Source organism: Vespa crabro, chromosome 23 (assembly GCF_910589235.1).
Source record: "Vespa crabro chromosome 23, iyVesCrab1.2, whole genome shotgun sequence".
Classification (NCBI taxonomy): Eukaryota; Metazoa; Arthropoda; class Insecta; order Hymenoptera; family Vespidae; genus Vespa; species Vespa crabro.
The window spans coordinates 3,434,010-3,578,188 of record NC_060977.1 but is presented as its reverse complement, the minus strand read 5'-3'; the positions used below and the strand labels follow the sequence as shown (position 1 = coordinate 3,578,188).

The 144,179-nt window shown below is 31.7% G+C and overlaps 6 protein-coding genes and 2 long non-coding RNA genes across 13 annotated transcripts; 7 read left to right on the top strand and 1 right to left on the bottom strand.

Moving 5' to 3' along the window:
• Positions 1 to 9,719: 9,719 nt before the first annotated feature.
• LOC124431976 lies at positions 9,720 to 15,709 on the top strand. 3 transcript variants are annotated; one of them, XR_006944159.1, is made up of 3 exons: positions 9,720 to 9,797; positions 9,939 to 10,065; positions 15,577 to 15,709. It is a non-coding gene; the product is annotated as an uncharacterized LOC124431976 (long non-coding RNA). The 3 variants fall into 3 exon arrangements; XR_006944160.1 differs by lacking the exon at positions 15,577 to 15,709 and adding an exon at positions 12,451 to 12,587; XR_006944161.1 differs by lacking the exon at positions 15,577 to 15,709 and adding an exon at positions 10,481 to 10,709.
• A 33,967-nt stretch (positions 15,710 to 49,676) lies between these two features.
• Positions 49,677 to 53,194, top strand: LOC124431956. The gene is made up of 6 exons (XM_046980383.1): positions 49,677 to 49,790; positions 50,089 to 50,736; positions 51,195 to 51,384; positions 51,469 to 51,579; positions 51,990 to 52,030; positions 52,353 to 53,194. The coding sequence occupies exons 2-6, from the start codon at positions 50,089 to 50,091 to the stop codon at positions 52,992 to 52,994; spliced, it is 1,632 nt and encodes a 543-aa protein (XP_046836339.1). The 5' UTR covers positions 49,677 to 49,790; the 3' UTR covers positions 52,995 to 53,194.
• A 149-nt stretch (positions 53,195 to 53,343) lies between these two features.
• LOC124431955 lies at positions 53,344 to 56,166 on the top strand. Its single transcript, XM_046980382.1, has 3 exons — positions 53,344 to 53,426; positions 53,763 to 54,373; positions 55,998 to 56,166. The coding sequence occupies exons 2-3, from the start codon at positions 53,763 to 53,765 to the stop codon at positions 56,164 to 56,166; spliced, it is 780 nt and encodes a 259-aa protein (XP_046836338.1). The 5' UTR covers positions 53,344 to 53,426.
• An 829-nt stretch (positions 56,167 to 56,995) lies between these two features.
• Positions 56,996 to 62,011, top strand: LOC124431954. Its single transcript, XM_046980381.1, has 5 exons — positions 56,996 to 57,075; positions 57,418 to 58,056; positions 58,784 to 59,428; positions 60,442 to 60,540; positions 60,619 to 62,011. The coding sequence occupies exons 2-5, from the start codon at positions 57,418 to 57,420 to the stop codon at positions 61,351 to 61,353; spliced, it is 2,118 nt and encodes a 705-aa protein (XP_046836337.1). The 5' UTR covers positions 56,996 to 57,075; the 3' UTR covers positions 61,354 to 62,011.
• A 508-nt stretch (positions 62,012 to 62,519) lies between these two features.
• On the top strand, positions 62,520 to 63,594 carry LOC124431970. The gene is made up of 2 exons (XM_046980408.1): positions 62,520 to 62,636; positions 62,709 to 63,594. The coding sequence occupies exons 1-2, from the start codon at positions 62,535 to 62,537 to the stop codon at positions 63,432 to 63,434; spliced, it is 828 nt and encodes a 275-aa protein (XP_046836364.1). The 5' UTR covers positions 62,520 to 62,534; the 3' UTR covers positions 63,435 to 63,594.
• Positions 63,595 to 64,734: 1,140 nt separating this feature from the next.
• On the top strand, positions 64,735 to 65,468 carry LOC124431973. Its single transcript, XM_046980412.1, has one exon. The coding sequence runs from the start codon at positions 64,735 to 64,737 to the stop codon at positions 65,431 to 65,433; it is 699 nt and encodes a 232-aa protein (XP_046836368.1). The 3' UTR covers positions 65,434 to 65,468.
• Positions 65,469 to 96,624: 31,156 nt separating this feature from the next.
• Positions 96,625 to 101,718, bottom strand: LOC124431953 (segmentation polarity homeobox protein engrailed-like). The gene is made up of 3 exons (XM_046980380.1): positions 101,607 to 101,718; positions 98,381 to 99,088; positions 96,625 to 97,592 (listed from the first exon to the last, which is right to left on the bottom strand). The coding sequence occupies exons 1-3, from the start codon at positions 101,626 to 101,628 to the stop codon at positions 97,492 to 97,494; spliced, it is 831 nt and encodes a 276-aa protein (XP_046836336.1). The 5' UTR covers positions 101,629 to 101,718; the 3' UTR covers positions 96,625 to 97,491.
• Positions 101,719 to 119,220: 17,502 nt separating this feature from the next.
• LOC124431974 lies at positions 119,221 to 128,725 on the top strand. Of its 4 annotated transcripts, none has more exons than XR_006944155.1 (4): positions 119,221 to 120,150; positions 120,371 to 121,705; positions 124,175 to 124,583; positions 125,219 to 128,725. It is a non-coding gene; the product is annotated as an uncharacterized LOC124431974 (long non-coding RNA). The 4 variants fall into 4 exon arrangements; XR_006944152.1 differs by having other exon boundaries at positions 120,284 to 121,705; XR_006944154.1 differs by lacking the exon at positions 119,221 to 120,150 and having other exon boundaries at positions 120,157 to 121,705; positions 125,219 to 127,861; positions 128,457 to 128,725.
• The last annotated feature ends 15,454 nt before the right edge of the window (positions 128,726 to 144,179 follow it).

Sequence of the window (144,179 nt, the reverse complement as noted above, 5' to 3'; positions counted from 1 at the left end):
AAATAAAAGGAAACATTGAGAGAGAGAGAGAGAGAGAGAGAGAGGTAGATTATTAAAAAAAAAAAGAAAAAGAAATAAAATAAAAAAACAAAAAGGAACACTATAACGTGAACTCACTTCTCATCTCGCGTGTCTCTAAGTAGATTTTTTCGATTTTTATGAAAAAAAAAAAGAAAGAAAAAATAAAGAAAGAAAGAGAAAATAAAAGCTTTCATTAACCATTACGAAGAATTTGCAATTCGAGAATATAAAGGAGATCCTTTAAAAAAGGAGATCCTAGAAAAAAAAAAGAAAGAAAGGAAAGCAAGCAAAATTTATCAGTACAATTTTGCATTTTCCATAACGTAGAAATCAAATTTTTTCCTTTTCTTCTTCGTCCTTTTTTCTTTTTTTTTTTTTAAAGAGATTACACACGTATGGAAGAATAAAAAAATTACAAAAAAGAGAGACGAAAAAATAAAGCAAAATAAAAGAAAAAAAGAATGGAAAGAAGAAAGAAAAACGACGAAAAAAAAAGAAATAAAAAAAAAAAAAAAATTAACATTTGCGTTAATCCGCAATGACGATTAAAGTAATACGAAAGCATAGGATATAACTTTTGATCCTCCTATTTGACCGATAAAGCTTACAAAGTTGAGATAATTATCATTTTTCCCTTCCATTCATCTTCACCCTCATTCTCATCCTCATTCTTTTATCCACATGCGATCCTCTACCCTCGTTACAAATTCAGGCCGTTCATCTTTGAATTTTGGATTTTTGGAGTACGGCTGTGTGCAAAACTTTGCGAGTGACACGGAGAAACTAGGAGAGCAAAATGCGCGCTATAGGAAAATCAGAGAAAGAACGGAACGGAAGTACGAAGTGAACGTGGATAGGAACGAATGAGATGTCGAATAAAAGGAAGGAAGTTTAAGAAAGAAGTCAAGAAAACTCTTGGTCGAGTATATATGCCGTGTATTTGTGTGTACGTGTGTGTTTTTGCGTGTATGTGAGAGAGAGAAAGAGAGAGAGAGAAAGAGAGAGAGAATAAGTGAGAGTGAAAGGAGGAAGAGAGAGAGAGAGAGAGAGAGAGAGAGAGAGAGAGAAGAGAAAAAGCCAAACGTCTCACAAATCCACATTGCAATACTTTTTATTCCTTTTTATTCTTTTCTTTCCTCTCTTGATGGCTCTTATTACATCGCGCGTAGCGTATTTTAAATATCGTTATTTTTTAAGGAAGAATTACGTGAAAAAATGGATAGAGGTAATTACATTCAAAAGGTAAAAAAAAAAAAAAACAGAAAAAAAAGAAGAAAGAAAGAAAACAAAGAATATGTGTATAATATAAATATGCATACGTACATACATAAATACATACATTACATACATTACATACATATAAATATTTCTTTTATAAAATATAATATACATACATATATACATATGATACATACATAAATACATACATACATATATATATATATATATATATATATATATATATATGCCATCTCTGTGTAAATGAAATTATGATAATGCACAAATGTATTATAATATATGCATATGTATAATTATTACATTGTTCTAATAAGCGGTGGTGAGGAAAGAAATACGAGAATGAGCTGAATTAGATAGGGAGAAAGAGAGAGAGAGAGAGAGAGAGAGAGAGAGAAAGCTAGAACAAAAGAAATAGCATGCATATTATGAATGGAAAAGATAGAGAGAACGAGAAAAGTTGGTTGCATGTGTAAAAAGAGTGAAAGAGAATGAACAAAAAGAAAGAATGAAAGTAGAGTGAACGAGAGAGAGAGAGAGAGAGAGAGAGAGAGAGAGAGAGTGATAGAAAAGGAAAGAGAGATCTCTTCGAAAGCACGGAAGAAACGGGGGAAAAAAAAGGGCAGGGGTGTAGTGGAAAGGGGTCGGGGGGCTTGCGGCCGCTGTAACCTCATCTTTCATGAATAGCTTGTATTTCTGCTCAGTGCAAAATAAACGTACGTTCCTGTTGAAAAAAAAATGAAACAAAAGGAAAAAAAAAAAAAAAACAAAAACGAAGAGAAAGAAGAATGATCATTCGGTTCGCCTTCCTACCTTTTGTCCTTTTTGACCTTTTGCAGTAACCTTTCGGGAGTTGGCGTGCGTGTGAGTGTTCGCGCCATTATCCTCTTGTAGCAAATTGGATATTTTAAGGTTTTTACGCGACGGAAATAATAATAATAATAATAATGACAACGGTAACAACAACAAAAGAAAAAAGGAAACAATCGATAGAAAAGAAACAGTTTTTCTTGAAGAATATGGATAGACATTTTAAAAATTATCTTTTCCATTGAATCGAGCCGATGTCGTGCGTAAAGAGATATCGTGGTTATAGGTGGGACAAGAAAGAAGGATAAGAAAGACAGAAGGAGGGAGAGAGGGAGAGAGAGAGAGAAAGAGGAAAAAAAGAAAAAAGAGAGAGAGAGAGAGAGAGACAGACAGACAGACAGACAGACAGACATTTATCTTTATACATTTAAAACGTGCGTCGTTCGATTTTACAACGACCGATGGGGGCCGCTCCCCAACCGGGAAACACGTTCACGGCGTGTTTTGTCATCGTAAAACGTTTTACGAGAAATTATAATGCGTCCTTTTCATCCTAGCAAGCATCCCTCCTCCCCCTCTTCACCCTACCTCTCTTCACCCTTCCTCATCCCCCTACCCTTCATCCTTTCACCATTCCATCGTGCGAACAGATATGGAGCTTCATTCCTTGCGAAATATAAAGAAAGAGACGTATTCGTTGGCGCTTTTCATTCGATCGGATCATAAACGACGTGTTTTACTGTCCCTTCTTTCTTTCATTCTTTCTTTATTTCTTTATTTCTTTATTTATTTCCTTCTTCTACTACCACCTTCTTCTTCTCCCTCTTCTTCTTTTTTTTTTTTCTTTATCTTTTTTTCTTTTCTTCCCTTTGCTTTCTTCCTTTTGTATCCGTTCTTTAGGAGAACGACGAAGACGACGACGAAGACGACGACGACAACGACGATGACAATATCGTTGTTACTTTCAACAAATCATAATGATTTTTTTTTTACCCCCTTTTTTAATTAGATAATATATCTCAATGATCGAATGCAGTAAAAAATCTTGTCGAGTTTGAAAATCTCATTGAACTCGTTTTTTATTTTCATTTCCCCCACCTCCTTTTTTTAAATTAATTTCTTTATTCTTCTTTTATTTATTTTATATTTCTTTTCTTTTCCTCGTAATTCTATTTATCCTCCCTCCCCCACCTTTTTTTTCTATTTTAATAATTATTTTTATTTCTTTCACTTACTTTCATTTCGTTCACCCAATTCGAATGAATTAACAATACGATCGCTTTTATTATCTTATAATCATTTCAGAGAGAAAATTTTTCAAACAGGATGATTGACGTACGAGCGAAACGAAGATCGTCTTTTGGAAAAATCTCAGGATCGAACAATTTTCATTTTTTCTAATGTATATTAATAAAAATTATTCGAGGAACGACTAACGAGATATTTATTTTATTTCTTTATATATACAAATATCATGTTTTATTTTTTATATTTTATATTTTAATTTATCTCTTTATATCAAATGCTTTTATAAGTTTCTCTTTTGAAATCGCTTGACGATTTCTCAGATATTTTGTTCTGTAAAAAAATAAAATAAAAAAAAGAAAAGGAGAAAAGAAAAATATAAAAAAGAATTTTCCAACAAGAGACTGCCACCCAAGCACTAAAATGGATTCTTCGGATTAAAGTATTCTATTGTATTTTGGTCGATACGAATAAGTCGTATTAAATAATACTAAAAGTAAATGGCTCTTTCGAATGAATTTCTCTTAAATCATTGATTTCTTCGAAATCTCTCTTAAACGTTTTGCCCAGAGAAATATTGAAAAAAAAAAAAAAAAGAAAAAATCAAAATCAATGACTACAATACTTTTCTTTGGCTTATTTTCAAATATCGATTATTCTTCGTTTTTCTCTTAAGTCATAATATTTTCAAAGGCCATTTCATTTTTCGAAAACTCTCTCTCTCTCTCTAAGAATAAAAAGAGAGAAAGAAAGGGAGAGACAGAGAGAGGAAGAGAAAGAGAGAGAGAGAGAAGGAAAATCCGATTTAAAAATGGAAAAGTGTTATGACAAAACAGTTGTTATATTTATCGATTTAATAAAAATAAATAGATAAAATCATTTTCTCTTATCTATCGGATTTCTTATCGCAAAAGTCAAATAAAAATGAATTTTCTTGATAGATATTTTATATTATAAAATTCATTAATCTGACTAAGCTATATTATCGATCAACGACAAACGTAACGAGGGATAAGGAATGAGGGAGAGATCGTCTTGTACAAGAAATATTCTTTAACGAGGAAATAGGAACGGGATATGAGGACGGGAATCGTATAAATCAGTGGGATTCGTTAGAAAATTTTTGGTAAGTATCATCCACTTCTAAAATCTTTATACGTCACTTGACGCACCGAACTGTAAGAAAAATATATCTTTGGCTTGGCAAAGAAGTAAAACCTTTAAACGTCTTCCTTCCTTTCTTCCTTTCTTTTTTTCTGGAAAAAAGAAAGAGAAAGAAGGAAAGATAGATAGAAAGAAAGAGAGAAAGAGAGAGAGAGAGAGAGAGGGAGAGAGTATCCCTTGGTTAGACGAGTTGGATCGGTTTAATCCAAGGTACTCGGACCAATCCGGATGCTTCCTGAAACTAAAGAACTGCGGTCCATGTAAGATAGTAGCCGGAAAACGAGGTAAAAGGATAAAGGACCACGTTTACCAACTTTGTCTTGCTAGGAACCGTAAATTAAGCTGGCTCGAACTAGAGCCAGCTACCGATACCACTATTTCTAAATAACCTTTTGATATCGGTTACCGATTATAGATATTTATTGCCGGTAAAACCTCATTTCTACTTTTAAAGATTAAATCTAATTCCATGTGATTTCGAGCGAACGATAACTTTCCTTTTGGCTCTATTAAGGAGCATTGAAACAGTTTTATATATATATATATATATGTGTGTGTGTGTGTGTGTGTGCGTATTTTTTGTCTGTTTTATTTCTTATCGATTGTCTCTTCTTCATCTTCTTTTTTCTGTTTTTTTTTTTCTGTTATTTTTTTCTTTTCCTTAAAATTGAGAAATTCGATCTGACAGAAGTAAGATCTGATCCTTAGATCGTTGCGAGTGTATGATATTACAAAACTCAGAAAAATCCGTCCTTTTCTTTGGTATCATCAAAGAATCAAATAGCAGATTTATTCACGTCAATTGCGCGTTTCTTCTTCGATAAGTCGAAGAAAGTCCTTCGGGAGAATAAAAGAGTCTTCCTTTAGGAATTTAATTTCATTGGATAAACTATACGTTTGATGTACGATTATTTGATACCCTCTTTTATTCTTTTTTTTATTTTTTTATTTTTTTATTTTTTTTGCTGTTACACCTATTATAGGGGCGACGACATATTGAAATAATATCGAGAAAATTCCATATGTACATATATATTTAACTAATATATTATAATACAAAAAAGTGATGCATTTAGGCCTTCGACCATTTTTAAAAAATTCTTAACACATCCTTATATTTTATATTTTTAAAAATGCACTTTTTAATATGACTTATATCTATATATGCATTCCATCGATGATCTCTACAATAATATCTAAATCATGTTAATTTTTCAATATTTGACAATAAATACGTATTACATTTATTTTCTTTATTCGATATTATCGTTAAAATAAAAAAACCACGAAATAATTTCATTTTGTACGATCATACATAATGCGATCTCTAATATTCTTAATACCGTATAGAGAAAAAAGAAGGACGAAAAAAAAAAGAAAGAAAAAATTATCGAGATAATAGCGAATAAATTTTTTACTTTATAATCCTATGAAGTCGCAGAACAGTTGACAATGAACGTACTGTATAATAAAAATTTTTACTAAAGTATTATCGGGTAACATCAAGCACAGGCAATTTCAATCGCCAATAGGGAATGGCGTCATAGTTAATGGCATTGCATAATATTGCTTGCGTTTAAAACGTTAAATTATATTTCATTGAAATTCATAAAGCTTAAAAGTAAAGAGAGAAAGAGCAATTCGCCGATAATATTAATCTTTTCTCAGTTAATTCCTCGTGAACGCAGTACGCTCTAATAGACTAACTATTACAGGAAAAAGTCAAAAAGGGTGAAGTAGAAAAGAGAAAGAAGAGAGAGAGAGAGAGAGAGAGAGAGAGAGAGAGAGAGAGAGAGAGAGGAGAGAGAGAAGGCACCAAATTGTTAACCCAGTTATACGACGTAAGATACGACTGGCGAAACTAATGGACCTCTTCCCCGTCGTCCACAATCTTGTTGTTCGACCACCCATAATCTAATAGCGCACCCTCACATTTCTACCCCCTTGTTCCTGACTCGGAAGCTCGTATTTTATCACGAATGCCGTGTCCACTTATTTCTAACAACCGGCCATGCCAAAGCTCGTTCCATCCTGCGTTGTGGTTTCTTTGGATGAAACACGTACATATGTTTTCTCTTTCGTTACAACGTACACGTTAAAAAGAGAAGGAAATTGTACTACCGTTTGTCCTTGTCTCTCGTGATTAATGTTACCATCGTCTAGCACCCAATATCGAACTAAACGATTCACGCGAGTCTGCCTTTAGACAAATAAAAAGATTATATATTACTCTACGATAAATCAAGCAATCGGATTTTTTAGTAAAATCAATTTTCACCATCCTCGTATGGTCACTGTAACAAAGCTAGAGAGTTAGTAGAAACGATTGATTATAGTCGGACAGAACTACCACCTGCGTGTTATCTACATGTCAACCAAGAATGTATACAGGGCTACCTATCTCAGGCGTATCTCATTTCTTTGCGCTTCGTTCAAATAATACCGATTGTGAGTAATGGTTAACACGTTGGATATTGGCCCCTATTTTTATGCGATATTTACGACCTAACTAGAGTGCCCTATCAATGGCCCATTTTATTTCAATTTATTATAAAAAAGCTTATAAATGATGAGTTATGATATTTATAAAATCAAAAATATAATTAGTGAACGGAGAATGGCATGATGTAATATAATATAATGTACATCATAAACATAAAAATAACAAAATTATTATTATTATTATTATTATTAATGAAAAAAATGTTTCGTTGTTCCTTAGCGAGCATCAAGGATAAATATTTCATATAATAATAAATGATCGTTGAAAGAAAGTCCAACGTAATGCCAATATCAATTACTTTTATTCATATATATTGAAATAAAATGACTGATTCGATCTAACTTTCGACTCGCTTTATTTATTATTTATATTTTTCGTGATATTAAAAAATGACAAGCATTTTTGTCATTTTGATAACTCGATAATGGCAATAGGGTATCATTCAAGTTGAAAACGATCGAATACATCGCCTCGTCCATCGATAGTCGACTCTATGAAAATTGCATTATATATGATAATTATGCATCAGCTGATGATATTATGATGCGTTACACGATCATGTTTCATTTGACATATAATAACTAGAACGGCCTGAATGGAAACTCCGACAATGGGCAACCGATGGCCCACGTGGCATTCAACTTGTTAATAAGTGAACAGATATAAATGAGTTTGACATAAATCAATAAATCCCAAATTGACATAAACCAATAAAACACAATTCGTAAAATAAAATTATTCCGCTATATTATATTTTTTATATCGGTCTTCATTTTAATTATTATTATTATTATTATTATTGTTATTATATTATGAAACGTTAAAAATATATAAAGTTGATAATGCGGAGTGGCAATTATCAATGATCAACGATGGTAATCGATTTATTAATTCAATTGAACGTTTATGTTGAAATGTATTGTCGTTAAATAAAAAAGAAAAAAAAGAAGAAGAAAATGTGACACATAATCACATGAAATTGGGAAACATAAATGTGACAGAAGTAAATGTCAGAAAGTCGAGTCATCGTAATTCGTTCAGTTCAATAGGATCGAATTACGAGGTTTGATAAAAGATACGCTAAGATCTTCGTTCATATAGTTCGTGATCTTTTTTTCGTAGGAACGTGGAGGACTTTGAAGTGTCGAATAGTCTCGCACTTAGATGTATTAACACTCGCTACAAACAGAGAAAGAAAAAAAAAAGGGAAAGAAAAAGAAAAAGAAAAAGAGAAGAGAGAGAGAGAGAGAGAGAGAGAGAGAGAGAGAGAGAGATAGTCAATCCTGGAAGGAACCTGTGGTGTTAGGACCGACCACGAATCACAATAGGGGCTGATCAGTTCCTGGTTAGAGTAGAGTGAAAAGAGGGAGAGAGAGAATGAGAAAGAGAGAGAGAAAGAGAGGAATAGAGGAAAGGAATAGAGGAATAGAGGAGACTACGGTTAGGTTGTTGAAGAAGGAGAGAAGAGAAGTTCCTAGGGTTCGATGTATCAGGCCAAAAGTTTGATAGCCCCGAAGGCTTTGCCGGTCAAGTTACTTCCACGGAACGTGACCCCGCCTTGGTGTCCTCGGCTTCGCCAAAAACCACGTTCCCAACGTCTCTCATCGACCACCACACACCGATATCTAACCTTTTCACGGTTACCCTGATCGACTCCTTTCTCCTATTTCCTTCCTTAACGCTCACACATAGGTATGTTCTACCTCAATCTTCTTGAGCTAGCTAGATCTCGCTAGCTCGGTAGCTCGCTTGGTTGGTTGGTTGGTTGGTCGCTCGTTCGCTTCAAGATATATTAACGCCATCCGTTTCACCCCCGTTTCAAAACTTTTCTTCTTTTAACTCCTCCACCCTACCCTTCACCCTTCGCTATGGCGTAGCCCCCTCTCGCTCGTCCCTTCTATCCCCTTTCCCCCTTTTCCATCTCCTTTTCTCTCCCTTCTCGTTTCCTGCTTTTATATACGGTGTTGGTTAGGTCTTTTCTTTCTTTCTTTCTTTCTTTCTTCTTCTTCTTCTTTTTTTTTTTAAAACATCTTTTTTGCCCCTTTTTTTTACTTCGCTTCGTTTCATTTCATTTCATTTCTTTCTTAATTCTTTCTTTGTTCGAATTTCTCGCCGGTGTTCGAATTTTACTTTTTAATTACTTCAACGAATCTATTCTCTCTCATCCTATAACACCCACACCCTCTCGATATCACACGTGTCAAATTCATATTATTACAAAGATGACAAAGATCTATTAAATATATATATATATATATATATTATTGCTTTTCTTTTCTTTTCTTTTTTATTTATTAGAATTATTTTAGTTTCTCCTCGAAGAAGTTTGGGCTTTTACTTATCAAATTACATATGTACATAGATGGGAAAAGGATACGAAGGTGGAATTCGTTCGCAAAGCTAGGTCGTAGACACGAAGAGAGTAAGAGAGAAACAGAATGAGAAAGAGTGAGCAAGAGAGAGAGAGAGAGAGAGAAAGTTGAGTAGGGTGAGGCAAGGCGAAACGCGTTAAAGTTGCGAACGATAAATTCTCGGCCGAAGGTTAGGCGGAATCGCAACGGACGCGAACGCGGACGGGACGGTACGGTACGGGACGGGACGGGACGGAACGACGGTGGCAATGGAAGTGGTGGTGGAGGCGGTGGAGGTGGCGGCGGCGGTTGGATTAATCGATTTTCCGTTCGTCGACGGCGGTACGCGAGCAATTTTCAGCCGCAAGCTCCGTAGTTCCGCGCTGTAGCTCCGAGAAAGGTTTCACGTTCCAGAAAGTCTCGACGGTGTTGCACCCGGTAGAGAACCTCCCCGAGGGTAGAGTAAGGTAGGGTAGAGTAGGGTAGGATAGGGTAAGATAGGGTAGGGTAGAATAGGATAGGGTAGGGTAGAATAGGATAGGGTAGGACGACCTGTGTACTTGGGTTGCACCATGTGCTGTCTTTCTCTTAATATAATTCCCAACCAGACGACCGTGAAGTCTCCATAATGCAGGCCGGCTGGTTGAACGACATAAAAAATCCAATGGAGTACTCCCACGGCACGTCGGAACCAACACCAACCAACGAAAATACAAAACTTACGTTCTCCGAAACGTACGTCGTTTTCTTCTTATTATATCGATGCTACTTCCTTCCTCTTACCACCCTTTCTACATAATCACCCAACCAATACTTCCAATCTTCCAATCTCTAAACCTTTTTACTTTCTTTCTCTCGCTCTCTTTCTCTTTCTCTTTGTTTATCCTCCTTCTATATTTTTGAAGAAAAAAAAAAAAAAAAGAAAAAAGGCGAGAAACCTAGATATTGCGTAGAAGTCTAAGTCGTAACGACGACGTGTATCCTACCCTTTTTTCAAAACTTTATACGATTCTTTCATATATTTTATGCTTCTTGGTTCTTCTGTTTTTTTTTTCTTTCCTTTTTTTTTCTTCTCTTTTTTTTTCTTTTTTTTTTTTTTTCTTTTTTTTTTCTCTCGACGGAGATATCTTCTTGATCGATAAACTTACAGTTCTTACGGCGGCGTAGGGATTGTATGGGATAACGAAAGGAATGATGAAAGTTTCCCCGGACGAAAATCCATGGAACGTGACGAAACTCATCCCCTTCGGAAAATCTTTTTCACATTTTCAACGAAACGTTAAACGAACTTGGTAAGAACGTTTATGGCGAGATGTTAAAAGAGAACCGACGGTACAAAGATGTATAAGGGTATTTCGGGGTAATTCATTTTCAAGGTACTTAACGCGTCATAATTCAATATATTCTTTTAGATACGTAATAAAGGTAACAACATTTAGAACTTACTGTTAACGTTTAAATTTTCTTATTATTCAAGTATTTTATTATTAATCGTTTTTAAAATTACAACATGTCAAATGTGATTTAACGTAGTTTAATATATGTATATACGAGCAATGATTTAATTGTTCATTAAATATCATTTAAAGAACAAAAAAAGAAGAAAAATTCACGGCGATGTAATTAATTTTTCTTTTTCTTTTCTTTTCTATTTTTTCTTTTTCTTTTTTTCTCTTTTTCATTAATTCCTCTTTAATATCTAAAAATATCTTCTACAAAAATATATCGAGGGTATTAAAGTTTTAAAGCTATCACAGAGTGAGACTCGTACAGAGTAAAATTGACGAATAGCCAATGTAAATTTTAATTCAGTAATTGAAAGAAAAAATGATTTTTACGTTATGGTAAAATAACAGAACCGAAGTACTTTGCAAATTAATTAAAGTCACTATCTATCTATATGTCTATCTATCTATCTGTCTATATATCCTATTTCATTAAAAAAAAAAAAAAAAAAAAAAAAAATAGAGAAAAGAAAAAAGAAGAAAAGAGTTTATCGTATTTCGAATAAATTTTATTTATTTTATTTATCAACGAAAGCTAGGTGCGAAGTAACAACGAACGAAAGTATAGGGACGTGTAAAAGAGGATCGATCGATCAAGAGAGACACATGAAAGAGAGAAAGAGAGAGAGAGAGAGAGAGAGAGAGAGAGAGATAGAAAACGTTTCGCGTGAATACCCTTTGAAAATTTATGTACTCCGGAATGCGAGCGAGAACCGTAAAATGCAATTTTGTTAATCCGAATTCCACGAAGGAGTCACAAATTTGCGGCTTAATGTATCGGAAGTATCGGACAAACGAACTTTCGTTGCCATTTTAAGGGAGCCGTTATACCCCTTCTCCACCCTTTCAACCCCCACCCCACCCATTTCTCTAGCGTTTCTCCTCACGCGATGCGAGATCTCGAGCGTTAACGTTCTCGCGTCATCGTTTCTAGTTCGTCGGTTATTCCGCTTTCTTTCGTCTTAAAAGGTTCTTCCTCGACTTCTTCTTCCTCTTCTTCTTCTTCTTCTTCTTCTTCTTCTTTTACTTCTTCTTTTTCTTTTTTTCTTTCCATTCAGCTTTCGCCAGCGATAAAATATATCGAGTATAAAACGCTTGACGCTACACGTTCCGAGTCGACAGTTTTTCCTCCGGTCTTTTTCGTGTAAATCGCTAAAATGTTTCTGATCGACCTATATTTCTTCTTCGATCAGAGCTTTCTTCTCTTTCTCTTTCTTTCTTTCTTTATTTCTTTCTTTATTTCTTTCTTTCTTTCTTCGTTTTCTCTTTCTTAACGTTTTACCAACAATTTTATGTATTTTAATCTTAAGATCTTAAGTCAAGTGAGATTACAAAATCGAAGGTGAAAATTTTAAATGACGATCGAGAGAAATATGCATAGGGATTTTTCTTTCTTTATTCTTTTTTCTATTTTTTTTTTCTTCTTTTTTTTTTGATTGCTCCCACCATTTCAGAAAGAAAAAGAGAGAAAGAGGGGATGAATTATACAAAGAAGAATAAAAATCGATAGATGACCGTAAGGACAAGTTTATTTGTTCCTTTGATCGATCGGTAATACATGCTCACGTACATAGATATATATCTGTGTAAGTATTGATTTTTCGTGTGTTCACAGTTGGCTAAAGGGATATGTGATTTAATGGAGAACTATAGATCGATCATTGATCTATCTATCAAGACAACGTCGTTCCTTCGTTATGTAAGATAAAAATGACTTGCGAACATCTTTTTTTTCCATTGACAATACTTCGGATATCTTCTATTGATTGCGTTTAATTTCACTATTTTTTCATTTATTATTTATATATATATATATATTTATTTATTTATATATCTTAATAATAATATTTATATCATTTTAAAAATGATCTTTTAATTCATTTCAAATGTTACAAAAAAAATATATATATATGTATATATACATATTATTTAACAATGTCGAAGACAAATTTTCTGCATAGTTTCCAAATGATTCAAATTCTTTTTGAAATGATTTCATTACTTCCTTAAATAGAACTGTATATAATAACACGAATATTATCTCGAAAATTTCGAAGTGATCGTATTGAAATATCAAATAGCATTATTCACGTTGTCACATAAGTTTCGCATAAAATATTTCTATATTTGTAATATAAATTAAGACAAATTTACATTACACATTTAAAATCATATTAAATGTTTAAGAGATGTCATGATTCGTATATATCATTAAATGTGAATTTACAAATTTTTTACTCCAAAAATATTTTCGATCGTTTCTTTAAAAGTTCACGTGAAATAAAAACATTGTCTCTCTCTCTCTCTCCTCTCTCTTTCTCTCTCTCTCTAAGCGAATCGAACATTTTCATGGAAATAACGAAGCTCAGTAGGACTGATTAGGAGCACTTAAGAGAGTCAGAGAAGGAAAAATGGATAGGAAGATCGGAGTCGATCGGTTGAAAGACAAGAACACGACGTCGAAAACCTCGACAAGGAGAAGAACGATGGTTGGGAGGATTGGGCGGTGTGGATGTGATGGGCCGGTGAAGAGGAGGGGGAGGGGATAGGATTGGGTATAGCGATAGTGGATCGGTAGCAAGGTTTAGATTGGCTTTGCATAGTTTCGCATGTCGGGAGTTGAGTTATAATTACCTTAGCGTCTGTAACAGGAGTGGTTCACCGTGGCTACGGTTAACGCGACTATGGGGATAATAAATTAATGCGGCACGTCGCGTAAATGTAATACGAACCTAACAATCCACTTCGGCTAAGAGCGCGTACCCAGTGAATGATGATACTCGAAAGGTACTGGCCACCGTCTGCTCTTGAAACTACCGCAACGATCCTTTTCTTAGATGGTACGCCGAAAGTAGAACCGACATTTTTCGAAGAAACGAGAAGATTTCCTCCAAGAAGATATTTCTTTATAAGATTGAAAAGTTTTCTTTTCTTTTTATTCGTTGAAAAAAATCATAAATGTTTACTTCATTCTTTCCTCTTTCTCTCTCTCTCTCTCTCTCTCTCTCTCTCTCTCTTTCTTTTTATTTCTTTACTTCTTTTAGACTAAATAATAACTCTGCTATTATGTATTTCCGTTCTAAGATTTTATGTTTCATTTAGAAACATAAAATTTGACTTTGTATCTCTCTCTTTCTCTCTTTCCCTTTTTCTCTTTCGCTTAGACCAGACAATATTCAGAATATTTCGGTAGTTTGAGCTATATGTTACTCGGCAACGAGAATTAACGTCACGTATGATTATAAATACAGAGAAGCGCGCATAAAGTACATATATAGAGTTCTGGTGTTCTAGCGTTTAGAACTTGGCGATCTATGCAAAAGTGCAAAAGCGGTCCTCTAAGCTCGCATGTAAATGCAACCGTAAGAGCGTATAAATACTCGGTAATATGCGCGTGCGTGCAAGTGAGTAAAACACACATACACACAAAGAGAGAGAGAGAGAGAGAGAGAGAGAGAGAGAGAGAGAGAGAGAGAGATATGGTAAAACGAAGAGATAGTCAAGCGTATAAATTATACTAGGCATTTACAACTCGCATTTCCAGGACCTCATGCAAGTTACACCTCCTCCTCTTTTCCAAAGAACTCTCGAAAATGTATCCAGGCTTTTGCGAACCTAATCCGTATCACATGAATTCTCTTTCTCTTTGTACGATCTCGTTTCGATTTATTTTTCTGTTTCTTTTTTATTTTGTTTTTTAATCATATTTACAGACGATTTTTATCCAACGCGTAATTGTCTATAAATCGTTTAATTCGTAATCAATGGATATCTCTTTTTCTTCTCATGTTCAATCTTTTTTGCAGTTACGAATTTTAATTCGTTATCACAAAATTCGATAACAATGTCAGTTTTTATTAAGAAATTATTTAAAATCTAAGAACTTTTTTAACGGCGAAGAAAAAGCTTGATATTCTTGATTTTCCTTTCTTTTTTCTTTCATATATTTTTTTCTTTTTCTTAAGTATCAAGAAATAATTATACTATTTCAATTATATCAGAATAATTCATTTAAAAAAGAACAAAAGATGTGTCTTGTTATAACAATGATAAGAGATATAAATTTATAAATTTTTTACAAATTGCTTTTGAAGTATTTATATAAAAGATATATATATATATATAGACATTTCGTAAATCTGATTATTTTATATTTGATGCATACAATGTAAATATCATAGAAATCGATTAATCCAATTTCAAATTACGTTTACTCAAGGATCTTTAAAATCGTGATGAAATGATGCAATGGCAATTTAAAGAGTCTTTTTTTTTTATTTCTGTTATAACAGAGTACTTATTTACTTTGTTCTTTACATATTTCATATAATATCCAAATTTCTCCGTATTTATTCAAAGAAAAAAAAAAAAAGCAATAAAATAAAATAAAAAAATAGAAGAAAAAATACGGAGTACAGGGTCATTTTTAAATAACGTTTATTTATATTTAAAATGACGCATGAATACTCGTTTCATATATATCCTAGACTGTTCACAAATTATATTTTTTATTGTGCTACATTTCTTTTTTTTTTCTTTTTTTTTTTTTCAGAATAACATATCATCGATTGTAATTGTCGATAAAAGAACGATGCTTTTGAGTAAATATTTGAGTTTAAGAAAAAAAAAAATATATATATATATAACGTATCTATGTATATTACTATTATTGATAGTTTCACAATATATCATTGAAATGCGATCACGCGTGTATGATTAAAATTTCTTTATTTCTTTACAGACTCTCACGAAGGATCTCAAAAACTAAATCGATTTACCTAAATCGATTTTTAAACTGACCTAGGAACTTTTCTGGGGGGGGGGAAGGAGGAGGAGGGGATACGTCCTAAATACGTACGTTCAATTTTTCAAAGATTTAATTAATCTGATGAACGAAGTCAAAGACGTAATCATTTTGATTGATTAAAGAATCATTCGTACAGATAATTATGTAAGAGTGTTAGCATAATCAAATGTTAAATCAATCGTCAAGGATTAATTAAAATATATAAAACTAGGGACAAAATTTGTTGCTTTATCTTCTACTTCTATCTTTTAATTTCATATCAAAGTAATTCGAGTAACAACGTATGTATTGTATATACGTCGAGCGTATTTTATTGCTCGACGAATATCCACCATTCTATTTCACATTTCTCTTTGTTAGAGAGAGAGAGAGAGAGAGAAGGTAGGTTAGAGAAGTTGTTTCTCTTAAGAGTTTACTGTCAAGCGCTCTCGTTGTACGAATACCAATATGGTTGAAGTAGTGGCCTCAACAAGCCAAGCAAACTACGTTAACCCAAGCCACTGAAACTTTTAAAGAGATATCGTACCATTCGCATAGCGCGTTGATTTTGTTTATACGTAGGTATATATGTATATATATATATATATATATGTATGTATATATATGTATGTATGTATCTCAAAAGTAGATCGGATTCGTCGAGATATAGCGTTGAAAAAAATGAAACGAGGTGCGCAGTTTAAATGCGTAACCCTTTGAAATCTTTTAGCAGCGAAAGGTAAATAATCAGAGAGAGATAGAGAGAGAAAGAGAGAATTTTCTTTTTTTTTTTTTTTTTGTTTCGAAACTTTGTACTTTATCTCTGAACGAAGAGTTAATTAAAGAAAAAGTGTGACAATTATGAGTAATGTTTTATAAGAATTATATCTGGCGAATTTATTGCATAGTGCTGATAAGCTTTACGAATTTAATACTTTAAATGGAAAAATATTGATAACAACACACGTCACATGAATAAGAGATCTTTAATTTTAATATTCTTTCATTTGCTATAGTCATTGAGATGTGTTAGAAAAGTGAACATTTTTTTTTTATATCGAATCAAATGTCAGATCCTAAACATTTTTATCTATCACTCAGATATTATTAAATTAATTATTAAATCATCTCGTTTAGTTACTAGGAAGAATGTTAAAAAAACAAAAAAACAAGGAAGAAGCAAAAAGTAAATTTGATTGTTAAATGGTCTCGACATGAATCAGTTTTAATACTCGCCGATGTTCTTAATAAAATAGACGAGAGATGATTTACTTAACGAGTTTGGTAAAACAGAGGGGTTGCTTAATGATTAGTCTGACTTCGTAATATCATCGAGTTTCCTTGATACGAATACATATACATATATATATATTTAACATAGGTAATCGCGATGCTACCTACCATTTATACGAGATAACTTTTAATCGCATTAAAGTTCATAATCTGCCATTTACTGACTAGAACCATAATTAAAATTTTATCGTTCGAGCGATTAAGAACGAGACATCGTGCTCATTTATCCCTCATGTTTTTCTTTTCATCTTTCTTTCCTCTTCGTCTTCTATCTCTTTTCTTCTTCATTTTCACATTTCTTTCTTTTATTCTTACAGACTCGAAATGAGAAAGAACGAAAGAAAAAAAGAAATAAAGGGAAGAAAGAAGGAAAAGGAAGGAAAAAAGATGGGAGGAGGAAGAAAAAAATATTTTTTTCTTTTCGCCTCTCGAAAATGGTATACGATAGTGCGATAAAAGGTTGCTCTCTTCGTGCAATTTCAACTAGAAGGAACGAACAATAATTCGTCTTGGAGTTTCCACGTAACTGACAAGCGGAACGCGTTCGCTCTCTCGCTCGCTCCCTCGTATCCTGGCTCGAAACCTTTCACAGGACACTGCACCTGTTCCCTTCTTTACTCCTTTGTAATGTTCTCGCTAACGTAAGAACGAACGACGACAGCTTTTCGAGTGGTAAAAGTCGCGAAGACGTTACGAATCGTTCGTGAAACGTTAGTCGCTAGACGGATGAGTCCAGAAGAAAAACATTAGTATTGTATGCTGGTAGATGAGAAGGAGAAGATAGAGAAAGAGGAAAACTACGTACATACGACCATTCGCGTTAGGTTATTAGTAGAGAGAAAAAAAGAGGAAAGAGAGAAATAAAAAGAAAGATGAAATAAAAGAGTGGGAAGAAGGAGGGGAAGGGATAGGAAGAGGGGAGAAAAAGTAGGAAGGATACAGCATCGATAGAGTAGGAGTTCGTGTCGTTGAGAAGGGTGGAAAAGGTGCTGGCTATATAGAAGACGCATGTATTGATTACTTCAAGAGAGAGAGAAGAGAGACAGAAGTTGCTTCTTCAAGATTTTCCCCTTTTCTAAGAAATTCTTTTCCTTCGGTTCCCGTCTCCACGTTGCTCATCTATTTCTCTTTCTCTCTTTAAGAGAAAATTTTTACATTTTCTTATATCCTACGAGACATTGAGTGACTATTGTTATTACCCGCGTGGGATTACATCCACGTCTTTTTTTTTTTAATTTTTTCACTTGTCATTTTTCTTTTCTTTTCTTTTCTTTTTTTTTAGCTCTTTTTTTCTCTCCTCTTTTTTTTTTAATTTTTTTTTTTAATACTACAGATCGCATGTTATTTATTAATTAATAACTGCATTAATCCAGTCTGTATTCTTTATTAATAAATAATTTTAATGGAAACCTACGATTATTGCATTTCTATAAGAAACGGTGATATTCTTATTATTAATACTTTATATTTGATCCTTTTCAATATCCAATATGGAATAAATAATTTTTTTCATTAACGATAATTGCATTTCCCGTTGAACGAATATTTTTGTTTCTCATTTAATTTACGTGGAAACGAATGTGTACGCTCGTACCTTTTCTTTGGAAACTTCCGTAGGTAAGGATAAGGGCGGAAATACTTACTTTGCTCATATTCTCTTCTACGTATAACGTCATATCCGCTTACCTCTCGAAGAGAAATTTTGCATCAAAGCGAACTTCGTCTGGTCTCAAGTTCCAACATTATTATACGCATCGTCATTTTTCAGCTTTGGCTTTGAAGCGAGTGTCATTGGAATGGTAAACTCGTAAAAAAGAAGAGAGGAAAAAAAGAAAAAAAAAGAAAGAAGAAAAAAGAAAAAAAAAAGGGAAAAAGAAAAATAACATGTCTACTAATTACATTTTTCTCTCTCTCTCTCTCTCTCTCTCTTTTTTCTTTTCTTTTTTTTTTTGTTTCTTTCGAGCGCGAGAAGAAGAAAAAGAATGGGAAAACACAATGGAGAAAATGCAACGACGAGAAAGAAAAGAAAAAAGGTCAAGTGAAATGAAACGTATACGGACGATACGGTTGTTTTCTCTTTTCTTTTTCTTCTTTTTACGAACATTTTCGATCGTTCATTCGTTTCACGATTCGAAAATCTTTTAGAATCGAGTTAACAACAAAGTAACGAAGAAAAAAAGAGAGAAAGAGAGAGAGAGAGAGAGAGAGAGAAGATGGGAGAAAACGTATCTATCTATCATGGTTTTCGTTTTTATCGTAGGAAAATTAGCAATTTCGCAGGATCGTCTGGTAGCCGTGCAAAGACCGCAAAGACCGCTATGCTCTCGTGGTTTAGAGGAAGGGTTTGTAGAGGGCACAGAGTGGATACATCAGCACGTCCACCCTTCCTATTCCTTTTCTCCCGTTCGCGAATCTAGCTACCATTACTCCTCGTATTTTCTCTACTCCCTTCAACCCTTCCCATCGTCGTTCTTGCTTTTCCATGAACGCTATCCTAGCCGACGAGCACCGGCAAAGGCAGTAAAAAGGACCTTGTCGAAATTACGAAACTGTCGCTGACGATGAAGTCGAGATGCTTCGAAAATTGGCGGTTCTGAAAACGTGCGCGTCTGTGTGTGTGCTTACCCTCTATATACAATTCAAAATGCAGCTAAATTTTTTGACGTTTTTCCAATAGCGGCGATGATCGACGTGAAAAATTTAAATTATACGTTGAAAGACTTTCGCTCTTCAATTTAAAATATAATTTTGGTATTACGATAACAGATTTACTTCTTTTTTTTTTTCTTTTTTCTTTTTTCTTACTCGCTTATTTACTTACTTCAAGATCAATCATTTCCCATGAAAACATTTTCGAGAAGGAATGGTAATATTTAGAAAAAATACAAAAAAAAAAGGAGAAAAAAGAAGAAGAAAAAATAGGTATAAAATTATGTAACATTTATTGATATTAAATAACGTAAGAAAAATTATTCGATCAGATCGACGAAACAAGGAAAGAGAAAGATAAACTTACCACTTTGAAAATGTTCCGAAGGTATTTTCTCGGGTTTACAGGACGCAGTTGATGATTCGTTCAGCAACGATCGTTAGAAGACGTAAATACATCCGTTCCTCTTTTCAAAGAATGGACGAAGTAGCGAGAAGGGAGGAGATTCGATTGTATCGTGAAAGAGAGATAAAAAATCTGTTCTTGTTTGGTCTAGGTCCTTCTCATTCTCTCTCTTTATCTCTCTCTCTCTCTCTCTCTCTCTCTTTTCTTTCTTTGTCCGTCTCTTTTAGACGCAGACGGTTTCCGTTTAACGAACTTTCCTAGGTCCTGTGTTTGCGCGCGCTTATTTAATTTCTTTTCGCTCGTCCAATCGTCGTTGGGCAATTGAAACTAGAAAAGGTAAGAACGAAGAATAAAATAAGAAGGATAAGATAGAAATAAAAGAAATAAAGGACGAAGAAGAGAAGAAACGGTGCGCGTTCTCAATCCAATGGTAATTCGATTTCGACAAACGTCGAGCAAAATACATTGTCCTCGGATGGTTACCTCGGTCGGCCTTAGTGAAAGCATTATACTATGTCTCTGATTCACGTGCTTACCTTTTTTCCCCTTTGAAGACGATCCCTTTTGCACGTCCCTTGAATATCCACGATTACGAATTTCCGGTTTTTTTTTTTTTTGCGAACGCATCGTAAATACGAAAGAAGGTAAGAGGTATCCTATACCCTACTACGATTCTTTTTTTTTTTCTTTTTCTTTTTCTTTATTTATTTTTGTTTTTCTTTTTTTCTTTTTTTTTTGTCTTATTCAGCCAAAATTTTTTAATACGAAAGAAAAGCAAAAAAAAAAAAAGAACGTCTAATGCTATCCATTTAATGCGACGAGATCTTCGATATGTTATATGGCATTGAATTTTATTACAATAAATATAGATCGTAAGACGAAATTAAATATGACAATATGCAATGAAATAAAAATTAAATGATAGTTATAGAATTTATCATTGATTCGGAAAAATCATTTGAATGATTTAATATTGACTTGTTCATTACGTTATTCTTCTCGAAGAATGGACGAAGTAGTGAATTTTTACTTTTATATTTTGGTACGCAATTAATCTAACACTCTTAAAGGAAATACGTCTTACCTCTAGGACGGTTTAAACGAGTATGAGCATTGCCTTGTGATAATACTAGCGACGACCTCCAGAAGTTGTACTAAATGAAAACATCAACAACCGAACGTTTCTCAGAGGACGTCTGATTCCTCTATACGATTTATTTTGTACTTATCGATTTTATGACACGTATTAAATTAAAATATATATATATATATATATATATATATATATATTTTATGACAAAATATATACAGGCCGATTCAAAAGTTCTTAGATGATTTTAATAATCAATTACTTTTTCTCGAGATTTTTTAGACTAATTTCTTTTTCTTTTCTTTTCTTTTTTCAAATTACAATACTACGAGCTTAGTGTATTTTTTTCCTATCCTTGTATTTTATAGTTTTTTTTATTTTCTATACGTTCCATATATGTATAGTTAAAATATATAAAAATTTATATTACATTTAGAGAAAACTGTAATATATTATATTTTACATTGGAATATTCTGATGCTTTTCAAGGGTCGTTATAATTAATCCAAATTAGTATGCAATTATGAATCTTGTAAATAAATAAAAGTAAAAATATTTCAGTTGATTAGTCTCTCTCTCTCTCTCTCTCTCTCTCTCTCTCTCTCAATCAATTAAATTATCTGTAATAATTTATCACCGTTCAATCATTGAATCTTTTAATCGACGTATTGAAAGATATTAAACGAAATGTTCGTAATATTTCTCAAATTTCTCGATATAGAAATAGTTTTATATTATTACATATAACTTTTATATTATATATATTACTAAATATTACTGTATACAAGTTGATATTACGTTTATAATTTTTCTGAAAAAAAAAAGAAAAAAGAAACAAGAAAAAAAAATATATATTTATCTGCTTATTAGGATTGCGTGTAAAATATCAGTAGAAATTAAAACGAACAAACATAAAACTTAACAAGTTTTGGTAAAATGAAAATCTGGCTTAACGAACTGTTAATTTTTCGATAAAGTAATGAAATATTTATTATCAAAAAAGTTATTAAAGGCTATCGGTGAAAAGTGTTAATCCATCGAAGGATTATTATATGTAATTGAAGAATTTAATAAAACAGTTTATATTTATATGAGGTTTCATTTAGACGAGAGTATAAGAAGAATGAAACGTGAGTTTATTTATCGTGAACTTGTCTTCCTCTCTCTCTCTCTCTCTCTCTCTCCCTTTCTGTTTTCCTCTCTTTCTCTTTCTCTCTCCCTCTCTCTCTCTTTCTATTCTGGTAAATAAATAAAACGGTAGGAAGAAAGATCGTTGTCCTTTGGAAGGATACGAAGAAGAGAGAGAGAGAGAGAGATAGAGAAAGAGAGAAGAACTGGAAAGGTCGTCGTCGTCTTAGTCGTCGTAATGTCGTCGTAGTAGTCGTAGCGTTGTCGTAGTCGTCGTCGTTTACTGCGATGTTAGCGATCTCGCGGAATTCGGCGACTGAACGGAAGGAGAACCTGGATGGAGAGGGTGGCGGCCATTTGTCATCGTCAGCGTCGCGACGTCGTGACACCCGACAGTGAACACTGCTAAACCAATTAAAACTATGTCGTCCTCGAAGAGAGACAGAGAGTAAGAGAAAGAGAGATAGAGATAAAGTGAGAAAGAGAGACAGACAGACAGACGGACAGAGAGAGAGAGAGAGAGAGAGAAAGAGAGAATGTAGCGCGCATGTCGAAGGGTGAGAACGAAAGAGAAAGAGGGTGCTGGTTTAACTTCAACGTTCAAAACCAAAGGCCAAAGTGTAATAGGCACGAGGAAGAAGGAAAGAGAGGATAAGGTTAAGCGAGAGATAGTGAGAGAGAGAGAGAGAGAGAGAAGGAGAAAAGTCACAGGAACAGGAAGAGGATAGGAAACGTAAACCAGTCCAGTCGGCAGAAACGACGGGTCCTAAATTATGCTTGGCTCGATAATTTATGCTTTCTCCTTTAAACCTTCTCTACGATCTCAGCGAATCGAACGATGCTCGGTAGCTTAATGGATTTCTATACCTTCGGTGTATTTCCTTTTTAATATCGATACTTATCGCTGGTAAGTAAGAAAGCTTTTCCATTTTGTATTTTTTTTTTCTTTTTTTTTTTTTTTTCTTTAATTTCTGCAATGCATAGAAATAATATTAAATGCATATATATTATGTATATAAATTATTTCAAAACATTTTTATAAATCTTAACATTTATTTAAGATCCTGTTTTTTTTTTTTTAAGTGTATAAGCTATTATACAAAAAGTTATTTCATTCTTTCGAACTTTCCTTTCTTCTGTAATGCATAAATGTAAAGTTAATAGTAAACGTCACGTTCGATATAATACATATATATATATATATATATATATATATATATATATATATATATATATAAATTATTTCAAATGTTTTTATGATTGGTTTTATTTACAATACTGTTCTTTTTTTTTTTCCTTTCTTCTTCTTTTTCTTTCTATTTTTTCGTATTACGAGATCATAACTCTTTCATTTTCTCAGCTTTCTTGTTTCCTTTCTTCTTTTTTTTTTTCCTTTTTCGTTTCGTTTTTCCCTATTACGCCATAAATATTATAGGAAGGATGTAACGTGAAGAATAGAAATGTACTGTTAAATCGTTTAGCTCATAACAAGTTATTCACGTTTTCGGAGACGATTAAGACCGAGAAAGGGAAATTGTGTATCGCTTTAACAACTATAATTATTAAACCTTCTTCCTCCTATTTGTGTTCGTTTCCTAGGTTGCCTATGTACGTAGTTCGATGTTAACGCTCGCATTATAACTTCTCGTAGCTTTGGAAACTTGGATCGTTTATATTGAGTTCCCAAAGCACACGACGTACCCTAAGCGCAACTAGTGGCGGCGTTGGAGACGTGGTCGCATCTTTATGTAAAACGATTTTACTAGAAACTGAAAAGGGACTTCTTATTTTCGACGTTGCCTTAAGCCGTCGGTTCGATAAAAATTTTTATCGATTATTCTCAACGTTTTACCAAAGAAGAACATTTTATAATATATTTTCCGTGAGGCGAGAACTTTATTTTTTAATTAATAACTTAAGAATATAGTCATTCTTTTGAAACTTAATATTTCAAAGCTTACGTTCGCGTTAATCCATTTACTTGAGTTAATGTCGAACAAGTGTGGTAAACTTGAATTTTCTTCTGTAATCCAATTCTTCTTTTTTCTTTTTTCCTTTTTTCCTATCTTTTTCTTAAAATATATATTATACGATAATATGATTTTTTAATGGCGGAATGAAATATAAAAAAAGTTTATTATAAGAATAAAATTAAATTTGAATATATGTATGGTTCAGTCGTTATGGGAAATTCGTGAAAATCGAAACATGTTGATTCGACGGTTCTCTTTGTTGATTGCTCTATGGTCTTTCTGTTGACAATGAGTCTCGGTTTGAGAAAACAAAATACGATAGGATATCGAAACTCTGCTCGTATTGACACATACGTTGTAACCATAGTTTTGATTGAGAAATAATTTTTGTATAAAGTCTAGCAAAAAATATACGTCTTTGATTCTTCCTGTCGATTATGAAAATCTTCAAATAATTTCATAACGAAAATTTTTGGTATTAATATGACTAATGCTTGAAATGTTCATGATTGATTTTATGGTTATTTTTTCATTCTAAGATGCGTTTTTACTTTAAGGATGATATTTATATATTACAAAATAAAAAAAGGAAATTGCAAATTTTTTCAACGGTTCTCGTAAACTCAACAAAAACGGATTAATACTTTATTTTTTAATAATTTCAACGTAGCGAAATAAATGAGAGAAAAAAATTATTCTTTTAAAACGATAAGTACAAAAAACCGCAAACCTTTTTAACGACTCATATGATATTACAAAACCAATACAAAAAAGAAAAAAAAAAAAGGGAAAAAAAATGGACGTGCGGGTATTCGAAGAAAATAGAATCGAGCTAGTAACACATTTCCGAAATTCGACGTCTCCTGCCCTTTTCTTCTTTTTTTCTTTCTTCCCTTTTTTTCCCTCAATTTTTTTTCTCTTTTCTCTGTCTTTTTTTTTCTCCCTCGACGTCGCGGTTTCCGTTCCGGTGAGAGAAGGCTGAGTCGAAGCGTAACATTCTCTGTCGCCGTATGAAAGCAAGAGGCACGCGTCTCGGGCGAGAGAGCGCGTCGGTAGAAATTCAATTTCCCGTTTGTGCCGGACGTCGATGCTTTTGGGAAAACAACTGTCAGGGAACGCGAGCGTTGCCGAACCAAACGAAAAGGTTCGAGGCTATTTACCAGACTATTCCGCGAGACGACTCAGGCTTTTCAGGAAGTGTCGATTGCAAGGGTAGACCATTCTCTGAGAAAATAAATCGATCTTTCGAAAACAAAGTCTTACCTTTTCTTAAAAAGTACAATCTTTTCTATTCTGCTTTACGATATCTCTCACCCCTTCTTTTATTCTTTTTCTGTTTTTGTTCCTTTTCTTTTTCTTTTTTTTTTTTTTTGTTTCTTCTTTTTTTCTTTTACTTCATTTCATTTTCTATACCTATAAGTATATTCGATATACCTCTTTCTTATCATTGAAACATTGAAACATTGAAACAATAATTTCGAGAGACAAAATCGATATCAGATATAAATTCTTGATACGATAAATTTCGTAATTAACAATCATTATTTTTTCTAGAGATAATGAGATACATATGTACGTCTCAAGATTTTCTTAAAAAATATCAAAAATTTTAGTTTATCACAGAGAGATACAGAGACAGAGACAGACAGACAAAGAGAGAGAGAGAGAGAGAGAGAGAGAGAGAGGGAGAAAGAATGAAAGAACGATTTTGATCGATCATCGATCGCTTTTGATAGTCGTTCGTATATCAAAAAGCCTTTGTCCCTATTGACTCGATGAAGAAAAGGAGGAGAAGAAAGACAGGTCTCCGAAGGATGACACTCGAACGCTTTCGTCGGAATTGTCGTACGCGTCGTTTGTTCGAAACCGGACGAGACGAATCAGAGTGAGGGATAACGTTGATGCATTTACGCGCTTTCGTGTTTCCGCCGCAATATCCTGAAGCCCATTCGATCCCGATAATCCGTGAGCGCGAAATCACCGATTTGTGCCTATTCGCGTTGATTGAGTGCGCCTGTATTTTAAAGGAATTACCGGAGTACGCGCGAGCACACCGACCAAACGGTTGAACGATCCAACGAACTGGGGGTTAACCGATCGAAAATGAATTCGTTTTCACTTCGCTATTGCTAAATTTATAGTCACGATTAAAAAGTATGTTTAACATTAAACGAAAAATAAAATTCAATCGCAACGTCAAATTTTTTATCTAATCGGATTAATAGAAAATTTTACGTTTTAACATATGTGTGTGCTCGTACATACAATATACATATATTTTCTTATTTATTTAATGTACATATATATATATATATATATATATATATATATAAGTATATTGGTAACTAAGAGCATATATTCGTATTAGTTAAATTTATATAGGTAGATTGGTATACTAAATTTTCATGAGATTATGATAATAGACAGGAAAAAATTGGAAGATCAGTTAGATCTTCGTTACTAACAGCAAGTTCATTCGTAATCCGTCTGAACGAGTAGAGAAGACCTCCCGCCACTATGTCTATTACTCCGCTACTTAACTTCCAACTTCGCTAAGTGCCGGACATAAATTGTTACTTAGCAGAGTTTTGATTTATATTGCGAAGGAAGCGTTCTACGTCGTAACTATGTAACGCTGGTATTAGCCAAGACGACGACGTTCATCGGTCTAAGGAAATTTTGCTTTGTGATATCGTAACTGCTGTTAGTTGTCCTCTTCTTGACGTTATAGAAAATAATCGAGTTTCCTATGGAAATTCGTGAAATCTTTGACAAGATTAAACTATAACGTATGTATACGGGATTGATAGATAAAGTTATTAAATATTCAAGAATTATATTCAATATAACGTAGATATATTATATATTGGATCGTTATTATGAAATTGATTTAATCATAAGTCATTTTACATATTAAGATAATAATTATTTTCAAGAATAAATAATATGTGTAAAGAATATAAGAATATAAAAAAATATAAGAATAAATATATGTAATTTGTATTAAAATATATTTTTTGTTTGTCATTATAGAAGAAATATAAATTTGTAATAATTCAAGAAAGATAATGTTTTTAAATAATTCATATCCAATTGTAAAAGTATTTCGAAAGGAAAGATACGTTTTTAAATCACTCTCACGCTAATAAGAACATAGAATTATTTTTATTCATGATTAAAAAAGTTCCATTGTAGGTGACGTAATTTATTACAATAAAGCAACAATTATTTATGATTCAATTTAATAAATGCGATATTTTACAATTTTGCACATTTATTGGATCGATACGTAAATAGTTTTACTTGACTATAAAAAGAAATTCTTTAGTTATAATAGAAATTATTTATGAATCACTTGAATAATTTTGATAGTACTACGAACTGGATGAGGATTAATTAAAAATTTTTCAAATAGTATAATTGTTAAGAGAAGTTACATAGCAAAAGCTTCTGCTAACTTTAAATGATCAAAATAAAGAGAGAATGAGAGAGAAAGAGATAGATAGATAGATAGATAGAGAGAGAAGACAGTGAGAGAGAGAGAGAGAGAGAGAGGTCGATCTAATTCATACCGACACCGCTTCGACTTCTCGATATTTATTGGATTTTTAAGGGGATCGATAAAGTACGGAGTAAAATTTCATGGATTTAATTACATAACGACGAACGATGGTTTATAAGCTCCTTCTCTCATTTCATTTCACTCGTTACGTGTAACACGCGTGTACACTTAAGTTCATACAATTGGTTAAAAGAATATTCTACAAAGAAATTTTGTAATTGAATAACTTTCTTTTTTCAATTATAAAGAATGTATCGAACTTTTAAATGAACGCAAAGAATTTATTATGCTTATCAATGGTTGAACGAAGAAACGTTTCTCTTCTTTTTTTTTTTTTTTTTTTTTTTTTTTAACAACAGTAAAAAAAAAACTTGATATAAATATCTTTTGTAATTTTTATAATTTTATGATATAATTACGATCATATAAATCATTATATTTTTAGGATTTTGGCCAATTTTGTTATTTATAAATATTACATAAAAAATATGATTTATACAAAATATTACATTCTAATATATTCTAGTAATAAATAAATATATTCGATTTTCTCATCTTATTTTTAGAAACAACATCTTTCCTATAACATGAACAATAAAGAATTTAATACTTTAAATAATTCATTAATAACTAGGAGAATGAATGAAAAATATTATTTCGACTTTTGATACGTATATATTATATTATTGATATTTTAATATTACAAAGAAAAAAAAAGAGAAAATAAAAGACAATTCGGAGCACTGTGTGGCCGATCTAAGAAAAAAGAAAGAAAAAAAAATATCTATGCTCGATATAAAATATAATACATACATACGTACATAGAATATATGTACACAATAGTAACTCGAATATCCTTTAAACCACACTAATATACATCTTCAGAGTTGCAGAGAACTGTAGAGAGTTAATTGCTAAATTAAGATGGGCCCTACCTCTACCCTCTTTACCCTTATCCAACCCACCCTCCCCCCCTTCAACTCGCCCTCTATCGCGCCCTTCTCGATCACGTTAATGAAATTCGAAACTTCTATTCGTCTCAAGTCAAGGCTGGGATTCTATACTCGTTATACATACATACATATATGTATGTGTATATATATATATATATATATATATATGCGTGCGTGCGTGTGTGTGTGTATATATCGATTAACGATAATTTCCATATCGCGCGAGAATACGATGGAAATACGTGTGGCTTCTTGATTGTCTATTGTCTATGAATTAGACGTAAATGTCTTGGTCTATGTTAGCCACTCGATCGACTTGATAATGACCATCGATTCGACTTGTAAATTACGATTGGACTTTCTCATTCATCAACTTAAGCTAAAATGTTAACGTTCTCAACGATATCGATTTAATTTAACAAACGAAGAAACAAACCATCGGAGATAAACCTGCTATATTATATACATACATACATACATACATACATACAAACATGTATATATATAATAAAACAAAACAAAAAATATATATATATATAAAAGAAAAGAAAAAAAGAAGAAGAAAAAACATTGAGAAAGAAAAACAATTTATATTTTTTAATAAATAAAGTTTAGAGAAAAACAACAACAAGAACAAAGTAAAAAAGGAAAAAGCATAACATCGAGAGATATGTGTGATGATTGGTAATGATTGATAATGATGAGAAAAAGGCACTTTGGAGAAACCTGCACTTGTTTGTGATACGTTTCGAACTAAACAATATAATCATCTACGTAAGCAATCCTATCGTTAATTCATTCTCTCTCTCTCTCTCTCTCTTTTCCTTTTCCTTATCTATATCATTATCAACACGTATTAGAGGCATATATCGTAAACATTACGTACTCTTGATAAGTATCACAAATAATATCGTACGATTGAGATATCTATGTTTTTGTATTGATAATTAATATAAAATTGATATGAGAGATATGATAAGAAAAGTCAAGTATATTATTAAGATAGATAATCGATGACACTATTTTAATAGTAATTTGTATTTTTCGTCTTTCTCTCTTTCTTTCTTTCTTTCTCTTCTCCCATTATTCATTCCTTTTCACGTAGATGATATATTCCCTTTGTATCATTGGCTTTCTGTCCGGCATACTATATCGTTTGAAAGCAAGAATTTAAATAATTAAAGACTATCATCATCTTTGTTCCTTTATTTTCTACCCTACCACTTCCTCTCTTTCACCTCCATCTCCTTCCCTTCTACCTCATCCGTCATCCTCACCCATCCACCCTAAACCCCATCTCTCACCCTCTTTCCGTCCTACATAAAGTAAAGATTTTCAGTAAATTCCTTCGTCCGCTTTTCCGTCGAATTAATCGGCGTGTCTGGAATTATAGAAGCACTTTGCATTTCAAAATGCACTCGTACCGTAGCTGACGTTCAACAACTTAGAAGAATGGAAGTGGATTGATGTAGACGAAACGTAACTACTCCTTCTCTGTGAATTCGAAGTATTCGCTTTTGAGAGAATACAGGAACTCTCTTTGTCTCTCTCTCTCTCTCTCTCTCTCTCTCTCCCTCTCTCTCTTTCTCTCTTTCTCTCTTTTTCTCTCATGTCTTTCCTCCAAATAATCTTGACTTGAGCAGGCTTACCTTGACGACAGGAAACCAACGTCTTGCGGACAGTAATCCGAGTTTTGCAAGTCAAATTGTGAAAATGGATTTTCGGCAAGGGTCACCGACAGTAGAACGAACGGCGAATCATGATTCACCGATGAAGATACTTCTTGCCGCTTGCAAAATTTGAGAATGTCGTAAAGGTGTTACGACATTTAAATGATTCAGCTCCATTCGAAATCGCCTGAAAGCGGTTTAAACTCGTAAGATAAATGCCGAATAATAATTACGTTTATATAATAATTTAAAATAGGAATTTTGGTTTTTATTCTTTTTATTCATTTTTATTATTGATTATTATCAATAATATCAAACATAAATAAAATTGTATTGTTTCTTCTTTTTCCTTTTTTTTTTTTTTTAACTTCACTTTCACCATTACTTATGCAAGCAAATAGGATAGAGTTAATGTAATAATTTTTGATAAAAAGTGACATTAACTTTATTCTGTTAAGCTTAAGCCACTTTGCAAGGATTAGGAGAACTTATGATTTAAATATGATGGAAAAAAAAAAGGAAGAAAATTAAAAGAAAACGTTCTCTTAAATACGCAAAAGAAGTCATAATTTTTTCCAAACTTCATTCTTTCCTACTTCGTATAGTTTAACAGCGGACTTTGAAATTACAAAAAAGAAAAGAAAAGAAAAAAGAAAAAAAAGAAAACTGGTCTCGAAGAAAATATTGTATTAATTAAAATATTATTCTCCCACTTTGGATTAAATAATTTCTTTCATTGAAAAAAGAAAAAGCAAAAGAAAAAACAGAAAAAAAAAAAAATAAACGAAGATATTATATCAATGAAACTCTTATCGTCTACTATGATATAAAATATTACATAAAATATAAAATTTATTTTTATTATAAATAAACGTAAGTATATATTCATATGAAATCGTAAAATATATTCGATATATAAACTCGTAAAATTTATTTCTTATTCTTATGGCATAAAATGGAAAGGCGTACATTTATGCAAAGAAAAAATATTTGGTACTTGTTGGTATTCCAAAAGTTCCCATTTCTTTTTTCCCCCTTTTAATATAATACGCAACGTAATCAACGGAGACGAATGACGTGCTCAGAATCGATGATTCTTTATTAATAGCTGAAGAAACCTTACTCCTCTTAGAAGCAAGACACGAGTCATTAGTATTCTAAGGTCGAAGATAATTAGTCTTAAGCGGGTTTTCGACCCAAGCTTTCCCTAATCGACGACGTCTCCCCCGTTCGATGCGTCACGAAGATATCGCAGCTGGACTGTGTTCGACCTAACAGAGGTAAAATGAAAGGCAAAAAGGTTTCAACCGAAGTTCGAACAAACAAGCTCTTTGGCACGGAAGGGCAACGATATTTCTTCTTACTTTTTTGCTTCTTACAAATTAAAAATCGATTATTTATTAAGGGATTATTTTAATCTAATACTTAGAGGGCTTATTTCTCTTCTTTGGCCTTTTCTTTTTTTCTTTCTTTCTTTCCTTTTTTTTCTTTTTAACAATTTTTGATTAATTTTTTATTTGATTTATTTTTCTTTTATTATTTTATCTTTGACGAATTACCAAAGATAAGAAGAAGAAAAGAAAGATTTTTAATTAATTCTGACAAATGCAAGTGTTAAGATATGTCAAGCTGATCTTATGATATCATGGAAGCCGTTATAATAAACACAAAAAATATGAGTTTAATATTTTCAACATATTATCAATATCATCCTTCGACGAACGCTTAGAATTTCATTAATTTTAAGAGATCGCATGTATATATATATTTTTTTTTAAACAACATTCTTTAAGAAAAGAAAAAAAAACTAAATTCGATTGCTTTGAATGTTTACGGCAAAATACCCCTCTCCCATCCCTTTAAGCTTTTCATTTTTATTTTTATAATTTATTAAGTTTTTAATTTTGATTAAAAAGAACGAAATTAATATTGAAGCAATATTAAGAAATTAATATCGAAGTAATATTAAGAATTAGTATGATTAATTTTTAAGGTATCTTATAAGATAATGACAACATAATTAACTTAATTATCAAATAATTAATGTATAAATATATTAACGTAATTTTTTTTTTCCTATTTCAAAAATAAATGAAAATTAGAAATTCGTTCGAGCATCGAAGCTTAGTAAAGAAAGAATTCGAGACGTTGGTGCAAATTTCACGAGACGAGAAGGAAGAAAATGGATAAAAGCAGCGCTCAAGTAATTGGGTACCGTTAAAAAAGTCGAGATAGAAAACCGAGACGAGGAATTCGAGACGCTTGCACGTCGAAAGAACGAAGATGGACAGTGATAAGCATCGCGGTTTGAGCTTTGAATCCATCCCCTATCTTGAGCCCTTACCAGCCCTTCCATTACTAGGGAAGATATTACGATCGTAATTAAATAATTATCTAATTGCGGTCGTATCTGTCGCATTCATTTCTCTTATTGAACGGTGGATATGTCTATGATATAATTGATATCATTACATTTATCTAATATTTTATTTTATCCCTTTAATTCTTTAATTCATGAGAAACTTCTTTTCATTTTTACAAACCTTTTTACATTTTTCAATCTTGTCATATATATTTTCTTTTCTTTTCTTTTTATAATAATATTATTAATAAACAACGTCAGTGATTAGCAATTAATTTAACAAACTTCATGTAAAACGTTTTGAAGATTACTTTAAGATGCGACGTTTGGAATATTAAATTAAAAAAAAAAAAAAAAAAAACCTTTTTGATAAGAGCTAAACAAGTCCAATATAAAAATGAATTATTCAATATCTTTTGTTTCTTAAAAAAAAAAAAAAAAAAAGAAAAAAAAAGAAAGAAGTTTATTATACGAAGTATAATCCACTTACGAAAGATTAATTTATTTTATAATTAAACGCATATTAAATAATAGAATAAATTAATATTAATACATATATACAATATATTTTTATTTTTATTATTATTATTATTATTATTATTATTATCTATTAAAATTTGAATGTAATATTTTTGAAAGATATTTTCGAAGATACGTTCGTTAAAAATTTCAATGGACCTTGAAATTAAAATTATAAAATAATCTTTGATAACTCTCTCTCTCTCTCTCTCTCTCTCTCTCTCTCTCTCTCTCTCCCCCTCTCCCTCTCTCTTTCTCTCTTGTCTTTAAGGGAATCGTTTTCTTTGGGCTTGCCTCGAGAGACGAGTTTCCTCGAAGAGCTTCTTCGACGAGCAATTAGCGCGATATTAGCTGCTCTTTAATCCTCTATCCGTTTTAGAGAGAGTCTCGTTCGTTCTTTCTACCGAACATTCACGTCCGCCGCGAGGCACGCCGATTAATAATGCATCCGACAGTCGCTTCTGCTATTTTCCCTCGTTACTTTAAACTAGTATTACGTCTTGCAAAGTTATACTTTTCGATATTAATAATTATTTCTGAACAAGTCGAAGATAAAAAATAAAACGAACGACATTTATTTACGACGAAAGATTTTTATCGATATAAGTTCATAAGGTCTATCGTTCACGAATATTACTATAAAACGGCGATATAGCTTTTTGAAATTGTTTTATATATAAAATTTTCTTTCTTTTCTTTCTTTTTTCTTTTTTTTTTTTTTTCTTTTAAATTATTTATCGAAAAACCTTAAGAAATATCTCAAATGATTCTATGAAAATCGATTATTCCTTTTTACGACTTTCTCGTAGCTAATATTTCTTCTTCTTTTTCTCTCTTCCTTTCAGTATTTTCAATACTATACAAAGCTATACGAACTTTGGACTCTTTCCTGTATTTTTAAAACTCCACGAGTAGCGTAAGATAACTTAAAATAGGAAATAACACGTTTACGGATTTTCTTTCGGGTTCGTGATGAATAATTAAATCATCTTGGTGAATTTAAACCCTTCATGAATCTAACGGGCGTGCATCTAATATTCAAGCGTTATCCTCTTGACACGAAAAACTTGAATTTATGATACTAGTGGACACAGGTTGTAGCACGTTGGTTGGCTCGTATGTACATTGATATCGCGTGTCATATGACGGATTCCAGTCGTTCCTTCGTAGAAACATATATTTCATGTGTGTTTACATCTACCTCGGTTCGTAACATTCTGTATTACATATGAGCATAGCGAAGCTTGTTAATGATTCTCTATAGTATAATAGTAGAGCCATGGAGAAGTTTATGAAGATATCTTTTATTAATTTTTATCGTTTATGCTTCAAATAGAAATAATCAATATTGATAAATTTCAAAAGTTCTACATTTTTTCGATTCAAACCTGAGTTCGAGATAATTTGAAGCTAAAAAAAAAAGTATTAATTTTCGAATTGTTTTTACATTGTTTTTATTTTATATCATAGTAACAAAATTAGATATATTATTTCGAGGACTTTGATATTTTTAATAAAAATAAAAATAGAAAAAAAAAAAAAATACATTATTCAAACAATTATATTTCTTCGTATTTAAAGTAAACAACTCTTTCTTTCCTGAGACGTAATACTGTTTAATCGACAATAAAAAAGATATTTCATATGATTACGTAAAATATAATACTGAATTGTGTATACGTTATATACTATTTTCAAATTATTAAAAATATATACTCTTAGAGATTTGATTCGTCGAATAAATTAATGCAAAAAATTGATTTGTGATTACGAGATTTATTCAAGAAAAAAAAAAAAAAATAAATAAAACGAAAAAAAAAAATAGAAAAAAACGAAAAAAAAGAAACGTAAGCAGAAATATTTCGTAATCGTTACGACGTGTACGTCTAGCAAAAAAGAAAAAATCCGTAGCTACGATCATTGCTCGCCTCTAATTAATCAATCTACTTCATCTATTACATCTACTCCATTCTATTCCATTTCTTATTGAGTCGCTTTTTGAAAGCGAAGAAAAAAAGTTATTCTTGTCGTAAGATCATTTTGAGTGGTCGCAAATGCGAGTTGCTAGAGAGCACGGGCTTACGTGGCCCAAATCTCTTCGTTATCGAGTAACGGCACCAGAGTGGAAGTTCCAACACAATGAGAGTACTTCGCATCTAAACGGAGTAGATAATTGATAACGTATTCTAGCAATTTCGTAGCGAATTAAACTTTGATTAATATCCGTTGCTCTCGAGCTTTCCGTTATCGCGTAGAAATTATCACCGTACATTGTCTCACTGATTATAACTTTCCACTGTTTGTTCCGCAACTCGTACCGTAAAATTTCATTTGGATCGTTTATTTTTGGATCAAGAATAGGTTTAATCGATCATGACCGAGTTTTCTCTCTCTTTCTCTCTGGATGGATGGATCCAACGGTGTCCTAAACGAGAAAGAACGATTAAAAGTTCGTGGCCAATCCCCTGCTCACTTCCACCCTTATTCACTTCACCCTCTTCCCTCTCAATCCGCGAAAAGAAAAAAAGGAAACTTCGATCGAAAGGTCAGTGACATTTAACAAACGTTCTACATTTGATCTATAATTTGAGAATGGATTGCTTTTATTTTACACGGTTGAAATGTCACGATTATGTGAGATCACATGGAATTATAAATATGTTATCTTATATATATATATATATATATATATATATATATATATATATATATATATAAAAGAGAGAGAGAGAGAGAGACCAATTAGTATCGCAAGTAATATGTATCGAAAAAAGTATAAAAATTCTAATATTTGACGCTTCTCGTTTTTTGATACTTTTCTTTTTATTTTTATTATTATTTTTTTTTTTTCTTTAACCATGATTGCGAGTATTCCTCTATAAGCCATTGATACAACGAAATTGATGTGCCAAACGATTATCTACGAAACTATTTGAGATAATTATACAAATATTTTGTAATGAAATACTTGATTGATATAACTATGTAACATAATACATTAAATGTATTATCTATATATTAAATATATATATATATATATATCTTCGAATTTATAAATGAAATATAATCAATGCAAATATATTCTCGTTACCGATCAAATCGATAATATATTTAAGAACGAACACGGTGATTTTTACATTTTAATCTAAGAAGAATACCATTTCGTTTCTCCTTATCGCGATAATTACCAATTCCTTGAATCCGAATTGGTACTTTCCGACTCGAGAAAAAGAAGAAAAAAAGAACAAAAAAATAGAAAAAAAAAATAAGAAAAGAACGATTGCGTCTCTGCATTGAACGGTACTTTAGGTCACGTTTCTTCGAATTTAAGAAAGACCTCCCCAGGACGGTTCATTATGATGCATTATGGCTTTCAGAGGGTCGCCTAGAGGTGAATGGCGAGATTCGGGGGAGAGGGCAGGGAGGGGGTGGAAGGAGGAGGGACGGGGTGGAGTTCTCCGAGACGTCGAATATATATTAGGCAAGAAATACGCGGTAACTTTTTATAATTGCACGAAGCGAGCTCGTTTCTCTTCTGGACGTGGCTGAGAAAGTAAAGGAAGGGTGAAAGGGATTGGAAAAAGAAATAAAAGGGGGAGGCGAAGAAGGAGAAGGAGAGAGAAAGTAAGAAGAAGAAGAAGAAGAAGAAGAAGAAAAATAAGAAAAAGAAAAAAGAAGAAAAAAAAGGAAGAAGACATAAACAGAAAAATCGTCATACATCATTCGTAACTTAGTCAATCCTCGTGAATTTACGTGGCGTTAAATATCTCTCGGAGTATTTCTCGTGTTATTTCCTCGCACGTAAGTACGTGGATCTTTTTGAACGAAGTACCACGAATCTATGGGATCTCAGGACGATCCTGCTAAAAATTTCGACGGAGAGGGTAGGGGAAAGAAGAAAAAATAAGAAAAGAAAACTGTTCTCAATTAGCTCCGTTGGAAACGTAACTCACAGGACCGACTCTCTTTTCCTCTCTCCTTTTTCTTTTCTTTTCTTTTCTTTTCTTTTCTTTTCTTTTCTTTAAACCGCGAGGAAAACTTTCGACTGATTTACCGTACTCGTTCTATTCGCTCGCTGTACTACCTTCCTCCGAAACGTAAAAACGAGTAAAACGAATTTGATTTAACCTCGAATTCTTTCGACGATACGTGTCGATAAAATACAATTTTCAATATATACGATATAATTTGTAATAACATAATATCCGTGCTTATTAATTTTAATATCATTTATTATTTAAATAGAAAAACTTGGACAGATTAGATAGATACGACGGATAAAGAGTGATTAGATACGATTGAAGAAAATTAATATCTATCGATTCTTCGAATTCTATTGTGTTATTTTATCATAACTCACAGAAAGGCTATTGGTAGTTTTGCTATGAACATTAACAGTTGATAAGGTTCCTTTAGTAAGATTGTCTACGATTGTCGAGCATAATGTTTCGTCGTACCAACCTTTCCCTTTACTCTTATTTTCTTTAACCTTCCTTAATGTTTTTCTCTTCTTTGTATTATATATTAATATTATACATATATATATATATATATATATATATATATACTATATGTAATATGAACGTAATGGCGACGTTTTATTGCCGCTAAAGCTGCTTGTAAAGAGCGTATTAACTGTTTATGTTGAAAACATCGAGTGTCGGAGAGAAATGTCGGGCCATAACTGTCATAGCTAAACGCACTTTCAGTATAGAGCAAAAAAAAAAAAAGGAAAAAAAGAAAATAAAAAAGTAAAAGGAAAAGGAAAAAAGACTTTGCGATTTACTCCTTCTTTTCTCGTAACGGATTGTACGGATATTGACGTAGTATTTTTATTAGAAAGAAAAAAGAAAGACGGGATGGAACAAAAATAAAAAAAAAAAAGGTACGACGAGAGAATAAAAATATACAAGGGATGCATCGAATCGAAAAGATAGAATTAGGTAGATTTTTAATAACGTTCTCGACGTTACACGTATGAGAAAACATTTGGAATATGAACATTACAGACGATATGTGTGTATAGAGAATTTCAGTTTAAAAAAATTTAATGCGAAACTGACGAGAACATTAAATTATCATTGATTACTCGATATTTGATATTTTGTATGAAATGTTCATAATATCGAATGTTAAATATTCAAATATCGTTTCGTTTATAAATCATTAAAATTTCTTGCATGAAAGAAAAAACAAAAAGAAAAAAGAAAAAAAGAAAAAATATCGATCGTCATTAATGACGATAATATAACTAAATATAATAATTTGGATCGATACGCGATACGTGTCCGATTAAAACTTTCGTACTTTCACTTATCGCTAAAGCGATAAATGAAATCATCCATTCTCGTTCGTACGAATCGATCTAAACGAATGGATCGATTGATAGACGATTGGAGGGGGATAGGTAGGAGCGAAGGAAAGACAAAGGCGAGAAGGTAATGCGAACACTATCTTACTATTTTAATGTAGATAATATGTATTCGTAATAAGCCGAATAAATTTTCGAAGTAATTCGTATATGTTAATTAAACATACATAGATATTAAAATATGATATTTTAATATCTATTTATAATCTTCGATCGAAACATTTCTAAAAAAAATTATAATACATCGGTTAGCTCTTCCCGTCGTATCGACGTCGATGTATTTGTTAGAGAAATGAGAAAGAGGCCATGGCAAGGGCATATCTGCAGTTCGAGGCCGTTTCGAGTGTCTGGAAACTTTTAAATTGGACGTTCCCGACGGGTTTGAATTCGAAGTAAGTACCTCGTTTGCACGTCCCTCGTGGCAAGGGTGAGGGCTCGTGTAATGGCTTCGCGATTGGTCCGAACCTCTTCAACTTCGAACGCAAACGATGTGTTCCTTGATCTTTCGTCGCGATTTCATCTTATCGGTCATTTTTTAAGACATCATGGGTAAAGAAATAATATTCCTATGTATATGTATGTTTGTATGTATACGAGTCGATTTGATCGAGACAGATGTTTTTTTCTTCTTTTTCTTTTTCTTTTTTTTTTTTTTCTTCTTATCTCGAATATTTAATGTAAAAAGCTAAGTTGTCACCCTTGTCGTTACCCTTATCACGTGCGATATTTATCGTTTAAAAATGAATTTCAAAAGCTAGCGCAATCCTGAGACGCGTAAATTTCATTGCGCGCAATCATTCTACTTCTCAGCACGTAAAGATGGTGATTAAAATTTTATAGTTTCAAACTTTCAAGTTTTTGAAACGATCCATTTCAAAAAACGTATTATATTGTTTCTGATGTGATTCTCGTTCGAATAAAAAGAAATTGCCTTTCGTACTTGACAATATAATAGTATGATAATTGTTAATGAAGAAGAAAAAAAAAAGAGAGAACAAAAAAGAAAAATACAATATGACATAATAATGTTAATATATTTTTATAGTGTCTGCGAAATATTAAATTATTATACGTATATGTATCTTAAAATATTATAATTAGAATCGTATAAAAATTAAATAATAAGTATAATAAAATAAAAAATAAGTGAATAAAAAAATTAAAAAAATGAAAAATAGAAATAAAGACGACTTATCTGTGACTTATATATTTATATACCTTAAATTATATTTTTATAATCGGTGAAATTTAAACGTGACGCATACCTAATCCAATTATTTTCAGTAATATGCTAAATCGATCCTCACAAATAGAAGGAAACTTTGGGCACATTCAGAACGTCATTCAGAAAGTAACGCTTAATCCTTTTTCATCCACGTTGAAGTGTTTCTTCCACTGAGTAGTAAGGATTCGAGTACTCGCAGAAAATCTCGCCACGTAGTTTCTGACATTGCGATGAAAGGTAGGTAGTAGCTCTGCATTAGAAATGCAGCCGGTGTAAAATCGCACATCATGCTCGGGAATCCGTTTTGAAGAAAGGAAAGAGAGATAGATGAAAGCATCGAGTTGACTACTACTACTATTACTATTACTACTACTACTACTACTATTACTATTACTACTACTACTACTACTACTACTACTATTACTATTACTATTACTACTACTACTACTTCATCGTTTTCTTCTTTTAGTTCTTTTTCTGCATTATTTTTTAATTTTTTTTTCGTCCTCTTCCCCTCTTCGTAAAATGTATCTACTACCAAGAAGTTCCAGCTGTCTTTATAAATTACTTTATTCTCGGCATGGCGGAAATAGCGGACAGTTATTTATAATGCCGTGATGTATCGTTGTCGTCGACGGTAGCTGCGGCGAGACCGGCTTTATGGGGAACGCGGATATTCGAGATCTAGAAAGAGGATATGCTACGAGAGAAAGAGAGAGAGAGAGAGAGCGAGAGAGAGAGAGAGAGAGAGAGAGAGAGAGAGAGAGAGAGAGAGGGTGGTTTCCTAATCAGCTTACTTCCATAGCTTGCTCCTTTTGTACCAACTACTCAGCCCTTCTTTGGCACCTTCTCCCTTTTCTCGTGGCCACCTTCTCTTCACCTCCCTATTCCCAACTCCCCACTCTTCTCTACTCTTCCCCATCTCACACCAACACCTCTCCTTTCTCCAGTCGACGGATTAAAGCATTGTCGACGCTGGTTATTATATCGAGAGATAGGAGTGAACGGTCAAAGTACACAACAATAACATGTGGTACCATGCGGATAAACTGCGCCACACGAAACAATGCCCTAGCGGTAAAAGGGTTCTTTCTCCTAGCCCTTTCTGTGGGTACTTCGAAAGGTACCTATGCGGTTATTGGTCGAAAGAACAAGAATTATGACCGACAATGGTAATTTCGTATGTGTCGGCTATACCATATAATCCCATGAAAATGCAAGAAAATCTACGAAATTCAAGAATAAGAGAGAAAGAGAAAGAGAGGAAATATATTTCATTATCAAAGAATAGCTTTTCGAATAAGAGAGGAAGAAATAGAAATAGTAGTGGACATTTTCTATATTTATTTTCAATCAGTATACAAAATACTAATATTTTCAAAATAGAACATCAATCAATTTTTTGATAAATGATTATATTTCACTCGTTCACACACATTTTGAATATATTATTTTGTTTTACTACTGATAATAAATTTATAAAATATACATGAAATTATAAATATACAAAAATAGTAAAAATATTTTATTAGTTAATCAATTTCGTTCGTAAAATCGTTTCGGTTTTAACCAAGAAAAATGTATGCTTATATTTATGAGAAAATAATTAAATAAAAACGATAAACGTGATCGATAGAAATTTCATTTCGTTTTTGATATCGTCAGAGGACCTTCTAAACTTACTATATACTAAGGTCAACGGGCTGCTTTCTTACGCGAACGTTCAAAGTTTAATGCATGCGAGTAGGTTGGCTTGTTTGCTCTCGAGAAAATTGCTCCTGCAAAAGCGAATGTATCGAGGTAAAATGTGATTTCGTGGGTGACCCAGGAGACTTAGGTACACTGTTCGAACACCTTCTTGAACGATCTTTCGAACATCTTACTCGAGATACGTTTCTTATCATTTGAAATCTTATTGAATGAACTTTCAAATGCGTTATAAAACATAAAATGATATATGAAAGATCTAACTACAAAATAAACAATATCTTTCTGTCAAAGAAATATATAAAATTTATAAAGGATTTATACTTTCGATCTACGCAAATTTATTCTTTCGAAGTACGTAAATTCCATTTCTTAAAATTATTTTGCGAAAAATTAATTCGCTCGTAGATAAAATTGCATCTTAAATAAAAAAAAAAAAATATATATATATATATATAAATTTTTAAGTCAAAATGGAGAAGAATTAGAACGATCCTCAATCATTTTCTTACTAATCACTTTCTTATGATTTATTCAAGTAATTAACGAGAGATAATAACGATCAATTTTCTTTTCTCCCTCTATTTTTCTTTTTTTGACTTTTTCTTAACACTTGACAGCATTGATTTTGTTCATTATTTAATTCTTTATAAAGTTTATTTACTATCGGTAAATTTCAAATGAGTATGAGAATAAAAGGATGTGACTATGTTTATTAGCTTTTAGTAACTTTATAGTCCATTATAATAAAATACAAACATGAGGTTGCATTTGATATCCAGAGAGAGATAGAGAGAGAGAGAGAGAGAGAGAGGTGGATCGTGGTACACTGTAACTATGCGTCCTGCATTACTCGTCATCAATATAAACACGCGTGTCACCCTTACAAAGGGCCTTTTCGAGGATCCTCGTATAACTCGCGAGAGTTACGGGTACGGTCCTGCTACCGCGACGTTAATTAATGTAACTCGACGTGGAATACGAGCATAATTACTTTGCTCGAGTGGCCGTGGTCGAAAGTTTGCTCGTTATCGGAGCGGGGTGGGGTGGGTTGGGGTGGGGGATAGGGGAGAGGGAGGGGTAGGAATGGGGTGGGATGAGTAGAGGATGAAGGGAGGAAGGACCTGTCGTATAGATAAACCTAAACAATGCAAAAGTATATCAATAATATATAGATATAATTTGATCGAAGGGCCAAGTATGTCGCTATATTATCAGACCGTGTTTCTTAATTCAAAAAGTTATTTTTCAAAGTGATCGATTAATCGATCAAAATAATTTCAAACTCAAAATGGCAATGTCCCTTTTAATTGAATATAATATTAATATCGTATTAATAGAAACGCGCACAAAGGAATAATATCGTGTTTCTCTTACGTGCAATTCGAATTATTCGAATTATTACTGTAAATACAAAATTATAATGTTCTATTCATCAAACGATCAGAATAACAAACATATGTATCTATATATTGCTTCAATGGTATATACATATGTATAATTCATATTTTATCCTAGTAAAATTCTATTCTATTTCCGACAATAATGTGACATTAAACGAGGTTCGAATGATTTCGGACGTATGTATACATATATACATTAAAAGCATCCATTTTGTAATATAAATTTGTATATAATTCATTTTTTTTCGATATTCTCGAAATCACAATAAAAAGTTTTGCCATCGTTAAATCTAATAAATCAAATGATAATGATCACACGTACGAGATAGACAAATATTTCAATGTAAATTTCTTTTAATATTCGATGCATCTTTCACTCGTATCAGATTCGAATTCAATACAGTATTTTGTTTCATTATTCCATTTATTACATTGAAATATTATTACATTTAATTATTATAACTCATTTGGTATGTACGTTTGATATTTATGAAATATTGATATCTGTACATGTAAACATACCCTTTAAATATTATCAATATTATTAGTAGATGATTATTTTTCATACACATCGTATATAATATAATGTGAAAATAAAAGAAAAATCAATAAAATTTCTTGAAAAACAAAACTCTTATAATTATATAGAATCAAAACTTTTTCCTATAATTCTTGTCTATATAATATATTAAAAAAAAAATTTTTACGATTAATTTCACGTAATTTTTATTTTTACAAATTTTATTTATTATATATTATACAGTTGTCAGTTATATATTATCTTTACACAATCATTTACATTACATTACATTACATTACATTAAAATCAAGTTACCTTTTCGTTTTGACTAGGAGGGATAGTTCAGTTCGATAGAGTCATAGGTCATTTTTGCGCAAGAGAATTTCAGCATTCGTGGATTGCGAGATGTTTAAAGGGAATAAGAGAAGAAGAGTACGTAAAAGAACGAAACAGAAAAAGAAAGAGAGAGACAGAGAGAGAGAGAGAGAGAGAGAGAGAGAGAGACAGAGAGAGAGAGACCAGCATTAACTAGTCATCCTATGACAGTGAGGGTTCGTGCAGTATAACGTCAGCGAGGAAAGTCGAAGCAGTGCAAACAGGGTGAGAAGATGAAGGGAGGGCAAGAGGGTACACGCACAGTGTTTGGCGACGGCCGGATGTACGAGGGTAGCAGACCACATCACTCGTCGCCCCAACCGGATGCCACGACATTGAAATACAAGCGAACCCCTTGCGAACGTTCACGGGCAGCCGGTTAGCCTAGTGAAGAGTAGTAAGACTTAGCCAACCACCCTTTAGAGTTTTCTTCCTATTATTTTTCTTAAAGTCAGAAACAATCGATACTTATCAACTTGATATTTTTTATTTTTTTTTTTTTTTTTTAGATCTTTATAAGATAATAGAACAGCTATTAGAGATTACGTAAGTCATCATATAAAAAATAAAATAAATCAAAATATAATCATATCGATCTTTTATCTATTATCGAGTATCTCAATAACAATCGTTTTTTTATCTATATCGATTGATTTTGTTTTTCCAAATTTTGCTCGACAAGATCAACAATTTCGACGACGAAGTCGTTTGAAAGTGAATAAAATTTAATGAAGTTTCTAAAAGATCAATAATTTTCTAACAATATGTGATATTTTTTTTATTATTATTATTGTTATTATATCATGTATTTTGATAAAAATCACGAGTTTCGTATTATTTCTTTCTTTCTTTCGATTTTACGTTAAAAATGTATAATACCGATGTGTTTGATCGTTCTTCTTTTGTGATAGAAAATGTTAGGAAAAAAAAAAAAAAGAAAAAGAAAAGAAAGGAAGAAATATTGGATCGAAAGAAGAAAAGGTCTAGGAAAAGAAGAAAATAAATATATATATATATATATATATATATATATATATATAAGAAGGAAATAAATCGAGAAAAGAGGCCAAGAAGCGGAAATGGAGGTAGAGAGGTAGGTTAAAGGCTCGCCGCCGAAGAAGAATCCAATCGCAATGGAGTTAAGTGTTCGAGAGTAAAACTTAGCCAAGGCACGACCTCGATTACTCGCGAAGGATTTGTTACAGGCAACCATTTCTACGACTTCCTTAGACCTAAGGTAATCATTGATACAACTTCCTTTTCGCTTCTTTTTAAACTTTTGGTTAAACTTTGAAAATTTTTCAGCTAAACTTTGAGATACGTCAAACATAAAAATAAATATAATATTTGTGTGTATAAGACGTAATAGAATAATTTTTACATTAAATGTCTTTTACGATTCAAATATTCAAAGTTCAAGTATTTAAATGCACTCTGATAAATTTTGTTCTCAACGATTGGATACATACGTAAATTTAAGATATCCGATAAGATTTAATAACAAACGTTTTATACGGGTCAATTATTATTTTTTTTTTTTTTGTTTTTTTCCCTGAAATATGTCATCGTCAATTTTAAAGCACATCTGTGCACGAATTTATTTTATTTTATCTGATTTCTGTTTCTTACGATTATTTCGATTATATCAAAAATTCTTATCGTTTATAAAGTTTTTTCTTTGTCTTTTCTTTTCTGTTTTTCTATCAAGAACAATTGTTAATTGAAATGAAAGGACTGCATGCAAATGGGAAGAAAAAAAATCAAAGAGAAATTGTAAAGAAAGATAAGATATTTTTGTAAAAAGAAAATTAAATTTTTCCTCGGGAAATTAATTTGTAGCGATGATTCTTAATAAATGAAAAAAATGAAAAAAGAAAAATTTCTTTTATGTACTTCTTTTTAAATTAATAAAACTATCGGAGATTAAAATTAAAATTATCGACAAAAAATCTAAATTAATCTAACTAAACGTTAGACATTCTACAAATAAAATATTAATAATGTAAAATTCAAAATCTCTCTCTCTCTCTCTCTCTCTCTCTCTCTCTCTCTCTCTCTCTCTCTCTCTCTTTCTCTCTTCCTTTTTGCGTTTGGGATTTTTCCTTGTAAACTACAATTCAACTTTGTTTTAGCTATGATGTCATGTTCGGTGGGGGAAAAAAAAAGTATACTGATAATGTTATGAAAGAAAGAAAAGATCGGGACGTAAATGAAGGAATTTTGAAGGAATAATAATTGTACCAATATCGACAGAAATTTGAGAAAATTCGAAAATGATAAAATAAAAGGGTCGAATTCTAAAAGAAGGAAAATCATATTTGAAGATTCGACGATTTCATTTTGAGATCCCATTCACGTTCACGTACATACGAACAGAGTTTCTTAGCTGGTTCCTCCCCCTTTTTTCTTCGCGAAAATCCTCGAGGTCGTTATATCGGTAACGATGGGACCGGCACGTCAGGCTGTTACCACCACGTGCGGCCATAATATCCTAGAAAAGTTTGCCTGGCCGGCAAGAGAAAATAACTTGATACTACTCGCGCTTAAAGTCTTGCCGCGGAGTCGAACTTTCCAACAGGAATCCTTTCGGCTTTTCCAAAAATGATTATAACGCCGATATCACGAACCTCCTCTTGGGCAGTTTTCGTTAAGTTCGAACTGTGAATCTCGATGCATTCTATATATCGAATCAACTTATTTTCGAAATAATCCGAGCCTTAGAATAGATAACGAAGAAGGAGGAGAAGTAAATAAATAAACAAATAAACAAATAAATAAATAAATAAATAAATAAATAAATGAAGTAAAAACGGAAGAAGAAATTAAAAATTCATAAAACTCTGTCCAATTTGTCTTTCGACGTTATAGTAACGAAACTAATGAGAGAAAACGAAATGACGAAAGGGATGATAGTGTAGCTACCATGAAATTGCGTTAAATCTTTGACGAAAGTAAGTACGTTACTTCTCGCAGAACGTTGCCTCTATCTCTTCAACTTCACCTCACCTCACTTCACCTTACCACACCTCATGTCCCCACCCGTCTTAAAAGCGAGACGAGAGAAGGAAGTAACGGAGGACCCAAAGAACCAGCAGAGCTTTACATTGAGTGGAAAAGTTAAGAGATCGACCAAGACGATCCTTCCGCTTACGCAATGAAATGTCGCCTCTTTTACTTTCAGCTAAGCCTTTTCCCCCTTTCTATCTTCATTTCTTCTAACTTTTTCTCACGGTCTCCCTCTTTTTCTACCCTTGATTTTCCCATTACGAGGGAACGATGATGGTAAGTTCCGAGGCTTATTAAATTGTAACAACTTTAATTAGAGAAACGGTGTTAGTATCTCTCTCTCTCTCTCTCTCTCCCTCTCTCTCTCTCTCTCTCTCCCTTTCTATCTTTATATCTCCTTCGTCTCCAGCTGTTCCAACAGCATTGCGAAACTCTTTCGATTGGCAGTGCGAGAAACCGGTGGCTACGAGGCATCCCTTACTTTCCTTTTAAAAGTTAGCGCCACCTGCGCGAACATCGCTTCTTTCTTATTTATCGAAAGACCACTACGAAGGAGTCGTGACTATTCGCAACACGTGCTGCCGTTTTGCTTTCTTCTTCTTCTTACCCTTCCATTTCCTCTCTTCTATTCCCTCATCGCCCACAAACCTCCTTCCTACCTCGTCACCTCTTTCTATTCCATGTATTTTCTCTCTCTTTTCTTTTTTCCTTCTTCGCAACCGAACGAGTGAAACTTTCTTATGCATTAACAAAATTCTTCGGAATTTGTAAACGCATGACCCCTCCTCCTTCCACCATACCCTAGTCAATGTCCTATTATAATATATTCACATATGTTTCAAATCTCTCTCACTCTTTCCTTTACTCTTCTTCCATCTTTATTTTTCGTTTAATTTTTTTAAACATTAATGAACAGTAAAATCTTTCGACGTATATTAGATTTATGGTCTTTCACAATTACCGCGTAATTATAATCATTAAGCATATATAAAGTTTTCTCGATCCTCTCATTACACTTATCCCACCCCCGAAATTTTTTATGTTGTATCGTTTATTATTGTTAAAACATTTCAATAAATTAAGAATATATCTGTAGTTACAGTTTGTAGGATTATTAAAGTTTCATCGAATATCATTTAATTATATTGCAAATATTATATAATCAATTGATTTTTGTCTTCTTATAAAGTTTGTAACATATTATTGAATATCGTTAAATCCTTATGATAATGCGAAAGAAGAGAGATATGATTCATTATAAAAATTAGATGATAATAATTCGTATTAGATAAGGCCGATTTATACACCTGTTCTATTGAAATAGGAGATAGATAGAAAGATAGATAGATAGATAGATAGATAGAGAGAAAGAGAGAGAGAGAGAGAGAGAGAGAGAGAGAGACAGAGAGAGAAAGAAAGAGAAAAAAAGAGAAACAGAGAGATTATAAAATTTAATAATTTTATAATTAATTTTATAATCTTAAGAATATTGACCATCTTTTCTCATCAATCACGTTCAATATTTAATTTGATGAAATCATGATTATAATACATATACGTATAGACATAAAATATATACACACATGCATATCTTATATGTGTTATACTCTATTTTTCAAATTTATCGATGAGTATGTGTATCTGTTTTTCGATATCCAAAATGAAATTTATCGGTTATCTGAGTAATCAATCTTATCTGATTGGATAATGAAATAATTGAAATACGTTTTAGCGAGTATATAAACTCGTTAGAATTCTTGTCAAACTGTTTCTTAAATTTTACAAAGTAGATCAGATAGTTTTATCACTGTAAGTAATCAATTTTACAATACGAAATTGAATAGTATTATTATAAATAATTATTACTCTCGTCTTGTTTAATAATTTGTATAGAATAATTTGTATAAATTTGTATAGTACATATATAACAATAATGTATAAAATATATATAATGTATTCATACATATTATGTAACAAGAATAGAAAAAATTTCCTTCTATTAATGTAATTATTAAATCAATTTTCTCTAAATATGTTCAAATCAAACTATCAAAATTATTTTCAAAGAAAATATTGTTATCGATAAAGATAAAATTTTGAATTGCATATTAAGTATATTAATTTATTCTACAGAATTAAATGGTCTTATTTATTCTACAGATGAAATTTGCAGTAGCTCTGGTTGCAATTATGGCTACGGCCTTTACAAAGATCTACAAGAGTTCGTAGATTTGATCCCAGTCGATCCCTGATCCAGAAGCTTCTTCTGCAATATGCCACCGAAGATGCTGAAATACAAAGAGGTTTGACATATCTGAAGTCCAATGAGTTCAAATCATTTGTTAAACAAGTCGATGCCATGCCTGATTATATCAACCTGTTGAACTATATATATGGCACTGGTGTCGACAGTTACTATCTTGTAAACCTTCACGATTACATGAAAATTCCTAAATTGATACCACCACAAGGCTTTTCCGAGTACGGTATCACTGGTGGATACAAGAATCGACTTTCTACTCTTCTACTATTAAAAATCTATATAGAAAGGATTAATTTGATATTATATCTTGTATCCTTTAATTTTCCTATGTTAAAATCTATCAGAGAATCTTAATGATCCAAAATCGATACAACCCACCTAATAGATCTAATAATTCGATTTGTTACTTAATATTCCCCAAGAAACTAAAACCAATAAATTATTCAATTTTTTAATAAATAATGTTGTTTTATGATCTTCTCCCTTCACATTTATAGGAATTATCGATCGAAAATTACTCATATAATTTTATCTTATCGAAAATAAGATTTATCTGCATTATTCTTGAAATTACTTAAATATCAAGATCAATTTTGAATATATAAACCACGGCATTTTTCATTCACGATGTATTCGAATTTGACAAACTGCAGAAGCTACTAATAGATAGAACCTCTATCATTTATTGGCAATCGTAAGTATAATATTTATATATATTATAACAAATAGAATTTTGTTAAGACATTCGATATATTTTTTTAAATCTTTAAGGCATATAATTGTAATATTAAATAATAATATATATATATATATATATTATTATTTAATATAGAATGGAATAAGATTCTTTCTCCCGGTGTAATTATTAAATCAGATTTCTTTAAATATTATTCATCAACATACCATAATTATGTCGAAATAAAATATTGTCATCCACCAAGACAAAATTTTGAATTGTGAATTTCAATTGAATACTCTTATTTATTCTATAGATGAAATTCACAATAGCTCTTGTTGCAATTTTGGCTACGGCCAATGCCTGGACAGTACCTAATCTTGGCAAAGGTGAGCTTTACAAGGATCTACAAGAGTTTGTAGATTTGATTCCTGTCGATAAAGTGATCGAGCTTGTTAAGCAATATATGGCCGAAGATGCTGAAGTAAAGAGAGGTGTGGCATATACGAAGACCGAAGAGTTCAAAGAATTGGTTCAAGAAGTCGAGGCCATACCTGAATATATTAAGCTATTGAATTGCATATATGAAGCTGGTGTCGACTCTTATTACCTTGTAAATCGTCTACACAAATACCTTGGACTTCCAGAATTGACACCACCAAAAAGCTTTTCCGAGTATAAAATCACCGGTGGATACAAAGGTCTCATCGAAGACGTCAAGCCACTCATTCCCAAAGAAAAAATCAAGGCTCTTTATCATCAAAAACTCCAAACCTCTCCGGCCTTCAAACAATTCATCGAACATCTCTCTTCCCCCGATTTCCAGGAAGTTGTTAATACCGTCTATGCTAACCCCCATTTCAAATACATTCTAAACAAGGCCAAGCAAGCTGGTCTTGATCTCCAACGTGTAAAAGAATTTCTTCAAACCGTTCTTGGAATCACCGTTCCGAATGACTACTATTAAACATCTGTATATGGAAAGACTTAATTTGATATTATATCTTGTATCGTTTAATTTTCTTATGTTAAAATCTATTAAAAAATTTTGACGATTCAAAATTGATACAGCATGGCTTCAATTGAATGATTCAACTTGTAACTTAATGTTCCGCAAGAAATTAAAATCAATAAATTATTCAATTTTTTAATAATTAACATAGTTCTATGATCTTTTCCTTTTACATTTACCGAAATTATCCATCGAAAATTTCTCGTATAACTTTATCTTATCGAAGAATAAGTTAATTCACATTATTTTTAAAATTACTTAAATATAAAGACTAATTTTGAATATATATATAAAAAAGAAAGGTTTAACATATCTTCATAATAAAATCTTAAACATAAGAATATCTGAAAATTCATATTTTTAGATATTATCGATTGAAAATTTCTAATTCATAATTAATAAATGTGAAGTCCGATGAGTTCAAATTATTAGTTAAGGAAGTCGATGTCATACCTAATTATATCAACCTGTTGAATTACATATACGCCAGTGATATCGACATTTACTACCTTTTAAACCATTATCACGATTACATGGAAATTTTTAGATTGATACAACCAAAAGGCTTTTTCGAATACGGAATCGTCGGTGGATACAAACGTCTCGTCGAGGACGTTAAGAAATTAATTCCCGAAAACAATCAAATCAAAGCTCCTTACTATCAAAAACTCTAAACCTATCTAGCCTTCAAAGAGCTCATGGATCATCTCACTTCTCTCGAATTTAAGAAACTTTATAATACCGTTTACAATGACCACCGTGTGCAATACATTGTGAACAGGGTCAAGCAATCTGGTATTAATTTCGAACGCGTAAAAAAATTTCTACTACTATTAAAAATCTATATGGAAAGGATTAATTTGATATTATATCTTGCATCGTTTAATTTTCTCATGCTAAAATCTATTAGAAAATCTTGATGATCTAAGATCGATACGAAAACAGTTAATATATCTAATGATTCTATTTTTTACTTATTGTTTCCCAAGAAATTAAGATCAATATAATATTCAATTTTTTATCAGATAATATAGTTTTATGATCTTTACCTTTCACATTTTCAGGTATTATCGATCGATAATTCTTTAACTTTATCTTATCATTAGATTAATCCACATTGTTCTTGTAATTACGTAAGGCCAATTTTGAATATATAAGCCACGGAATATTTCGTTCAAAATGTATTCGAATTTGACGAGGTGCAGAACCTAGTAATACAAAAAGCCACAATCATACATTGGCAATAGTAAGTATAACATTTTTATATAAATTGTTTCTCATTATAACAAATAGAATTTTGTTAAGCCATATCATTCGGTATATTTTTTTAAACCTTCAAAGCATACAATTGTAATATTATAAATATATATAAATATATATATATATGTATATTACTATATTTAACAAGAATGGAATAAGATTCTTTCTATCGTTGTAATTATTAAATTAGATTTCTTTAAAAATGTTCATCAACTTACCAAAAATTATTTTGAAAGAAAATATTGTTATCCATTAAAACTAAAATTTGAATTGTGAATTTCAATTGAATTCTATTATTTATTTTATAGATGAAATTGGCAGTAGTTTTGGTTGCCATTTTGGCTGTGGCCAATGCCTGGGCAGTACCTAACTATGACAATACCGAACTTAAAAAGGATTTACAAGAGTTCGTAAATTTGGTACCTGTCGACAAAATCAAGAAGCTTGTTTTGCAATATGCCGCCGAAGATGCTGAAGTACAGAAAGGTTTGACATATGCGAAGTCCGAGGAATTCAAATCAATGGTTAAAAAAGTCAATGCCATGCCTGAGTATATCAACCTGTTGAACTACATATATAGAGCTGGTGTCGACATTTACTACTATGTAAACCGTATCCTCGATTATATTGGAGTTCCTGAATTGCCACCACCAAATAACTTCTCCGAATACGGTATCACCGGTGGATACAAGGGTCTCGTTGAAGACGTTAAGAAATTAATTCCCAAAGACCAAATCAAGGCTCTTTACTATCAAAAACTCGAAACATCTCCGGCCTTCAAAGAACTCATGGATCATTTCAAATCTTCCGAATTCAAGAAACTTTATGATACTGTCTATAATGACCCCAGTTTTCAACATATGGTCGTTGTAGCCAAGCAATCTGGTCTTGATCTTGAAAAACTCAAAGAAGTTTTTCACGTTATTTGTCCCATCTGTATTGAGTTATAGAACTATTAGAAACCTATATGGAAATGATCAATTTGATATTATATTTTGCATCGTTTAATTTTCTCATGTTAAAAACTATTAGAGAATCTTGACGATCTAAGATCGATACGACCCGGCTGATACATTTAATGATTCGATTTTTTACACATTCTTCCCTAGGAAACCAAAACCAATAAAGTTTTCAATTTTTTATCAGATAACATTATTTTGTGATCCTTTCCTTTCATATTTTTAGACATTATCGATTGAAAATTTCTTATATAACTTTATCTTATCGAAAAATAGGTTAATCGACATTGTTCTTGAAATTACATAAGTATCAAGGCCAATTTTGAATATATAAACCACGGCATTTTGCACTCACCATGTATTCAAATTTGTCAAAGTGCATAAGCTAATAAAAGATAGAACCTCTATCATTTATTGGCAATCGTAAGTAGAATATATATATATATATATATATATATATATATATATATATATATATATATTTCTCATTATAACAAATAGAATTTTGTTAAGCCTTATCATTCGGTATATTTATTTATACCTTCAAAACATACAATTGTAATATTATAAATATATATATATATTACTATGTTTAACAAGAATGGAATAGGATTCTTTCTATCGTTGTAATTATTAAATCAGATCCCTTTAAATATGTTCATAAACTTACCATAATTATTTTGAAATAAAATATTGTTATTCACCAAGACAAAATTTTGAATTGTGAATTTCAATTGAATACTCTTATTTATTCTATAGATGAAATTGACAGTAGTTTTGGTTGTCATTTTGGCTGTGGCCAATGCCTGGGCAGTACCTAACTATGACAATACCGAACTTAAAAAGGATTTACAAGAGTTCGTAAATTTGGTACCTGTCGACAAAATCAAGAAGCTTGTTTTGCAATATGCCGCCGAAGATGCTGAAATACAGAAAGGTTTGGCATATGCGAAGTCCAATGAGTTCAAATCAATGCTTAGAGAAGTCAATGCCATGCCTGAGTATATCAACCTGTTGAACTACATATATAAAACTGGTGTCGACATTTACAAGTGTATAAACTGTATCTTCGGATACGTTCAAGTTCCTAAATTGGAACCACCAAAGAGCTTTTTCGAATACGGTATCACCGGTGGATACAATGGTCTCATCGAAGATGTTCAGAAATTAATTCCCAAAGACCAAATCAAGGTTCTTTACCGTCAAAAACTCGAAACCTCTCCGGCCTTCAAAGAACTCATGGATCATTTCAATTCTCCCGAATTCAAGAACCTTTTTTTTACTGTCTACTATGATCCCCGTGTGCAACATATGATCACCGTAGCCAAGCAATCTGGTCTTGATCTCGAAAAACTCTCAGGAGTGATTGTGTTACTTTGTCCCATTAGTGTTTCGTTCTATTATTAGAAACCTATATGGAATCTACTAACTATTAGAAATCTATATGGAAATGATTAATTTGATATTATATTTATCATCGTTTAATTTTCTCATGTTAAAAACTATTAGAGAATCTTGACGATCTAAGATCTATACGACCCGGCTGATACATTTAATGATTCGATTTTTTACTTATTCTTTCCTAGGAAACGAAAACCAATAAAGTTTGCAATTTTTTATCAGATAACGTTGTTTTGTGATCTTTTCCTTTCACATTTTTAGGCATTATCGATCGAAAATTTCTTATATAACTTTATCTTATTAAAAAACAGGTCAATTTACATTATTCTTAAAATTACTTAATTATCGAGGCCAATTTTGAATATGTAAACCATGATATTTTCCACTTACCATGTATTCGAATTTTACGATGTATTCGAAAAGTGCAAAAGTTATTAATATGCAGAAGTTATTTTTTTGAACATTCAAAGCATATAATTGTAATACTATGTTAATATACATACACACATACATACAGTCGGCGACAAGAATAAGTGGATAAGTACAGGAAATAGATAATGATAAAGTTTAATCGAATTAACGTGATTGTTATATACTGAAAATTTATATATTATGTATTCTTGTAGTATATACATTATTCAATAAAAAAGTCATTTTTAAATTTGTGTGGTAAGGAAGGCACACTTGATGATATTGTTGGCTATTTATTGAGAGGCAAAAAGAAGTGGACACTTGTTTTAAATACTTTCGCGGGACAAAAAATGTATAAAAATATTAGACACATTTCACGCTTAGATGCCCTGTTCCCAAACAATTCTTTCAATACCATTTCAGACTTTGTAAAAGTAAAATTATTTGTAAAAGATTTCAGAATATCAAAAACCTATGAAATTTTTATTCAAATTCGCCGATTAATTGTTTCCGACTGCCCTAATAAAGTAAGTTTTCGTATGACAGCATGAAAATATATAAGAAATATATGATCTCAAAAAATGATCTGGAAAAAATTTATAAAATTACCTAGCAGAATAATACTGTGGAAAATTTAAAATGTCGTGGACGCAAATGTTGTACCACCGTACACAAAGACCGTCGAATTATTCAAAAGTTTCAACAAGATCCAACAATTGCTTTGAGAAATATTGTGGAAACGTTATTGCAGAAACAATTAAAAGTTTCCACAGAAATAATAAATCGAAGATTTGTACGAAGTTGAATTAAAATACTACAAATCTATACGTAAATAATATATTAATAAATATAATATGAAAAAGTGAATAATGAATGAGTATAAATATATCAGCATATTGAATGAAAATTTAGTAGAGGCAACGATAAAAATGAATCTTGAGGAAAAATTTGTCTCCCAACAAAACAACGATCCCAAACATGTTGTCAAGAAAACTATGATATTTTTTTAAAAATCAAATATTAAATAGCTCGAATGGCTGGCCCAAAGTTCTGACTATTATCTCATTGAAAACTTATGGAATTTATTAAATGCGAAAGTTTCATTAGATCAAAGAACTAATAAGGAGAATTTTTTTATTTTAAATTCTAAATTTCAATTGAATACTTTTATTTATTCTACAGAAGAAATATAGAAAGAATTCGAAGTAGTTTTAATTGTCATTTTGGATACAGCCAATATCTTAGCAAAACGAGTTTCATAAGAATCTACAAGGTGTTTATTGATTTGATTCTCGTCGATAAAGTGGATGAGCTTCTTAAGCAATATGCCACCAAAAATGCTGAAGTATAAAGAGGTTTAACATATGTGAAGATCGATCAGTTTAAGACATTGGATCAGCAAGTCGAAGCAGTACCTGAATATGTCAAGCTGTTAAACCATATATGTGACGCTGTTATCGACATTTACTACCTTGTAAACCGTCTCCACGATTACATCGGGTTTTCTAAATTAACATCACCACAAGGATTTTCCGAGTACGGAATTACCAGTGTATACAAGAACCTCGTCGTAGATTTTAAGTAATTCATTCTCAAAAACAAAATCAAGTCTCTTTACCATCAAAAACTTCAAACGTCTTTGATCTTCAAACATTTCATCGAATATATTCTTCCAATTTCTAAAAAGTTGTTAACACCATCTATTCTAACCCCCCATTTTTAATACATTACATTAACACATAACAAGGCCAATCAAGTTGATCTTGATTTCCAACAAACAAGAAAATTCTTTTATATCATTCTTGATATTATCGTCCCGGCTTATTATTATCAAAAATCTGTATATGGAAAGAATTAATTTGATATTATATCCTACATTGTATAATTTTCTTATATTATAATCTTTAGAGAATCTTGTCGATCCAGGATCGATACGAAACAGTTAATGGATTTAATGATTCGATCTTTTACTTATTGTTCTCCAAGAAATTAAGACCAATAAATTATTCAATTTTTTATCAGATAACATTGTTTTATGAACTTTTCCTTTCCGGCATGTACCGGCATTATCGATTGAAAATTTCTTATATAACTTTATCTTATCGAAAAATAGGTTAATCGACATTGTTCTTGAAATTACATAAATATCAAGGCCAATTTTGAATATATAAACCACGGCATTTTGCACTCACCATGTATTCAGATTTGGCAAAGTGCAGAAGCTACTAAAAGATAGAACCTCTATCATTTATTAGCAATCGTAAGTATAATATTTATATATATATATATATATATATATATATATTTCTCATTATAACAAATAGAATTTTGTTAAGCCTTATCATTCGGTATATTTATTTAAATCTTCAAAACATACAATTGTAATATTATAAATATATATATATATATATATATATATATATATATTACTATATTTAACAAGAATGGAATAAGATTCTTTCTATCGTTGTAATTATTAAATCAGATTCCTATAAATATGTTCATAAACTTACCATAATTATTTTGAAATAAAATATTGTTATCCACCAAGACAAAATTTTGAATTGTGAATTTCAATTGAATTCTCTTATTTATTTTATAGATGAAATTGGCAGTAGTTTTGGTTGCCATTTTGGCTGTGGCCAATGCCTGGGTAGTACCTAACTATGACAATAGCGAACTTAAAAAGGATTTACAAGAGTTCGTAAATTTGGTACCTGTCGACAAAATCAAGAAGCTTGTTTTGCAATATGTCGCCGAAGATGCTGAAGTACAGAAAGGTGTGGCATACGCGCATTCCACGGAGTTCAAATCATTGGTTCAAGAAGTCGATGCCATGCCTGAGTATATCAACCTGTTGAACTACATATATAGAGCTGGTGTCGACATTTATTACTATGTAAACCTTATCCATAAATGGCTTGATCTTCCTGAATTGAAACCACCAAAGGATTTTTCTGAATATGCTCTTACCGGTGGATACAAGGGTCTCGTTGAAGATGTTAAGAAATTAATTCCCAAAGACCAAATCAAGGCTCTTTACCGTCAAAAACTCGAAACCTCTCCGGCCTTCAAAGAACTCATGGATCATTTCAATTCTTCCGAATTCAAGGAACTTTATGATGCTGTCTATAAGGACCCCCGTGTGAAACATATGATCACCGTAGCCAAGCAATCTGGTCTTGATCTCGAAAAACTCAAAGAATTTATTAAAGAAATTTGTCCCATCTGTATTGAGTTATAGAACTATTAGAAACCTATATGGAAATGATCAATTTGATATTATATTTTGCATCGTTTAATTTTCTCATGTTAAAAACTATTAGAGAATCTTGACGATCTAAGATCTATACGACCCGGCTGATACATTTAATGATTCGATTTTTTACTTATTCTTTCCTAGGAAACCAAAACCAATAAAGTTTGCAATTTTTTATCAGATAACGTTGTGTTGTGATCTTTTCCTTTCACATTTTTAGGTATTATCGATCAAAAATTTCTTATATAACTTTATCTTATCGAAAAATAAGTCAATCTACATTATTCTTAAAATTACTTGAATATCAAGGCCGATTTTTGATATATAAACCACGGCATTTTGCATGGAAGATGTATTCGTATTTGACGAAGTGTAAAAGTTATTAATATATAATCTCAATCATTTACGGACAATTTGAAAGTATAATATTTTCATGTATATTGGCTTCTCATCAGAAGAAATAGAATTTTGCTAAGGTATATCATTCAATATATTTTTTTAAATCTTCAAAGCATATAATTGTAACTATATATATATATATATATATATATATATTTCTTTTTTCTAAAAATTTCAACAATAACAGTATACATTACATAGGGTTAATTCCACACTTTTTTTAAATTAGTGGAATTAATTTGCCCTTCTGTTTCATTGAAATAATTAGTTAGTTCATTATATCTTAATAATATTTGTTTATTCTTTGCAGATGAAGTACCATCTAACGTTTCTCGCATCATTGATCTTAATTGGAGTGTCCGCCTATCCTCTTAATAATGATTGGAGTATGAATGAATTGGATCACGATATAATAGACTTTTATAATATTATGCCTGTAGACCAAATATTAAAAATAGCAGAAAAATATAGGTCTGATCCTGAAATAGCAGCTACGATGAAATATGCCACGAGCGATGAATTCCATCGGTTGCTTTATGCCGTAGAAGATTTGCAGGAATATAAGAAGTTCGTTCTATACCTTCAAGAAGCCGGTTATAACAAGATAAGAGAAATGAAGACGATCCATTTACTTCTGAAAATGAAAGATTACGTGCCACCTCAACCATCGAATCTAATGGTTGAAGCTGGATATGGTGGTTTAAATGGTTTCATAAATGAAATTGTCGCAATACTTCCTAAAGAAAAAATCCAGGAACTTCACCAACAGAAACTCGTAAAATCATCGGCCTTCGCGAAATTCAATTCTTATATTCTTTCGGAAAAATATGTTCAACTCGAGAATGCTTTGAACAGCAAGAATGAATATAAAGAATTAAAAGAAAGATCGAACGCAGCTGGCCTTGATATTCAAGCAATTGAAAATTTCAAGTACCAACTGCTTGGAATTCAGAAATAAATCAAATATTATTATAATTAACATAATATCGGATATGACATTTTTCATGTTTAGTATTAAATACAATCGTTATTTTAAATAAAATAATCGATATCAAAAATTAATAATATATAACAATGGAATTTCCTTTCTTCATTCATTATCCCAAAAATAATAATAGTTCTTAGGTATAGATGAACTTATGTTATTTATCAATACATTGTTGATTTATTCTATTTTTATATATATTTTTTTTTTTTTTTATCTAATAAGCGAATATTTTTTCGATATACCTTTCGAACTTCCAGTACACATACCACTTAAATTGTATTTGTAAACAATATAGATTAAAGATAAACGACATGTTTCTTCTATGACGTAAATGTTTTCGATAGAAATCTATATAATCGTATCTAGAAAGAAATATTATTCCTTATTTAATTATATTGAACAATGCGTAATCTACAATATATATATATATATTATTATTATTATTTATTAATGTGGAAAAATATTATTATTGTTGTTGGTATGTTAATTTAACCCTATTGATAGACAGTCGTCATATTGAGGAAATCAGCATTGTACTCGAATTCTAATTAAATATTAAAATTATATTTAATAGATGTGAAAACATTAAAAAACAATATCACATGCTGTTCACCGTATTAATACTCAGCTCTTCTTTTCTTTCTATATACACACGTATCTTGCAGAGACAAATCATGCTCTATCTCTGATTACCGATCGACTTACTTACACACACACACACTACTTATTAGTTCTAGAATCTTCTATCAGCATATTTCTCACAAACACACGAACACATAACTAATTACTATGGAACCTTCCATCTCTTCGTTCAATTGTCGATCGCTATATTTCACATACATATACACATTTAACTAAATAGCCTGAAACATACATATATATGCATATACATATTTATATCTTATCATTAGATAAACTATCGTACAATTTTTATAAAAAGTATTCTTTTTTATAAATAATTCTTAATCACGATAAATTTGTGTATAAATATCTGCTTTGTGAGGATTACGGTACATTCGAGTTTATCATCGTGCGATATAAACTACTGTGTACCGTTCCGAAAAATAATTTCAACAACTGTAAGTATAATCGATTGTTATATATCAACAATTAAATTTTTTTTTGTTATCACTTTTGTTTGGTTTTTTTTTAAATAGATGAAGTACGTTTTTACGTTCTTCGCGACTTTAATTGTCGTTGGAGTTTCTGCCATACCACTTAATGGCGATCGTACGGATTTATTGAATGGCAATAGATCAGATACATTTATCGACAATCTTTTGGGTATATTTAATGGCAATAATAAGGAAGAAAATCCTTTGGACAAAGATCTTCTTGATTTCGCACGACTCATACCTCAAGACAAACTAAATGAAATTGCAAAAAAATATGTGAATGATTCTCAGTTAATAAAGCAACATGAATATGTAACGAGAGAAGAATTCCACAACTTGGTATATGCTGTCGAAGCCTTACCGGAACATCAGAAATATGTTCTCTATATTCAAAAATCGGGATACGATAAAATTAGAGAAATTCAATGGATACATTCGATTCTTGGAATGAAAGATTATGTACCACCCAATCCATCGAATGAAGTATTTAAGAAAAACGACAAAAACAACGAAGGTGGATTGAATGGTTTTGTCAACGAAATTGTTGCAATTCTTCCTGTAAAGGAAATCAAAGAACTTCACGAAAAGAAACTCAAGGAATCGAAGGCCTTTGCTAAATTCGTTTCTTATATTCAAAGCGAAAAATTACATAAGATATGGAAGGAACTTATTGACAAAGAACCAACGAAAGAAATGTTAGGAGCATTAAAAATGATTGGTATTAATTATATGGCGGTTTTGGATCTTCAACTTCGTGTAGTTGGCATCAGATCATAAATCATGACCAAAACATTCCTACTAAATCTATTTCGGCATATATATATATAATGAATATATATTTCTTGTAATGCAACTAAACATATATTCATATATTTCAAAAATAATAAAAAAGTAACCATTTAAAAGTTTTTAATTAATCAATCCTACAATTTACAATTAAATCCATTTTATCGTTTTTATAAACCCTGATTCTGATAATTGCTAAAATAATGTTAGAACTATCGATTCAGTTATAATCATATCAATCAATTTATTAAGTATTTAAACAAATAAATTATTCGTTATATTTCCAAAGATAAATATAAACTGTGAAATAAATATATAGATTGGTAAAGTTCAATAAATCCACCAAAAAAAAAATTCATGAAATCGGCATCCTTTTACAAATTCAATTCTTACATTCGTTCGGAAAAATTTGTTCAATCCAAAAATGTTTCGAACAGCAAGAATGAATATATAAAATTAAAAGAAAAATCGAACGCAGCTGGCCTTGATATTCAAGCAATTGAAAATTTCAAGTACCAACTGCTTGGAATTCAGAAATAAATCAAATATTATTATAATTAATATAATTTCGGATATGACATTTTTCATGTTTAGAATTAAATACAATCGTTATCTTAAATAAAATAATCGATATAAAAAATTAATAATATATAACAATGGAATTTCCTTTCTTCATTCATTATCCCAAAAATAATAATAGTTTTTAGGTATAGATGAACGTATGTTATTTATCAATACATTGTTGATTTATTCTATTTTTATATTTGTTTTTTTTTAATCTAATAAGCGAATATTTTTTCGATATACCTTTCGAACTTCCAGTACACATACCACTTAAATTTTATTCGTAAAAAATATTGATAAAAGATAAACGACATGTTTTTTCTATGACGCAAATGTTTTCAATAAAAATTTACGCATCTAGAAAGGAAACTAACATTTATTTATTAGTATTAAAAAATACTTAATCTATAATATATTTCTTTCGACGGAAGAAAAAACGTTTGATAATATTACCGATATAACTATAATTAATTATATCATCCGTAAGATCTTAAGCAATCAACGAAATTATTATTATTATTTTATGTAATTACATCTTATCGTAAGATAAACTATCATAGAATTTTTCTAAAAATTATTTCTTTTGAATAACTCTTAATCAGAATAGTATGTATATAAACATCTGCTTTGCGAGAGTTACGGTATATTTGAGTTTTCCATCGTGCGATATAAACTATTGCGTATTGCTTCGAACAAAAATTTTATCAATCGTAAGTATAATCAATTACTATATTTTACAAATTAAATTTTAATTGTTATCATTATTGTTTGATTGTTCATAGATGAAGTACGTTTTGACGTTCTTCACGGCTTTAATTGTCGTTGGAGTTTCTGCCGTACCATTTAATGGCAATCGTACAAATTTATTGAATGGCAATAGATCGAACATATTTAATGAAAACTCTTACGATATGTTTAATGGCAATTATACGCCATCTTTGGATAAAGAACTCTCAGATTTCACAAAACTCATACCTCTCGACAAACTAGGTGCAATTTTGGAAAGATACAAGAATGATCCTCAAATAATAAATGGATATACTTATCTATATCATAATCATTTCCATAGTTTGGTATATGCTGTAGAGGCATTACCAGAATATCATAGATATGTTCTCTATCTTCAAGAATCGGGATTTGACATAAAAAGACGAATTAAAATATTTCATTTAATGTATGGAATGGAAGATTATGTACCGCCCAAACCATTGTATGAACTATTTAAGAAGGAAGACAATTTTGAAGGTGGATTTAAAGGTCTTTTCAAAGAAATTATTGCAATCCTTCCTGTAGAGGAATTGAAGGAACTTCACAGAAGGAAACTAAAGGAATCGGAGACCTTCAGCAAATTCGTTTCTTATGTATCTGACAAAAAATTCTCTGATATCCGCAAGGACCTTAAGGAGAAAAAACCAATGCAAGAAATTATAAAATATTTGGGACTAGTTGGTATTGATTGTCTTGCGTATGAAGATCTTCTGAAACATATCTTTGGCTTCGAATCATAAATTATGCAATAGATTTTTCATTCAATAGTTTTATTCATTTAGAATAAAACTGTTCCGTTATATATATATACATTAAATATCCATTTCTTGTAATACAAGTAAAAGTATATTTTTGGTCACTTTTAATTAAGAATTAATAAAAATACAGAGCATTTAAAAATTGTTAATTAATAAATTCACAATTAAATCCCAATCCCTTTTATCGTTTTTATAAACTCTGATTCTGATAGTTGCTAAAAATTAACGTTAGAACCATTGATTCAGTTTTTATCATATCTGTTAATTTGTAAAGTATTTAAAACAAACAAATTACTCATTGTATATTATATACGAATAATAAAAATAAACTATAAAATAGTTTATAACTTCTTTAGTTAAGATTTGTTTGTTTTAAAAATTACAATTTCACTAAGCGATTAAAACAATAAATTTGATCTATTATTTTAATAGGGATCTATTATTTTAATAGTCTTGATAGTTCTACAGTTAATAATGAATTTTCGTGTTAAGAGCATTGTTACTTTGTATAAGATCGATGATAAATTTATAGTAGATTTACACATTGTGACAATTTCAGGCTAGATTAGAAACAACGAAACAATGCAAATCGACGATATACACTAGATTAGATAGTTTCATTAACTCACTTCAATCTACAGCATCGAATTTGTAGGTTAGTGAATTCTAAAAATGGGGAACCTATTAAATATTTCCGTGTCCAAGCATTAGTCACACAAATCCTTTATCCTTATCATAAATATTTCCCCTCTGGCATCGTATTTCAACTTGATCAAAGAACTCTAAAATAATGAGAGCTCACGAAGGCATAAATCCCGACGGATAATTTGTGATATCGTGATTTCGTGACAACTCCAAACAACATGATTCATTTAATATATCCGAAAAGTTCCATTCGATTGTTCTACGATCCGTTTGATTTTCAAGAAATTTATATATCTCTTGTCTAAATACTTCAATGAATTTTAAATCTCCACAATCAAAGGTAGGTATATATATATATATATATATATATATTTTTTTTTTTTTTGGAACGTCTTTCACTTTGATCGAATTCTTATACTTTATCGTATTTCAGTATAAATATTTATAAAAATATACAAAACTATTAGAAAGATCATCGATTATTTTTTTATACATACAATGAGTAATAACGAATCAATTAAGAAGACCATATATGTATTATAATCTGAAAGTATATATATACATATATATATATATATATATGTATATATATGTACACATATATATACATACACAGAACATAGATACATAAAATAAAATGAATGAATCAGTAATAATAATGGGTGTGGCCGCAGTTATGTCTGCGGTTTTTTTTGGTTTACTTGCTTACAACTTAAGAACTTTAATTACGGATATGGATTTATCAAATTTATCAATGCTACGTGATAATAGCTCTCTCGAAGAAGATTTCAGAGACATATTGGGATTCCTTCCACTCGTCGAGATCCAAATGATTATCGAGAATTACGTTCAATACGATCCTCAATTAAACGAGACGGTGAATTTTATCAATGATCAAAAACGATTCATTTTATCGGAATTGGAATGTTTACCGCAAGTATGTAATTTTATTAACATGCTAAAGGAAAATGGATTAGACGTTGATTATTGGAATGAGATAGTCGAAAGATTTTGGAAAACCATGCCACCATTTGTTGTGCCAGATGCGTGCATTGCTACCGGTGGTTTAACCGGTATGATAAGCCGAATATTAAAGATTATACCGAGAAACGAATTGCATATTTTACTTCGACAGAAATTAAGATATTCGAAAAGTTTCGGTAAACTAATAAACTATCTAAGATCTCGATCGTTCGGGGATCTTTGCAATTCGATGGAAGATAACGCTGGACTTCAACGGCATTTTTATTGGGCGAAGGAATCTGGCCTTGAAATTGTCTTTGCGATCGAATTCGTTAGAAATCTTTACTTTTATCTTACCGAAGAGCTTGAATGAATAATTAAAAGAAAGAAAGGAAGAAAGAAAGATAGAAAAAGGTAATCGTCAAAATTTAGAAAAATAAAACGATAGAAAAATCACAATAATATTAAAATGATATGATTAATGATAAAGTATCAAATATCTTACAGCAAGTAATGAGCTAAAAATGTTACTTGTAAAGAAATTAATTAACTTAGAAAGCTATATAATATTTGCTTTCATCGGGCTATAATAAACTTACTTTAATCTCGATCTTTTTTCTTTCTTTCTTTTTTTCTTTTTTTTTTTTTTTTTCTTTTATTTTCAGTTACCGTTCTAACGCGATGAAAGATAACATTTTGGACTTCAATGATGACTTTTTATTGAGATGAAGGAATCTGTCTTGAAATCTTGAAATCGTCTCTACACAATCGAGTTTTTTAAAAACTTTATATCGAACATTATTGAAGAACTCGGATAAATCAAGGAATTCGTGGGAAATATAGAAAAATAAAATTTGTTAAATAACAATAATTAAATGATCTGATCAATTCCGCTATTAATGATTATAATGAGAGAAATGTGCTAAATTTATTACATATGTATGTTACCTCGATGTAAATTAAAATACTTCAAAAGTTTCTATAAGTTGATCTGATAGTTTGAACGCACACACACACACACACATATATATATATATCAAATTAAATTTTACGTAAAAGTCTCGTAGTATGTATTTGGAACGTTCGAGGAGGTTGGTTGTTTAGATGAGATCATTCGAGTCTCGAATCTCGAAGAGAAGGTTCAGTTGGGCGCGCCTCCAAGGATGGCAGCAGGAATTAATTCTACTCAAGAAGATGTCCTCCTCCTTCCCTATGGTTTGTATAGCTACGACACGCCGGTGTGAGCTTCGTGTTGAAGCCCTCACTGAGGAGTGAGAAGCGAGGAAAGGGACTGCCGGATAGGATTCAGTACGGTGCGAGACCAAGCGGCTCTCGCGGTGTCTGCGGCAAACAATTCCAATTAACTTGCTGGAATTGAAATAGGACTCGTCGTCGTCGTCGTCGTCGTCGTCGTCGTCGTCGTAGTCATCGTCGTCGTCGTCTTCGTCGTCGTAGTCGTCGGTCCGTCGACGCCCGCATTGTGGATGCCCCGACGTCGAGAACGAGAACGCGTTCCTTTACTCCCTCTTCCTTCCTTCCCCATTACCACCACCTTTTCCTATACCACCATTTCCACGAACATCCTTCATTTTTCTTCAAGAAATTAAAGTAACATTTCAAATGAGAAAATTAGTTGCTATAACGTATAAACCGTAAGAACGAAGAATTAATGATATAATATTCGTATAGTTCGTTTGATAATACAAGAAGAAATTTAAAACTACATTGTGTCGTTGGAATCATTCAAATTTATTTGCATTTTCTTTTGTAATTTGTACGATCAAATTCTATTTAAGAGGATTTACAATCGAATCCAATCTCTCTCTCTCTCCCTCTTTCTTTTTCTTTCTTTCTCTCTATTTCTTATACAATAGTTTAATAAGCATCGAGCTTAGAAATCTTAGATAGGAAGTGCTAAGAGTAAAATTTCCTATCTGATTCAGCGATTATAATTCAATCAGGATGAAAGGTGAAAGTAACCTTAGTTTGCGTCTGGATTCACGTTGCGCTTTCTTTATCGCGAGTACCGGTATAAGTAAATGGCGGCAGCCCGTATAGATCCATTATCCACGCGGCATAATGCTCGTCATCGTCGTCATCGTAACGGGTAGTCATAAAGCATGCGAAGCTGGTACCGTACTGCCGCCCTAGACAATACCCCTTCTGAGCTGCTCAGATATTGAAGACGCCCGAAAGCAGTGTGTACCGATCCCAGTGTGTACCCAACGTCTGGCCCAGCTCTCTACATTATTAAATTCTACCTTGCTCCTGGACCAACGACAAGGGACAATGAAGTTCTTTAAGCGTCCGTCACGTTGCCCGAGATGTGTACTCCACTTTCTATTCCGCCATACAAATCTCCTTGATCCTTGACGCACCAACCTTTTAACGATTTACGTGCTGCTTACCTTTTTAACTTTTCTCTTCTTTTTTCTTTTTTTTTCTTTTCTTTCTCTCTTTTTATTTTCTTCGTCTTTTTATTCTTTTCTTTCTTTCTTTCTCTTCTTTTTTTTTCGTTATAAGAACAAAAATCAATTTTGCGGAAAATAAGAATTATAAAATCATTTTGTTGATAGAATTGATATTATTGAAGGAATTTAACACGTGATCGAAATAAATATCTACTAATTTGAAAACAAATATGGAAGATGTAAGAGAACATTCCAATTTAGTTCCTTTAATTATTGCCTATTCTGAAAAGACATATATATGTTTCCGTGTTATCTTGGTGAAAAATGATCTCCATTAAGAGCTAAGTCTGACCTACGATATAAATACGTAAGGGACATTGTAGGACCGACCTGATAATTTCTACGAAGAAGAAACGATTATTCTTCTTATCAAGAATGATTTATTTTATACAATTCGACGAAAGAAATGATATTTATGAATTTTCTTTCTCTCTCTCTCTTTCTCTCTCCTTTTCTCTTTCCCTCGATCCTATTTTCCTGTAAAAGAAAGAAAGAAAGGAGAAAAGAGAGAGAGAGAGAGAGAGAGAGAGAGAGAGAGAGAGAGATTTTCAAACAAAATATTATGAAATGAAAACAAAGAAAACTTGTGATCCTTTAACAAAAATAACACTACTAATCCTTTACTGCATATCTACGAATTCATATGCATTGTATTTTATCAAAGGATTAATTTATTTTTTTTTTTCAGAATCAATTAAATCGAATTAATATTACGAGCTCTCTATCGAGACATTACAATACCTATTCTATTCTCTTCTACTGTTATTATTTTCAAGATAAATCATATCCTTGAGAATCTTTCTCTCTCTTCGGATATAGGAAGAGTTTTTTTTAATCTTTCTTTTTTTTTTAATTCTTTCTTTTCTTTTTTTTTTTTCTTTTTTATCTTTTTTTTCTTTTTTTTTTTCTTATATACGAATGATTCATTATTTTGAATTGATATGAAATCATATGAAAGAATAACTTGAATGAGAAAAAATATAAACAAAAAAATAATAAATAAATACACACATAAACACACACACACACATACATATATATATAGATAACACGATAATATGATAGGATTATCTACGTAACGTTTCTTGACATTTGTTATTGTCAAATACATAATGATTATGTACGTTCTCATAAATACATCTATATTTAATAATTTTCATACAATAATTAAGAAATATCCTTTTGTAATAATAATACATTTCATAATCATTCATAAATGATATATCCTATGAATAATACAATCATTTGAAATCATTCATAAATTCATAAAGTATCAACTATCTATCTTTAAAATCATCACACGTACGATATCTACGACTCATACTGTATAATTTTCATGAATTGCCATTCACAAATACGTGATATCTATAATAAATGATAAATAATAATAATGATAACATACTGTACTTTAAAAAATGAATAACCACTTACAATTAATAATCTTATCAATTTCTTTCTTTTTTTTCTGTTTTTTTCTTTTTTTTCTGTTTTTTTCTTTTTTTCTTTTTTTCTTTTTTTCTTTTTGTTTTTCCTTTTTCAACTTATCATTCCTACGCTTAAGAAATTGTATATTTATAGAAATGACTAATATTATGAATTATATTGAAAATATAATATATAATAATCGAAACGTTAAATATATTACTATCATTTCGTAAAATTTAACCGAGTATACGGTTATTGGTAGATATACAAAACGTTTTCTCTATTTCTCTCTTTCTCTTTCTCTCTCTCTCTCTCTCTCTCTCTCTCTCACGCCCTCTCTCACCCTTTTACTATGACTTATCGAACGCGACTTGTTGCGCTTACACGCTCGATCGCGAAACAATTGTTTCCGGGCTTTGTTAGATTACGACGCCATGGCCTTCCTATTAATAACGTTGCCCTACGATAAAGTCTCGTCGAAAATCCGGATGGTGGAACGGTAATTAAAGATCGTGGAAAACCGATAACGGACGATCGGAATGACCCTTCTCTTTCTCCTCTAAAACTATCTCTCGAATTCTCTCGTTGGTTTGATCAGTGTGCATACGACTTCTCTCTAACGATTTCTCTAACGTCAAAACAATACAAACATTTATTATATTCATTTAATCGATATCTTGTATGATAAAATATATATGAAATGTAAGATGAATAATGAAAGATTACGTATTAATTAATTATTTTATTAAATAAGATATATATATATATATAAATTTTTCCAACAATTACATTTTATTTCGTTAAAATAAATTGAAACTTTTATCGACACGCTTTGTCTATATTATAATATGTATAAAATATATATATATATATATATATATATATATATATTAATTTATATAGGAACTTATATATTAATATAACAAATGATTTAATTTCCCTCATCATATAATTAATGTATAAATAATCATTCGTTTGTCTTTTCTTTCAACGAAAACATTATAGTTTCATAATAGTTCCTTTACAAAACCATTAATTTGTCAAAATTAATTTATCACTCTTCATTCATAAAATATGATTTTTAATAATATCATTATTACCCATTCGCCAATGATAAAGATCTCTTCGTTTGATACATTAAAAAGAATTGATATATGCTTTGAGAAAATATATGAAGACATATCAAGGCCATAAAACTTTTTAGATATATCTCATAGATATACACAGATACACAATACATACAATTGAAACGGTTTAAATTCATAAGAGGGACGCTTTCGCAGCTTTCTATTATGTCTTTTATGTATATTTGTGTGCATGTATATACATACATACATACATACATGCACACATACATACGTACATATATATATATATATATATATATATATATATATATATATATATATATATATATATGTATCCTTATTCAAAGCGTATCGCACTTAATTAAGCTCTTTGCCGCAACCACGAGGTAAACTTGTAGCCCCTAGAATCGAGAGTACGATACGAAAGCGTACGTGATCTCGAGAGTCGCGACGCTCTGCTCTGCGATGCGGAGAGCGGCTTAAATTCCGCGTTCGGCTTCTTCGGTAGAATGCTCGCGTTGTTTTCTTAAGGACGTTCGTACACCTCTCTGCGGTAACTTATGAACCAAAGGAGCGAATAGAAAATAGGATCGGTGGTGAAAGAGAAAGAGGAAGAAAGAGAGAGAGAGAGAGAGAGATAGATAGATAGATAGATAGATGGATGAATAGATAAAGATAAAGAGAAAGAGAGAAAGAGAAAGGGAAAGAGAAACTCGAAGAGAGAAAGGAATAGATAGATGGATAGAGATAAATAGATAAAGATAGATAAAGATAGAGATAGATAGAGAGAGAGAGAGATAGAGAGAAAGAGAATGAGTGAGTGAGAGAAAACATAGAAAGCGGAGAAACGCTACGAATGTTGTTAGAATTCTACGAGTAAGTTCCGTAATCAGCGGTACTCGGTAGCTCTTCGAACCGTCGGGGAATTCGCAGGCGGATCACGTCGTTATTTAACGAGATTATGTCGTTAACCAACAGGATGCAGACCGAATCGATATCGATTCGGCGATATGAAATTAAGCTGGCCCATTCATCCTGATTAACGAGCCTGGCGTGAGTCCGACATCGTAATCGCATTTACATGTTTTCTTCCGAAATTCGTGATACACGATCGAATCGGCTATTTCAACGTTACTCTGAGACTTTGATTTTTCAATTCTTCCCGATTGTTTATCCTCCTTCTTTCTTTTTCGTTTTCTCCTCTTACCCTCCCCTTTTGCCAAAGTTAACCCTCTCGTCATACCGAATACTCTTTATTTCTTCTTCTTCTTCTTCTTCTTCTTTTTTCTTCTTTTTCTTCCCTTTTCTGCTTTTTCCTTTATTTTTCATTCATACGGAAACAATGAACGATTATACTCGACGATTATATCTCGTATTCTTTTTTTCCCATTTTTATTTTTCTTCTTTTTTTTCTTTTTTCTTTTTATATATTCGATCCCCAAATTCCAAGCAATTTTTAAACGAGATCTGAATAAGTAATTTGAGGAGTGTTTCAATTTGGATTGGTTTAAATACTTTTCTTTAAACTTTAAACATTATCCGGCTTGTATATCATATTGTTTAAGATATCTGATTACGGTGTTACTTATTAATTTCTTCGTTTATTTTTTTTTTCTCTTTGCAAATATTAACAATTAATTTCTATCTACTTATTTTCATCGTATTGGAAATATTAGGAAAAAAGTTTTCAATCGAGATTTTTATTGATTCTTATTGGTTTCTATGATAGCTATTAAGGGTTAAATATACTAGATGATTCCTCAGGTTCATATCTTGGCACACCCTAACAGAACGAAGGAACGAATGTTCCATATACAATAAGTATTGGAATGCCATAATGGAAACCGTCTGCGAAATATCGGGATGTCGTCTTCAGACCACTTCGACGCGAGGGTGCGGTTAAAACAGCCACCCCTTGCAAAAGCTTCGTCGAGGAAAGACCGAATACCCTTGACAGTTTTGAATACCAAACAGCGTAGCGCTACGTGGCATACCAGATGTAAAACGATGTCTGTTGAGTGTCAAAAAAAATAGGGTTCGAAGTATACACACTTGTTACGATATGTTAATTTTAAAATGACATTTGATTCGTTCATTTCAAATCGCATGATATTTTTGATTATCAAAAGTGTCCATTTTAATTATTCGAAATTAACATTATCGAAAATTTGATATTTAGATATCGTTTATCTTTAGGATAAACCGATAATTATTTACGTACCAATATTATTATTTTAATATTATTATTATTATTATTATTATTATTATTATTATTATTATTATTATTATTATTATTATTATTATTGTACTTTTAATATATATTTCTTTTTGTTTTTACTTTTTATCTTTTTATCTTTTTTTTTCTTTTATTTTTTTTTTATTTTTTCTTTTTTTTTTTTATACAAGTATTGACCAATCGAATAAATAACGTCGAAATTGTCGGATTTAAAGAATGACATGAGATTATATGATAACAAACAGTATATAAGTGCATGCATGTGTATGTGTATGTAAATGATAAGATGATAAGAGATAGAGCATATAGAGATAAGCATAGATATTAAAATCTAATCATTCTTTTAAATAAGTTTTTATTTTTAGGTAATGCATTGTCCTAGGTTAATATTATTAGAGTCAATCAAATTCGTCAGTATTTTTAGAATAATTTTGCGTTTTATTAATGCAATCAGTATAGTTAGACATTACTTATTATTGGCGAATCGAATATTTTCTTTTTCATTTCGTTTAGAAAAGAACACATTTATCGATGCTCACTTCTTTTTAATATTTTCTTTTTTTCTTTTATTTTTAAGTGAATACATCGCTACCTCTACTTACGTGCATATTTTACAATTTACTTCTCGAAATAATTATTCTAAGAATTCTCATTGCATTGCATTTTTTTATCCTGATGATGTCACGTCAATGACATTGAAATTTTTCAAGTCATTTCGTCGAATGGATACGCTTATATTAGAAAAGAAAAAATATATGTAAGTTTTGAAGAGCACAAACATTTTTTTCTTTACTTACCGTGGTTCTAAGAAAAACAAATAATTCATCTTTACAATATTTCTTACGTCAGCCGAATCCCTCTTCATTTCTCATTAAATACTAAAAATTTCATTTTGAAACAGATAGGGATATAGCAAGCCTTAGGATGACATTTAAAAGGACCAATCAAAGTCTTCTGTCATCTTGGCTCAATAAGAAACCGAATACTCTTGTCTCGAGGCCAATCGAGTTTTGTTCTTTTATTCTCTAATCAATTTTATTTTTTTCTTCTTTCTTCTTCTTCTTCTTCTCCTTTTTTCCTCTTTCTTTTTTTTTTTTTTTTTTCTTTCTTTTATCAACCAAGTCAATCACTCAAACTCAAGTTTCCAATGTCGTTCTTGGCACATTCAGTTTTTATATTAAATATTTGAAATTCGATGTAATGTTTTTTGACAAACTATAGGAAACTTCGTAATCAATTTTCGAAATGCAATCTATTTTCATCTATCTTCTTATTCTATTCGCTCATCTTTTTATATCCATCACGGTTAAAGGATTTACGATTTGGCCTATGAAAGACTCCACAAAGAGAAAATTTATTCAGGATTTGATCAACTTAATCGCATGATTTATACGTATGATTATATGTGGATATTATCTACCAAAAAAAGAATCCATTCCTTCGGTTTTTTCTTTTTTTTTCTTTTATCGAAAAAGATCATCACCGATTGTGAAATAATTATCTCGGAATAAGATTTTGTCGTATTTTTTAACCTGTCGTATTATCAAAATCATTATAAATAATGAAATCTCGACTAGCTCGTTAAGTAAGTATATATATATATATATATATATATACTTATTTATTTATTTTAAATTATATTATGTAAAAAATAATAAAATCTACTTATACCCTAAAAAAAGATGATAATTAAAAATAAAAACAATTCATAAATTTAGTATAATTATTTTTAAAATAAAATATCAACAAAAATATATTAAATATTATCGTATCGTATACGAGGTAAACATCCACGAATTCAAATAACTAAAATTACAAAAAATAAAACAAATATAATATTTCTAAATTTTGACAAATTATATCCTAAAAATATTACGATAAAAAAAAATTCATAAAATTATAATTATTACATATTCCCCTAAAAAAAAAAAAAAAAAAAAAGAAAAAAAATTAATGTAAATCTTCCTCTTATATATTCAATATTAAATCTAAAAATTAATTTTGACTTTCTTTGAATAAAATCAAAAGGCATACAATATAATTTAGCCACTATTATTAAAAATAAAAGAATAAAAACTATTTTTTATACAAATCCTTTTTACACAAATTCCTTCTTGAAATTTTAAAATAACAATTACCTCGTTAAATATACATATACATGTACATATTTTATATCTTATCGAATCTCGCAGGAATACACCATAGATACTTTGATAAAACTCTCGATGGATTAAAGAGAAGATACTCGAGAAGATACGATGAAAAGAAAAGAAGAAGAAGAAGAAGAAGAAGAGGAAAAAGTTGACAAAAAAGAACTTATCGAACCAAGTCTGCGAGTATTCCAAGAGGAATCAGAGTCGACAAGACTGACTAGATGAAAGGAGAAAAAGAGAGAGAGAGAGAGAGAGAGAGAGAGAGAGAGAGAGAGAGAAGGACGGAGAAAGAGAGATAGATAGACAGATAAATAGTGAGAGAGAGAGAGAGAGCGAGAGAGAAAGCATTGTGTGCAGAAACTCGACTGAGTAGGTGGGGTAGAATTCATGGGGTAATTCCGTGTTCGATACACCGTGCGCGCTTAAGGCTGCGATGTTACCGGCGTCACATAAGCGTAATACCGGATAAGCCGCAATAATGTAGACTCGCTGTGCGTGCATGCGAAAGCGGAATGGATCCCGCTGTTCGAGGAGGCTTCAAGAGCCGAATGTCCATGGAGATATAATCATTGAACCGAAACTTGAACAGGGAACTCGCCTTGTCCGCCATTGATGTTCAACTATTCCGTTAAAGAATCTTCGATTTCAATGTTGCTTCATTTGCTATACGTATACGTATATACAGGTAGATTGATTGTACGTTGATGCAGTAGGTTGAACGTTAGGGATAAACGCAATAATGAGGCATCATATCGTACCTAGATGGATTTATGGAAACGCTCACGATATTCCATCGACTACCTGCCGATTATCGTATCTGCGATTAACGTTTCGATTGACGTTCAAGTTTCCTTGATAGGCTCAAACCAATACTAATCGCTTTGCCCTGTGAACTTTGAATTTGGATTCGTCTAACGTACTGATATACGATATCATCAATTGTTTTGATGAAAATGTTTTTATAGAATATCGATAAGTTGATCGTTGATGATCTATCGAATCGTGAGAATATTTTTTCTTAAATATAATACTGGATACATTAATAATTTATATGTTGATTTGAAACAATTTGTGAGAATATTTGGTAACATCTTTTGTGGTTAATCACTGTGTTGTACGGTTAATGTCCGTGTCTCTTATGGATTAATGATCTGTGTTTCGTATGATTAATGTCTATGTCTCGTATGATTTATCTTATTGACATTGTTGTTAATAAAATAAATCGTAAGAATGACGTGATAAGATATCAACGCCTTTTAATGGACAGTATTTGACTAATTCGAAAAGGACAATTATCCTTGCGGAATAATGGGATAAATAGAAAGGGAAAAAGAAAAAGAGAGAAAAAGACAGAGAAAGAGAGAAAGAGAGAAAGAGAGAGAGAGAGAGAGAGAGAGAGAGAGAGAGATAGGGGTAGTATATCTAGAAATCGGACGAGAGAAAATCTGCCACTCGAGATCTCAGTTACGACAAAGCGTTTCCTACAATATGCTCGATTCTCGCTCGTCCCGCTTTAGAAAGAAGATACGGTCTTTGAAGTATTCGCTTGCGATTAAAAAAGGGAGTCACCGGAGGATCTTCTTCTTTTCTTTTTTCGGCGACGACGGCGACGGCGACGATCTTTCTTACTTCGAAAACTGGCGCTTTGTCGCAAGGGAGATTTAATCTCCTTTCCTCCGTTTTTCCTTCCCACGGTTACCTATCTATCTCGTTCGGCTTTAAAGCGGCTACACAAAACAATACGAAGTAACCGGCAATTTCTTTTACCTCGTGAACGACGTCGAGTCCAAAGTCTTCGGAGGTTATACGGAAGACGGCTCGAAATGAAATCGTAAAGAAGAACGGAAGGGTCTTTTGGCACTACCAACTCCAAAGGGACGACCAACGACGTGAAATGACGAGGAACAATGAGAATGGAAAGAGCTGCGAGAAAAAGAGGAAGAGAAAAGGAAAGAGGGTGGGAGAGAGAGAGAGAGAGAGAGAGAGAGAGTAATTAGCGCGAAGAGCATTAAGAAGACACGAGGCAATTTCGAGCGGCCATTTTTCACAGTAATCTGCGGTATTCGCTCGAATCTTCCGGCCACCCAGATCAGAGTCTTCATTTTGTCCAGAATTTTCATTCGTAAGAACTGAAACAGATGGAGCGCAGTATAACGAAGCGAGCTTTTGGATAGGTTACGACGAGAGACAAGGAAAAAGAATGAAAAAAATTATTGAATGGACGAAAGTATGAATCTCTCTCGATCAATTAAAAACTTAAAGATTACGTCGATTCATAAAGGGATCATAGGAAAAAGAAAAAAATCTCATTCATATAAAACTAAACTGTAATTTTTATAGTTGTATTATCATCAAATTCCATCATAGATTTTTATAATAATTACAAAAATTCATGTATAATTAATCTGTGTTATTGTCAGTAAGATATCCGTAAGACTATGTACACGATTTATGATTTAACTTTGTTCAATTAACAATTTCTACGTCATGATTGTCATAAATTATAGATTATTTTATTTCATATGTTTCCGTTTCTAAGATTTATTAAAAATATATATCTTAGTAAGAGTAAAATAAACAATATAATGCCAAATGTAACTGATCACGATTAAAATACGATCATTTATCTTTTATCTACTACAAAAAAATTATATAAGATATCGATTGGAATTGAGTTACGGTAGATCGTTTTAGAGGTGGACGTATTAAAAATTTTCCTTGTATCGTGAAACGAAGAGAAAAAAACGAAAACAAAAAAAAAAAAAAAAAGAAAAAGAAACAAAAATCTAACGATATCACATAGTTGATCGGAATTAACAATTAAAATGAAACTAAAACACTTGCAACGTTTATCATAAGCGTTAAGCCATCTGTAAGATAGGAAGCGTATCTAATAGCTTAGCTTCGCGAGACCGGATCGAGTTATCGAGTAAGATGCTTATAAATCGGATTCATCAGCGTGAGAGGCTCGAAATCGAGAACGGTATCGAGCGCGCGACATCGTTGTCGACTCGCCTCGCCTCATTAAATCTTACAGACGTCCGATGAAGCGCGTTCGAGGCTGCTGCGAGAGAACGTAACGCGATTATACGCTCTTATCCTGTTCCCCCGACGTTAACCGAATCTTCTCCCGTGCGACTGAATTTCACGAGGGAGCGGAACGTCGCGGTGGAGGAGGATAAAGTACGATTAAACGAGAAAGAGAGAAGGAAGGAAAGAGATAGAGAACAAAAGGGAAAGAGAGAGAGAGAGAGAGAGAGAAAACGTGTGTGTATGTGAGAGAGAGAGAGAGAGAGAGAGAGAGAGAGAGAGAGAGAGATAAATAAAGGTAGAAAAAGAGAAGAAGAAAAAATAGAAAGAAAAAGAGAAAAAGAGACAGAAACAGTCAGACAGATAGACAAAGAGAGAGAGAGAGAGAGAGAGAGAGAGAGAGAGAGAGAGAGAGAAGAAGAGACAATAAGAGTGAGAGTGAAATAATAAGAATAAAGAAGAAAACATTTAATGAGATACAAAACGCAGAAAGCAGAAGACGAATTCGTGGTAGCAATCGATCGTTCTTTCCCGTGAGAGTCTCCCTTGGGATTCGCGAGGATCCACGCGTATAAACTTCGCACGGACGACGACAGGCACGGACGCAACACCGAATCCTCCATGGATTATCCGGATTTGCGCGACCGACCGTCCGGTGTGCGTCCACTAGGATGACGCTGAGGACGTTGACGTTTCTACCAAGAGGACACGTGCAAACCGGTTAGGAATGATAACTACTTGCTTATCCTATATACATAGACATACACACATACACACACACACACACGTATATATATATCTTGATATCCAAGACGAACGTAAAAGCATCTTTGGTGGTAACAAACATAGGAGTATGTCTCGCGAGATATTAGAAGCGATTACAAATAGTGAATTTCGCTTTGATCCGCACGTTATAATCCTTCCAGCTAAAATCAATATCGGTATGTTGGTGAGCGTATTCAAACGTAATAACGATTAAAGTGAATATTATACGTTGAAATAGTAAACGAGGGTATGATATGAATTAAATAATAAAGTCGTAAAATAGATTTATTTTATATGTATTAGTTGGATACGTCGAGTGTCCTTTTTTTCTTTTTCATCTCTTTTTTCCTTTTTCTTTTTTTGTTTTTTTTTTTTCTTTTTCTTTTTTTGCAGTTGGAAAAATATTTTCACAGAGGATATGCAAGAAAAACGATACAGTCGATATCATTCCCCTATCGAGAAGCACCCTCTCTTCCGATGAGAAGCACTTTCAAAGGTCGCGTACACGTACATAGATATTTACATACATACATATATACATATATAAATATAAATATAAATATATATATATATATATATATATATATATATATATATATATATAAGTACAATCCATAGTGAGTATAAGTACATATAGGCTCAACTGAAAAGCTCTGGCGCTCTTTTCCGACGCCATCTTAAATCCCTATGGTGGAAAACTAGCTCTTCAGGCAAGTGCACGAACTCCTACTTTTCGAACCCCCAAAATCCGCCGACGCATTTTCTCGAGAATCGCATGCGAAACTTCCTTCGACTTATCTTCGCAACGAAAAGTAACAGAAGAGAGAGGGAGAGAGAGAGAGAGAGAGAGAGAGAGAGAGAGAGAGAGAGAGAGAGTTAAATAAAAATAGAAACAGAAAGAAGAAGAAGAGGAGGAAGAAGAAGAAAAGAAGGAAAAAGAAAGCAAATATCGATAGAAAGGAAAGATCGAAAAAGGAAATGTGTAAATCCTTTTTTCCTGATCCCTCGAGAAAGTCGAGACAAGAATTCGTGGCTTGTCTCGAATGCGTAAAAAACTCGTTCGTTCGCGCGTTCACTTCTTCCAATAAAAGGGAACAATCATTTTATCGCGTACGAGAGAACACCGTGGATGAAAAAGAATGGATGACTAGGGTGGTTGAAATCAATTGAAAGAAGATAGGAGTTAGTAATTAATCGTTCGTGGATGATCGTACGCCCGATTTCACATTGATTTCTTCGAAAAAGATGAACGAAAAACGATTTCATGGTAAGAGAGAAATAAACGTAGAAGAGACGTAAAGAGAGAGAGAGAGAGAGAGAGAGAGAGAGAGAGAGAGAGAGAAAGAGAGTGAGAGAGAGAAAGAGTGAGAGAAAGAGAAAGATAGTATCGTACAGTCGGTTTAATTAATTACCAAGCTCACTCATTCTCTCCACTTTGACCGACTCTCACCGAAATCTCATCGATGCATCGCTGACCGGTAAAGTGAAAATAACCGAAACGATCGTGTCGGTAGTCTACCCCTCTGCCTCGCTGTTTGTGTTACGTCGATTAATTAATATTTCGATTCGGAGCAAGCGATAACGTGGAAGAGGGAATGGACAGCGAAAGGGACTAGGCGGCCATCAAGGGCGTACATCAAAGGGCCACCCTCTGAATGCGATTCAGCGGTCTGACACTGAAAACCAAGAGCTGGATATCGATCGATCGAAACCAGAGCAGATACCTCTTTTTCCTATCGTCCATTCGAGTAAATGTATGTTCTGTCTAGGTATATGGCTTTTAAAAGCTCTCGCGAAAGCTCGACTTTATATTAAAAGATACTAGACTAAAGTTAATGTGACTGGTAAAAGGGATTATGACAGTGTTGAGAGACATAATCGAATCGATCGATAGTAACTTAAAATGTTAAGTTACTACAATTATCTAGGAATAATATTATGATAAATTGTATAATGATAAAAAATATTTCATTTGTTTTTTAATATTTTCTAATATTATCTATCTTTGATACATTCGTGTATTAAATAAATTATAAAAAATTATATTATAATTAATAATTATATAAATATTATATAAATTATAATAAACGTTCTCATAATATCATAATCATTATCACGTTCATTTCAAATTTAATATTATACAATTTTTCTTTCGACAAAAAAAACATTGAATTACAATAACTTCATATATATATATATATATATATATATATCCTATAATATAAATGTTTGATATTGTTTAGTTTATATTGATTGTTTAATCGATACAATTTATAATTATTGTTAATATAACATAGTAATACAATATCATAAATTTCATATTATGTAATATTTTTTGTTTAAACTCAATGAAAAATTGGGTTAAAGCTCAAAGGAGAAACTGCAAAATAAAAAAGCGATATTTACTGTTTTACTTATAATATTACGTGCATGTCATTAACGCTTAGATGTACCAACAGGAGTAACAATATTTGACTGCTTCATTAACACCTCCTTCGCCGTGTTGCCGTTCAAAAATATAATATAATCTAAACGAATTTACGTCTCTCTCGACGTTTTCATAAACTCTTTTAAAGTCGTTAATGCTCTCAACCTCGTTTTTTCCGTTCGAAAGACGACCTCTTCAAAGAATCATATGTATGTCACTGCTTACGAGAACGACGAATATAATAATCCTCTTTCTCTCTCTTTTTCTGTCATTAAAAGAAACGACTTTTATTTTTCTCTTTTCTTTCTTCATTATTTTTTTCTTTATTTTCAAAAAAAAAAAAAAAACCTGTAAATGAATTAGCCAGTTATGTGTCCGTCTTTGAAAGGACATTCGTCTTTTTAAAAAAGAATTATTCCATTGAATATTTTAAAAGCGAGTATTATATTTAAATTAAGAAGGGCAGAGTAAAAAAAAAAAAGAAAAAAGAAAAAAAGAAAACAGAAAAAAGGATCGAAGGATCAAGAAAAAGTAAAAGAAAAAAAAGTCATGATAATTCTAGATCCTCGTCAAAGTGACTTTTCGAAAATGAGAAACGACGAACGAGGGAGAAAGAGGGAGGAAAAAAAAAATATATATATATATATATATATATATATATATACGAGAGAAACGAAAAGAAATCCAAAAAGAAAAGAGAAAGGAAAAAAACAAAGGAAAAAAAAAACAAAGAAAAAGAAACAGAAAAAGAACGACTAAGTTCATCTTGTAAGGACTACGACGAAAAGGCCGACTTTCATCCCAGGGGAAAAGGAACGTGCGCGAGTTCAGTGAGTGCGTGTGAGTTCGGTGAGTTCGTGCGTGATTTCGTGGACACGTGTGCACGTTCTATACGTAAGTAGTAAAGAGTCACGTTCGGTTATACGCGTTTTCTCTCGCGGAAATGTCGTATCCGGAGGGTTGACTTCGTAACCGTCGGTAGAAGGAGGACTACATGCGCGAATATTTATGTACATGCGCTACGTACTTTGGCAAAATATAAAAAGAGATTGCATGGCTGATTTATGTAAATACCGTCGGCCTGCGAATAAACGATTTCCGTCGGAGTAGTAGTCGAAAGTGTGTATATTCGCTACGTGCTAGTGAACGAATGACAGAGAAAAAGAGTGTACGAGATGGATAGAGATAAATAGAAAAAGAGATAGATAGATAGAGAGAGAGAGAGAGAGAGAGAGAGAGAGAGAGAGAGAGAGTACAGAAGTACGAAGCACGACGGGCGGCGTTCGGGGAGTAAATATTTTTCGACGTCGTCAGTCGCGAGGGATTCGTGAAAGTTTATCGTATTTCGCACCCAGCTGCCTCGACTACCGTAAGTCGAAGAAGAAAAAGAAGAAGAAGAAGAAGAGGAGGAGGAAGAAGAAGAAGAGGAGTAAGAGGTAAGAGGGAAAAGGAAGAAGAAGACGTGGAGAAAGGTTGGCAAAGTCGAAGGAATCGAATGAAGTGACGACGAGAGAAGAGAAGGGGTTACGAACAGCTTGGATACACGTTCATCCGGACAACCTTATTTCGAGGACTATCCTACCTACTCAATTTGTGAGTCAACTGCTTGCGTAGGCAGGGCACACGTTTCTCCGAGTTTAAATAATTTCTCTCTCCCTCGCGTTATCAGAGATGTTTCTCCTAACCCCACACCCAACACCCACCATCAACGATCCCGGTGCGAACTGTGTTTTCCTGTTAAAATTGAGTCAAACTTACGTTCATAGCTTTTGAAGATGGTCCTGTTAGATCTTGTATAAAATTGCATGACTGATTCGTAGAATCGTGAACTTTAAAGGGTCCCGTATCTGGCAATAAGTTGTATCTTAATTCTAGGATTATCTTTATGTCAAAGTTTCAAATGTTAAATGTTAGAATGGAATTGTACGCCCGTATAATTACGATCGTCAAAGGACGACGACGACGATGACGACGACGATGACGACGAGATGTATATAATTCGTCTCATTCTAAAGAGCATCATAAACGTTGAAACGAGCTACACGAATGATATTAAATTTAAAGCCATGAGAAGAAGAAAGAGAAAGAGAGAGAGAGAGAGAAAGAGAGAATGCTTACATTTATTTTAGAACGTAAACGTGAAGTCGGACGGAAGTATGTATTCCAAGAAAAATATTTAAATGTTATTACATGCGTGCATATACATACATGCTAAATTCAAATCAAACATCATTTTATAACTATGACATTATCCTCGTGTTATGTCAGTTTACATAGATATATCGCAAAAGAACCATTCGACATAAATGGTTTTAAACAAAATAAATTTATGTCGCGGTTAAAAATACACGATAAAGATCTCGCTAAGACGAGAGAAAAAAAAATTTTCTAATCTACGAATAAAAAAAGATTTCACACAGGCATACTATATTAAATAAATTACTATACTTTTTTTTTCCGTAGCTTTATATAATTGATTTTCATTTTATCGTAGTTTAAGGAATAATATATATATATATATAAAGATAATAATAATAATAATATATATATATATATAGAGAGAGAGAGAGAGAATTTGCGTAGGTGAGGAACGAAAATGGTGGATCTTCCCTCTCTCTCTCTCTCTCTTTGCGTGTGCGCGTTGAGCATCCCAACACGGAGAGTAATTACACGGTAATACTGCTGGCGACGGTAGACGAGACTAAAACCGTCTGTCCGTTCGTGTCGGCTGCCAAGCGACTCCGTAAACGCTCTGCGGTGATTCTCGCGAATGTGTGCATGCGTGTTAATATAATGTATAGAGCCAGAGAGACGTAGCTTTGATGTTAGGAATGTATTTCTAAGTTAGCGGCTCTTGCTACCACGAATTCGAGCAAATATCTCCTTGGCGAACCGCGCCTGGCTTTCGGCAACCAGACCGTACAGCCGTGCCCGTGGTTTCTCCATACTGAATGCTAGCAGCCTATATCCCTTTCCTATTCCCTCCCACCACCCTTATCCACTCTTCCTATATCCCCGTCCCATTCCATTTCAACCATTCCTAACTCATAGTGCCCCTTCCCATTCTCACCAAAACCCTCTCACGCCAACCAACCCTCTTTTCCAACCAACTATACCTCCGAGCTACCACCATCTCTTCCTTCAGACGAACCAGTACCGCCACAACGAATCTCTCAAACGGCCCGTAGAATTACGCGTTGATGTAAGATGTCGCTCGTGCGTTAAACTCTGCCGTTTCGCGGATTACATTTTCCATTCCCCTCCATCCTTTCTCCCTCCCCTACCCCCCTCCCCGCCCACCCGCTACTTATCAAGCCAACCTCAATCCATACGTACGATGTAGTAAACGCTCATTCATAACTCGTCCCATGTAGTTTCATTTGCGATTGAATTCCTTCTTTACCGACTGATCGATCGATCATTTCGTTCATCCATCTTACTATTCAACTATTCTCTTATATAATTGAAAATATCTTTCTTAATTTAATGTGTTGATTTTTAAAAGCTATCTCTCTCTCTCTCTCTCTTTCTTTCTTTCTCTTTTTTTCTTTCTCTCTGATGATTTATTTTCAAATGAAAAGAAGAAAAAAAGGGGAAAGAAAAATGTAAAAAAGAGATACAACGAAACTGCGATCTCGATCATATTATGAGATACTTTATTTATTTATTTGTTTATTTTTTTTTTTTTTTTTTTTTTTTTTTTTTTTTTTTTTTTTAGTTTGAAGATTTTTAATTTAACACTCTCTTTTACTTTTATAAGATTTATTTTAAAGAAGAAGGATATAAAAGAAAAGAAGAAAAGGAACGTCCTCTCGTTCGTTCGAGATTAATTCATTTACTTTCCTTTTTACCTGCTTTCTTTTCCTTTTTTTTCCTTCTTTTTCTTTTTTCTTTTCTTTTTGTTATTAAAAATTAAATCTTGAGTAAATTCAAAACAATTCATGAAGATTATAATCTTCCGATTAACAACACTGTTACATCAAATAGAGTATCATTAAATAGTTGACTCTATGAAATTAATTAATATCCTTCATTCGAGCTTTTATTCTCTATTTAAAAAGAAAAAGAAAAAAAATTAACATTTTTTTCAAATCAAAGATACACATTTAAAATGATCCTCTGTTATATAATAAATTTCCATATTACGTAATATTAGAAAGTTGGGTTTAATTTCGATCATTCCATTTAAAACGCTATAACGTAACGTAAAATATAAATCGTATGTCGGAAAGAGAAAAGAAAAAGAAAAGAAAAAAATAAGAAAAATAATGTACAAAGATTTTGCCAGATTTAGAAGTAACAAGGATGAAATAGGATGATTCATCTCCGAATATAATGAATAATTCAGGGATTAGTAGTTTATTGTATGTACGTATATATGTAGTAGTCGTAGAGAAGGCCTTTAGAAGTTAAAAGTAGAATTTTGAAGTTAGATCTAAAGTCAAAATATATCTCTTAAAAAATGTTGTCCATAGGAAATGTTCCTAAAAGAGAAAGAGAGACAGAGAGAGAGAGAAAGAGAGAGAGAGAAAGAGAGAGAGAATTTCGAATAAACCTTGAAAAGAAACTGTAGGTGGAGATGAAGAGATTTTGTAACATTATGACGATATTTAGGTTTAACAATCTTACAATGATGCTTACAATAGTTACGATAATAATAATAATGATAATAATAATAATAATAATAATGATAACGATAATGATGATAAATAATATAATAATGATAATGGTATCATTAATAACAGTAATGATAGTAATAGAAAAGGGACATTAACGTGAAGTGAAAGATAAAAACCATGGAACAAAAAATAAAAAAAGGAAAAAGAGAAAACGAAAAAAGGAAAAAAAAAAAGAAAGAAAGAAAAGAAACATTTCATAAAAGATTTCATAAAATGATTTCTTTTAAGACTTCGATAACGTCATCTTTTGCGACGTTTTAGCACCAATCGATATCTCGTGTCGACTTGCTTTTCTCAGTAATCGAATCGATTCGACGTCCGTCTTATCCGAAAGATAATGCACAAGAAGCTAGAAGACGTTTACGTTGTACGTCGTAGGAAAAGAATAAGGAAGAAGAGAGAAAGAGAGAGAGAGAGAGACTGACAAAGAGACAGAGAGAGAGAGAGAGAGAGAGAGAGAGATAGAGAGAGAAATGAGGGGAAAAGGGAGGGATATCCGCTAGACCGTGCGAGAAAAAAGCTCTTAATCATATTTCCCTGAAACTCCAAGTCTTCCTTCCTTTTTTCGCCATTCGCCTTTCCATTAACTAATGACTGAGAGAGCGAATGTATCGTTCGGTATAATTTACGAGACGTATTGGAGAAAAAAAAGAGAGAGAGAGAGACAGAGAGAGAGAGAGAGAGAGAAGGAAGAACGCGAGCTCAAAGTTTCTTCTACTTGCTTACTTACTTACTTCGTAAGTAAAGTCCAAGTTTTCATCGAGACTTCAGAAAAGTTATAATTACAGGCCGATATGAAAAAAAAAAAAAAAAAGAAAAAGTAGTTTCACTTTACACCTTCGTCAATTCAAACGAGCAGAATCTCCACGTGATTACTTGCTTATTATTAGTATGAGACGACAAGTTGCTGGAGGAAACGTCTTGGCGAATAAAGAAAAAAAGAAAAAAAAAAAGAAAAAACGAAAAGAAAAAAAAAGAAAGAAAAAATAAATGGATAACAGAAAGGTACCTAAATAGAAAGGACAATGAAAAAGGAAAAGAAGAAGAAGAAAAACAAAAAAAAAAAAAACGAGAAATTTATCTATCCTTTCTTTGATCTTTCTTTTATCAATTCAATTGCTTTTTCCTTTAAGTTTCATCGACGATAAATTAAAAGAAATTGATTCTATATCTATTCTTTTTTCTTTCTTTTTTTTTTTTTTTTTTTTCTTTTTTTCTTTTAGTTCGTCTGATTATATAAATCTTGAGAGTGAAAATAGATCGCTATAAAAAAAAAAGAAAAAAGAAAAAAAAAAGAAGAAACAAGGAAAACAAAAAAAAAAACACACGCACACACTTACGAATAACATTTATAATTTTTGTAACGTTAATCGTGAAATTTGAAATTCATTTAGCGATAAGGGAATTAAGGCCTGTTTAAAAAATCAGATCAAAGAATTAAAAAAAGAGAAAGAGAGAGAGAGAGAGAGAAACAGAGAGAGACATTCTAAATAAGACGTACAAATTCTCGATCTCTGATGTGTCTTTGAACTGTTATAACGTTATCTCTTTCTTTCTTTCTTTCCTATTTCTTTTTAAGATAAAAGGCAAAGAGGAAACAAAAGGGTGATATTGCATCGGGCAGCACGAAGAAACGCGTTTCTTTCGCGACCTCGTCTCGATAGTTTCTGAAGTCCGAGAACGGCCGTCTGCTTTTTCGCAGACGAACGGCTCGTGGCAAGGAATTCGATAGAACTGCAAAAGAAGTGGAAAAGGAACCGAGGTGGAACCACCCTCTGTTTCCACCTACCGAAAGAGAGAGAAAGATAAATAGATAGATAGATAGATAGAGAGAGAGAGAGAGAGAGATAATCTATGTTGTGGAAGATACGAAAGTTCTTTCGGAGATAGAAAACTTTTGAATATTCAATACTTTATAGCGTGTAAAAAAACAAAAAAAAAGAAAAACAAGAAAGAAAAAAGGACAGAAAAGAAAAAAAGGAAAAAGAAGAAGAAGAAGAAGAAGAAGAAGAAGAAAATGGATAGAGAAAGACGATCGAAGCAATTTCATTTCTCCTATTTTCTCTCTTTCTGCATCAGAAGATCGTAGGCTCGGCTCTCGTGACGAATCTTGTGGTTGCGGTTTGTAGGAATTGAAGAAGAAGTAGAAGAAGAAGGAAAAGGAAAAAAAAAGAGGAAGAAGAAGAAGATAAAGAAACAGAAGAAGAAGAAGAAGAAGGAGAGTAAAAGGTCTAAGGACGAATAGTACTTTCTATTCCCGTTGCGTCTGAGATACCTCGTCTCACCGCCCTTGTCCCTTGCGCCATCACCGCGAGCCATATCTACAAGAAGAAGAGTCCCAACGTTCTACGAGAGACGAACGTAAGAGACAGAGAACCACCTCTATCTACTCTACCACGAGGATAGACGTGAGAGAGTTGGAGATGGAGGTCTCCAAGAGGGTTAGATGTTTTCGATGAATCGATTCGAGGGTACTTCCGCTATGCAAACTCCTTTCCCATCGGGGAGCGGAACGTTCGCTACGCCCGCTGCACACCAGCCTCTTCCATCGAACCTTTCGAACCCTCTTTAGGTTCAGCCTTCAGCCTGGCGACGAGTCAACGGAGTTAAGGCTGCACCCTTGGCGACCTTCTTCAACCAACCTTCTCTCTCTCCTTCTCTCTCTCTCTCCTCTCTTTTCTTTTCAATCTATCTTTATTTCTCTTATTCGAACGTAGAACTTCCTGTAACGAGGTTGCTCTCCAATTGCTACGACCTATTCCCCGGACGTATGATCTTGCCGAATCTTATTTGAAAAGTGTCCTCCTTCGGAGAAAATTCTTTTACCTGTATTATTCAAGTTTCGAACGCGGTATAAAGAAAGTCTATAGAATTGACGAACCGTCGGCATATTTATTATATACGATCTTATAGTAAGTATTTCCCCCTTTTCCAATTATCTTAATGCAATCTGCAACATACATATGTACATAGGTCGTGTTCTTTTAATATTTATTCTCCGTTTTCTTTTACGTTTCCTTTATTTTCTTTTCTTTCTTCTTTTTTTTTTCTTTCTTTCTTTCTTTCTCTTCTTTCCTTTCGAACTCTTATCTCCGACACCTTTACCGATGAAATTTTTTACTCGAATGTTTTCGATCTTGAAATTCGATTGACAGACTCGTTGAAAAATGTCGAAAGAAAATATTGAATAACTCCTTCGATTATAGTGAATCGTTTCTAAAGTGTTATTACTATATGAATCAAAATATATGAATTATCATTGATAATTGAACGATCGCGATTACGCGCGAGATGTATTAACGTTTCTTTAATTTAACTTTGACGATACGTATGTATATATGCAAATCGATAAGACGAGAAGAGGTTCGTTTCTAACTTTATGGATATCGCACGTTTTCGGGGATTAACTTCGCAAGATGTAGCTATTCGGTAACTAACCCAATGTAACGTCACACGCCGCTGATTTTCCTTTAGGTCGCAAGGAGAGAAACACAGGAGAGAGTTAACTTGGTTTGAATTAATAAACGAGGCTTTGCTACTAATACTGGGCTTAACTCAGTTTAGTTTGGCGATCGAGGACTGTACCTTCGAAGTCTAATCCGATTCTACAGATTGTGTTTGCCAAAAGATGTGTATATATATATATATATATATATATATATATATATTCTTTGAAGAAAATGAGTTTTAATACTTGCTTAAACCATAATAGCGACTTATCTAATTTCCATTCGAACGAATTCAATTTTATACGTGACAATGATATAATGGAAATATTAATAATATTAATATATACACGTCTCGAAATAACGATCTTATTTTTGAGAAAGGAAAAGAAGAAAAAAAAAAAAGAGAAGAAAAGAAAAATCGAAAGAAAAAAGAAAAAATCGACGCAGATCTATATCTCCTTTATTCCCGATGCATTTCTTTTTTTCTTTTTTTTTTTTTCTTTTTTTTTTCTTTCGGTTTACAAACGAAACTTATATAATACCGTGATTCTCCGTCTCTCCCAATTAGTAATTCTTATCGGATTTTCACAAAACGAGAGTTTCCTCTTCGTACGTTAGTCTCTTTTAAAAGTTAGAGAAACTGAGTCTACGGGTAAAGAATACGAAGAGAGAGTGAGAGAAAGAGAGAGATAGGGAGAGAGAGAGTAAGAAAAAGTGAAAGAAGACAACTCGATTTGCCGTCGAGATTGTCATCGAACTTCGATAATCTCGTTGTTTACGAACGAGTCTCTTCGCGAAGCTTTTACAATGGGTCCCATTGGTAAAATTTCATGGTATCGAGGGGATAATGAAAAGCTTGGAAAAATCTGAAAACGAATGTTTGAACGGCGAATGGTCTATAAAGAAAATTTTTATTTTAATGAACGCATAGCAATAAGTAAATCTTATTATTACCATATAATATTATTACTCGTCGATATTATTTCTCATTAAATTTTTAACATATTTCATTACGGAGATTCATTACCGCTATCGGTTACCACAAAAATCGATGTATTCATTTAATACTTCGTTGAGATTTTTACGGATAATAGATATTAAAGAATTCATTATCATAATTTTTACATCGAACATAAAATTATATCGTACTTGATTCTTATTATAGGAAGAAATATTTACGTATTATTCTTTATGACGTTACAAATAATAACAAAAGCAAAAAAAAAAAAAAGAAAAAAGAAAAAGGAAAAAAAAAGAAGAAGAAAAAAAGGAAGAAAACAAAAAGAAAAGAATGCCTTTAAAAAGGTATCATCCAAATTGCATATCGATTATCGACGATCGTTAATTTCAATCTCCATTAAAACTATACATTTTCGTAGAAATTCCAATTAACATAAATCAATTATTAAACCTTATATCAGAATAGATCTATTGAATTTTCGTAATGATACATTAATCGATCTATTATAAATATAATAAAAATGCGTATAGATTGAATCGAATAAGTTGTGCGAAAAAAGAAAAAGAAAAGAAAAGAAAAGAAAAAATGGTTGAATGAAACACAATACCATTTACGGATATTACTAATTAAGATTACGAGTTTATTTTTATTATTATTATTGTTATTATTATTATTATTACGATTTTATATATAAAAGGAATTACGTGTCACCCGTTATATAAACGAGTCCCAGGAAGTGTTGTTATTCCATTGCGGTTCCTGTACAATGGCGGATCATAATTTAGTCATGGTTATCGACGATACTAGAGAAAGCTTTCTCTCGATCTCTCGTTCCTTCTAGTATTATACAATACTAGAGAAGGGGTAACACAGAAGTAAAGTGCAGAGGGATGAATCGGAGATATAGGTACCGGTAATCGCGAGGGAAACCATTAAGAGCTGTTTCTGAAGCTTATCATGGTCGCACAGCAAGAGTAGGATAGCAAGGAGGGCCCAAGCTATCCAATTGTAGCGATAGCGTTGGGATCAGAGTCAAGAAACATCAGACTCGTCCGGAAACGACCTCGTCAAAGAGCTTCCTACCCGTTTACTATCCTTTTTGCTATACCTTATCCCTTCCTACTTCCCCATCTTCTCGTTTTCCTTATTGCCACCTTTACATTCCGGATTCACACTTTCTTAAAAAAAGATTTATTTATTTTTTTCATTATTATTTCAATGATACATGGAAAATATAATCTCATCTCTCTCTCTCTCTCTCTCTCTCTCTCTCTCTCTCTCTCTCTCTCTCTCTTTCTCTCTCTCTCGAATTCGATTAAATTGTCGACTTGAAAGTTTTTAAATTCTTACACGATCCATTTCACATCTTATGGGAATTTTATACATACATACATATCATATATATATATATATATATATATATATATATATAAGTTTCTCTATCAATCTAACTCTCTTTTGAACGGGACCAACAGAAAGTTACGATATACAACACACGGAAGGGGGAGAGGATCAACGAACCATCGATTTCCGCTTTGGCCCAATAACTCTGCTTCCATTTTCACCGTTACCAACTTCCGCGGAAAGAGAAGAGAAAGGACAAAAAGGACAGGGTTTTCCTCTCTCATCCTCCAGTTCCTCTTTCGAACGGTTCGTCACGTGCCCGTGACAATGGAATCGCGTTGGTTCATGCATAAACGCGACGTAACAATAAACAGAACGGTATAAGAGCAGACCAGAGCAGACCAGAGCAGAGCAGAGCAGGGCAGAGCAGGGCAGGACAGAGTAGAGCAGAGCGGTGCAGTGCAAAGCGATGCGGAGCAAAACAGAACAGGATAGAGCAGGATAAAGTTAGAGTGAGAGAGATAGAAAGAGAATATATATATATATATAGAGAGAGAGAGAGGGAGGGAAGCGGTCGCTGAGGGTCTCCAAAGGCCGTTGATAGTCGGAGGATCAGAAACCGATATGAGATTCGGGCATGTATGAATGATGTAACGTGCTACCTATGCCGCTCTAGCTCTTATAGAAAGCGAGAGAGAGAGAGAGATGAACAAACGTATAGATGGATGAATTGCTAGAGAGAAAGAGAGAGAGAGAGAGAAATAAAAAAAAGTGGAATGGAAAAAAGAACTCGGGAAAGGTTCACCGTTCTTCTATACACACATATACATATATACACTTATATATATATATATATATATAAAGATAGAGAGAAAGAGAGAGAGAGAGAAAAGCTCTATATTGCGATATATTGTCCATCTCCTGCCACTGTATCGTGGTTAGCCCTTAAAAAGTGCTCGGTCGACTGGAAATTGACGTACCGTAGCCGAGACTCGAACGTATATATCCGAGCAAAGTACGTATATTCGCTTCGCCTTACGGTCACTATTATCCATGAATAAATCGAGATAAGCCGTGCAGTAAACGATCTTATACACACGCCTGTCCTCAATGGTAAATAGTTAAACGTGAGAAAGAAATGGAAAATATAAAAAAAAAAATGGAAGACGAAGAAAGAAAACAGAAGAGAAAAAAAGAAAAAGAAAAAAAGAAAGGAAAAAAGCAAACAAACTAAACACTTGACAATTCTTATACCTGCAAAACACGCGCATTTAATTATCTTTATTATCATTCATTATCTTGCTTGTATTAAATCTAAGGCTAAGAATAAAAATGATCTCTTTGACATCTTATTGAGATCTTTCGAATGTAATCATATAAATATTTAACGCAGGTACTTACGTCTATACCTACTTTTTTTCTTCTTCTTCTTTTCTTTTGTTAATATCTTTTCTTTTTTTTTTTGTCGACAAAACTGATGTCAGCATATTCCAATGAGTAAATGAAAATAAATGAAAACAAAAAATATATATATATATATATTTATGCATGTAAACATACCAAGGTAAATTGAAAAATACGAAATAACAACGGAACAGTTTTCGTTTGATATACATAAATACGTAACTGCATATGTTCATACAAACATATGTACATACGTATATACACATATACGTAGCGTGAGAACAAATTGGCGCTATGTATTTACCTTATCTGTTTACATAAGCAGTATTTACTGTGTTTACATTATATAGCAAGAGTACGGCAATGTTTAAATGAGCATTATCCTCGACGATGGACAAATCGGGAAGTAACAATTCTTTGATCCTTAAAGATCAATGGTCATCATGTCAAATTGAATTTTTTTTATTTGTCAGAAACAATAAAAGGAAAGTTTTTATCAGAGAAAAATTGACACGCTTTAGAAATTAACGATAAGTACTTTTAGAAGTATTTATGGAAATTAAAGGAAATCAATCAGATATTTTTAATGCAATGAAATTCTAATTTTGAATAAATATATAATTATTGGATTTTTTTAAATATACAACAATTTGAAATGAAACTAACGTTGACAATTACCGACGATCTTCTCTCATTAATAATAATTAATTGAAAATCAGTCCTTTGTTATTTCATACTTTTGTTATAATTTTTTTAATAAACCATTTATTATATATATATATATATATATATATATATATATATATTTTAATAAATCATTATATAATAAATTATTTTTACTAATAGTATATGTTGACATCATTTTGCAGGAAAAAATAGGGACATTCTGTATATATACATACATGTACACAAACACAAACACGAACACATATACACACAAACGCGCTTGCACATAGAAATAGGTAACTACGTAGTACCTATATATAAATATTTCTTAAAGTGCTTTTAAAGAATGATTCCATATCCTTACAAGAAAAAACGTACGTTGCATACGAAATTAAAAATTACATTAACAATGAATTCATATCGTTAAATTAAGAAGAAAAAGGAAACTGAAGAAAACACGAGAACTTCCATCACTATCGATTGTAACTTACTCAATGTAACTTTTCCAATGAGCATGTTTATGCGTGCATTAGTGTGACTATATGCATTGGAACGTGAAGGTGACAACGCACGGTTTAATACATTCACCAGAATAATATTAACATAAAACGTTATTTCTAAATCAGAGAGAAAAAAAAATATTATTGCAATCTTTTTTGAAAAAATATTTTATTATTAGAAATGATTTTTTCCTGCAATTTTTTTTTTTTTATTTACAAAATTGAATGACATTAGTTTCTAATATTTGTTAGCTGAGATCAGAAACGTTTTGTTTTTCTTTCTTTTTTTTTCAGGCAAAATTTTCAATTAACTAATTAGGAATGTCAAATATTTATAAATTTTCAATGTACAAAGTTACATTAATTACATGCAAGGCATTGCGTACAATATATTCAATTTATTTTATTTTGGGGATTTACTTTTTATGAATGAATTGCAATTGTAATAAAAAAATAAGAAAAGCTTTATTAAGCAAATAATGGAATACAATAAACAATATAAAAAATAAATCTCCCTTTGCGCAACCTGACTACGAAGTTCTTAGTTTTCTTTTTTTTTTTTTTTTTTTTCATTTATTTTACAAATTTTTATTTTACAATTAATTATTGTTTCAGAGAACAATACTTGTTAAACATTAAACAACGCGATAACCATATTTACTAATTACGAAATATTGAATAAATAACAATTTTATTAAATGATTAAGATCGTCAATCGTATAAAAATAATAATTCCCAATCGTTTAATTATAAAATATATCGTAAAAGAATAATATATATGTTAGAGAACCATGTTAATATTTGAGAAAAACAATAATTTATATATATTTTATATAATATAATTTAAATAATATCATTGTACTACTAGCTCGATCAGATCTTCGAGGAAGTGAAATTGTCTTTGTCATGAAAATTTGTCCTTAAATTCTTAAATCCAATTTCCATTATAATATTCCACAATGAATAATTCTATTCTCGTTTCTTTTTTACCTTTTCTTTTTTTCTTTTTTTCTTTTTTTTTTTTTTCAACACAATTTGAATCTCTTCTAAACGAAACAAAAAAAGAAATGGGAAAACCAAATAGAAAATTACAATATAAACTTTTATTTCAATGTTGACTTTAGCATCGTATTAACGACAATGTATATTTTTTTCTACGCAGAAATAAAAAAGAAAAAATAAAAAGAAGTATCAAATGTGTGCGCGCGCGTACTTGCTTGCTTACTTGCTTGCTTGCTTGAGTGTGAGGCTTAACGCGTACGAAAATTTTCCGTCGTACTACGCTAAGACTTCGTTTACAACACGAGCACGAATTATGAGCTAGTAAACTCTCACAGGTGATGAGAGAGAAAGATGACGATAGAGAGAGAAGAGGAGAGAGAGAGAGAGAGAGAGAGAGAGAGAGGAAGATGACGATAGAGAATGAGGATGAAAGGGGAAGGAAGGAAGGAAGGAAGGAAGGAAGGAAGGAAGGAAGGGGGAGGGATGGGTGGAAGAGAAGGATAGGGATTGGGTCTTTGAAACAGAGGAGGGATGACAGACGTGTCTCAAGACGGTGAGAGTAGCTAGGACGAAGGGACCGTTGCTGTCTTAAGCGCAACTGCAAAAGGGTTGGAAGCTCCTTTCATGTAAAGTAATTAACTACCGACAACCGTTGACAAACACCTAACTCTCGTCTCGTTCCATCCATATCCTGATCCTTATCCTTAAGCTTTCTTATTTTTGTTTTTCTCTCAACGCAGTTAGAAGAACGATTTTGTATTTTTTTTTTTAATCAAAGCATCAGGAAATCATCCTTCCAGTTTCTTCTCAATTTTCTTAATTTTATCTCGATTTATCTATTTATCTATCTACCTATCTATCTATTTTTCTTTCTTTCTTTCTTTCTTTTCATTTGATCCTGTTTTCTCACTTTTTCTTTCTCTATTTTCTATTCTCTCTCTCTCTTTATCTCTATCTCTCTCTTTCTTACAAGGAGACTGTCTTCTCGTTTTCCCTATGGACCGATAAGAGAAATGAACTTTCCACTTTAAACGGATAACACGTTTAACGAATAATTAACAGCTTCAAGCTGCCGGAACCGATCGTTTCACTTGTCTTCTTGGAACATTGTTGTTTCTTTTTAAGGTTTTATCAGAAAGAAAAGAGAAACAGTTTTCCCTTCTTATTCTAAAGGAAATCGAAAGGAAATAAATTTTGTGGAATCTTCATAAATCTTTTTGCGTCTTATTTAAATGTAAATACTAAATAAGTGACGGAATTAAGAAGATAAAATGTTGATTAATAAACAGGATATTAGATAAAAGAAATAAATATAATCTTTGAAAAGATCTGTAGAAACATGTTACTCGAAAGATAGATCTTTATCTTCTTCTTTTTTTTTTCTTTTGTCTATCTAAACAAAAATCAATCTGATCGATAAACACGCGAATGAATGTCCATCTTTTTGCAAAAGCAGGGACTTGGACGGTATTGATAAACGAATAAAAAAAAGAAAAAAGAACAATTTAATTATATTAAAATAAATAAATCTTTTAATGACGATAAAAAATATGATCGTGAATTTATCGAATTTCTCTGTTGATTTGGATTTAAAAAAATAATAAAAAAAAGAAAAAATAAATAAAAAATAAAAAAAAATAGAAAAAAATTACAAAAAGAGATGTTACACCGTGAGGACGCAATTACGAGAGCCATTTTAGGTATGCGTCTCGCACTGGACCAAAGATGATAGTTGCACGGAAAATTGTTCGCACAATAATCCTTGTTGTCCGAACTATAAATCCACGATGTGGTCGCGATGAATAAAGACGGCGGCATTAGGCTAGGATACTGTTGAAGGCCGTCAATAAAATACCGCTTGCCGTGTTCCCGCAAATTAATAGGTTCTATTAATTTTGCATTCTTTTAAAGGATCCCGTAAGACTCGAGAGGTATAGATGCGCGATAATAAATATTGCGCGCGTTGAAATTATCATCGTATATTTGATGAAATAAGTTACAATTGTTTATGTGTTTCGTGTAATGATGCATAATTATTTGTACTCTCGCTGTTTCTAAAGGAATGATGTATAATAAGACTTGAGAGCTTAGATATCATGATTCTGAAACATGTAACTTAATTGACTTTTTATTGACGTCTTTAGAAGTATCCACGAAGACTGTAATGATATTAAAAAAGAGAATAAAAAGGACAAAGTTAAAGTATGATCTGAGCATGGAAAGGAAAAAAATAAATGCCCATTGGTCGGGTCATAATTCATTGAAATGTTTAAACATTCCATATGTGCTCCCTTTGTTTTAATGATCTTGTAGATTAGAGAGTGTCAATGGATATTTCAAAGCTAAGCGCCAGACAATCCTTGGCATATCGCGCCTAAGCATCTATTTTCACTATTTATTTATTGGCCTGGTTGACATATTATTGAAACCTAGATACTTTACTAAGAATGCCTAATCTCAGACAAAGGTAACCACGTGTTTTTTATCTATGCGTTTTGTTAGCTAATATCCAATAGATTCCCAAGGGTAAATATTTCTAATGGCGATATATAACCCTTAAGAGAAAATACCATGAACGATTGATAGATTCACGTATGCGTCAACAGGAGAAACAACACATTGAAACGTATCTTTTGTACCACGAGACATCAATTTATATATATATATATATATATATATATATATATATATATATATATATATATTTTGTTGACCTTTTATCTTTGACTTTTTATCGTTGACCTTTTATCGTTTATCTTTTATCGTTGATCTTTTATCTTTTTTTTTTTCCGTCTTCAACATTGATTTTGTTTGTCCGAATATGCAATCGCTATTGCCGTCGGAAACTTTTTTCCATAACAAATCTAACCATCAAGGACAATACCATGAGAAAAACAATGACTGCAGTAGCAATTAAAATTCCTCCATATTCTGTAAAGAAAAAAAAAAAAGAAAATTTTTAAAGGAATATAATAATATTGGATATAAAGTTTATTAAAAAAGATTCTTTAAGATATTCGATCGGCAACTATAATATATTTATTGCGATTGAGAATCCTATTTTTACGAGAATAGGGTCTTTATGACGAAGAATCATACGAAACGAAGAATCTTTTACTTTTAAGATTGTCAACGACTATCTTTATTCTATACAAAAAAAAAAATATGATTATTTATCATTTATCATTACATAGCTGATTATCCAACTATTCCGAAAATCATTCAAAATTACATTTAACGATATAAAAGTATTGTTGATTGAAATTATAATACAAAGAAGAATAATGAATTATATTGAAATTGAGTGTCCCTATGTTATCATTAAAAATCGCTGATCGTTATCGTATAAAATAATCATAATGGTAATATAAAAATATCTTGTTATAAAAATATCTATGACATAAATGCAAGTAAGTTTAATCGTTAACAAATAAATCACTTCATTAATTTTTTATTTATAATAAAACTTATTTATAAATGAATATTATATCTAGAAGTGATCAATAGTGATCAATAAACCTGATTTTGGAATATATATATATAAATATAAAATTTTGTCTTCCATTTATTATTCTTCCTTAGTATCATAATAAATTATTTATGAATCAAGTCAATGTATAATTACGATTCAGTCAATAAAATATCTATCTACAATACATTATAACCGAAATATGATGGCATATATATATATATATATATTGTATATAATCTATACTCACTTCGTGATCTTCCTTGGATCTGTTTGTCCGTGGATACGTTATCGGTAAAGATCGAAGAACGATGGTCTATGATGGATCGGTGAGAGTCAAACTTGAAGAACCGATAAGGCGTTAAAGATAGGGTTGGGGTGGTACTATCGAGGGAAGGAGTTTCAAGTCGGTGAGTCGTTGTTGGGGGTTGTTGAAGGGAGGAGGATTGTTGTACCGGTGATGTTGATGCTAGTGCTAGTGGTGGTAGTGGAATTGGTGATGGTGATGGTGGTATCTGGAAGGGCGCCAAAGGCGGCTCTGTTATGCAGGGTTGCGTGGCGTGCACAGAATATGGGATGTGGGTCGAGAAGACGAACGGCCAGGCGACGTGATCCGGTGGCACAATCGCGCTGTAAGGCGGTGGATCCTCATCGTTCTCGTCTACGTCGCTGACGACGATCGATGGAAGAGTTCCTGAGATGACATCGTGACTCGAACCGTCAACGATCCCAAAAGGTCCGTTTTGATTCGATTTCTCATTGGTCGGTATGTTTCTACAACTATCATGCTGATATCTTGCTTGACGTTGATGGTGGTGGTGATGATGATAATGATGATGATGATGATGACGATGATGCCTTTGACCACTCTGTTCCGGTAAAATTGAACAGGATGTCATCCGGACATCATTACGATTCTCTAACAAATGATCATTTTCTGTACTTTCTGGTACAGTACCTGAAATATGAACAATGATTACATTAAATGTTTGACGTCGAAATTTATTTTATTTTATTTTTGTTTCATTACATATTATTAAAAAAAAAAAGAAAAAAAAGAAAAAAAAGAAAAAAAAGAAAAGAAAAAAAAATACGCGCAGTACGTCAGAAATATTATTTATTTATGCATTTACTTTTGGAATTAAACAAATTTAACGTTTAACCGGTTTGATTTATACTGATGGATAGGGCCTGAATTTATTCGAGTTGATTACGACGATACCATGTTTGAAACGGTTTTAATTTCTACTAATTTTTTTAAATTAATCCATAACACAACTGTCTGATCGATCTCTCATTAATATTTAATCCTGTGAATTTCTGTGACTCTTAATGAGAAGCGGGAAGTCAAAATTCGTTATAAATTTCACTCGTTATATTCCCCTACAATTACGATGATCATTTAAGTAATTATGCTGTGGTAAACAGAGTAAAACTGTGCACCATGATGCCAAACAAGAAACAGTACCCTACTGTATTCCCACGAGTTTGAATTGCGTTTGAATATGAAATATACAGAGATATGAAGTAACATTGAGGAAATTTACAATGCACATTCTACTTGCAATAGACTTTTCGATTATAAATCGCGATATATATATATATATAAATTTTAATAGTTTGTCATTATAGTTTGTCGCATCATAATATCGTACAAAATAATATATATCTATATATATGAAATGATCATATATTATAAAATAGATTAAATAAATAAAGAATATTAAATAAATGCGATATGTATGTACTCACATATAATTTATGTAACACAAATGAATAACATAATTTGATTGTAAAATAAATAGTATGAAAGGCCACACATACATAAAAATTTTAAGCAATGAACTATTAAAGTCAATACTCACGTTTAATATTGATTATAGACTATGAATACAAAGACGAGAATGATGATTTGATACATGAAGAAGACATATCTGCTATTTGATTAAGTGATAACACGAAAAAGCAATAAGAATTATTTATGTAAAAGTAGTCTCTCTTATATCTACGCACTAAAGATTTCATATATACATACATATACATATGCATATACATATATATATGTATATATTTAACTTGTAGTTATTTCAAAGTCAAGTCCACTTATTTCCAGACAGTATTATTGGATTTATCTGTTATGTCTCGTGTGTAATTAAGGAACCTTGAAAGCACTTTCATTTCGCAAGAAGGACGTATTTTCTTCTTTTTCTTGTTTGCTTCTCTTATGTGAATCATTTTTTTTTTTTTATTTCTCTCTTACTTATTTATAATTAAAATAATATTTGCGATCATTTCTAAGAGGCATTTAAATTTTTAGTATATTTTTTTTAGCCTACTCAAGTTGTTATTGCATATACCTAGACAATAAGAGTACAAAAAAATATATATATATGTATATATATATTTAATTAAATTCCTAGTTAGAGATTAATTGTCAGATATTATAAAAAAATTTAATCACTTTGAAAGAAATATAGTTTCTTGAAAAAATTTAATGACATTTGTGAAATCGGTTGTATAATTATTAGAGCTAATGTATAATGATACAAACACGTAAAAATTTGTATAAATATATATATACAAAAAATTGTTACATGAATCGAAATTATATAAAATAAATATTATATAATATTATAAATAATAAATAATATTATATGCTATGAATTAATGTTGTTACAGAAAAAGAATTATGTTGTTATCAATGTTGTATCCCAAATAAATATGAACTTGTATATACATGCATACATACATACATACGTACATATATATATATATATATATATATATATATATAAAACATAACACAAACATAATTGTTTTTCTGCGTCCCGTATCATAGAAAAAGTTTGAAGAAATCGTTAGAAAAAGGATTAAGAACTGTTTTTTCTCGATGGCTGTTAAAATGTTGGCATTTGCAGTACGATATCTCGAGGAAAACGAGTATTCTTGGCGTTGCGTCTTAACTTAACGACCGAACACTCGTAACAGAAAGATAAAACCTTTCACCGCGGCTATGTGAGAGAGAAAAGCGGCATGAGCAGAATTTCTGTTATACCTTGGTGTTACGACAGATACATGCGCCCAATTTAAAAGGTACCTTCCACCATTGCGTTCGGCTTAGAAAGTAAGTAAGAAATAAAGAAAAAAGAAATAAAGAAAAGAAAGAGAGAGAGAGAGAAAAAAAAGGAAAACAAACATCGATATAATTAATTAAAATTATACGATTATAACAATAAGAACGAAGAAAAGATAAATCACAGAATATATGCGATATAATAATTACGCACACAAATATTCAATAGGAGCGCACAAATCCGATCGATAATCAAAAAAGTTTTCCTTAACACATTACAATTATAAATTTAAAAACTCCCGCCGACAATCGAATTTCGATATATAACGACCATGCATTTCGATCGATCAATCGTATTAATGATAATAATATTGAATATGATCGTTTATTATTTGACCTATACCTTTGTCAACGTCGCACGACATTTCTTCGAGCTACGTTTATACAGTTGGCGCGCCGACGAAAAGCAAGACTCGACTAAAGCGAATATCGTCAGAGCGTGCGTGCGTGAGTTGACTGGGATAGAAGGAGAAAGACAGAAAGAGAGAGAGAGAGAGAGAGAGAGAGAGAGAGAGAAAGAGAGAGACAGAGAAAGAGAGACTATAGTAGTATCCTCGCCGAGCATCATGGAAGGTTCGCAAACGAAGCGCACGTTCTTCAATAACGTCTCGCTGAAGCAATGTCGATAAAAAAGAAAGCAAGAGAATAATAAACAATAATATCTAGAAAATGGTACTACCATCGAATTCCTCTTTTCGATCAATCGATGAGAGACGATCTTTAATATCTCTGTTTTCTTTTTTTTTTTTCCTTCCTTATTTACAACTACTATTTCGGACGACAATGGACAAATGTTAATTTTTTGTTTGTTTGTTTTCTCTTTCGGTTTTTCTTTCTTTCTTTCTTTCTTATTCTTCTTTTCCTTTTTCAATAATATTTTCGTTACATCGTGCAAAAGGTATTCAAATCATTGATCTCTTCTTCTTTCCTTCTTTCTTTATTATTTATTTATTTACTTTTCCCCTACATATTTATAATCTAAAGGACAAGCGCACGATGATAATTTGCGTGGGAAAATTTTAACAGTGTCTGTCGATAATGAAAACAATAATAGACAGTTATAATTTCTAATGTAATCCTAGATATGCTTATGGATACACGTAACATAGATTATGAAAGAATTGGTAACACGGATTCGTTTTTTTATCTATGAAAACTTGTTTCTTATCTAATTTGAAATCATTGATTATATATTTCATTACGTAGATAATAGCTAACACAGATTCAATCGTAACCGTTTATTCGATCTGATCTTATTGACGTGATATGTTACATAGAGAGAGAGAGAGAGAGAGAGAGAGAGAGAGAGAGAGAGAAAGTGAGAGAGAAATAAAATAAAATAAAAAAAGGAAAAAAGAAGACGAAAAAGGAAGAATGAAGAAAAGAAAAGGATAAAGATATATTGATCGTTAACGTAAGTGTTACAGAATGTAAGTATGTTCAATGATTTCATTACAGCTCGATTACGAAAGAATCGGTAACACGGATTCACTTTCTTATCTATGAAAGTTTGTTTCTTATCTAATTTGAAATCATTGATTATATATTTCATTCCGTAAATAAAAGTTAACACAGATTCCGATCGTAACCATTTAGTCGATCTGATCTTATTGACGTGATATGTTACATAGAGAGAGAGAGAGAGAGAGAGAGAGAGAGAGAGAGAAATAAAATACAATAAAAAAAGGAAACAAGAAGACGAAGAAGGAGGAATGAAGGAAAGAAAAGGATAAAGATACATTAATAGTTATAAATATTATAGAATGTATGTACGTTCTACGATTTAATTATAGTTCGCAAAAACTTTTGTAAATTCCTGAAGTGACTTTAATATTTTTCTTTTCTTTTCTTTTCTTTTTCTTATATCTTTTTTTTTTCTTCTTCTACTTCTTCCTTTTTTTTCATTCTTGTGTACGCACACTTTATTGATATTATAAACATACGCTATTAAATTAGATTTATCGTTGATATTCGATTATATTATACATAGAAAGAGAGGCACGAGAAAGAGAGAGAGGCATGAGAAAGAGAGAAAAAGAGAGAGAGAGAGAGAGAGAGACAAGTATAACGTCATTACGTGATATGGAACGTGCACATAACGCTAAATCCTGTTTAACGCTTTAAGTACGGCGTGTCTGCAAAATCATGTTTGATATCGTCGACGTGTTGGGAATATTAATCGAACGTGACGAAGGGTTCGCGCATGCGCGCGCGCGCGCGTGCACATACTGAAACACACAATACGTACACACAATACTCACACAGGCACTCACACAGATACATCCGTTCAGTCATTCGCGAATAAATATGGAAAGAAAAATGTGGTCGTTGGTACTTTTAATTTTCTTCGCGATTCCATTCGTAAACGTTACATCGTCAATCTCGAAATAAATGTGAGATTGCAAACATCGTATGTACCCTTGTACGTATATATATGTATATATATGTATGTGTATATATATATATATATGGATATGTACGTGTATCTCCTTTCCTACAATGCTTCGCATGTCACGATATTTTTTACGATTATGTATTCTTCTTATGCTCACGTGTATCACATGTTTAGCATATGTCGCGATCATCGCCGAGGGATACATTACTTTTGGAATTTCTACAAGGTTCTTCTTTTTCTTTCTACTTATGGTAATATTGTGTAAGTAGAGACCAATTTTGATTTTGTTGTTTAGTCTTCTTTTTAATTTATTTTCTTTCCTATAAGTAAGGAAGTACTATTAGTTTAGATGTTGAAATTGCATGATTCGTATATATAGTATATTTATCGTATATATGTATATTTTTATTCTCTAGTTTTATTCTTAAAAATATTGATTGTTCCAATATAATGATAAGGAATAGTTAAATGTTCTACGTAATTTAGGTTTCTTCGAATTAAACGAAAAAGTGATAATATTATATATAAAAATTTAGATATATATAAATATATTATTAAACGTTGCTCAAATGTCCTCTCAGAAATCAATCGAAAGGCAACCAATTAAAATTTATATTTTTTTGATTTAAATTTGTTAATGATGAGTTCGATTTTATTAAAATGTAAACGTTAAAAAGAACAAGATATGTATGGGGAATTAATTAATTAGATTTCATCATAAGATCTTAAGGTATCTACCATGAATATGTTAATTTGTAATTTAATCGTTGCTTTATACAAAGCCGGCCAAACCGTCTATCTGTTCGAATCTAGAAGCAACAGGAAACTCTTTTTGGATGTTCGAAGAAAAATAAATAAACAGTAAAATACAACGGTAAATAAATAATATGCGATACACAGACATACACACACACACACACATATATATATATATATATATATATATATATATATATGCATATGTATGAACAGTAATATTTAAATATCGAATAAAATTCAACATCTGCATATGCATCGAACTCTATTGCAGTAAACAACATTTGTTGTATAAATTCTAAGGATGCAAAACGAATGATGAATGCTTTATATATATGTAATTTTCTTTTTTGAATATTAATTTAATCGTTATCAATAACTTTCCTTGGAAAAAATAAAAGATAAGAAAAAGAAAGAGGAAAAAGTACGAAAAGAAAAGTAAGAAAGAAAAGTTTCCAAATGATCATAAAAATCGATCATTCCATTTTCGAGTGATGATCATTCTTTTCCTTTTCTTCAAAGCTTAATTTATATTATTCAAATTGTTCGAAATAGCAACAAGTTCGAAAACTTGTTTGCTATTTGATAAAAAAATAAATAAATAAATAAATAAATAGAAAGAAAATTAATTAAAAATTATTTCGACAAAGAGTAAGTGATCTTAAAAACGATTTAAGTACTTTTGTATCATCCTGTATATGTTAGACGTCAGTTATAATCATCTTAAAGAGGCTACGAAACTTTGGGGGTTCTTCGGTTAGCTTATTATTAGTGGTAAGGTATAGATGGTATATACGGGACGATAAATGCCCAAGACCCGAGCTGAAATCACGGACCGACCCATCACAGCAAGAGCCCATTTTATCACGTAGGCCTACAATTATGGAAGTGAGAGCATTATGCATAGTGTTTCGCCATTCTCTTACGCTACCGAGAAAATCTTAAGAAGGGTCCGAGTATGCCTGAGGCGTCGTCGTCTTTCTTACGATTTATTGAAAGCTTAGTATTGCAAGGGTTAATTGTAACGAAGGTAATTTTTTCGTTTCAGCACTTTATGCATACTTGACCAACTGGTATATTCCATCTATTTTCTGTCTCTCTCTCTCTCTCTCTCTCTTTCTTTTCTGTTTTTCTTTGTTTCTTTTTTGTTTTTTCTTCTTCCTTTTTTCCTTTTTTTTTTTTTTACTTCACATCATGCGCATTTCACGTAAAAGTCAGAGTAATTTACGACGAATAAAACAACACACGGGTTAGTAGTTAAATGCAACTTTTCAAACAACATTATTTGACTTTTAATGGTGTCGAGTGTACTTCACGAAATCAACACTTATTAACAAACATAAAATGCGGTAACGTTAGTTAACACGTGAAAAATTATTCGGAATACGTTGTAAGTATTAAAACGACATAATTTTTTAACAAAATTCTATTAATATAGAGTACTCTCACAATATGAAAAAAAAGAAAAAGATGTGCGTTGATATTATCTGATTTTATTTACGATATTAAAATGTTTTTATTAAACGTAGATAAAAATATGACGATTGTTACGTTAGCATTAAATGCCAATTAAGTTTTTCTGCTTTGCTAGTTTTTTGTCAGCTTACTCAGACTTCATTATGTATATATGTCATTAAAACAACGTCATTAATTATTAATTTTATATACCGACGATGTAGATATACATTATTTTAACACTCTGTGAAAAAAGAAAAAAAGCAAAGGAAAAAAGAAAATTATAAGATGTACATATTACGTTCTTAGTCTTATATAAATTAAAAATGTTTGTTACTTTATACTTACTTACTTATTAATTACTTAGCCAAGAACATTTCCTTTTCCGGATTTTTAATACAATTATCGAAACCATTTAGATCGATCTATGTTTTATTCTCTATTATACAATTATATCTAATATATATATATATATATATAATTACATATAATTACACTATTATTTTAATATAAAAATGATATAGAAAAATAATTAGCGAATAAATGTTTGCTTTATTTTTTTTCCTTTTTTTCTAATTTTTTTCTTTCTTTCTTTCTTTCTTTCTTTCTTTTTTTTTTTTTACATCAATTATCACTTTTTGACCCAAAGAAAACTTTGATCGGCTCGTAATTAGCGTTATTCGAAGAATACGAGAAATGTGAGGGAATTTATGCAAAAAAAAAAAAAAAGAAAAAAGAAAGAAAAAAAAACAGAAAAAAAAGAAACACAATAAAAAAAAAAAAAAGGAAAAAACAACAAAAACGAAAAAAAGAGTATGCAAAAGGAGACAAGAGGAAAAAGTTGAAAGAAGACACGCAATGTTTTCTTTATTAAGACAACCTTCCTCCCATCCCTCCCAACCTTCCATTTCCTCCCCATTCATATATCCCCGTATATATGTATACCGTGTATATACTTTATCATACAAAGTATCGTTAAAGTTATGATCATGAAGGTGATGTTTAATCTCGCAGGAGTCGCTCGCGGACGATCTCGTCTCTCGCGTTTACTGCAACTGTATCTTTAGGTGGATGCATGTATTAGGTTACTATACACGTAGGTGAAGAAAAGAGGAAACGCACTTTCCCGGAATGTTGGCTATAAAGGTAGGTTATTGCCGACCGTTCTATGACTCCTGCGTCTACGTGAAATCGCTCTCAGAGCACATTCGCACCTTTCCCTCTTTCTTTCTCATTTCTTCTTTCTTTTTGTCTCTCTTTCTCTCTTATTTTCTGAACACCCTATACGAACGCGTAACAGCACGAGTAACATACATATATGTATATATATATATATATGTATATGTGTAGTGTTACATATAATGTATCCAACCCAAGCACTCGTTTTTCTTAGATAGTGAAAAGCGAATGTTAAATTTTGAATTCGCATCTACCATAGTAATTTACCTTCGGACGCCCTCGATTTTTCAATGATCGAACACACCTATCTTTTTCTTGTTTTTCTTTCTTCTTCTTTTTTTTTTTTTTTTTTTTTCTTTTACGAGAAACTTAATATCACTGATAAAGTTCGAACTATTTCAAAGAGAATGTAAACCGAGTTGATATCTATTTGTTTCGGTGATAAAACATTGGATGGAATTCTCGTAATAACGAAAATAGTGTTTCACCATTTCTTCCTTCTCCATCAATTTCTATCAAAGAAATTCTTCCTTTTTTATCAACTTCTTTCAATTTTTGTTTTCTTTTCTTTTCTTCTTTTCTTTTCTTTTTTTCTTTCTTTTCCTTCTTTTCTTTCTTCCAACGAGGATTAAAAATATAAAATAAAATGTACGATACATCTAATATATATTTGTTTGCATTAATATTTGTTATAGATTTAAGGAAAAATTTCATTTAATCAGAATAATACATTGATCTAGGAATAACGTTTACTGAGTGATAAAAAATAATGCCTTTAAAGAAACATTTCGTTTATTTTCATTAATTTTTCAATCGGTTCTTTTTTAGAAATGGTATAAACAGGATTTAATAGCCTAATAATCTTATAAGGCTCGAAATTTTTGAGAAACATGGATCGAGTTAATATTCATTAGTTTCATTAATAAAATGTCGAAAAGAATTCTCAAACTAATCCGAAAGCAGCTTTTACGTATAAGAATTTATTCTAAGCGTTTATAAATTTAAAAAATTTTGACAACGCATTAAAAACGTAAAATAAAATATATAATAAATACATCCACAGATATTTTGTTAATAAGTTTCGTTATAAGTTTAAAGAAAGATACGTCGATTTGTTTCATTAAAAAAAGAAAAAAAAAACATACAGAATAACATTTCGTTAGTATTAAGAATAGTGTTTATATAAAAAAAGTTTTCTCTCATATTAACTAATTTTTGAAACATTATCTTTTTGGAGATAGTACGAACAGTATGTAAAAGTATGTATATATATATATATATATATATATATATATATATATATCTATGTCAATTTATTGAGATATTATTTATCGATAAGATTAATCGAATTAGAAAAGAACGTGATAGATTTTTTTTTACGATCAAATGTTTTCAGTAATAATGACTATATTCCTCTAAATAATAAAAATAATTTATTTCACATTCAAAAAAACGTTACTCGTATTCGCACATTTTTGAACGACCGTTTAGAAAAAAGATATAAAAAAAGCATAAAAAGAAAATACTTATAAATATGTATATACACACACACACAAACATATATATATATCTTTCATCTGTTAAGTTAAAAGAGAACGTAAACCGGATTATTGACTAGTTTCGAATAAAAAAACATATTAAAGAATCAACTTCTTCTAAATTCAGAAAAAAAGGAGAACAGAAGAAAATGTTTTCATACATATATATATATATATATATATATATATATATATATGTATGTATGTATGTATGTATGTATGTATGTATGTATAATTTTAAATTTGCTTCTTAATTTATCTCGACATGATAACATATACATTACCAATCTACTCGTAGAATTTCTTATTGATTTAGATATGATTCGCCAAGATCATTCTTAACATTTCTTAAAGTTTTAAAAGATTTGGAAAGAATTAAGGAATAGGAGGAGGAGAAGGAGGAGAAGAAAAAACGAGAAATTAAACGAAAGTTTTGGATAGGAAGTCGACAATTCGTTTCTTGAGGAAATAAATTAAGAAATACGTCGTTATTAATTCGTAACTATAAATATATTACTATTATAAATTGATATAATAGTGCAGCCTTTTTCTTTCTCTCTCTCTCTCTCTCTCACTCTTTCTCTCCCTCCTACTCTTTTTCTCTTTGTCTCCTTTCTCACCCATCTCTTTCCATCTTCGTTTCCCTTCTCCACTTCCTTGTCTTTTATTTCAAGGGAAATTAACGACTACCACCGAGTAATTGTCGGGCGTTAAGCCGCCGCAAAACTTAATTACGCGAGAACAAAGCGCGACCCGCGAGGTAAATAAGAAGCAGCGACGCCAACGTACCGAACCAGCCAACGAACGACAAATTCATCGTTCGTTGCAACGATTCCGATACTTTGCGAAAGTTTTCCTACAATAGAAGAAAAAGAAGAAGAAGAGAGAGAGAGAGAGAGAGAGAGAGAGAGAGAGACTGAGCATTTTCCATGGTACACTATAAAATGGGAAAGAGTGAGAGAGAAAGAGAGAGAAAGAGAAAGATAGACAGACGTCATAGTTCTACTTCAGTCAGTCTGTATTTGCACGGAAGTTCTACGAGCTATGAAATTTCGATGCGACAATGGTCGCACGGCTTGCCTCTCAGAGTTTAAATAGTTTCACGATGTTGGATACTCCAAGTTAGTACCAGCCCCTACTGAATGGAGGAGATCCTCGAGCTTGGGAGATATCTATGCGTTTGAGGAAATTAAATATTGAGCTCGTATGGACAATGTCATGGGTCAATATAAAAACTTCCTTTCGAAAGAGTTTATTGTAATAAGTTTATCGCCATTATATATCTAATGGTGTATAAGAGCGAATATATATATATACATATATATATATATATACAATTATACTTATCTAAGAATATTATAATATTAGATAATGTATAAGATTGGCGATAAGAGAAATAATAAAAAAACGATAAATTATTATCCCATATTATTATCTTATTATTATCGAGATATAATAAAAGAATTAAAAAGAAAAAAGAAAAAGAAACAGAATCGAAAGCAATCAAAATAAAAAAGAAGAAAGAAAGGAGAATAGAGAGAGAGAGGAGGGAGAGAGAAAAGAAGAAAAGTTACAGTAACCGGCAAGATCGACGAGAAATTCGTGGCTCGTACGATTCTACATTATTTTCTAGGAAATTAACGGGTGGTCCGAGAGTTTTAATCGTCGGGAATTAAGCGCGCCGGAACGCGTAATTGCGGACGGAACAAAAGTGGCCGAGATGGCGACGTTGGTAGGGTTGGTGGATGGGTGGATGGGCAGGAATAGAGGGGAGGATATAGAGTCGACTGGGTGGTGGTTATAAGGGTGATGGGGAGATAGGGGGTGTAGGATGGAGGTAGAGCGACAGAGGGTGGTAGGGGATGGTCGGAGGGGAAAAGGCAGGGGGGACCGCAGCCGAAATAAATACGAAAATATAATGGGACGAATTTGTCGCTTTTACTCGTTGGGAGAGAACATAGACGGTACAGTCGCGTTCCGCATCCGTTATCGGACCTAAACCGCGTCGGGCGTATCGTGACTAGTGCGACCAAAGCCGCTGGCATTGTTGCAATTTAAAAGTCCATTCGTTTTCGGATAACGTCGCAAATAATGAGAAAAAGTATAGCCGATTCAGTGGATCGTTTGCGTCTTCCTATTTCTTCTCTTTATGATTCTCGTTCCTCTTTCTTATATACTAAATGATAGGAAGAAGAAAAAACAACAACAAATAAGAAAAGAAAAAAAGAGAGAGAGAGAGAAAGACGAAGCAAAGTGATCGAATTCGTAAAAAGAAAAAAAATGTGGATTTGTTATTTGGATAATAACATAAGTTTCAAATTGCCTTAACTCTTAAACTCAGGAATAGACATTGTAAGTAAGTAAATAATTAGATAGGGTGTTAGATGGTTCATCTTTCTAAACGATGTCATATTTTATCTTATTAAAGTCAAAATCTCGACTTGTAGTCTCGTAGAAAGTTCAAAGGATGGACGGCTTTTATCTTTTATATTCAATAATAACTTTTAATAGAATATATCTATCTTTGTAATAGTCATAGTGAAGTGCAACCAATATCATAGATATTAATAAATATACGTAATATAAAAATAGAAAAAATAAAAATAAAAAAAGAAGACAAGATAAGAGTTTATTTGATTATTTAATACATATTCATCCTTCTTCTAAATATAAAGCTAAATCGATTTCTAATTTAATGACTTCAAATTCATTCCAATTATCGGATCAACATTCTTAAATCTATTTTCATGATAAAACTAACAAATGATATGAGAATTGTACGTTCATAGACATTTGATAAATAGAGATTTCTATTAAAAGGAAAAATTTAATAAAAGGAAACATGGTTTGTGTCATTACGAATACAGGAAATAAATCTGATAATAAAAATTGTAAAGTAAAAGGGAAAAATAAAGAACTAAGAATGGAAAAAAAAATCGATGATTTATCACGTGTTTAAACGACGATGAAGGTCGATAAATATCGAGGTTAAATAATGTTAAAAGATTGCGTGTCTTTCAATATTCTAAATTTTTTAAATATATATATATATATATGTGTGTTTGTGTGTGTAACGTCATCTTCCGTCCATTTAAATGTCATTAACGTCATATATGCAACTGATGCAAACTGATTAAAGTAAAATATAGTTAAGATTTAACAAAAGAAAATTAAAAAAGAAAGAAAAGAAACGGAAAAAGAAAAAGAAAAAAGAAAAAAGAAAAGAAAAAAAACGTAGTAAAAATGATCTCTTCGGAAACGTTTCCTCTTTTTTTCTTTTCCTTTTTCTTTTTTTTTCCCCTCATATGTTACTCGTCACTTTTGCTAATGTTAATATTAAGATACGCGTACCATTGCTTGTAAAATTATAGTTTGTGAATCCCGAAGTTTCTCGTATGTTATTATGTACACTATCAATACATTTATGTAACGTGTACGGTCGTTGTAAATCTCTCTTCCTCTCTTTTTCTCTTTTTCTCTTTCTGTTCCTCTCTCTCTCTCTCTCTTTCTTTTTATCTCAATCGTATAGACGTATTTAAGACATAAGATGCATTCCCCCATCATCGATCAAATCTCACTTGATGATGATTTGCAACAATTATGTCAGTTCTTTATCTTTCCACTCATACGTACAAGAGAGAGAGAGAGAGAGAGAGAGAGAGAGAGAGAGAGAGAGAGAGAGAGAGAGAGAGAGAGAGAGACTTTGTAACATTCGTATGAAGTACAACGTGCTGTTTCTTGTCAACATATCTAAGTAACCTTCACAGACAGTATGCAAATACGAGTATCTAGTCGTAAAAAAATGAATTCTGCTTTTGTCATCTTTTTTTTTGCATATTTCAACAACTAAAGGATATATTTAACTTAGCGGATAAAAAGATATAAGGTCGTTCGTTCTTGTATCTTTTTAATTTTTTCTAACGCCGTAATAACTTTACTATTCTAATATATTATTATTTGTATTTTTCAAATATTATTGTTTTTGTTTTTCTTCTATAAAGTTACTTGTTAGTTTCTATCGAAAAATTTATCTAATCTTAATGCTAAATTATATTTATTTTTTATATAATGTAATCATATATTATATATACATATAAAATATATATATATATATATTATAGTATTATAATATAGTATGGATGTATGGTTATTTATTTATAATTTAATATGGTATAATATATTTATATATTAATAAAAATTATAATACTTCTCTTACATTACATAACTTTTTTTTAAACACGGACAGAGAGGATTAAGTTGAAAGGCATTATTAATCCGTAAATATGACCAATCGGCAAATATAATCGTAAGATATTATATTATGGTTATATTTGCACTTCGGCAAAATAAAAATCTTAAGATAGTTCAAAGTTCAAGATAAGTAAGATTCGCAAGGTTGGTTCTGATAAATCACTCAGTAGAACAATTCAAGATAAAAAGAAGATATAAGAGAAACTAGTCGAGTTCGACGAACGACCGTGAGAACGAATGACAAATGACTCGGTGTAATTCTATTCGGTAAAAATTGTTCCTCTCTAAGAAGATCGCGTGTCAGACAGTGAAAGTGAACTCTACTCTATCACTATACTTATAACAAATCTTACCTGATTATTGCCTCAGCGTCGTATTTTTACAAATGATAACGCTAAGATTTTAGTTTTATTTTTATTTCCTCTTTTATTCCTTATAATCCGTGTGATTATCTGTATAGAAACAAAATAAAAAAAAAAATAAAAGAAAAAAGAGAGAAAAGAAATAGAAAAGAATTATAACAATAAAATCAATAGAAATTAATTCAAAAAAGAGAGAGAAAAAAAATAAAACTATTCGAATCGATTCGTTCTGTTGCGATTCCTATCATAGAGTAAAATTCTATGGCAAGGAAAAAGAGAAAAAAAATTTACTCATCTTAATAATAAATCCGTAGAATACATCTTTCGTAAATATTTGTTTACAGATACATCTCATATTATTTATATTTGTATATAATCCATGTGATCAATATGATGGACGAATATAAATTTAACACTTTATTTATCCATGGTGTTATACGAGGTGTTACTCTATTGTACAAAATAAAAGAATCAATTGTTAAATACATGCATACACGAATGGATGGTTAGATAAGTGAGTTAAAAATATACGAATTTTTCAAGAGCGACTATTGAAATCGAAAACAAAAGAAAAACGAACAAACAAACAAAAGGAAAAAAAAAATAAAGAAAAAAGAAAGTGAATGGAAACAGCCGAATAAGCGGTTAGGAAATCCGATATTGTTTGCCATTGCAAGCGATACGGAAGAAGTGCAAGCACGGAAACGAAACGAAACGAAACGAAATGGGTATTTCGAAATAATTTTAATTTTACTTTTGTGTACCATTATCGATTCATTCTCAATTGCGAATGATAAAGGATAAAGTATTGTATGAAATTATATTGCAAATTTGTTATTTATTAAAAGACAATATTATCAAAGATAAAAACTACTTTCTTTTTTATCTTTATCCTTTTTCCTTTTCGCAGTACATCAGGACGAATATAAAAAGTGTCAAATAAAGAATTCAAAAATGATAATATGCGATACCGACGTTAAATAGATTAATGATAACTTAATTATAAACGAATTATTAATTATAATATTCTTCTCAGGTACGTTGACATCGACGAATGTTTTTTCTTCTTCTCTCTCTCTCTCTCTCTCTCTCTCTCTCTCTCTGTGTCTCTGTCATTTTTTCGTTTTCTTCTTTCTTTTTCCTTCTTTTTTTTCACGAAAAAAAAATAGCTTATATAGAGAAATAAAAATATGGATATCTATCAGTACGATCGTCGACTTCTCAATCATTATGCGAACATCAGTCATGCGTTATTATTTTTTCTTCTCTCTTCTTTTTTTTTTTCATAGAAACGCGTCGTCGACGAGTCGAGATGGCGCCGAAATCATTGATTAAATCCTTGGCGCCGACCCATTTTTCTTTTGGTAGCCGGCTTTACGTTAGGACCACGGTCCCCTTTTGTACGTGCCAACTTTTTGATAAAGAAATCCTGAAAGATGCAAATATATGAAAATCCCATGATGTCGAATAAATATATTACTTGTTCTTAATCATATTTTTATGTTATTCAATAATGGATTCTTTTTTTTTTTTTTTTTATATAATTTTTTAAGTCATTTGTATTTTATTTCTCATCTGTTTTTCTTTCTTTTTTTATTTTTCTTCTTCCGTACATCGTGAGAATATACAGAAATATTAAAATAAGAGTTCGGTATTTCATTGTTTTCTCTATAATATACCATTTACGTATACTTGAAAGATTAAATAATCTTGCGTTCGACAGTATGATTTGTTGGCATTGATTATAAGAAACAGAAAAAAGTGAATAGGGATAACATAGACGTGTCTCAAACAGAAATGGATGAAAAAAGGGATCGTCGCGTCATTTTTATTGCCAAAGCAGCTGGCACCTGTCGGCTTCGTTTATCCAATGTCACGACAATTCGACGATAATACGTACTTGACATAGCCAGTGTTCAATCTGTCTTACGTGCTCCTTACCAATAATATGAACGATCAACTTTGTGTAAAAAAATGGTGATAGATATGAATAGTACGATAAAGGAAATATTAAATTATGACAATATAAACTTTAAGATGAATTTAAAAAGCAAATTTACGTTTTTCTTTTCTTTTATTTTTCGTCTTCTTCTTTATATACCTACGTTAATTTATTTTTTACATCAACATTAATTTCTTTATGATTTTTGCCAATAAATCATGCTATAGCATGATCATTATCTTAATACCTAGAATCATTAGTCATTAGAATGAATTTACACATATATATATATATATATATATATATATATATATATATATATATACATGCATCAGGACAAAACATATTCTTATTAGAATCCTTAGACTGTGTGTGAGATTTTTAAAAAAGTACGATATAAAGAAAAGAAAAGAAAAAAAAAAGAAAAAGAATGGAAAGAGAAAAAGGGGAAAAATAATCTTATAATTGGAAAATGTAAATTGTAAATAGACAGGTACTAAAGATAATTAATCAATATCTTAACACGATTCTATCCAACGTTATAACAAATATTTATTGCTTATTACTAGATGATCTATCTTAATGATAGAAAAAATTTCTTTACGATAGATAAGAATATGTTAGAACAATAGATAATGGTAGAATATAATTACCTAATGGATTAACTGAGAATAATAGCCGCAGTGAATAATAATATATTTCTTATATATATATGTATGTGTGCGCGCGCGCGCGCGCGTGTGTGTGTGTAGACGTTCTTAATTTATAAAATTCAAGCTATTTTCTTTACAAAAAACTTTCTTTTTTGTTACGCAAAAAATATTATTTAAAAATTTAAATAATAATTAATAAGATTTAATTTTAATACTATATATATATATATATATATATATATATATATATATATATATATAACTCGAAATATGTATATATAGTACTCATTGATAATTCGACAGATATGATGGATGATTTATAAGAATTAATAAAGACTCATGGCAATTTATCATATATCTAAATTTACACACAACGGTAATTATGTTTTTATTTAAAAAGAAAAAAAAAAAAGAAAAATAAAAAATAATTTTAGAAAGGTTCGAATTTCCCGCGCGATCGTTTGATCGATCGAGTCACAAGTTGCCAACTATATCGTTGGTATAACTGTTGACATTCAACGACATTAGCGAGCAGTTATACGTCCGTACGTGTTGGTTAACAGTCGATAGCTTACGCAGAAGTATATCGAAATAACACGTTATGAGAAAGAACAACGTAAGTTATCTTTTTTATTTTTCAAATTAATTTTTAAATATAATATCTATTAATATACACTTATATTTACATTAATAGTTTTAAATCATTAGAATAGTTTCTGTTTAATATATATATATATACACGCGCGCGCATAAGCACACACACACACATATATATATATATATATATATATATATATACATATATATGAATGTGAAAATTTTTCTTTAAAATTTATACAATACTATACATTCCTATTTGAATTTACATGCCGTTCAACGCATTCTAATAATTCTTATCTCGTGTCGACGATAAGAAATTTTTTATAATGTTCGCAGACCTCCATTTTCCAATTATCGTAAGATATTTTAGATGTTAATTTTTTTTTTTTTTTATAAAAACGAAGATAGTAATGAGAAAAGCAAATGAGAACTCTATATGGATTATATAAGCTCTTCTTTGTTTCGTAGAAAAATTATGTTACTGAATAATTGTGATGATTGCGTAAGACTATAACAATTATTTTCTGGAAAAACCTACACACACATATATATTTATATAGTAAAAATAAATTATACCGAATTAATAAAATTAGATCATTTAACTTATTCATTTTAATCAATTTTTTGAACTGGACATATTTGCGAAAAATAAATAATCGAAGATAAGAAAAGAAGATTATAAAGCGATAATACTGATATTGATAACTCGCTTCCTTGGATAATCTATTTGTGTATTGAGCACATTGATGTTTCAAAATATTATTCTACAATACTCATCGGTATAATGAAATTACGAATTTCTTCGTAAGAAAAAAAAAAAAAAAAAAAAAAAGAAAAAGAAGAAAAAAAAAAGAAAAAAAAGAAGAAAGAAAGAAAAAGAACAAAGAAAAATACAAAGAGAAAGGAGAAAGGTGAAGAAAAACAAGAAAAAGATAAAAGAAAAAAGGAAAGGACAATGGTATATTAAATGTATATTAAAGTTATTTAGTATTTTATTTATACCGATAGCCAATGTCGATATATTTCACGAGATTGATATATCATTCCTATCGAATATGAACTTGAATTAATTTTTAATTATAAATTTAATATCCTCATATATCGAGCAAAATATGATATCAAATTTGACGTCACTTTTAATATCTCGTCGTAGATGATATTTTTACTAAAATTTCTTTCATGATTTTATTACTTTTAACAGTATTCCCATAAGTGCTAAGATAAGATTAAAAACAATCTAATATTATTATACTATCAATGTAATGAATGATTAATTGTCACTCATTAAGTATAAATATACACAAATACAAATGCAAAAATAAAAAAGAAAAGAACACAAACATACGCACAAACACATATATGTATGGGTATATAATGTAGACATTGTTCTTATTTAAAAGTCAATAGTTCGTAATAAATTTATCTCAAAACGATTATTAATAATTAAGAAATAATTTACGGCTAGATTTTATCCATTCATTTTTTTCCATTAACGAACGAACAATAATAATAACGATGATAATGATTTTCTTCTTTTTTCTTTTTCTTCTTTTTTTTTTTTTTCTTTTTTTTCTTTTTCTATCTGACAGTCAGAGATAACGGAACACCTTACAAATATATGAACGAACGAGTTACCTCCTTACTCCCCGATCGCCGGACCGTCCAACGAAAATGCATTATCAACCACAAATATCAACGATAAGTGCTACGGCACCGCCGTTATATTCTGAAGTAGTGAACGTACCGTCTACTTCAAGAAACAATTTTCCTCTTCCTCCGTTCGGGCCACACTCCTTCGGTACAAATGTAAACGTACAGCCGGGAACATTGGGACAGTATCCAACAAATAATTATCCAGAATACAATGCAACTCTACCATCTTACAATCCTACGTATGTACCAATGGAAACGAGTCAAGCACAATCCCTACCACAGCCCTGCATTGTAACCACCGAAGTCGTAACTCGTAAAAATAATAATGGTAAATAATCTCTTTTTTTTTTCTCTAATTTCATCTAATTTTATCTAATTTCAAAAAAAAAAAAATATATATATATATATACATATTTATATATATGTATGTTTGTATGTATGTATGTATGTATGTATATATATATATATATATATACATCTGTATCTCGGGTATCTCCTATTTAAAAGACAAAGATCTAAATATTTCCTATGTATCGCGTTATATGAAAAAAGAAAAGGATGTTACAAGTTGCATTGTTCAAAGAAATACGACGATAATGAACATATATATATATATATAAAGAGAAAAATGCAATGGCATCATTTATTATCTTCTTTTTCCCTTTTTGCTCAAAGAGGAAAATGAAATATATAATTCATTAGTGTACAAATTAAAAATAGGAATCATTAGTGGTTCTTGATCTTTTTCTTTTTCCTCCTTTCAAAAAAAATAAAATGTTATCATAATGTGATACCACGTGAAAAGACAAATTCGTGGAATAACATTTTTTTTCCTTTTTTGTTTTACTTTCTTTTTAATATCTTAAAATGATCTTTCAAGCCGTGATGTTCTATCATTAATCTTTTTTTTTTTTTTTTTTTTTTTTCATTCTTTAATATCAATCGAGACAAGGTGAATATTTAGATACTCTGTTTCAAATCGGGACACCCTTTATATATTAAGTAAACTTATCATGTGGTAAATAATGCATTTTTTCTTTTTTTCTCTTTTTTCTTTTTTCAACAGGGAGTTGTTTCTCTTGCGTGAAGATGCTCATATTTTCGATCCTAATAATCTGCATTACGACTTATTTGTTAAAAATTGTTATATCAAGTATAATGATTTGAATTGCATTTTACTGCTAGGATCAAACTGTTGAATATTTATAATGACGATGGACAATCAAAAAAGTTCAGCATTAAAGGATGAACTGTTATGAACGAGAAGACGTGAAGTTGCATTTAATTATTATTATTATTACTATTACTATTATTATTATTATTATTATTATTATTATTATTATTATTATTATTATTATTAATATTATTTTTAATAATTAGTTTTAGGTAGATATCGATAATTTTTCTTTTTCGTATGCGATAATATTTCCTTATCAGTAATAATTATAAGTATGTGTGATTTATCGCATTTAATTAGCTAATGATGTTATAAACGATATATTACAGGAAGAACGATAAAGAAAATGAATGCGTGTAAATATGATATTTTTAAAATGATTATCAAGGACTTCTTATACGTTACGATGCGTCCTAATTAATTTATTTTTTATATCCGTCACGTTGAACGGTACAATATTTTTCCTTTTTTTTTTTCGAACATTTTATTCGCAGTATGTAGATATATTTGTATATTTTATTTTTTTTTTTACGAACGTTATATTTATCCGATAATAATAATATTTAAAAAAAAAAAACAAAAACAAAAAAAAAACAAAAAGAACTCGACTTAGATTCGATTCCACGTAAACACTTTAAATGTTTTTATTTACATGAGAAAAAAAGAAATTTACTTCGACCCAAAGAGAACGTGCACGACGATCATAGCTATGAATTCCTCCGTTCATGTTGGCTTCTAACACTCCACGCACCGGTCATAAAAGAGGAAATTTTTCGCGATTTAAAAAAAAAAAAAAAAACACAAAAAAAGAAAAAAGAGAAAAAAGGAAGGAGAAAAGTCGAAAGAAAAATAATAATTCAACTGAAGTAAGGAAAAGAGGACAAAAGAAGAAAAGAAAAAATAACGTGAAGAGTGAGCGAACAAAGGTAAAAAAATATTTGATATTTAAATATTTGATATTTAAAAAAAAAAAAAAAAAAAAGAAAAATTAAAAAAAAATAAAAAAAAAAAAGATTAAATAAATAATTCAATTGTCATAAAAATTTACTATTGAAACAGCAAAGAGTAATTTCGTGCTAATATAGACATCATTATATTTTTCCTGATTACAATAATCTATGTACAGAAATAATGACTATTTCATAGATAAAAAATTGATTGAAAAAAAATGTATATATATATATATATATATAAAATTAATTTAATACAATGCACTATCAAGCATTGTCCAAATTGATTATAGTAATGTTCAAAATTTAAAGAACATTAACGCAATGATAGTTAAGAGGATAGATAAAGATAGTATGAAAGTATTTAAGAAATTTAAAGAAATGAAAAATTTATTATAGAACGCCAAAGAATTTGTATAATTGTTAAAATTAAAAATAAAACTGTAAGTGATATTTTTACAAGAGAGACACACACATATATATATATATCCAATATCAATCGATTCCATTCCGATCCATCACATCTTGGATCACTTTGTAAGCCAAAATCGCTGCAACGAAATTTCTATAAATTATAAAGAGAAAGAGATAGAGAACGTATGTACATACATACGTAAAACCAAGTTCGATATTAAAGACATGGCTAATATAGGCGACATAGTGAAATCGTATAACTTTATACGTAATAACGATCATATTTCGCAGCTACGTAAAACGAACGAAACGTCGTGTACAGGAATGAAAAGATGGAATGAGAAGATGGAAGATGTGGTATATCGTTCAGTTTTATTATTGAACCAATAAAACCTTAGTAAACGAGTAATAATTTCAAAGTTGAGCGCCATTCAGTTTCAAAAGCACCTTCGGCGACTCTGAGAAAAGCTTCTCACACGAAACATCTAATTCAACGTCGCCATCGTGCCAATAAGTTTGAGACTACCAAAATCCTTTTTGAATATGAATTGGATTTATAGTTACAGATATAGATTTGGAATATTTTTAAAATTCGACTATACTTGTCTCATTGAAAAATTATGTGAATTAATATTTCACAATTGCAATCTGAGCATTGCATGAATATTTTTTCGTGAATATATTTTCTTTTTTCTTTTTTTCTTCTTTTGTAATTGGATTTTTTTAAATCTATTGATTATTATTCCCGAGGCTTGAAAGAATATATAGTATTTTTTTTTTTTTTTTTTGGAGTCAAATTTATTCATTCTATAAATGAGAGCCGTTCAAAGTGCCTGTATGGTATATCGCAACTCAAAGTGGACAACTTGAAATTATTTTGAGATGTGCACACACAGCTAGGATTAAATTCGATTTTAAATTTGATGTAATCGAAATGATCGTATAAACTATATTAAATGTAAATCGTGTTGTTCTCTATGATATGAAATGTAATAGATACAAGAAAATGGTTAGCTAACCAATGACAGTGGCATATCCATGAAAGACCGAACGAATTCACCAACGGATATTCGATCGGACATTGACGCTAACGAGATTTTCTCTCGTCGACTTCGAGGTGAGTACACCTTGAAAAATAGATACCGATAGAGTTGCATTTTCGCATTTTCACGAGGAAATCCGGTGACGAGGGAAATCAAATCTTTCGTTCAGACGAAAGAGATTCCACGTTCCCTATCCTTATCCCTATTCCTTCTGTCGGTTGGTTTACGAAAAGAGAATCAAATTTTTAAATAAATAATAATAAAACATTATTACGCTCTAACATCGTTCAATTACATTTGAACTATTGCGCCGTGGTATATCTAATTCGATTATATTTTTTAGGATAATTATCTATAACAATTTTTTATTACAAACTGCTATATTTTATTTATTTATATTGTACAAATTTTGAATCTACATTGTCATAACTTAAAAGGAAATATTTTTCCCTTGGATATAGATAGAGAAATTCTGTTATAATGGGTTAATACAGATCTTCCCTAGAACAAGAGAAATGCTTGATTTTCTAACATAGTAGAAAGATAAAAGAGCTATCTCCATTGGTTCTTGCACCTACATACATAGATATCAGGATTTTGGAAGATAACGCGACAGCCACTATGAGCTTAACGTTTTTGTACGATCTTTTTCCGATAATTAATGTTCGTTTGCGTTCACCGACTAAACGGAAAGAAGTAAAATAGTTCGGTGACATGGTAGAAGAGAGAGAAAGAGATAGATAGAGATAGAGAGAGAGGGAGACAGAGAGAGAAAGAGAATGTGGATCAGATTAATGGTCGTTTTACTCTCTCGCCATTACAGAAAAGAATGGTTTTCGATATCGTCCGTTAGCCGAACCGAACAGGAAACGTAGACGAAACTTATTCGAATAAAAATCAAAGGGCATCTCAAATTATAAACTCGTAATAGAATTCTCATAGTTGTAATCTATCGAATGTTTCTTCTTTTTCTTTTTTTTTTTTTTTTCAAACGATCGTAGGACAACGACTACGACGATGACTCGTCTTTCAGAAGCTTAAAAATCTTACTTAAGTTTTGTATCGAATAGAGCAACATGGCGATAAGTTAGATTAAAAGCAAAGCTTCGATCGTATACCTCGGGCACGTCTTAGGAAATCTCGTGAAGCGTTGAAGAAAAGAAAAGAAAAGAAAAAAAAAAAAAAAAGAAAGAAATATAACGAATATATTGAAAATCTTAAGATATATTCTTGTATAATTCAGAATTAAAATACAAATTGTTTTTTTATCTGCGACAAGTATAAAAAAAAAAAGAAAAAGAAAAAAAAAGAAAGAAAGAAAAAAAGAAAGAAACATAAAGAAACAAAATATTAGTAATATTATAACCATTATAAGAACATTAAAAAGTTTTATTTTACTAAAAATCGTGCTAGTAATTTTTTTTTTTTTATACGATTCAGTAATAACGAATTTTACTTTTCGAAGAGGTCTCAGAAAATCGGCACGTAACTTTCTCGGTAAAGGTTTTCGATTTGACGTAAAGCTACGTAAACCTCGAAACTTATATACCCTTGTAACTTCATCATAATAGTCCAGTATACACGTTCACGAAACTCTGGCTGGATAGGAAAGTGGTAGAGTTCCTGGACAAGCTAAAAGGGCTTTTGGACGGACGCGAGAGGTTGGTAGATGTGGTTTAGAAGGAAGGAACGAAGGGTAGGATGGGATGATCGAAGGGTGGGAGGTTCGAAACGTGCTCTCTTGTACGTTCATACGGTCGTTTCTCAGGCATTCCACGATTCAGTCATCTCTCTCTCTCTCTCTCTCTCTCTCTCCCTCTTTCTCTTTCTCTCTTTCTCCTTTCTTTCGTTTTCAGCTTATTTCTGTCTTTCTTTCTCATTTTTACCTCTTTTCCCAAGCATTTTCTTTTATCTCGAAAGAGAAACGATCGATATTTATAGTCAATTATTTTTCGTACTATCAAATAAATGTTCATTGATTTTAACTAAAATCTATAAATAATATTTAAAATCGAAAATATAGATCTATTTTAATTAAAAAAAAAAAAAAAAATGTGATCTTTTAACGCGAAAATATGAATTAATTGATTAATTTGTAAAAAGTTTGGTGAGATTTTATAAAATTTATAATTGTATACATGCATAGGTTAATCGATAATAAGGAAAGATTTTAAGGTGAAGATTTTCAATAGGTTTAAGGAAATAGGAAAAGGATTTGTGAGTGAGTTAGGATCGTTTTATTAGATCTGTCGTAAAATTTTTTTCACCAATATGACAGAATTATTTTTAATCTATAGTCCATAACTTTCCGACTCTATAAAACTGATACAATATAAAAGTTATATTATATAATATAATATAATAGTTATTATAGTTATATTATATATATATATAGTAGTATTACTAATACTAATATAATTATACTATATTAAACATTACTTATATTATGCATATATCACTTAATATATTACTCGTTAATACTAATAGTAGTAATACTAATAACCAATACTATATATAATAAACAATAGTAATACTGATTTAAGAGAAAAAAAAAGGAAGAAGAAGAAGAAGAAAATAGTAGAAAAAAAAGAAGGACAAAAGAAAAGAAAAGATCAAAAATGTATGAAAATGATCAATTGATGATGGTATGACAATACGTTTGTCCAAGATACGAGAGATATGTGCTCGAATTTAATGGACGAAACGTTGCCATTTCTTCGTACACGTAGAACTCTTGATAGAAACTGGACGATAAGACGTTGGGACAGCTTAAAATCGAGAACGCGAGACGAAATAAGAACGATTTTTACGACGGCATTTCTACGATGGGAAAATCGTTCGGGCAGACGTTGAAGAGTAGTGCGGCGGACATTGGAGAAAACGAAATCGACGTGCCGATGCTTTCCCAACCGACGACGTCGAGACGGCTTCACCGGGAACTACCTTACATAGGTGTTTCAGTTTCGTTCTACACATCCTATTCCACTTCATACGAGATAGAAAACTTTTTCGAGGACACTTTCAAATGATTCTCCGAGTATTACGCCGTATTTTTTTTTCCCTTTCTTTCTTCATCTTTTTTCTTTCTCCTTCCTATTTCTCTCTCTCTCTCTCTCTCTCTCTCTCTCTCTCTCTCTCTCTCTATTGATTTTCTTTCTTTCTTTCTTTTTTTTCTCTTTTTTGTTTTCCCTTTTTTTCTTGATAAATCAAATAAACTAACTCACAGTGAGAATGGATACGAACCTGCACTGAGCGATTTACTTAGAGTTTATCGAAAGAAAGACTCTGCTATAACTTTTCTCTAAAAAGTTTATGTAGAGAATACGAGTAAGCACATTTAGTACGATACAAGCTGTGCTTTTATGTATAAGATAAGATCAAGGCTAGATACGCGAAAAGTTTTACGAAAGTCGTAAACTTGAATGCTTCGATCGAGCTTATCTGTGGAATTTCTGTTTTCTCTTCTTTTTTTTTTTGTTTTCATTCTGTTTTCTTCTTCTTCTTTTTTTTTTTTTTTTTCTTACGAAATAAACCCATACCCATATTTAGACGATCTTATTAATTATTGAATTTTATTTCTTCATTAGATACTGATTTATCCTTGACGTGATTAACGTGAATAAACGTTTCTAACTTTGCTTCTAATCGCTCTCCATCAGTTATCAATCTGTTTTGTCAAATATATACATATATATATATATATATATATATATATATATATATATATATATATAGTGTTAATGTTATAACAAATCACACAGCATTCTACATAGCCATCCCTCTTTCCCCTTGGTAAGCGTATTAACGTAAGGAGCTTATTCCATCGCTGATCAACTCCGACGACTCTGTACGTCACGATCAATTCGAAGGGCTTGTTAACGATTTCAAATGCACGATAAACGTTTATCCGAAGATAAAAGGAAGGAAGGAAGGAAGGGGAGGGGAGAATATACGCAAATGTCTGAAATGATAGAGAATTAGTAACAAGAAAGAGACAGACAGACAGAATGATGAGGAGAGAGAGAGAAAGGATATGTATACATAAAAAAAAAAAAAAAAAAAAAAAAATAAATAAAAATGAAGAAAAAGAAATGAAGAAAAATAGAAGATAAATTATGAAGAATTTCTATTGGAATCAAATTCAACGTTATTTCCGGCTAACTTCTGTTTAACGAAGAAAGGATAGGAGAGAAAGTAAAATACAAAGAGAGAGAAAGAGAGACGGAGAGAGAGAGAGAGTTTTCATTAGAGAACATGAAAGGCTACCATTTTAAGAGCAAACGAATGAGAATAATTAACAATGAGATGAGAAGATACTCCAAAGAAATATTCTCTACTTCTCTTACTATTTTCCTTTTTTTTTCTCTTTCTTTTTCTTTTCTTTTTTTCTTTTGTTTTATCTTTTCTTTCTTTTTCTCCTTTCTTTTTTCCTCTCTACGAAAAAAAAAGTTTCGCAAATTAGTGCACCCTAAGTTTATAATGAACTGTACTCTTTTCAATACTTTTTCAGATCTTTATTAATCATTTAAGAAAAAAGAAAAAAAAAAAAAAGAAAAAAGAAAAAACTAATAAGCAAAAAGTCAATCGACAAAGTGTATATCAATTTGGAATAAATCGAAGAACATCGATCGAAAGGAAAATTCTAGTAATTCTGCTTTTATCTGTTATGAAAAGGATTTGTTATTAGACGTAAGAACGAAAGTATAATAATAATGAAAAGAAAAAAATAAGAGAAGAATAAATCCAGAGTCCATTTCCGATAAGGGTCCTTCTGCATTTCTTCAACATTGTACGTTCACGTTACTCTTACTCTACGAAACTATCCATCGTTTTTGACAACATATGTGAATCTCTATATTTCTCGCTCTCTCTCTCTCTCTCTCTCTCTGTCTCTCTTTTATATTCTCTTGAAGAACGAGATATACAGATGCCGTCTCAACTCAACCTATCGTTTCAAATATAGATTTCCAATGCACCAAGATATTTTCAATATCGTTGTCGCGTCTCGATACCCTTTCCAATGAACTTGTCCATCGTACTCTTATTCCCACTCTTTATCTCTCTCTCTCTCTCTCTCTCTCTCTCTCTTTCTTCCAAACTGTATAAAAATGTTACATTCGATTGTCAAAAATACATATCGATGTGTCCACTTATATTTTCATCGTCATTACTCTCTCGTCCACTAATATATATATATATCATCAAATAGATACAAATAAAAATAATTTATGAGCGTCAATTGAAATCAATCTTATTGGAAAATTTGCGAACTTTAATAAAGAGAAAAAAGAGGGGAAAAATAATATAAAGAATGAAAGAAAATGAATCGAAATTTATGAACTTACGATGCTATAATCACGACGAGATATAATAAAATAAAATAAAAAAAAAAAAAAAAAAAAAAAAAAAGAAAGCAGTTCTCCTTTAGATCTCATTCGAAAACTATAAAGAGAATGAGAAGAGAAATGGAAGAAAAATTCTTAGAGGACTATAACAAACGAGGGAACCGACTCAATCAGAAGATCGCAAAGGAGATCGAATTCGGGTAGAAGGATAGAGACAAAAAGATAGAGATAGAAATAGAGAACATCGAAGTAGAAGATAGAATTAACGTTTCTCCTACGGCTGCAACTGTGACTGACTGTGTGGAAAACGAGCGTTCAAAGTGAACTACAGATTAGAAAGTGGAAGAAGGAAGGAAGAATGAAACAGGTAAAAGGGAAGAGAAGGATAGTAACATAAAGAACGAAAAAGGTATATAGTTCGTCTCGTACTATCTCTCTCTCTCTCTCTCTCTCTCTCTCTCTCTCTCTCTCTCTCTTTCTGTCTCTCATGCTCTTCTCTATTTTTCTCACTTTTCGAGTGCTTTACGACGTCTCTTGGATAAGTACGTGCCGTCCCATCTTCCTCGAGTTCTAAGAAAGAAAAGGAAGAAAGGAAGAAAAAAAAGAAAGAAAAAAAAAAGGAGAAAAAGGAACGAAAAAAGAAAGGGGAAAAAAAATAGAAAGGATATATCGTAAATAGAGGAAAAGAACGAACTGAGGTTAGGTTATGGAAGAGGTTTGGTGTCCTCGACCGGTTCGTCGGTTCAATCAACCGTACGCCGAGCAACAAACCACCGCCGTTAATTGGATCCGTGCCCGTGCTTCCCGGCTTTACGAGGGCCAATCGTGCCGAATTATCCGACCTGCATTTCCGGATCTCCTGTAGCAGCATCAACGCCGGTAGAAGTACTCTATCCCCCTTCTATCTTACCCAGAACTTCCTTTTCCTTTTCTCTTCTCTTCTCTTCTCTTCTCTTCTCTTCTCTTCTCTTCTCTCCTCTCTCGAACACTCGAAAGTTAAAGTGCCAATCGGAGCCAACTTCTTCGAGGAGGCTCGAGAGCTTAATGCGTCTTTAAGTCGATGCACAGACTGGATAAGTCCGATACTCGAGTATCTTACTTCGGATACTTTAAATTCAAGAAAGATCAAGTGGGATGCTGCGTTTCTAGCTTCGATCGAGATATCGGTTCATTTCCTATGCATCGATTCCTTTATTATCTATCTATCTCTACGTACACCTTAGAAATCATCTATGATGTTTCTTCTTTCTTTTCTTTTCTTTTCTTTTCTTTTTTTTTTCTCTTTTTATCATTAAACGAATTGATTCTCTTTCCTTTCAAATTCTTTTCCCACCAAAATCTTTTTACATTTCGTTTCATTCTATCTTCATATAGAATTTAATTGAGGGTATTTGAGTTAAGCCCTACCCACTCCTTTACTTCCACCCTCCTTACTCCCGACTGGCGGCCATTCGATTTACGATTCTCATTTTCGCAAAAGGTATGGAGAAGGTATTCTATCTTTACGAGCAAACATATGGGATACTATCATAAGAAACCATCCTCGAGGCATGATATAAACGTGAAATGTAAAACATATATGCAATGGTGAAAAGCGCGTGCATGGTTACTACGCAATAACATTATTCTAGGGAACACTTAAGTTCGCAATAATGGAAGAGCTGTGTGTCTATGACGATATTATAGTAGCCACAATAAAGACCAAAATCATTTCTAACATATTCTAAAGTAAATGTTTTACATAAGAAATCATGGGATTTCAGATTTTCTTCCTTTTCCTTTTCTCTTTCTTTTATTTTTCTTTTTTTTTCTCTATTTTTTTTTTTTTTTTTTTTTTTTTTTTTAATGGATTAACGTATCTTTATTACTTATTAACTTATAAAAATACTTAAATAATTTCAGTTTGCGTGGATAGTTCTAAAGAGTCCAAAAGAGCAGTCAAGTTACATCTTTTAGACTCACAAAATCTAAGCTCTCAAGCCTCCTTCAGAAGCAAATATGTACAACTAACTACACGTTATACACGAAGATACACACAAACAATTGTAATTCATTCAATCGAATACACAGTGAGATTTACATAGCCCACATCATTTAATTTATCGCTCATATACTTCACAATTTCTCATGGAATACTTTGAAAGAACGTGCATTTTCCCATTAATTTATGGGAACGCGGTATGCGGTATTTTGCTGACGGCCTACAACGGTATTCTAAGCTAATGCCGCCACCCTTATTCATCGCGACCAGTGGGTCTATAGTTCGGACAACAAGGATGAAACGGAGAACATTTCCTCCGTGCGAATCGATTGTCATCACTGATCCGATGGGAGACGCGCATTTAAAATTGCTCTCGTAAACATCAATAACAATAAACAATAAAATGTTCAACAAAATTAGATCGTAGTACAGCTAAACATGAAACGAATCAATGTTTTAAAAAACTTTTAAGCAAAAGCAATTATTCGAACGTTTCAAAGATGATAGTACGTGTTAGAGTTGTCAAATAGTGTTGAAACAGGTGGTAATAAGTATCTAGAAAGAAAGAGAGAGAGGGAGAGAGAGAGAGAGAGAGAAATAAGCAAACAAAAAGGGAAATCGAACAGAGGTCCAAATTTCCGGAATACGTTGAACGCCTTACGAATACGACTGTAAAAAGTGGAGGGATCAACGACAGTAGGTTTCGTTTTATTTCTTCCGTGAAACACTTCCACTCTACCCACTCCCTATCCTTCCTATTTCATCGTCTCTTTTTCTCTCCTCTCTTTCTCTCTCTCTCTGTAGAAACGGTCCTACCGTGCGAAGTATCCCTTTTGCAACGACCCTCCATTTCCGAAAAGCTATAGAGAGAACTCTTCACCTTGACGAGGTGGAGGGTAGAAAGAAAAACGGGACACTGCTCGGAACGTCGTTGCTACCCTTTATTTGCCACTTAGACTAACCCCTTTTAGAGGTAGAAAACGTTCGCTTCTGAAACACTAGACGGCGCCTAAAGCTTTAACCAGTAGAGCCAGCTTTTGCACCTCTGTATATATATCAGTGTATGTCTGTTTATATATTGTCTATATATATATATCGTCTTCTCCTTCTTGCTCTATCCTCTCAGTCACTCAGTCATTCCTCTCCTCTCTCTCTCTCTCAACATCACCCACTACCTTAAGGGTAGTTACTACCGTGGGTATGTGCTGACACGCTGCAGTTCTCAACAGATTGCATCCATCCTAGAAGCATACGTGCTTACTCGGGGAATCTTGCTTCATCTTGTGTCAGCCGTACGTTTCGTAATTCAAGTAGCGTAACCGACGATATATGAAGCGCGGGGTGGTACATCTACGTCTACAAGAAGGTAGGTAGAACATATCCACCTTCGTCTCTTCTTATACTTTTATATCGTTTCTTGGTGTATCCCATCTACGACTTATTTTATATTTTATACGAGTCTCGCAATATGTCCCATAGAATTATTTCATTCGATGAAATAATTTTGAAATTCATTCATTGGGATTACCTTTTTTATGGTTTTTCTTTTACCCCCTTTTTTTTTCTTTCTTTCTTTCTTTCTAATCTACACACGTAACGTAGTTTACCGAGAGAAATTTGACGCGCGTATGTATGTATGTACATATATGTAAGAAAGATATGTATGTACGTATGAATTTGTGACTACGGGCGATGCCGCAAGTGACGTTAAGGCAAACAAATCCACGTGTGTATCTGGATAACGCCATTTTCAGAGCAGGACGAGCCATTTTAACCGGTGGAAAAGAGTACGGTCAATGTTAGCACACGTCACGACTTTTCTCCTCGGGGCCAGGCAACGTGCACCACTTTCCTAACGCTATGCTTCGAAACAGCTGCCGAGCTCTTCATCGATCTTCGTTCTCTCTCAAAGCAAATATCGAAAAGTTCGCGCTTATAGCTCGATCCATTTATTTCGAGGAATAGCAAATATAATTCCGTCGTTACGTGTTTACCGACAACAAGAAAAAGAAAAAAAAAAGAAAAAAAAAAAAGAAAAACAAAATGAATAAAAAAAAAAATTTTAATACGATCGACCGATTTTTATCATATCCACGTAATTTTTAATAAATATCTAATCTCCTGTAAAATAAATTCCGAACAATTTAGGAATATAATCTCGCGTTTATTGTTCTCCCTCTCCCTCCCTCCCTCTCCCTCCCTCCCTCTCCTTCTCTCTCTTTTGTCAGAGGAAATGCGTTAGGACAATTCAATGCCGTGCTTTGATGTGTGATCAAAATTACGTACGTAGTATGTAGTAGATAAACGAATCATGGCGTATACATTAACGACAGGAGGAAACGTACATACATACATATATACATATATATATATATATATATATATATACGCAAAAATACATATATACATACATACCTACGGCCATCAGGCAACCGAAAAATCCGTGTTACGCGTTATGCGCAAACTATATACCGTACCGTAATTTGCGGAAGTCCAGAGAGTAAATCTCATTACGATTTTCGTTGGCGACGATGCGATTTCCTGTCTGCAGGTTTATATCACACCGAAAAGGGATGGAATAGGGCGGGAGGAGGGGAGGTTGGAGGGGTAGAAAAGCTTATTGCAGCAACATGTTTTCACTGTTTATCGTCGTTATTTTATTGTTTGTTTTTTTTACATCCACTTCCCCGCCACTGGTATGCCTACCCCTTTATCCTACCACGCCACCCTTACTCGTTTCGAGATCGCTATCCCTCCCTCGTCTGGCTAGAAATCCGATTTGTAATGGAAATGCAGTGTTCAATGCCGAGCTGTTGATAGCTAATCCATCGCGGGACGTTTGCACGGCTCGCGAACGATTAAATAAAAAGGAACAATTAAATTATATTGTTAACGGTAGAACGACTAAACGAGCTCGTTTCAGCGAAAAACTTTTATCAAATACGTTTAACGTGGATACGTTATGGTCACGAAAAGGAAAAAAGGAAAATATATATATATATATACGTATTTAAGTATGTAGATATGTTATATAACAATAATGAATATTTTATATTTTTCTTTTATGTTCTTTCTTTTTTCCTTTTCTCTTTTTTTTTTCTTTTTTCTTTTTTTTTTTTGACGTACCATTTACAGTAACACTTCTACGAACCCGGTTGTCATCGACTCTCGCCTTTAAATTCACTTTGGTGACTCTCAGCAATTTCAATAAATCGAAAGTAACGCTTTGAAGTACAGAGCGAGTAATAATATCACAGTAGGATACCTTCTCCTGGCAATTCTTTACTTCGATTCCTTCGAAGGCGAGGACGCTAATGAAAAGATAAAATGTACCTATTCGCAGTCCAAAGAGAATCAAAAGAGATCCTTTGAAAGTCACTTCTCAAATACGCTCGATCGCTTCTCTTCCGTGCAGTCACCGATACGATCCAACTCTCTATATTCAAGTAAAGGCTGCATCGAGCAAGGATGCTGTGCTCATCGAATCAGGACGCATATCCGAGCGAACGAGCGAGAGCGAGAGAGAAAGAGAAAGAGAGAAGGTATACATGTATCTCGATAGAGCAACGTCAGCACTACGTCTCCTTCCGATATACTCTCCAAACATAGCGAGCGTTGCAATGATTCCTCAAATATTTCGAATTGAGAACAATAAAAGAAAATGATGATGAGGGCCAAATCCTTCCTATGGGAGGGATAAGTTTATAAACACACGATGAACTCCTACCTGATTTGGTCCTCTGAAATATCGAAATACCAATTTATATTCCGTACCCGTTCAAACTGCATCATGAATTCCGATCATGAACTGCATTGCCAGCTCCTCTGTAATTTTTCTATCGACAGAGCTAACTTTATCATTAGAAACTCACGTGAAAGTGTAACCCCGAGAATCGGACGTACGAGCGGAAAACTTGGTGAGTCAAGATGTGTTCTACGAAGGAATAGAAAGAATAGCAAGAAAGAGAAAGATTACGAAAAAGGGAGAAAGAGAGAGAGAGAGAGAGTGAGAGAGACTAGAGTTAGATCTAGAGTAAGAGAGAACGGAAGGGTGACAAATCAATGGCGGATGGTAGGGTAGGTAACGGCATATGAGCGCTAGGCTCCTATCTTATCAACGCATTATTCAACGGCGGAGGCTGCTCGGGACTCTAACTGCCTGCATTTGCATAAATCCATAGATCTCCCGCGCCTGCTCGGCTGCCTGGCCGTGTCTATCCATCTCTGGATGCATGCATACAGCAAATTACAGTGCCCGCAAGCGGAATTGTGGGTGGCGGTCCCGTGTCTCTCTCTTGCCCCTTCCTGAATCTCTCTAGCTATCCACCTTGTTCTCTCTCTCTCTCTCTCTCTCTCTCTCCTTCTCTCTCTCTCTCTCTCTCTCTCTCTCTCTCTCTCTCTCTCATTCTACGGCGTTTCACGAAAGGACCTGAGAGCTTCAAGGGGGTGCATGCCTCGAGGAGACCGAGAGGCGACATCCACTCCGGTTACGGCTTTGTATTGGATCGTTAACGACCTCGCATCCCTCTATCTACCTTCGCCAGTGAGTTCTCCTGCTATACTACAAACCCTCTATCGTCTTGACTCACCCTCTTTGCTCTTGAAACGCGATCTAATTTTCTTCTTTCGAGACTTTACTCTTTTTCTTTCTCTCTCTCTCTCTCTCTCTCTCTCTCTCTCTCTCTCTCTCTCTTTCTCTTTTTTCTTTTTCTTTTTCTTCTTCTATTTTTTCCGTCCCTTCTTCGTCTTCCCCTTTTCGTAATCGTTATGACCAAGCAAAAAAAAAAAAAAGAAAAAAAAGAGAAAAGAAAAAAGAAAAAAGAGAAAGAAAAAAAGCAAGAAACAATTCGCCAATTCCTCGCCCATAATAGGTACTTACGTTATGTCATTGTACTTCTATGACGGCTGATAATTTTAATTCTCTCTCTCTCCCTCTCTCTCTCTTTTTTCTTTTTTCTTCTTTTCTGTTTAATTTTCTTTCTTTCCTTTATTCTTCGTTCTTCTTTTAATATACTATTAGGATAAAGAAAAAAAAAAAAAAAAAAAAGAAAAGAAGGAAAAAAAAATGAAAGAAAAAAAAGAAAAAGGAAACGAAAGAACGAACTTCATTTTAAGATAGAATATACAAATTGTACGCTTCGATGTGGGATAATAATTTCTTAACGATATTCGACCGGGGAAAAGGATTGGGACTTTTGAGGAGAATATTCCGAGTTAGGATGATAAGGATGATAAAGATGATAACGTTATGGACGTTCATACATTTTCCAAAAAGTATTATGTTATTCCTCGTTGGAACAGGCCATCAAAACCCATGGATTTATTTGTAGAATCTCTCCTTCTCTCTCTCTCTCTCTCTCTCTCTATCTCTATCTATCTATCTATCTTTTCGAAGAGGAAGAGGAGTACGGTGATATGTATTTTAACCGAAATAGAAGGGGTTCGTTTTACACTCGAATAATCAGAGCGATTTTCAGAGCGTCTGGAGCCGATTTCCGACTTCCCGCTCCGCCATGGTGCAACGGACGCGTAATAAATTCCAGGTTTACCTATTCTGCCTGCGACAGGAATTATTCGGTGAGCCTGTAGATGTACGATCGATTTGGCTAGGGGATGAAATACGGGAGATGCACGAATTCGTTGCTGGTTTAGTACCCCTCCTCCTCCTCCCCACTCCTCCCCTCCTGTTCTTCTACCCTACTCCTACTCTACCTCTTTTACCGGTACTCCTCTCGAAGCCCTAAAACGGTTCCGCGTCGATTCACTCGTCCATTCCTGTAAATCTTTGGCGATTTTCGCTCGCCAAGTAGACTTTTTTTTGCTTTTCTTTTTCGACTTTTTTTTCCTTTTTTTCTGTTTTGTCGTTGTTCCGAACGAATCGCTCAAACCAGTGTAGTTGTATGGTTTTCTTTCTTTTTTTTGTTTTGTTTTGTTTTGTTTTTTTTTTTTTTTTTTTTTTTTGAGGAGGCTCATCGATAGTTCTCTCTACAACATCGATGTTTGCTTTTAAATCCACAGTAGAACATCCATAAATTTTATATATATATATATATATATATATATATATAACATAGTATATATAATACGTATGTATATATCCTATCTCTAACTTAAACATCTTAAGTATCAATATAAGTTAATGGTCGTCGATTAGTATCAAAGAAATTAAATATAAGTATGTTTCGATTAAATTTCAAAAAGCGAATATTATCAGTTCATATAATTTGCCTGTTTAAATATGTTAGAACGATCTTTACGTTATAAAAAAAAATTAATACTTTCAATGATGACTCTATTAACCCTAAAAGCTGAAGCGATGAATTATATTCGTTTCTTTTTTTTTTTCTTTTATAATAAATCGTAAAATCCATTCAAAAAAAAATATGCAATATTCTCAAACAAATAAACATTGCATATAATTTTGTATTTGCATAATTTACGTGACCACGTTGCAACAATGTGTTAACACGGTACATAAAATTGATATATAAGATAATAGTTCTCTATATCTTGATAATTTACGATATTGAGATTATAATACAGAAATGATAAAGAAGACGGTAGTACATTGTTCATAGTTAATTCGTTGAAAACGCCTAAATAATTTCTTCAATAGTGTCCCGAGATCTGATAGAGGGGATGGCGCGCAATCAACGACAAGGAAATAAGGAAGAGATCGTGAAACTCGATTTCCCCTCTTTTGATCTTTTCTCTTAAAGTGCACCGTAGTAATTCACCTGGCATAAGTCCGGCAAATGAAAGGGAAGTGTTGTAAATCGATTCAAAGACACCAGTTTCTCGCTTCTTATTTATTTGCCGAAAGTAGATATTAAGTAAGTACTTATTACTCCTTTGCGTTTCTCAGAAAGAACGAAAAAGTTAAAGAAGGATTAAAAAGGTGAGGCATTGCAAAAATATTTCGATTCGAGAATTCAAATGAGAACGAATCGTTATACCATTAATGGTAGAAAATTTGTTGAATCACGTAGAATATCGTATATATTTAAGTAAGTAAGTAAGTAAGGAAGAAAGGAAGAAAGAGAGAAGAACAGGAAAGTGGAGTTGAGTTAGATTCTGTAAAAGGGAGAGAGAGGAAGTGACGAAGAAGAATTATTAATGGCTAAGAGTACTCATAACCGATAGAATAATAAGTAAGTAAATGATACGAAAGCACTCTAAAGGATCTAACAACGTGGAAATACATTCATCCACGAAAATGAAAGAGATGGTGGGCGGATGATATATATATATATATAAAGAGAGAGAGAGAGAGAAAGAAGGTGGGAGAGGGAGAGAAGAAGAAGAGAGAAAGAGAGAGAAAGAAAGACTCGTTATATTCGTATAGTCAAATTACAAATACACAAAAGAACGTTCAATGGAGCGGCAGCTTTTCTTTCCTAAGAGCATCTTAATTACAAAGAGGGCGAGGAAAGGAAAAAGAAATTGACAATGAAGGGGAACTAGAAGGAAGGTAGGTGAAAAGCAAAGAGCAGGAACGAAAGGGAGAGAGAGAGAGAGAGAAAGAGGGAGAAGAAAAAGAAAAGAAAGAAAGAGAAAGAGAGACAAAAAGAGAGAGAGAAAGAGAGAGAGAGGTGGGAGATGGTTTCGTGGAGAAGAGGTTTGGAGATCGAGAGTGTTACCTGTAGAAGGGCTTTTCCGGAGAAAGAGAAAGAAAGAGAGAGATAGGGAGAGAGAGAGAGAGAGCGAGAGGGAGAGTGAGAGAAAGACAGAGAACTGTTAGAGTTCAGAAGGGAAACGTTCTACTACCGGAGAACGAGGCGAGACGGTCGTAGAGCTACAGGCAGCACTGTGAGCTGAAGTGGGCCGAAGGTCGGTGGTTGTCGGAGGTGCGAGGGTAACGGGAGGTGTTAATTAACTACTCGTCGCGCTCCCGTCAGAGACATTCGAGCAAGGGCTCGACTTAACTCGGCCACTCCACAGTCGTTTCCACCCTCGTTGACGCTCCATGTTGATGATACGCCGCGGCCGACGCTATGAGGGCGCCAGAGTTTTTAATGCTAAGCACCCAAGAATCACGTACGACGTCCTCTTCAAACGGCACTCTTACTCGTAGAACCTCTATCCTATCTTTTTATGGGGCCTAAACGTCTTCTTTCTCTCTCTCTCTTTCTCTCTTTCTCTTCCTATGTCTCTCTTTCTCTCTCTCTCTCTCTCTCTCTCATTCTTTCACTTTTTCTTTCACTTTCTTTCCTTCTCTTTTTATCTCTCTCTCCCTCTCTCTTACTATCTCTATTTTTTTTTATAATAAATGTACAAGACATAATACGCTGTACTGTTCTAAAAAAAAAGAAAGAAAAAAAATATCTTCTATATCAAAGAACTTATATTATCATTATTATTATTATTATTTACTTTATGTTATTATGGCATTTAGTAAATCGTAATTTAACTAATTATAATCAGTTGGTTAATTAGCCAGATAATATTGTTAATTGTTTATTCCAATATGTTTGTGTTTTTCGTCATACCGTGTTTGTTTTTTAAGCTTGTTTTGTTTCATTTTTCGGATTAGTAGAAAGATAAACAGGTGATTAAATCTACAAATTAAAATCCATATATACATATATGTCTGTATCGTGTTAGCTTATTTTATATTTTCATTTTATTACAAATAAATGTTGTTAAAAGTAACAATGTTAAATCACAATGGCCAATAAAGAAAATAAAATACGATAACGTTCGTTGATTTTATTATTTTATTTTTAGATTATGAAAAGTAAACAGACGATTTAACGCGCTAATTAATAAATACCCAATATTTAATTTACTTTGAATAAACTCGAATGGGAGAAAGCAGAAAAAAACAAAAAAAAAAAAGAAACGGAGAAACGTGAATAATAAACTAACGATAAAAAATAATGTAAAATTATAGAGAATGAAAGCACGAGAACGTTCGTTGATACTTGAATTTTTATTTTCCTTTTTTTACATTATAAAAAAGAAAATAAATGATTTAACTTACAAATTAATACATATTATTCAAGTGTTTAATTCATATTGGATATATTTTTAAAAAAGGTGTATAAAATGTAAGGTCACGAGTGAGCAAAAAGAAAGAAAAAAAAAAAAAAAAAGAGAGTGAAAGTAAAATAGTAAAAAAGTAAAAAGGTAAAAAAGAAAAAAGATATGAAAGAAGTATGTAATAATATTAATTAAATTTTATAGATAATTGAAATTCGAATGAGCGCAATTATGATGGATTTGAAATATCCGATTGAAAATTGTATCAAAGGAAATGGAAAAAAGGATAAAAAGAAGGATAAAAAAAGGAAAAAAGAAAACAAAAAAAAAGGAAAATGAAGGAACGTCATTAGCAAAATATATATATATATATATATGGATAATATTTCATTGTAATATTAAAGTTTTTATTTAATTCATTTTTAGTTCCTCTATTCTCTTTTTGTTTAATTGTAAATATCTATATATCAAGATAAAGTAATAGGAACAATAACAATGGCGAAGAGAGAAAGCTCGTTATCAGTAATGTTAATGGTTATGTGATAAGGATATAATATACATCTTGAATTTGTAAGGAATATACGTATACACACACACACACACACACACACATATATATATATATATATATATATATATATATATATATATATGTAAATGTAATATATCGCGAATAGAGATCGGTAAGCTGTACGGCTTTTCGAATGAACGAACGAACGGGTTTTGCCTTCCTTAATCCATGAACGACGCAAACATCGAAACACTCAATGGATCCTTACTTCTATAAGCAGACACAGTTATCGGTTTTCGATCTTGCGAGCAACGAAGCGCGGGAGACGTTGCGCGATAATGTCGCAGCTAATATCGTAAACGATGATTTAAGTGTACTACGTCCATCCAACATCGTCCATCAACCGATCTCCTGTGCGTACCAAAATGTCTCTCCATGAGAATTATATCCCTCATGGAAATATATACATTATATATTATGTACTATATATTTTTTATATTTATATTTATATATTATATATCTTATAATATATAAATAATGTATATATATATATATATATGTTTGTAAATAATTAAATCATAAATTCTGAAGAACATTAGTGTAATAAAAATATAATAATCTAAATCCAGAAAATAATTAATTATATTTCTTCATTTTCCGAAACTAAGTTAATATAATTAGATAATTATAATTAAATACTAAGTTAATGTTATTTTAATTAGGAATAATTATTGTGCTGAAGACGTTTTGAATATAAATAGGACTACTTGGATTTATATTGATTTATATCCATTTCTTTTCTCTTATTTTAATTAGCATACTATAATATTTTATGTCGGAGATATAATTCTTAATATTTCTTTTCTTCTTACATCAACGTCCCGTTTATAATAATTTCCTTTTTTTCTTTTTGATATATAAAAACAATGTACAATGACAACGTATGAAATATAGATAATATTTTTAAAAAATTTCTCTCTCTCTCTCTCTCTCTCTCTCTCTCTCTTATTTGTGTATTTTATTTATATCGAGGAAATAGTCAAGTATTTCTCCTCTCAACGTCAAAAAAAAGAGCAAAAATCCAAGAACGGAGATTTCGTTTGCCCTCTCAACGATTCGTCTCGTCTCGTCTCGTATTTACGATAATACCTCTTGAACCAAGCGAAAGCTCGCATTTTTACGTAGAAAGTCAAGAAAATATTCACACGCTGTTTAAAATTGAATAACATTTTGAAGATTTAACAAAAGAGGCATATAAATTTTTAATACGATTTTAAAAGATTAATATTGCGTTAAATAAAACTGAAAACAAAATGGTAATAAAAGAGAAACGTTTAAAGAAACGAATTAAATTTTTGTCGCAACAGTGATTTAAGAAAAAAAAATAAAAGAAAAAAGAAAAAAGAAAAAGAAAAGAAAAAAACACAAAGAACAAAAAAAAGAAAGAAGAAATTTTTTTACATATTTCTTTTTATCGATTGCTATTATGAAAGAAGAAAAAAAAATGAACGTGCATATTTTACTTTTAAATTCTCCGAAGAATATCGTCTCGACTATTAAATTCTTCGAGTAATACTTATTTTAACAATACTTATTTTGAAATATTTACAAAATCATCGTTAACGTTACGACATAAAACAAGGTGCATCCTGTAAAAATATATTGAAATATATTCACGAATGTAGATAATACAATCTCTGTTCGGTTCTTGCCAAAAAGAAAAAAAAAAGAAAAAGAAAGAAAAAGAAAAAAGAAAAATAAAAACAGAAAAAAAAGAGAAAAAAAGGAAAACAAAAACTTATAGAATTTTAAAGAGACTCCGTGAAATTTCGGTGAATATTTTCATAATTAACTTTCAGAAACATAACTGAGATATATATATATATATATATATATATATATACATATATACATATATATACATATAGGACAATGGAAATACATACTACATACATATTTACTCGCACCTCTACAAAGCTCGTTTCGAAAACGGAAGCAAACAAACGAACGAAACTCTCTGACTGGTTGGTTGGCCGATCAGCATGAACACCGTGTAAGTCGCGTATCTATATACCATAGATAACTGTGTGCGCGCGCGCGCTCTCTCTCAGTAATTATGTGTTAACTACCCGTTAAACAGCACTTCGTTCTAATGACGTCATATACGTCCCGCTAACGATGCCTAGGATAATGCGAATAGTGTGCGCACACCCTCGATGCGCTATGCTCGAAAGCCCGAAACATTACAAACCGCATGTATTATCTCGCATTTTGCCAGTTTAATGCGCCATCATAATCGCTCGAGTGCGATGCGTCAAATGTACATATTATATACATACATACATACATACATATATATATATATATATATATATATATGTATGTATGTATGTATGTATGTATGTATGTATACTTATACATATGTATTTATACATACCTATCCATAGACATGCATACATATACATAGAACTATGTTACAGTAATGTACATATATACATATATGCATATACATATATATATATATATATGTATATATGTATATATGTATATATGTATATATGTATATATAATGGATACAATACAGTCTTTATTACGATAGGGCCGATATGTCCGGAGAAAGATTTTCCATTTTGCGGTCGAATATACGTGGCTGCGGTTTTGAAATTTACAACGCTGCACATACTGTCGAGTTCCATTTTGTTGATTTCTTTTCTCTCTTTTTTTTTTTGTTTTCCTTCTTCCTTTTTTTTTCTTTTTTTTTCTCATCGAAATTAATTGACCCTCCCTCCGCCAACCTTTCATCCCTTCCCACCCAACGTCACACCGGCTCCGAGAACGCTCATATAAATCGAAAACAGAATTGAGAAACATCCTGTGATATTAATAATGGAAAAATATTGTTACATTTCTATATTAAACGTATATTTGTACGTAGAATGGAGTGGGGTGGGGGATATTAATTTAATTTTAAATGAATCAAGGATTTGAATCTCCGCGTGCGGATGAATTTATCTTTATATATATATAATAACATAATATATATATATATATATATATATATATATATATATATATATATATATATATATATATATATAATGTTATTAATCTTTGCTATTTTCTTTTATGTTATACAACGAAATGTCATCAATATGTGTCAGTAATAAAATTTCTATGATAATGAAGATATGACCAATCAAATAATCACTTGTTTGATGTTTAAAGATTCTCCGAGTTAAAAGCTGCATTATTGATTATAATATTTTCATAATATTTTACAACGTGCAAAAGCAAGATTTTTATTGTAAATATTTTATTATTCATCATCGTTCCTATCAATAAATTTGTCGAACAACGTGTCGATTAATATTTTTATTTAATTCGAGATATTCTGTTAGACTTACTGTTTTTTTTTCTTTTCTTTCTTTTTTTTTCATTATTATTATTATTAGACATTGGATTCAATTTTGACAAATCAATTCGTTGAATTTCTGAATGTATTTGATTTTACGTGAAATAATACACCATAAGAAAGTATTAATCCGATTATAAGTATATTTACAATAAATGTTATCCTTTGCTACCCCCCACCCCCGTGTGAAAAAAAAATAAAAATAGAGAAAAAAGAGATACCGGTAAAAACAGAAAATTTTGAATAAATTAATGAATCGTAAAGAGGGAAGAATTAAAAAATATAATACATTTTTAACAGCAATACGAAAAAAATGATTTATTATATTTTTTTTTAATCAAGCAAAAAGAATTTTTATCTTCTCTGATTAATTAATTCTCTTTACTCACATAATACATTATTGATGGCATTGTATTGTTAAATAAATCGATATTGTAATATAAAATAAATTTTTTTCCTCTTTATGCAAATTTTTGAAAAACTTCTTAAATATGTATGAACATGTATATTCAAAACATAATAAATATTTCTTTAAACGAAATCATCTTCGTTCTCGAAATGTATTATCGCTACTGTTAAAATACTCATCATTGTCAAAATTACTATCATTATTATAATCACCTTAAAATATCACACTCGATGTATCTCTTTGAATGCGCATTTGCAAAGGAAGAAAAAACTTCTTCGTTATATTATTCCAAACGGATATAAATTTTAATGATTAATGAACATTTGCATTATCGATTTTATTGCATCTTAAATAAATGCAACAAAAATTATTATACGCTTATATTAATATATAGTCTATAAAATACCTACATCGAAAAATAATAATATAATAATTGATTCAATATCGATCTAATTTAAGAATTACTTTTTGATTTTCGATTATTGACATTGTTGGAACTTGAAATAAATATAAAAAAAAAAAAAAAAAAAAAAAAATTACTATTACCCATATACACTAATATTATTATCATGTTTTAGATAACGCTTAGATTAAAAATAATAACACAATAACTCATTTTTATCAATTAATAATAAAATAACTCATTCTTATCGGTTATTTACTATCGCACCGTAGGTGTAAATAATTACATATATATGTCATACGTATAATCACATGTATATCTTAAGAATGCAATAGATCTTTCAATGATCTTCTATTAAAATAATATCAATGATCAATTGGAATTTACTTAAGACGAATCATTACTAATAAATTATATACGAAAGTACATAAGGTTTTAACTAAGTACAATGTATAACGTATAACGTGTTGTCCCATGAATATACGTTGATCTTGTACAAGTCGCCCCGAGGTAATCGTCGATCCTAATTCAAAGTTGGCTCAGGATCGAGTCGATAGCGGCTCGCTTTGCCACCATCCTGCTGGACATCGAATTCGAACCGATCTATCCGAGCGTCATCGTCCACCGAGCTCCGGCGTTAATTGATTAAATTACAGGGCACGAGCCCTGGCATCGAAATTGCAGGACCGCTCTATAGTGCGTTTTCGGTTCATCTCTTCCTTCCCTCATCCAGTCTCTCTCTCTCTCTCTCATTCTCTCTAACTGTAGAAATAGACAGATAGGAAGAGGAAGAGAAGGTTTCCTTAGTATGGACAACGCTAACATAAACGAGATTCCTCTCTTCAAACCCCTTAACTCGAAGTTTCTAACACGTTTTAGGAAAGGTTATTCGTCGGACAAGGAGCCAGCTTTGAAGGGCCACTTCAAAACGATCAGGGTGATGTACCGCGAGCCAAATCCGACCGGTCAAGTGTTCATTGCTGGTTCATTCGCGCAAATTCCAGTTTTAATTAATGACCGGCAGGTTGGTCAGACCGGATGGTGAGAAGGGTGTATAGGATGGGAGAGGGATGGTGACGGTGATGATGGTGGTGGAAGGGAGAGAGAGAGAGAGAGAGAGAGAGATAGGAAGAGGAAGAGGTGGGATGATATGCTCGTTCGATGATCGATCGACGTTATCATTGATTGCCCAACGCTCGTCCACAATTCCTCTACGAATGTTCTTCCTCTTGTTGGTCCCCTTCGAAATTCCTAGATATTCCCTAGATTTGCGACGTTAACTGACGACCATTTTTAGTTTCTCCTCGTGAGAGGAAAAAGAAGAAGGAGGGTAAGCTTTATTTGTTTCTTCTCTCTTTTATTCTTCTTTTTTTATTTTGTCTTTTTTTCTGGCAAAAGGAAGGAGAGATCTTTTATCCCAAGAGATTCTCGAACTTGAACGTAGTTTTAAAATTCAACGCGTATCTCATCGGACTACGACGGCAAAAATCGAAGGCGAAGAGTAA

Coding starts and splice junctions, on each gene's coding strand:
- LOC124431956 (XM_046980383.1), top strand. CDS start 50,089: ATGAAATTCACAATAGCTCTTGTTGCAATTTTGGCTACGGCCAATGCC. Junction 51,385..51,468: donor AATCGTCGGTGGATACAAAC/GTCTCGTCGAGG, acceptor AAACCTATCTAG/CCTTCAAAGAGCTCATGGAT. Junction 51,580..51,989: donor GAACAGGGTCAAGCAATCTG/GTATTAATTTCG, acceptor GACGAGGTGCAG/AACCTAGTAATACAAAAAGC.
- LOC124431955 (XM_046980382.1), top strand. CDS start 53,763: ATGAAATTGACAGTAGTTTTGGTTGTCATTTTGGCTGTGGCCAATGCC. Junction 54,374..55,997: donor AAACTCTCAGGAGTGATTGT/GTTACTTTGTCC, acceptor TTTATTCTACAG/AAGAAATATAGAAAGAATTC.
- LOC124431954 (XM_046980381.1), top strand. CDS start 57,418: ATGAAATTGGCAGTAGTTTTGGTTGCCATTTTGGCTGTGGCCAATGCC. Junction 59,429..60,441: donor AACTGCTTGGAATTCAGAAA/TAAATCAAATAT, acceptor ACGATAAATTTG/TGTATAAATATCTGCTTTGT. Junction 60,541..60,618: donor GAAAAATAATTTCAACAACT/GTAAGTATAATC, acceptor TTTTTTAAATAG/ATGAAGTACGTTTTTACGTT.
- LOC124431970 (XM_046980408.1), top strand. CDS start 62,535: ATGTATATAAACATCTGCTTTGCGAGAGTTACGGTATATTTGAGTTTT. Junction 62,637..62,708: donor GAACAAAAATTTTATCAATC/GTAAGTATAATC, acceptor GATTGTTCATAG/ATGAAGTACGTTTTGACGTT.
- LOC124431973 (XM_046980412.1), top strand. CDS start 64,735: ATGAATGAATCAGTAATAATAATGGGTGTGGCCGCAGTTATGTCTGCG.
- LOC124431953 (XM_046980380.1), bottom strand. CDS start 101,628: ATGTCGTGCGACGTTGACAAAG. Junction 99,089..101,606: donor GTCGTGCGACGTTGACAAAG/GTATAGGTCAAA, acceptor TTCATATTTCAG/GTACTGTACCAGAAAGTACA. Junction 97,593..98,380: donor GATCCAAGGAAGATCACGAA/GTGAGTATAGAT, acceptor TTTTCTTTACAG/AATATGGAGGAATTTTAATT.